At 42.5% G+C, this 144179-nt stretch overlaps 2 protein-coding genes and 1 pseudogene across 7 annotated transcripts in view; 1 reads left to right on the forward strand and 2 right to left on the reverse strand.

The window, feature by feature from the left end:
* The window catches only part of PTPRZ1 (protein tyrosine phosphatase receptor type Z1), a 178420-nt gene extending 158084 nt beyond the window's left edge, over positions 1-20336 (forward strand). For all 4 annotated transcript variants that reach the window (XM_059711665.1, XM_059711666.1, XM_059711668.1 and 1 more), the window contains 12 exons: positions 684-818; positions 1377-1511; positions 2769-2932; positions 6092-6227; positions 8395-8541; positions 11802-11895; positions 12210-12283; positions 13012-13140; positions 14001-14147; positions 16087-16229; positions 17226-17361; positions 19397-20336. In XM_059711665.1, the coding sequence (XP_059567648.1) occupies positions 684-818; positions 1377-1511; positions 2769-2932; positions 6092-6227; positions 8395-8541; positions 11802-11895; positions 12210-12283; positions 13012-13140; positions 14001-14147; positions 16087-16229; positions 17226-17361; positions 19397-19537 (1581 nt within the window). In that variant the 3' untranslated portion in view covers positions 19538-20336. The remainder of the gene's footprint in view (positions 1-683; positions 819-1376; positions 1512-2768; positions 2933-6091; positions 6228-8394; positions 8542-11801; positions 11896-12209; positions 12284-13011; positions 13141-14000; positions 14148-16086; positions 16230-17225; positions 17362-19396) is intronic.
* A 5859-nt stretch (positions 20337-26195) lies between these two features.
* On the reverse strand, positions 26196-102755 carry AASS (aminoadipate-semialdehyde synthase). 3 transcript variants are annotated; one of them, XM_059711669.1, is made up of 24 exons: positions 102597-102755; positions 93709-93933; positions 89302-89478; positions 86061-86145; positions 83164-83231; positions 82917-83063; positions 81717-81795; positions 81443-81570; positions 79910-80058; positions 78592-78714; positions 78097-78208; positions 58173-58232; positions 57919-57986; positions 55376-55497; positions 55073-55199; positions 49146-49256; positions 48733-48841; positions 46943-47083; positions 39087-39254; positions 34285-34380; positions 31927-32042; positions 31179-31267; positions 29517-29693; positions 26196-28323 (listed from the first exon to the last, which is right to left on the reverse strand). In XM_059711669.1, exons 2-24 carry the CDS (start codon positions 93916-93918, stop codon positions 28205-28207), a joined length of 2781 nt encoding a protein of 926 aa, XP_059567652.1. In that variant the 5' UTR covers positions 93919-93933; positions 102597-102755; the 3' UTR covers positions 26196-28204. The 3 variants fall into 3 exon arrangements, with proteins under 3 accessions (XP_059567652.1, XP_059567653.1, XP_059567654.1); XM_059711670.1 differs by lacking the exon at positions 82917-83063; XM_059711671.1 differs by lacking the exons at positions 26196-28323; positions 29517-29693; positions 31179-31267; positions 31927-32042; positions 34285-34380 and adding an exon at positions 35510-35668.
* A 13141-nt stretch (positions 102756-115896) lies between these two features.
* LOC132211411 (ferritin light chain-like) lies at positions 115897-116443 on the reverse strand (annotated as a pseudogene).
* Positions 116444-144179: the final 27736 nt, after the last annotated feature.

Genomic DNA, 144179 nt, shown 5'->3' on the forward strand with positions numbered 1-144179 from the left:
AACACTGAACTCAAAGAAGTGAGCACCAAATATAAGTATCCAGTGGGTTTGTTGCAGGCACCCACTTCTTGCTTCCAGATGAGACAATAAGTATGTCATATCGAACATGGGGTTGGGAGTCAGAACTACTCGTTTTGAATCCAGGTCTGTGCTGGCCAGCTGTGGGAGCTTGGAAAGCCACTTAACTCCTCTGAGCTCCAGCATCCTCATCTTCCAATGAGGATGATGCTTCCAATTTGCAGATAGCTTATGGATCAGGGTCAATGTTTGTAGAGCATCTTGGCCAGCAGTGGGTGCTCAGTGAAGCATAGTATTAATCATTAGCGTCGCTCAGTTCCACCAAGGAAAGGGTAAGGAGACACCAGAGCTTTCCTAACTGTTGTAAACAATCGAGCCCGAATGCCTGGACCACGTTTCAAGGCAGCACAGTTAAGGACCAGATTTTAAGCAAATACATAGACTTAGAGTAAATATACTTGGATTAAAGGTGCACAGAATGGTGCACCCTCTTTTTCTACAAAAACATGTCGCTAAAGGAGAGTTGCTGTATGTTTTAGTGCTATTAAGTTTATCCAGCTTTGCAGGTTTATTTTTTTATTTCTTTTATAGAAAAAAAAAGTCTTAGATGGTTAAAAATGGCATGCAAATCAGTTAGTAAGAAATGTTTTCATTTATTTCTTCAGGGTTACACCAGACCAAAAGCTTACATTGCTGCCCAAGGCCCCCTGAAATCCACAGCCGAAGATTTCTGGAGAATGATATGGGAGCATAATGTGGAAGTCATTGTCATGATCACAAACCTCGTGGAGAAGGGAAGGGTATGTGTGTAATCCCTTATGGCATCCCCAAAGTAACGACTAGAGGCACTTCAAAGTGCTTTCATGGAGTCAGCTTTAGGAAGCAGCAAAAGGTAGGAGAGCTCATCAGGACTCCTTTCCAGTAAGTATGACAGCTAAAGGAAAACGTAACAGTTTAGGGCAAAAAGTTTCACTATTAATCCAGTCATCTGCTATTGAAATGCATTCTTCATAGTTTGAGGAAGATAAATGGGGCTCATTTAAAAGCAATGTGGAGTGAGTTGATTATAATTCAGAAGAGCTGTATTCCGGTGCTGGCCCTATAGTGACTAGATATATCTGGCCACACCTCCCTCATCTGAAAGGGGGAAGTTTGGGGGATAATTGCAAGTCCCTTTTGCTTCTTTGATCTGCCCCTGGTCTCCTCTTCAGCCAATCTGCAATCGCTTAGAAAGGAAAGAAATATTTAGAAGAGTGAGAGAGTCCATTCCTGTCACAGTCTCAGACCTGTACAGATTTCAGGCGCTGCTCTTGCGTGGCATATTGGATATGGAAAAGCATCTTTATTCTCTTTTGCAGAGAAAATGTGACCAGTACTGGCCTGCGGATGGTAGTGAAGAGTATGGGAACTTTCTGGTCACTCAGAAGAGTGTTCAAATGCTTGCCTATTATACTGTGAGAAATTTTACCCTGAGAAACACAAAGATAAAAAAGGTGAGTCCATAAATGATGGACATTCTCATTTGAGAAACACATCTGGCCCATTTGCAAGTGAGTGGATGGTATAAAGAAGATAGGATAAAAATGTATAATAAAGGCACTAAGCGTTCTTATCACTAGTATAGCCACACCTCAATCCCAAAGTTCCTTCCAAGTCTCTAAATGCCACCCATGGCTTTGGAGCTAGATTGGACATGGTGCTGATGGTTGCAGTGGATTTAATGCACAAACAAAAATTCCTGCCCCTTTCATCACTGCACATCCAGCTAAAAATAGTGGAGCTTAAAGTAAGGGAAGGGGAAAAACAGAACAATGATGTAGTAATCAGAGAGGGAAATAGGAAGGGAGAGAGGGAGGGAAGAAGGGGGAGAGAGAGAAAAGGAGAGAAAGAGAGAGAAGGAGAGAAAGAGAGATATTGAGCTTGAGATTGACTGACTCCAGGGTGGAAATTCAGGCAGTGTCTGTGTTACAGATGTGAGGAGAATTCCTTCCTCTCTCAAAAACCTCAGTCTACTCTTCAGGCCTTCATCTAATTGCCTGAGGCCCACTCATATTTTGGAGCATAATCTGCTTTACTCAAAGTCTACTGATTTAAATGTCAATCACATCTAAAAATATCTTGACAGAAACATCTGGTATGACTTGGTGTTCGACTAAACCACAGGCCACTACAGCCTGGCCAAGCCAACACATAAGATTGTTACAGAGAACCGGAATAAATGAAGCAATGCTCAGAGAGTTTGGAGTCACACTTTATTATTATTACACGTGGGCATAGAGAAAAATGCCTTTCAAATTCTGGGCCAAGCTACAAGCACAACTGCCCTTTTTATGAAAGAGCCAGCCCTATGTGTGCTCAGTGGTAATCTCGCTGGTGGCCTTGAAAACAGCACAGTTCTATCCAATTAAAAATACACCTGGCATGGCATTCAGAGTACAGGCGTATCTAGTCTCTGGCCTACAAGGTCAGACAGCTAAGCTTATCTTCCTCATTATTCAAGCAGGCTAAAGCAGGCTAGAGAGCAAAGTTATTATTTTTTTAGAATAAGAGGCCGTCTAAAAAATAGCAGAGAATTCCAAACAGTAGTTTTACAAAATAGGGGTTAGCCTTCTCAAGATCAACCATCACAAACAACAATGTGCACATTTGCTTCATTACAGGCTGCCCACATCCAGCTGTGAACCCTAAGCTGCTGAAGAGCCCCATGTGTTTTGCGTGTATTCCTGTGATTGCTGTCTGGTCTTTTCCAGGGCTCCCAGAAAGGAAGGCCCAGTGGGCGCGTGGTCACGCAGTACCACTACACGCAGTGGCCCGACATGGGAGTGCCAGAATACTCGCTGCCCGTGCTGACCTTCGTGAGAAAGGCGTCCCAGGCCAAGCGCTACGCCGTGGGTCCTGTGGTTGTCCACTGCAGGTGAGTTTCTAACCCATAGACTTGCTTATGCTAACGACCGGGAAATCTTGAAGTGGTTTTGAAACTGGACAACCAATGAGTCCTGGCTGCCTGTCACTACTTGAGCCAATTCAGCAGAGACAGGGTTGAATCATATGAGTGTTTATTCCAATAATGCCGGCAGAATGGGAGAACAGCAAGTCATCCACAAAAATCTGCTCTGCAGCCCCCCTAAGCCAGCTGCTTATATAGAGCACACACACAAAAAAAGATTACATGGGGAAGTAGGGATTACAGGTATGGGGAAGTGCGTAATTCAGGCTGGGGTGAGACTCCATTGTTTGGGCAGCAAGGCTGTTAATCTTTCCATTCTTGAATGAGAATGGACCACATTCCAAGGTTGACTCCCATGTCCCTGGTGCATACCACTCCCAGCCAGGTCAGAATGTCCTTTCTTAAACCAACCCAAGGCAATCATGGTTAACAGCACATGATTAATACTTCCCATAACCATATTGTTAATGTAAAAACATTCAAACCTGTAAAGAATTTTTGTGCGTTTATGAGAGCCAAACTGTGGACAATTGCCAGGAAGCAGAATCTCAACGGATTGGTATGATGCTCCGGAGAATGGCAGTTCTTCACCTCGTTTTATACATTACAATCAAAGGAGGAGATCTAAGTGGGCTACAGGAAATCCATTGGTGATAGATTAGGGAGGCGGGAGAAAGCAAAGGGGGGAACCTCTGGGACTGGATAAAAAGTAAAATGATAGACAATACCTCTTTTACTTAGGTGGGTGCAGGATAGCTAACAGCAACAATTAACATGATAACAATAATACTGAAGGAACTTGTGGTGTCTGTCCTGGCGCCCAGGGCATTTGGTTGTGCCCCGTGGGGTCCAGAAAAAAGGGAACTTAAAGTTAACCTGACATTTCAAGGATATGTCATCGTAGATGCAAAAAGACAAGAGGCTGAGTTCAGGTAAAGATTGACCTTGTCAGGGAAGACACCGGCATATGACGTGACTATCCACCGAAACTGCTTTTAGTTAAAGTTTAATTTCAGACCATCCTTGTGGTTACTTTAGGCCTTAGAGTTTGCAAGACCACCATGCAGGCCTTCCCTGAGTTGTCAGGTTAGCATGTGGCCCCTTTTGTCCACAGGGCTAGTCCCCAATATTCTATTTTGCCCCTAACAGTTTCATGAGGGGAATGAAATCACATACAGGTTTTCATAAATATTGATCACTAGGTAACGAATATGTCAGACTCCAATTTGATTGCTGAATATTTCAAAGCACCAGGTATTTTTACAATGTTTATTATATCCTATTTGACTGTTGAATTGGGTTTTAACTTATTAACCATGTGAAGCAGATGGAACAATGCTTTGTCCTTAAACATGTATTACAATATGGCATGAGATAAAAATGTTTGAGAAGCAACAATCTATTGTAGAGGGTTTGTTTTGTTTAGTTTTAATCCTCCCCCAAGGACATGCTTAGAGAGAGGCCGGGGAGAGAGAGAGAAACATTGATGTAAAAGAGAAACATCTATCTGTTGCCTCTCATACATGCCCTGCTAGGATCATAGCTACAACACAGGTATGTACCCTGACTGGGGATGGAACTGACAACCTTTTGGTGCACAGGGCAATGCTCAATCAACTGAGCCACACTGGCTGGGCTGTTGAAGAGTTATGATGCCAGGCTTACATTAGAGAAAACAAAGCACACGGAGTGTGAGGAATCTGACGGAATACTTTTAAGTTGTTTTAAAACAGTTTGGACTCTAAAACCCTTTCTCATTTTCCTGAGTTCTCCCTAATATATTCAATTGAATGTGTTATCAATTGATCCTTGCCCAAGTCATTTAATTTCCAAGCCTGGATTGATGCTAGGGGGAAAAAAATGATATAACAGAGAAGGAGGAAACAACATTGGAGGTTTCGGGTGCTATTTTTCAGTTAAAATAAAAGTAGCAGTTAACCACGCCTGAGTGTGGACTCTCCACCAAGCTGTGTGACCACAGAAATCAAATCCATTTCTGTGTGCAGTGTTTTCATCAAAGCAGTGCCCGTGTTCTTATAGAAGCAAGTATTTTCCTGTGCGCTGCAGCTTATCTGACATATTCTAATTACCTATCTCAGGAGTTCTCTTCAGACAAACTTTGAGAGACCTATCTTGAGGTTTTTATCTGTTCGCCTGAAGATAAGCTGAGGGAAACAGGAAGATGCAAGAAAAACAGCTCTGAAGGTCAGGAATTGTTTCTGAGCAAATGGAGAAGGACCAGGGTATTGTGCAGAGCAGGTGCCAATTTTCCTCTCTAGCACTTTCCACTTGTTGGAGCCGCTGAAAGGAATCCCGTCTGTGAATTCTGTCCCTTCAGTAGAGTCTTTGAAGAAGTCAGTAGATAATGACCCTTTAGAAATGACGGAAGTTAAGCTTTATTCTTCACGCTCTCGCTGAAATGATATTTTTCAGCTGCAAGCCGGATCAAATTCTTTTTCCCATTAATGCGGAAATCTTTACAAACATGTCTCCCTGGCAATACGGACCCAGGGACCTTTTCTTTTCAGAATCTGGTGACGCTGGTGCTTTTATTTTTCTCAGATTAATTGTCTATTTATTGCGCTCTGACAAACAATGTTTTCACTGTGCAATATAAAATGAATAATAAATATAATTATTGAAAATAAAAAATCTACAACAGAGCCCTAGCTGATTTGGCTCAATGGATAGCGCGTCAGCCTGCAGACTGAAGGGTCCCGGGTTCAATTCCGGTCAAGGGCACATGTCTGGGTTGTGGGCCGATCCCCAGTGTGGGGCACGCAGGAGACAGATGATCAATGATTCTCTCTTATCACTGATATTTCTATCTATCTCTCCCTCTCTCTTCCTCTCTGAAATCAATAAAAAATATATTTTTTTAAAAAAATCTACAACAGAAATAGATTGTTTTGCAATTTTACTGGTAGCAAAAAAAATTAATGGAAACTTTGTCATTTGAAGCATATGCTTACCAACTACTTCAATTTTGGATAGCTAATTATTTATTATGTGGCTCGTTTGCTCGAGGAAGGAAATTATTTTCATTTACAAGACAGCTCATCGTGACCTATCTTCCAGTTTATCCTGTGCTTGACATTGAAACAGTTTTTCTTTTGTGTTCTTCAGTGCTGGAGTTGGGAGAACAGGCACATATATTGTGCTGGACAGTATGTTGCAGCAAATTCAACATGAAGGCACAGTCAACATATTCGGCTTCTTAAAACACATCCGTTCACAAAGAAACTATTTGGTGCAAACTGAGGTATGAGAAAAGGGATGCTTTTATTTATCTAAGGGTGGGAAACATCCCTAAAATGCTAACGCTGGATAGACAAGTGTTTGTATTGGCAGGCGAGTTAGTCTGGCAGGGTTGCCATATAAAGTACTACAAACCGGCTTAAACAACAGATACGAATTGTCCCATCATTTTGGAAGCTGGAAGTCCAAAATCGCGGTGTTGGCAGGGCCATGCTGCCTCTGAAGCCTCTAGCGGGGGGTCCTTTATTATCTTTTTGAGCTTCTGGTAGCACGTGTGTTCCCGGGATGGAGCAGCCTCAGTCCAACCCCTGCCTTTGTCTTCAGACAGCCCTCTTCCCTCTGTGTCCATGTCCCAATTTTCCTCTTACAAGGACACTAGCCACTGCCTCTGTCTAATTATTTACATGTGCAATGATTCTGTCTACAAGTACGGCCACATTTTGAAGTGCTGGGGGTTAAGGCTGCTTTTGGGGGGACACAGTTCAACCCATAAGAGGTAATTGCATATAATTCATGGAAGGGCCAGATAAATTTTGTATTTTGTGACCAAATGGGAACTACCTTGAAAGTAACACCAGTTACAGAGAAGATTCAGAAAATGAATCTTCCGCTAGCAAAATCCTCAAGTTTTTCCTCCACATAGTCAACGAATGGATTCATTTTTATATTTAAAAAGCATGAATTATGCTCAAGTTCTATCCATTTTTAGGCCCATATTCTTTACACATCTATGACACAGGACAAGTCTGCCTATCTGTGTTGGTTGTCGCTATGTCTAAATAAAAAGGAATGTAAATTGAAAATTATTGATGGCAGCTTGAAAGCGATTGCAAACAGGACAGGTTTTAAACCAAACCAAATTTCATTTCATAAAAGAACTGACATTCTAGTCACATAAGACTAGAGCAGTGGTTCCCAGTGTGGGGCACACACTCCACAGGGGGGCAATTTGATTTTTAAGGGGGGGAGGCTTTCAAGAATGAATTATTAACAGTTAATTTTTTGCATTTCTTATGACTCTAGGGGCCTCATATATAGTATATAAATATATCTTGTGACATATTTATGCATTTCAGTTCTCTATTATGTTTTGAAACTCTATTTGCTATTTTTTCATATCACTTTGTATTATTATTTTTTAACAATTTCTTAGTGATTCTTCCTCAGTACTTCAACTGTCCTTTCGTTTATTTAGTTTTCTCTTTCATGGATGCCATGTTCTTTGGAAGTTTGTTTAGACCAAGTGAATGGCCTTTGACGCTTCCTCCATGTGAATAGGAGTTCACTTTTTGAGTAATAAGAATTATATGTCACGGGGAGGCGGGGGGTGGCATCAGGATTTTAGAGATGCTTAGGTGGGGGGGCACAGCCAAAAAAAGGTTGGGGACCACTGCTCTAGAGAAAAGAGTCCTATTCATAAAAAAGAAGATAACTTTTAAAAACCGTATAAATAATTACACTAAATTACATATGACGGGCTAAAGGGAGAATTAGAGTGAACAGAGGGGAAGACCCATCAGAGGGATAGAGGTCATGGAAGTCCTCATGCAGAATGCGGACGTGGGCCTTGGGTTGACGGCAGGGCAGAGACAAGGCATTGCTGTGCCTCCCCAAATCATCCTGCCTCCTTCCCACAAGAAATGGAGAGGTGAGGGAAGAGAAGAGCTGTGTTCCCCCTCGACGGCCTCTTTCCCTCCCCCTGCCTTCCTGCAGGGCCTGATAAGCAATCTTTTGTGGGTTTCTCTCCACCCGCAGTACAACTCCTTCTGTCTGTCAATGGAAGATACTGCTCTTATACCTAGATCAGCGATTCTCAACCTGTGGGTCACGACCCTTTGGGGGTCGAACAACCCTTTCACAGGGGCTGCCTAAGACCATCGGAAAACACATATATAATTACATATTGTTTTGTGATTAATCACTATGCTTTAATTATGTTCAATTTGTAACAATAAAAATACATCCTGCATATCAGATATTTACATTACGATTCCTAACAGTAGCAAAATTACAGTTATGAAGTAGCAACGAGAATAAATTTATGGTTGGGGGTCACCACAGCATGAGGAACTGTATTAAAGGGTCGCGGCATCAGGAAGGTTGAGAACCACTGCCCTCGATGCCCCTAAGGAAAACCTGAGTAATATTCCCTGCTGCCCCCGCCTTGCCAGGAACAGTACGTCTTCATTCACGATGCGCTGGCGGAGGCCATACTGAGCAAAGAGACTGAGGTGCCAGAGAGTCACATTCACGCCTATGTCAACGCGCTCCTCATTCCAGGGCCGACGGGCAAAACAAAGCTGGAGAAACAATTCAAGGTGAGTCCTCTTGGCAGCGCCTCGGGTCCCGCCACAGAACTGAACGTGCCTGCCTCCCCTCGCTGGAGTGGACAGGGCCGTGGGGATGGGTGGAGAGAGCTGCTGGCACAGTGGCTCCTATTGTTCTCTGCAGCGGGCAGCGAAGCCACGTGGTGCGTTTCAAGGAGAACCTTCCTCTGCAGTGCGAGAAGAAAAAGTTCTCAGAAACCCTAGACTAACTTTCATGAATGCAGACGCGGGCAGGGGGAGGGGGGCACCCAGCCCACCAGGATGAACAGACAGGCCTGACAATACAGACCGCACAAGTGCTCTTCTCACTCTGAAAAAACCAGACCACTCAGCCGCGAGTGCGCTGGCTCGGGCTGTTCGTGCTGCTCTTTGGAACAAGTCTGCCCCACTTGAGGGCCCTGAGCTAGAATAGGCGACACCGCAACAATGGCTTCTGCAACCCCGTTTCTCCCACACGCCCTGTTTCCCCCCCCCCCCCCAGGCCGTGCACCAGGGAGGGGTGTTTCTGTTGTCGTTTAATATTATTCCTCCTGCAGCCCAGCTCTCTGGCTTCCAGAAAGCAGGGAGCAAAGAATTCAGAAAGCAGGTGTTACCCGGCCTGCCAGCTGGGGCCGGGGCTTCCGGAGGAATGGAGGCTGCTGCTGTGCTCCCCGTTATTCCCGTGCTAACCTCTTACTTCCCAGGATCCCCGGAGAAACAGGGCCAAGTTCTGGAGAAGGACAATCTGGGAAGAATTCAGAAGACGTTGGAGAAACTCAGGAGAGTTAGTTAACAAACCTTGAGATTTCAGGTTTTCCCCTCCCTTCTCCCCAGCCTACGACATAGAAGATGTTAGCACTGAGTTGCCTCTGATGTGTGGCCCTCTTAGCACCGTTTGCACTTGGGAGGAGTAAGAGAAAGACGAGGGGTGAATGCTGAACAGAGAACCTGCTGTTGGGAAAACATAACCGTTTCACTCAGTCAAGCTTCTCTGAGGCAGAAAGAAACACTTAAGGAAACATGCCCGGCACGGCTCCCAGAAACAGATAATAAGGAAATACTAAATGTAAACATTAGGTTGTTAGGACTGCTTTTTCTTTAATTAAAAAAAAGAATACATATGTCTTACCCATATTCAGCATTTCACTATGCGCTATCCCTGACACAGTTCTATAAGAGAACTGATTTGGCTTCCACTGGATGACCAGGATCAAATGGAAATATCAACTATGACATCAGACTCCAATGAAAAAGAGAGACATTTGACTCTGTTTCCTGTTAACATCATAACTAGGAAATGCAGGTGTGTGTGTGTGTGTGCTTATTGTCATATAAGGAAAGGTCTTGACTCAGGTTTATCCATAGGAAAATTTCTCTGAAATAAATTGCATGTCTATTTATTCAACAAATATATATCAGACACCTATCACATGTCAGGCTTTTGTGTTTGACACTGATTTTATTTTATTTTTATGAAACTGATTTTAAAATTAATATAGCATAAAGGTCCCAAAACATCCAAACCAGTACTGAAAAATAAGAAATAGAAATGTATTGTACTGCTTATGGAAGACTTATTATGCAGATATAATAATATTTAAAAACAGACAAATAAGCCAGAGGAGCCATGCACATGTGGAAATTGTTATGTGATTAATACGACATTCCAAATTAGTAAGGTAAGGATGAACTAATCAGTAAATGATATTAGAACAATTCCTATGTGGAAACAAATAAATTTAGGCCCCTACCACACCTCAAACACTACAGTTATTCAGGATGGATTTTAAGTACCTCAAGGTGAACGCTAACTATTATAACTATTAGAGCAGTGGTTCTCAACCTTGGCTGCACATTAGAATCACATGGGAATCTTTTTTAAATCCTGATTTTTGGGCCTCATCCTCCAGAAATTCTGTTTCTTTGTTACTAATGTTGTGGCCTCACCCCATAACAAAGAAACAGAATTTCCAGAGGATGAGGCCCATAAATCAGGAGTTTAAAAAGATTCCCAGGTGATTCTAATGTGCAGCCAAGGTTGAAAACCACTGTATGAGAGGGACATACCTTTCAAGGGTTCAGGGTGGAGAAGGGATTTTTAAATAAAAACATAATTCACAAAAATCTTAAGGGAAAACTGAATACATTGGGTGTAAATGTCTATGTGATTAAAGAGAACAAAGATATTTGCAACTTTTTAAACAGACTATAGGCTTACCTTCAAGATATCAAAAACCCCTACAAATCAATAACTGACAGTGAAGTAGAAATATGAAACTACAGTCCTCAAAGAAGAAATCTAAATGGCTGATGAACATTAAAGTACTCCATCTCACAATAATTAAGGAAGTGCAAATCAAAACCATGATACAGCACTTTTTTATATATCAAAACTTAAGCACTGGACACCCTAGTTGGTTTGGCTCAGTGAATAGAGTGTCAGCCTGCGGACTGATGAGTCCCTGGTTTGATTCCAGTCAAGGGCACATGCTTGGGTTGCAGGCTCAATCCCCAGTGAGGGGCATGCAGGAGGAAGCTGATCAATGATTCTCTCTCATTATTGATATTTCTATCTCTCCCTTTCCCTTCCTCTCTGAAATCAATAAAAAAATATTTTTTTAAAAAAAGACTTAAACACTGGTGACTCCTAATTCTCTGTAGAAATCCTCACATGTGTGAACATTCAGAGATATAGAAGGGATATTCATTGCTACAAATTTTGACATAGCAAAACATTGGAAATGACCTGAACATTCAGTAATTGGGGAATAGATAAATAGCAAGTAGATTATTCATGTGATAGAGTATTAAAAGAATGAATAAAATCCAACTATACCCATATATATTTACACACACACACACACACACACACACACAGTATGCAGCTTGTCTCCCAGCTGCACGAGATTTAAGTAGAGGAAATGGAGAGTGCACACCCACCCAGGAAGCCATGGGGCAGGTCTTCCGATGCTGCAAGTCACCTAGGAAGCTAGCGTTCTCTGCTTCTTCCACTTCCCTGGTGTAAAACACAGATGTGCCACAGAGTTCCCTAAAACAAGTTTAGTTCAAGGAATTCTTGGGAAAAAAGTCAGATTTGTTTATATTCAGTATCCTACCTTGGTTGGGCTGTGTATGTATAGGAGTGTGTGTGTGTGTGTGTGTGTGTGTGTGCGTGTGTGTGTGCGCGCGCGTGCGCGCGTGCATGTGCGTGTATTTGAGTGACTTTAATAAAATAAAAAATAACCTGTATTTTCCTTCACTCCCATTTTCAGCTCCTGAGTCAGTCAAATATACAGCAGAGTGACTATTCCACAGCCCTAAAGCAATGCAACAGGGAAAAGAACAGAACTTCTTCCATTATTCCTGGTAGGATATGTTGAATCTTGGAAAAAAAACAAAACTTTGTTTGGTTTAGAATACAAACCCTGTAAGTAATTTGACAATATTTGTACATTTTAGGGCAAAAGCAATACACTCAGGTTTTTCCTAATTATGTACCTTTTAAAAAGGACTCTCAAACCCTGAAGTGTCATCTAAAACTGCAAAATACATGGTAACGTGAGCTTCAAGGTCACAGACGCTCAGCTTGAGACATGCAGCTCTGTTTTGCCATGTGGGGCTGAAAGGGAAGGTGTAGCATGGGGGGCACAGTTGTTTACCCAGAATGCTTTGTGTTGCAGTGGAAAGATCACGGGTTGGCATTTCGTCCCTGAGCGGGGAAGGCACAGACTACATCAACGCCTCCTATATCATGGTAAGTCAGAGAAGTCGCTGGGGAGACCGCCTGCCAGTTTGTGTTACCAGAACCAAAACCAGAGTGAGCTGCCTGAAGCAGTAGCTGGGAACATGGGCAGCAGCCCAGGTGGACAGAAGTCAGTTCTGATGACGGCAGGCCCACCACCCGCAGTAGAGATAGAAGACAGCATTCCCTGATGCTTTAATGTAGGCTGGGACTGGGAAAACCTGCAAGTAAGTAGGTGCAGGGAGCAAACACCATTAGGGCTGATGAAGAGACACAAAACATGTGCTCATCCATCAGAGGGCCTCTGGACACCAAAGTGCCCTGTTGCCAGAGGTGTGAAATTTGCACGCTGTCGCTGGGACTTGTGGGAAATGAGAAATGTAACTCTTCTCTAGATTTCCACCCTATATGGTGAAGGAGACACGGTTCATAAGTCATTTTGATAAGTCTGCTCCTAGAGCTGGTGGCTGTGTGAACTTGGGCATCTGCGTAATCATCTGTAAAGTGGGGATCGCATTTTCGCGTAGTACCGCTGGGAGGAATAACCCACTTAAGGGGAAGGAAATGCTTAATGCTATACCTGGCATAGAGCAGTGCCCCCTAAACACTGACTGGAGTAATCACATTGTTATTTATAAACACGATCTGAAAATGAAGAGACTGCCATAAACCTACGAATGTTTTCTGAATATTTAAAGTCATAGGTCAAGGTTTTATCTACCTTCTTTCTGATTGTGTAGGGTTATTATCAGAGCAACGAATTTATCATCACTCAGCATCCCCTTCTCCACACCATCAAAGATTTCTGGAGGATGATATGGGACCATAACGCCCAGCTGGTGGTTATGCTTCCTGATGGTCAAAACATGGTAAGGCCCTCTGGCTGCTTTTAGTATTTTCCTTGAGGGAGAACTATCAGCTCACAACAGCCGGAAGTCCAGCAAACAAACCGGTCATGTTTTCAACTAATAAAGTAATGTCCCTGGAGTTGCACCTTGACTATTACTGGGCCTGGTTTGGTTATGCAATCAGATCTGAAATTGTTGAATGACAGTTTTAAATAAGGGTAGGTTGAATTTAATTGAAATTTAAGTATTTTGTGACACAGTTTAAGAAAATTACAATCACAATCATGAATGAAGTCAGTCCATATGCTTCTACTGTATATATTTTTTAAAAACTTTGTAAGATATTTGGAGATTCCCTCAGTTTGAGGCTAGCCATAGAAGACAATTTGGAATAAAGTGAACTCCCAGTATCCGAAGGACTTTTTAGTATCAGAAAATCATGGATGCCCTATGCTACTATTCATATATATTTGGAGAAACCCCAAAATAAAATCTAAATAATATCTCATTTAGCCTTTGCATATATACCTTGAGATTCATTTCTTGTCCATAAAGTTATACTGACCATTCCAACTGATGCTGTAAATTGCTGGGCTCTTAAAATCACTTGCCTTTCATCTACTAAGTTATCAATTATAGAAGCAACAGCTAATCTTTGTTATTGATAAACTAAGGAAACAATAAAGCAATAATTTGTGTTCTTAAGTTTTATTCTGCAGGTCAATCTGGTTTATAAGACACAAGATTTTAAGAGTAAATTTTGCAGTTCAAAGAAAGACGTGTTGAATTGTCTATGGCAACCAGTTAACTTCATTTCACAGCCTGCTTAATTAAGGAATTTTATTAAAATCTAGCATTTTCTTTGGTTTTTAATCCTCCAGGCAGAAGATGAATTTGTTTATTGGCCAAATAAAGATGAGCCTATAAATTGTGAAAGCTTTAAGGTCACTCTTATGGCTGAAGAACACAAATGTCTGTCAAATGAAGAAAAACTTTTAATTCAAGATTTTATCTTAGAAGCTACACAGGTATGGAAATAACCTAAATGACAAACTTTTCATCTTAAGCACATTTAAATATATGCTCTTTAAGGATCTTTTCCAGCAATAAAAAGAAGGAAACCGATTTCTTACAAATTGAGACAGATTACCTAAATAGTAACTTTTACTTTACTTGTCACTTTCATTTTCAAAATCTTGTAGAATCATTAAATACTTAATTATCACTAAATGACAGGGTTCCTGACTTCTACACACACAGGAAAACAACGATTTCTCTTTTACTTCAGGACAGTTGCCGATAGAACTTAAGGTGAAAGTAAACAAAGTAAAAAAAGTTGAATCAATCCTTATTCTCATGTGTTAACTTAACCTTGAATTATCTTAAGTAAAATGGAAAACATATTACCTAGTAAACTAACGCATTGCTCCAGGAATATATGAGCTGATAAGTGAAGAAGTGCTTTGAAAATGTGCAGTGAACTAGAATTGTTTTACTAAATTAAATATATATATATGATTTATTTCAGAAAGGAAGGGAGAGGAAGAGGGAGATAGAAACATCAATGACGAGAGAGAATCATTGATGAGCTGTCTCCTGCACACCCACTACTGGAGATTGAGCCCGCAACCCGGGCATGTGCCCTGACCGGGAATCAAACCGTGACCTCCTGGTTTATACTAATAGGTCGACCTATGCTGAACCACTGAGCCATGCCGGCCACGCTCTTGTTACTTTTATAAGGAAATCATCTGGTGCCTTTTTAAAAAATCCATTTTTACCTTGAAAAATCATCTTTTTACCCTTTCTCCTAAATGTTTTATAGCTCCACCTGAAACTGACATTTTGTATTATGTTTTGTGAGGCAAGGTCCAATTTCCTTATTTTCCATGTGGATAACCATTGTCCCAGCATACTTAGTGATCAGCAATACCAGCTCAGTCATAAATCAGATTTCTCTCGTGTATGTATGGGCTTGTTTCTTGGATCTCTATGTATTATATTGGTCTCTTTGTTCATGCCTCCGCCAAAACTATAGGGTCTTATTCATTCTTATAGGATATAAGACTTTGTGATAGTTTCCTATATTGACTATCTTCTTCAGTTGTATCTTGGATATTTTGGACTTTTGCACTCCCATAGAAAATATTGGTTCTGCTGCTTCTTTAATTTATTTTTTTATTATTCTTTAAAATATATTTTTATTGATTTCAGAGAGGAAGGGAGAGGGAAAGATAGAAACATCAATAATGAGAATCATTGATCAGCTGCCTCCTGCACACCCCCTACTGGAAATTCAGTCCGCAACTCTGGGCATATGCCCTTGATCAGAACCGAACCTGGGACCCTTCAGTCAGCAGGCCAACACTCTATCCACTGAACCACACAGGCTGGGCACCTGCTGCTTGTTTTTAAATGTAACATTTGATTGCGTACACTTCAGGAGCCGGGAGGTCTGAGGTGTAAGGGATTTAAAGTCACACAGGCTGCTTGGTCACTTAAGCAAGAATCAGAACTGGGACCAGGTTGAAACCAAACACCACCCTCCTTGCCAGCGTCTTCCCCAGTGTCCTGCTGTCTCTTTTCCCCTTAGTTAAACCTGAGTGATACAGGCACTGAAAAAGTCTACGATATTTTTTAAATAAATTTTAACACTGAAGGTTTCTTTTTGTAAGTTTAAATTTAGCATTGCAGACACATCTTTTGCACATACTTTCATGGTTTGATTGGCATAATCCCACAAATAAGGTTTATCGTTAGAATAAGAAAGAGATGCATCTATATGTGACCAGCGTGGCCTCACAGCAACGTCTCTCTTCTGTGAAGGACAGGCTGACACTGCTGCTACTCGCTTGTGCGTGCTGTTGGCTTTCATCACCTTCCTGTGATTTCTGATTTTCCTCACTTATTCTACTCAGTAACCCATCTGATTCTTTTAAATACATGATTTTTTCTTTCTTGTTATAGGATGATTATGTGCTGGAAGTGAGGCATTTTCAGTGTCCCAAGTGGCCAAATCCAGATAGCCCCATTAGTAAAACTTTTGAACTTCTAAGTCTTATCAAAGAAGAAGCTGCCAGCAGGGATGGGCCCATGATTGTCCACGATGAGTAAGTTCCACACTGGAAATCAAGTTGTACCTTAGCATCCCCTTGGTGTACACGGATTTCTGCTGTCTTTGTACTCACCTAATGCTTTGGGCCAATCTAGTGATTCACTGTGGGTGGATTATCTGCTTCTTACAAGGTGAACACGGAATTTTTTTTCACTTCCCTTGGAGCTCCCCTTGAAGGCAGGATATGGGTGTGTGATCACAAAAATGCACTCTTGCAATGGATGCCAAGAGCCTTTTGTGTGAAGGTCCAGATTGATTGATTCGTTTATAGTTAATCCTCGCCCAAGGATATTTTTCCATTGATTTTTAGAGAGAGTGGAAGGGAGAGAGAGAGACACACACAGAGAAACATCAATGTGAGAGAGACACATTGATTGGTTGCCTCCCATGCATGCCCTGACCAGGGCTAGGGATAGCAAGCAACCGAGGTACGTGCCCTTGACTGGAATCAAACCTGAGACTCTTCAGTCCATGGGCCAACACTCCATCCACTGAGCCAAACTGGCTAGGGCTGATGACTCGTTTTAGCATTTGAATTTTTACAGGTGCTAATCAGAGACATTTCTCAGCCATGAACTTTCTTGGAATAGGAGTAAAAATATATATTTTTATTTACCAGAAACAGAGATCTTTATCCAATAGGTCTTTCCAGGTTTTTGCTATAAGCAAATTAAAAAAAAAATGTGTGTGCTGGAATTATATACATGTTTTATGTAATGCATATTATAACCTTAGAGCATTTTTATTTATTGCCAGCTCCTTGTATAAGCAAATCTTAATCCTCTGTAAAGTATCTCATTACTAAGATCATGAGCACTTGTTGAGTGTTCTATAAACCATAAACCACGGTTTTATGTACAATAAAGAGAAGCAATTCATTAGAAATCTCAGTGTTCTTAGGGCAAAGTTGTCAAGAGTACATACTCTGTGAGTCCCAAATATAAAAGCCCGATGAATCTGAATGGAGTCTGTCCCTCTCCTTTGCTTCAAGGCACGGAGGAGTGACAGCAGGAACTTTCTGTGCTCTGGCAACCCTTATGCACCAACTAGAAAAAGAAAATTCCGTGGATGTCTACCAGGTAGCCAAGATGATTAATCTGATGAGGCCAGGAGTCTTTGCTGACATCGTAAGTAACAAAGCAATGAAGCAATCTTCTCACTGCTACTACTTACTTCCTAGAGGCTGCCAGCGTCATTTTATCCTACATCAAAAAAGGCCACATTGACAGCATTAGATGTAGTTTTCAGCCTGAATTACAAGTTATTCTGTCTCCAATCCATATAACTGGAACTATAAATAAGAAACATTTACATTTTTTCTTCTAGAAAATTTATGGCTAAAAATTTTAAATCACATGTGTGCTTTTTTTTTTTTACAAGATTTATTGTAATTCTGCAAAATATCCCCAGTAGAAGCACCAACATTCTGACTTGTCCAACAAAATAAATGGCTATGTTTCCAGAGTTCAAGTTCTGCCTAGCTCAGAGAACCGTCAGAAGACACACCCAAAAGTCTTAAACTTTTGAAGTTTTCACTTTTCTTTCAAGTGAAATTTAATTTCTGAAGTTAACAAACGGCTAATTCTTGGATACTTTTAAAAAGAAAGAGAGGCTCAGATGATCAAAACAGAGATACAGCACATCTGGAGAAGCTGGTTTCGACACTGAAATAATTTGGAAGTTTCTATTGTAGAAATATGGGCTGAAAAGACGATAGGGAACTTAGTTCAAGTGGCCCAATGGGAGAAGCTTATGTGGTCTGTGCATGTATAAGGGACTTAGAAAAGGTCTATTGTTTGAGCTACAGCCCAAACCCACTGGCCAAAGGCAAGGTTACCCCTGCACACTTGCACCTCAGAGGAGCCCCTATTAAACATCGCATTCAGATCCGTTGGGTTGTGTCAAGCTGGTCCTGTAGGGAATTGCTTTCCAGAGGTTGTCCTTTCACCCATTTTGAGGATGCCTTCAATGGGGCACCAGTTCCCATGTGGTCCTAAGGATGGTTTGCTATGATGTTAGTCCCCAGCTCACTTTCTCTGCAGTGGCCTTCCCCTACCCCCCACAACCACACCAGCATCTGTAAGGGGAAAGCTACCTATTCTACTGTGTCTCTACTCTGAAACCGCAGCAGGGCACATGCTCGCCCACCTTTGGTAAAGCAGGGATAGGCGCGGTCAGGTGGGGAGAGTGTGAAGAATACTGGATAAGTGGATCTTGGGAAAGGCCTGCATTCTGCATGGGTGTCTCAGCTGACTGACGTGCAGTCCTGCCCCCTAATAGACAAACCCAATGGTTTCCATAACAACTAGAGAACGGAGAATGAGCACCTTATTTGGGAGTGGGTTACAGGTGCCCATGCCAGGGAGCTACACACAAGTTGACCAGTCACTGACGGAGTCCTGTCACATCGCCTTCTCGGTGACTCCATGAAGTAAATGAATAAGGACGGAGTGCTTACCATAAGCCAATGTGTGTGGACCAATTTTCTAGGACAATGAATATTAGCTAATTAAAAAGTTTTTTTTTTATATTCTCACCCGAGGATATTTTTCCATTGATTTTTAGAGAGAGTGGAAGAGAGAGAGAAAAAGAGAAACATCGATGTGAGATAAACACATCAATTGGTTGCCTCCTGCACATGCCCCAGCGAGGGCCCAGACCTGGGAGGGGCCTGCAACCGAAGTACGTGCTCTTGACCAGAATTGAACCTGGGGCTCTTCGGTCCGCAGGCCGATGCTCTATCCACTGAGTCAAACTGGCTAGGGCCGTGGTCGGCAAACTGCGGCTCTCGAGCCACATGTGGCTCTTTGGCCCCTTGAGTGTGGCTCTTCCTAATTAAGTTAATGACAATGTACCTACCTATATAGTTTAAGTTTAAAAAATTTGGCTCTCAAAAGAAATTTCAATCATTGTACTGTTGCTATTTGGCTCTGTTGATTAATGAGTTTGCCGACCACTGGGCTAGGGCAATTAAAAAGCTATTCTAAATGTCATCAGAAGAAGACATTCATATAGACTGTGTGCCTTTGCTGAGTATCACAGAGCCCCTAACACAGAGCTCTTCCATGGACAGTGCCCAAGTTCACTAAAAGTATTCCTTCCGTTTACAGGTGGATGTCTTCACTGAGCTTCTGTTTGTAACTCCCATTCTCTGTTCCCTAGGAGCAGTATCAGTTTCTCTACAAAGCAGTCCTCAGCCTTGTGAGCACGAGGCAGGAAGAGAATCCATCCACCTCTCTGGACAGTAACGGCGCAGCCTTGCCCGATGGAAATATAGCCGAGAGCTTAGAGTCTTTAGTTTAGCACAGAGAGGGGTGACGAAACTCCCTATCTCAAATTAGACTGGAAAATCCGTTTTTCTGTTCCCTGTTTTCTTTTCCATCACCTGACAGTAACTTTCATGACATAGGATTCTGCTGCCAAATTTATATTATTAACAATGTGTGCCTTTTTTGCAGAACTTCTTGTAATTCACTTATTGAGCTTAAACTAAAATGATTGAATTTTACAGTATTTCTAAGAATGGAATTAGGGTGTTTTTTGTATTGATTTTAACAGAAATTTTCAATTTATAGATATTAGGAATTCCAAACTACAGAAAACATGTTGTTTTAGTGTCAAATTTTTAGCTGTATTTGTAGCAATCAACAGGTTTGCTGGAAATGTAACTTTTAATACAGTAGACTGTAAATAAAATGCTCTGCTCCTTATGGTATTCAACATTTTACAACTGCAGTATTCACCTAAAGTACAAAATAATCTTCTACTTACTGTAAATACTGCTCTAGTGTCTCCATGGACCAAATTTATATTTATAATCGTAGATTTTTATATTTTAATACTGAGTCGGTTTTCTAGTTCTGTGTCATTGCTTAGTTTAATGATATAGTTCCTTGTCTGGTCTTGCTTTATAAGTCTCCTGATATTGTTCCATGTTATCTCAGTGGTTAACTCTGTTTTAGCATGTAATTTTAACTTTTATGGAAAATAGAAATACATTTGTTTTGAAAGAATATGTTTTTATGAAAATAACACCTTACCCAACATTGTTCAAATGGTTTATTGAAGGGATTGCAAAAATAAATATAAGTATTGCCATCAACTTGCATTTGCCTGTGGAGTGTTGTGCCAGAGCCTGTGTGACTGCGGATGGTGGGCAGGGTCCTGCTGAGATGATGGAAGTGAAAAAGGTGGATCTGGTGGAACTGTGATTCCAAACTGCACTGAGGCACACAGGGACTTCACAGAATTTCCCATGTTTGAGGACAACACAGTAACATGTACTGACACTGCACAACTACTAACCTGAAATTATGTGGACCTGATTACATAATAAAGGGAACCATTACGTACATCTTTTGGCTTAGTGGAGCTAGGAAAATGTTACCGGGAAGCTAAGGGCACCACATACCAAGAAATGTTGAGAAATTTTAGTTGAGAAGCAAACTGAGAGTTAGATTTGCCAGTCAGGGACAAGCTAAGCTGGTTTGGAAACTTAGGTGACGGTAAATCAACAGGACCCAGCAGCTGTGGGGAGCCCAAGTGCAACAAAACAGGGAATCACGGGTAACCAGCCTGCTTTGATAACTGGAAACTGTGCCCTCATGAAAGTATTAAGAATGAACATAATCCAGCTATTTAGTTAAATGCACCAGAACCATAAATTCTATCCTTCCAGTATTATACTCCCTGAGAATTTATGGCAACTGCTTCTTCATATAAAATGAATACAAACATTTAATACATGTATATACTACTTAGTATCACACCATAAGGATTTTACTTAATTTTCATATTTCTGATCTGAATCCCCCTAATTTGTTAGCACTTTAAAAGACTCATACCAGTTATCTACTATACAAAACATGGAAAATAAGATCTCCTTAAAAGCAGAAACATTTTAAAATATTTTCTTAGAATTAAATCCAACTCACAAATAGCACACAGAATCAGACATACTAAGCATTTATTGAATTGAAATTAACTTTTTAGAAAAAGTGGGAAGGAAAATCTACACATTTGTCAAAATAAAAGTTTTTGTTATAAAATTTAAAATGATTTAATATTATTCACTCACTTGCCAATTGCAAAATAATCTGGTACATTAGAGGTAACCTCATTGGCTCAATATTGGCATGTGAGTAGGTGGTATTAAATGTTAAGGCATGTAAATGAAACACACTACACCAGTTTAAAGAATCTAGACATCCTTGTCATTAAATTATAATGAACAAGTTTTTCTAAGGTTATCATTTCCTAAAAGAAAAACAAGAGTGATGTCAGAGGAATGGCAGCGTGAGAGATCCCCTTGGCTTCTCCCACTGAAATTTCAGCGAGTTAACCAACTCTAATTCAACAAAGAATTCCCTATTCAATAGAGAGGCAAGCCCGAGAGACCCGCCAATTGAAGCATCTAAAGATGGACAACTGGGAATAAAAAGAAAGATGAGGGGAGGAAGCTGGAGATGGCAGGCACTGCCTTAGGCATGAAGGAGCAGAAAGTTGCAGAGGGCAGTCCAGCAGGGCAAGGAGAGTGAACAGTGAGCCAGCAGATGACTGACAGGGTATGGGGTTCTGTGCATGGCTGTCTGTTGTTGGGCGTTGGAATTTCAGACAAAAAAATGGAACTACAGAGCCCTGCTGCCCCTTGGACTCCCAAATCTCGTCTCCCGTTGCCCTTGGTGTCAAGTAAAGGAGCACATTACCTGTAAACCAAAAGTTATTGCAGTATAAGTGCTGCTTCCCTCTGTGATTGATCCGCAGTTCAGGTCCTTGGGGAGGGTCCCCACGAAGGCCTTGGGTTGCCATTATGGTGAGGGCAAAACAAACCCCACCCCCAAGCAGTGTGGCTGTACTGTCTTACAGAAGCTGTGGCAGTAAGCTCTGGGAGATAACAGAGGTAAAAATCTTGGGATTCAGCAACATCTACTTAAAAATAGTAGAAAGACCTCTTCAGAAAAAGCTGCTAGAAAAGGGCCATCAATATAGACATCCATACATGCCTGGGCAAAGGAGACCAGCAAATGCCACCAATAACCATGAATACCATCAGTAAAAAGGATGCTCAGAAAGAAAATGAAAAATCCCCAGAAAGCAAGCTGGAACACATAGAAATATCAACACTAATAAAAGAGAAAAATGGTAATTGGCGTACGAGCTACCCTTTTCATTGGCTAATCAGGGCTATATGCAAATTAACTGCCAACTAAGATTGGCAGTTAACTGCCAACAAGATGGCGGTTAATTTGCATATGTAGGCACAATGCAGGGAGGCGAAAGGGAAAGCAGGAAGAAGCCCCCTGCCACTGACAGTGATTGGAAACCCAGGGGGGAGCTAAGAGCTGGGGGGCAGGGCAAAGGCAGCCCTGGGGCCGCCTTTGCCCTGCCCCCCAGCCATGATCAGAGAATCAGGTGCCTTTGCCGCCCTGGCCAGTGATAGCAGGAAGTAGGGGTGGAGCCAGCGATGGGAGCTGGGCACGGTCAAAGTTGGCAGTCCCAGGAGCTAGGGGTCCCTTGCCTGGGCCTAAAGCGAAGCCCACGATCGCAGGGCCGCTGCAGCTGTGGGTCCCCGCTGCCCGGGCCGGACGCCTCAGCCAGAGGCGTCAGGCCTGGGCAAGCGGCCGATCCTGCGATTGGAGGGTGATGGGGGTCAACGCCTGAGGGCGCCCAGTATGTGAGAGGGGGCAGGCTGGACTGAGGGACACGCCCCCCCCCACACCCAGTGCACGAATTTCGTGCACTGGGCCCCTAGTCTACACTAATAAAACAGAAACATGGTAATTGGCGTACGACCGATACCCTTTTCATTGGCTAATCAGCGAGATATGCAAATTAACTGTCAGCCAAGATGGCGGCCGGCAGCCAGGCAGCTTGAAACTAACATGAGGCTTGCTTGCTTCAGTGACGGAGGAAACCAACAGTTGCCGCCTGCGTCTGCAGGCCTCTGAGCTGGCAGTTTAAGAAACATTGTAACAAATACGCCCAACTTCAGCCAGCAGATTCGCAACATTGTATTCAAAGGCCAGAAACCTACTTTCAGCCGCAGAGGCCGAAGAGCTGGAGCCGAGCCTCAAGCTAAAGCTGGCCCAGAATTTTAAAAAAAAAAGGGGAAAAAGGAGCTTCAGTCACCCCCAGCCTGAAAACAGCCCTCAGCCCCTCACCCAGACTGGCCAGGCACCCCAGTGGGGACCCCCACCCTGATCCAGGACACCCTTCAGGGCAAACCAGCCGGCCCCACCCGTGCACCAGGCCTCTACCCTATATAGTAAAAGGGTAATATGCCTCCCAGCACCGGGATCAGCGGAGCCACGAGGCCTCCCGGCACTGGGATCAGCGTGACAGGGGGCAGCGCCCAAACCCCCTGATCGCCCTGCGGCTCTGTGTGTGACAGGGGGCGGGGCCACAACCTCCCTATCCACCCTGCTCTGTGCCTGATAGGGGGGAGCTCCCCCCCCCCCATGGGCCCTGCTCTGTGTGTGACGGGGTAGAGCCATAACCTCCCCATCGGCCCTGCCCTGAGTGTGAGAGTGGCGGCGCCCCAACCCCCTGATCTGCCCTGCTCTGTGTGTGACAGGGGGGAGCTCCTCAACCCCCTGATGGGCCCCGCTCTGTGCGTGACAGTGGGTTGCTCCACAACCTCCCCATCGACCCTGCCTTGAGTGTGACAGGGGGCGGCGCCCCAACTCCCCAATTGGCCCTGCTCTGAGCCCGACCAGGGGCTGTACCTAGGGATTGGGCCTGCCCTCTGCCAGCAGGTCGTTATCTCCCGAGGGGTCCCAGACTGCTAGAGGGCACAGGCCGGGCTGAGGGACCCCTCCTCCCCCCCGAGTGCACAAATTTTTGTGCACCGGGCCTCTAGTATATATATAAAACCCTAATATGTAAATAGACCAAATTACGGAACAACTGAACAACCGGTCGCTATGTGCGCTGACCACCAAGGGGCATGCGCAGAAGATGGCGGGCATCGGCTGCAGCAGGATGGTGAAGCGGGTGAGCAGGGGCACCAGTTGCTGTCATCTGGGCGAGCCTCTGGTGGTTACTGAAAATTCTTTGTTCCCGCACTGAGCCACGGTCCTGCCCGGCACTCACAGCTGCTGCTGGTGCCAGCCCCACTCACACCCACTGCTGGGGCCGGCAGCCGCCTCTGGTACCTGCTGACAGCACACCATCGGTGGGTGCGAGAGGCTTCTCCATCTCCCCCTGCTCCTGAGGGACGATCGGGGCCAGCAGCTGCCTCTCGCACCCACTGCCGGCGACAGCCCCACTCACACCTGCTGCCAGCACCAGAGCTGCTGCTCACACCACTGCTGGCGCCAGAGCCTCTGCTCACACCCGCTGCTGGCACCAGCTTCGGTCCTGATCGCTTGGCGCCATCAGCAGGTGCGAGTGGCAGCGGTAGGAGCGGGACTGCCAGCAGGGAGGGGACTGAGGGCCGCGGTGGGAGGGGCTGGGTGGACGTGCAGAGGATGGGCCGAGACCCGCCCCTGTGCCCACTGTAGCCTTGCGGCCCACAGTTTCTTCCAAGGTGCATGAATTCGTGCACTGGGCCCCTAGGATGTGATATAAATAGAAGAGATTTCAAGTCATTTAACTTTGTAAGACACATTTTCTCTTCTGCAACATCAGAGCCTGGCCAAATTATTATTTTGGTCCTTTCTACTTTATGACACTTTAAGATTCTTGTGGAGCAGATACACCTGTAGTTCATTTAAGCAGCATGGATGTTTGAGGAGTCCTCCAAAGTTATCCAAAAGATTGAAAAAAAAAAACACCTCAAAGCTAAAATCTCACTAACTTTAACATAAACTTCAGGCAAAAATGTTATTGCTAAAGAGGGAATGCTAATCTTTTGGAACATCTACTAGGTAAGAGGCTTTTATTCTCTCATTAACCTTTATAACCATCCTGTGAGTCTCTGTTATCCTCATTTCATGTAGAAGAAAACAACTAGCATATTGGACAACTAATCACAGTGCTTCTCAGAGGCCCAGGTCTACTATCTCAAGGACAAGGAAAAATGGACAATAGAAAATAGAATCTGAAAGAGGCCAAAAAGGTAGAAAGATCTGGAAGATGTGGACATTAAGCCTACCAACATGGTTAGACCATGGGTTCACAAACTATGGCTCAAGGGCCAACTCGGCCCATCACCTGAGTTTTAATGGTACCAATCATGTCCACTCATTTAGGTGCCATCAATGGCTGCATTCACACGACAAAGGCAGAAAATAGCAGCTGTGACAACCCTTAGCCTTCAAAGCCTAAAATATTTATTTACCATATAAGTTTCCTGACCCTCTGAGAGAGTCATATGCTTATTAACTGTAAGCTATCCATCCATCCCCAGATCCTACCACCACCATCGTTATTATTGAAATTTCTGTTGGAAAGTTTGTTACTGAAGGCCAATTTCTTTTCTGGCGCTTACTGCCATTTCCTTTTCTAGCGCTGACATTAAACCAGCCCTGCGATCTCATCCCCTTTATCACTGTTATCATAAGACCCAAAGCAGTTCATTATATCGAGATCTCAACAAGTTCCCACTCCCATGCAAAGTTCTAGTTCCCTGGTTCCCATTCCATCAGGGCACTCTTCAAGGTTGGAGGTGGAATCAAGTTCTATTTCCAAATTCATTATGTTAAACTCAATGCTGAGGTAAACACTTCCATAACAGAATGTCTTTACTTATTAACAGATTGTTGCTCTCCATATAGTACATATTTGTGATAGGTAGGACCAGGCCTTAAATCAACTTTGATCCTTTCAAATAGCATAGATGTTTGCTCGACTTTCATATACTTCACATCTAATCTCTGCTATTTCGAGGGTGGAATTAGTTTTAGATGCCAGGATATGAGCACAATCAGTGAAAGTCAAACAGGTATTTAGTTTATCTGTATAACTAATTATAAAATTTTTATTAGTTATATATAATGTTTTTCCCAAGGAGCCAACAAAGTGTAATCGAATCTCTTTTATAACAACTTGAGATCTAATTCACATCTCATACAATGTATATTCAAAGTATATAACTCAGTGATTTTTTTTTAGGATATTCAGAATTATCCACCATTACCACAATCAACTGTACAACATTTTCATCACCCCAAAAAGGAACCCCCAACTCATCAGTAGTTACTTCCGCTCACCTCCAACTCTAAGTAACCTCTAATCTAGTTTCTCTACATACAGATTTGACTAATCTGGACATTTTATATAAATGAAATCATCTATGTGGCCTTTTCTGTCTGGCTTCTTCCACTTCGCACAATGCTTTCAAGGTCCATCCATCTTGTAGCCTGTATTAGTAATTCATGTATTTTTTTTATTGTCAAATATTCCATTGTATGAATACATCACCTTTTGTTTATGCATTTATTAGTTGACTAACGTTTGGATTGTTTTCATTTTTGGCTATCATGGATAATGCTGTTACAAACATTTCTTTACAAGTTTGCATGGACATGGTATGTTTTCACTTCTCTTGTGTATATACCTAAGAGTGGAATTGCTGGGCCATATGGTAACTATGTTTAGCCTTTGCGCTGAACTGTTTTCCAAAGCAACGGCACCATTTTGCATTTCCATCAGGCCTTTATGAGGGCTTCCGGTGTCTCTACATCCTCACCAGCATGCTTTTATTACAACTATCTTGGTGAGTATGAAGTGATGCCTCGTTGTAAGTTTGATTTGCATTTCTCTGATAGCTAATGATGTTGAGCATCTTTGTATGTGCTGATAGCCTTTTGTTTATCTTCTTTGGAGAACTGTCAATTCAGATCCTTTGTCCATTTCTTTACTTTGGGATCTTTGTCTTTTTATTGGGTTATAGTAGTTCTTTATGTATTCTAAATACAAGTTCCTCCCTTACCTGATATATGATTTGCGAACATTTTCTCTCATTCTTTGAATTGTCATTTTGCTTTTTCGATGGTACCCTTGGAAGCACAAAGGTTTTTTATTCTGATGATGTCCAATCTTCTTTTCCTTTTGTTTCTTGTGCTTTTGGTTTCATTTATTTAAGAAATTATTGCCATAAAATCAAGGTCATGAAGATTTATGCCTATAATTTTTCCTAATAGTTTTATTGTGTTTGCTTTTATATTTAGGCCCTTGGTTCGCTTTGACTTAATTTTTATATGTGCTGTGAGGTAAGGGTCCAACTTCATTTCTAAGCATGTAGATATTCAGTTCCAGCACCAATAGATAAAAACACTATTTTTCTCTAGTAAACTGTCTTAGTAACCTTTCCAATAATCTATTGACCATAAATGTGAGAGTTATTTCTGGACTCTCAATCTATTCCTATGAGTTTGGAAGTGTTCCTTCCTCTCCAATTTCTTGGAATGATTTGAGAAAGGTAAGTGTTAATGCTTCTTAAATGCTTGGTAGAATTCACCTGGGAAGCCATCAGATTCTGGACTTTGGGGGAAGTTTTTAATTTACTGACTCAATTTTATTACCTATAATTGGTCTACTCAGATTTTCTATTTCTTCATAACTCAGTCTTGGAAGGTGTATGTTTCCAAAAATTTATCCATTTTTTCTAGGTTTTTCAATTTGCTGGCATATCATTGTAGTAGTCTTTTAGGATCCTTTGCATTTCTGTGATGTTGAGGAAATATTTTCTATCTAAAAAGATGAAACTTCATCTGCTGAATATAGGAAAATATATTCTTGTAGGAAAACAGTTGCACAATAAATTAACAAATAATACAATCATCATCACTTTTACACACATGTGAAAAAATACATGATAGAATTATTAAAGTTCTCTGGTAATTACTGGCATATCCTGTTCCAAATATTTGCATAAGAAAATAGAGATTTATATTTCAAAAACATCATTGTAATGACAATCAAAATATATGTTTTATACTTTAAAATAGTACTGTAGCAAACATGTTTGTTGCACAAATGTTCAGAGCTGTATTGCTTGGGAAGATAAAAGTAAAATATAATTCTCAATTAAGGGTTGATTGTGCTCTGTGTTGTATAGATAATGCCTTCTGCTTTAATTCGCTCCAATATTGGTCCATAGATCTCCTTTGAAAAGGGTCCAATTAGGCCTTTAGCATGAATTTCACCTGAAAGAAAATTAATTTGTAGTTACCATTTTAAAGGTGGTATTAAATGCTCATTTCTGCAACAAGGGTCTCCATATAACAGTCAAGTCAGAGTCAATGAATTATTGGAGGCCTAAACATTTTTAAAATAGCTGCTTAAATGTCCCCTACTAAATTATTACTTAATCAATTTTAGATTAAAAACACAACTGGACTTAGGGATAGTGTCAGAATTTATACACTTGACTGCATTAACCCCTTTATTTGCTGATTTCATTTTATTTAAAAGCATAATACCCAACAGAACGAATTAAAGCCCACCTGGTTATTTGGGCATGGGTGTCTGTCTGTTGCTGAAACAGTAAGTCTGGACACATTCCTTAAAGGCCATTATTACCTCATCCTTCATCACGTCATCACCCTTGTTCCGCAATAACTAAGTACGTGGTTTAACGTGATATTAGCTGAGATGCTATTGTAGATACATCTTGTCATCATTTGACATTGATATGCTTTGATGTTTTCTACTCTCCTCACACTTACACATGGGCCAAATGGGGCACTGTGTTCAGAGGTAATGCTTACTTGAACTTATACATGATCTTCAGGGAAGAGTGAAGAGTTAAAATTTGAATTCATTCTGTTCAAAATATTTATTGAGTACTCATAACATACTGAGACATGAAGATTAATAAAACATGGTCTCAATAAAGCGAGTGCTTCACAGTAAAAAAACAAAATTAAAAAATAAAATAAAACCTGGTCTCTATGTTCGAAGACCTGGAAGTGAATGCCCTTTGCTATTTCAGTGTTACAACCTCCCAAATATATATATATAAAAAAGAAAGGGAGTTCACATTGCTTGGAGGCCCCACCACGTGGTAGGAGCTTTACGTATTATTTCACTTTAGCATCACAACAACCCTATGAATCGGCGATGACGATCCCCAGTTTGAAGATGAGGGAACTCTGGCTCAGAGATGCTGAGTAATTTGCACCTCATCGCTCAGCCATCTATGACTGAGCTGGGAGAGAAGGCGGTACTAACTCCAAAGCCCATGTTTGTCATTCCCACGGAGTCACTCCCAGTCAGCCCGCACCTGGATCTTCTGAGATGGCTCACTTTTAGTGAACGCAGTGTCATATTCAAAAATAGTTATTGGATGCCCAGGCACCGAATGACTTGAAGATGATAAGGAGATGAAAGAACTTACCATCTAGCAACATCTTGGCTGCCATCGCGGTGGGGAACCCCACAGTTTTAGCCATGGCTGAAAAGCCATTGATGTCTCCATAAACCACAAGGTCAATAGTTTTATTTTCTAAATGCCCAGAAGGATGTCTGATTCCAAAGCTGTCTCTCATCACAATCATATCTTTCTCTCCAGGACCTTAAAGTAAGTAAGCGGACATTATAAAATGCCACCGTCATTACAACCCCAATATTGTATTTCCTCTCCTGCTGCTGCCCTTTTCTCTCACAAGTCTCCCTCCCCTTAGATATGGTTCTTAGACAACTAGCCATACTGCTTTGTAGCTCAGAGACCCATTGGAAAATCCAAGGAAATGATGACTCAAATCACAGTCTGCTATCCAGGTTACCATCACTACAGCCGGGTACAGGCACGAGGGCTCTACCACGGCGGCCATCCACTTTCTCTCAAAAATGCTCCTGCAGTTTTTCCAAATGAGCTAAAAATTACAAGTAAAACTAATAATATTTTCCTTTTACATATTACCCAAGTTCATTCTTTTTATTAAAAAGAAGTATTTATTTTAGAGAAAGAGGAAGGAAGAGGGAGAGAGAGAGAAACATCAACAATGAAGGATGCTTAGGTAATTCACTGAGATGGGTCAGAGTGGGCAGAAACAGGTTTGGGGTGAGGATGTGTGTGTGGAAATGAAGAGTTCTGTATTAGAGATGATCATTAGACAGGCACCACTTAGATAGCTGAACTATGTATGGCTCTATAACTCTAGCTGGGGTGCAGGCTGGAGACTTGAATCCGGAATTCTTTAACCTATAGCGCAGCGCTATGCAACAGAAATAGACTGTGAGCAAAGTATGTAATTTAAAATTTCCCAGTAGCCCCATTAAAAAATAAAAAGAGCCAGCAGGTTTGGCTTAGTGGCTGAGCGTTGACCCATGAACCACGAGGTCATGGTTGATCCCATCTCCAGGCATAGGTGGGGTTGTGGGTTCTGTCTCCGGTAGAGGGCCTACAGGAGGCAGCCCATGGATGTTTCTCTCCCTCCCTCTCCCTTCTCTCTCTGAAATCAATAAAAACATTAGGGAAGGAAGGAAGGAAGGAAGGAAGGAAGGAAGGAAGGAAGGAAGGAAGGAAGGAAGGAAGGAAGGAAGGAAGAAAGAGAAAGAAAGAAAGAAAGAAAGAAAGAAAGAAAGAAAGAAAGAAAGAAAGAAAGAAAGAAAGAAAGAAAGAAAGAAAGAAAGAAAGAAAGAAGAAAGAAAGAAAGAAAGAAAGAAAGAAAGAAAGAAAGAAAGAAAGAAAGAAAGAGAAAGAAAGAAAGAAAATATCAACAATGAGAGAGAATCATTGATCAGCTGCCTCCTGCACGCCCCTCACTGGGGCTCGAGCCCACAACCCAGGCAAGTGCTCTGACTGGGAATAGAACCGTGACCTCCTGGTTCATAGGATGATGCTCAACCACTGAACCACACTGGCTGGGCCCAAATTCAGTCTTACTTTATAGTTCTCTCAATTTTCCCTCTGAAAAAAGTCAAGAGCTCTTTCCCTCATATCATACCACCCCATTCCTACTGCTTGGCTCCAGCCCCCTAACATAATTTGCTGGTTATACTGACTACATCGTATGTTTCTTCTTCTGAGCTGTTCAGCTAATGGCCAATGGCTTACCGTAGGAAAGTTTCATGGCCAAATACTTGGAAAGTGCATCCACAACAGACTCTGCCCGAGGGACTTGCTCATCCCCAAGCAAGCCCAACCTGAGGAGCACAAGAGATGGCTGCGTTAGTACAAGGCCTGTGCACATTCCCACTTGGGAAGCAGAGGGAGCCCTCTGTGGATTTCACCTTGAAGGGAAGAATCACAAAATGACAGTTCAAGGCATCGGACTCTCCTAAATTGTAAAATAATAATAACAACAGTCATGTTACAACCTTTAGAATCATCCCCAGACTCTCCCGGGCAGCACTCTCTGGAGCAGAACCAACACATTGGAAATCCACGCTATTGCAAAGCTTTTTATGAGATTCTCTCACGGGTTAGTTCTCCCACATTAAGGATGACAGCAGAATGTGCCACTGTTGTGTGAACAAATGTTTTAAAACAGTTGGAAAACGACTGGGTGATTCTCCAGAGGAGAAAAAAAAAATCCCACCTGTCTTGAGTACTGAGTAGTAAAGTGTCTCAAAATAAGTATTTCCCAAGTTATAATTGCCATTGAATTTCTCTCTCAATCAACATCTCACCCCCACACGACCATGGTATATGTTAATCTCTCTAAAACAGGCCAGCACTAGAGCAGCAAATTAGCCAAAGGCAATGTAAAACGTTTGGTTTTATTCTGACCTTTCTTTGATGGAAAAGGATTAAGGGATCATCTATCCAATAGTTAGCTCTGCGTTGACTGGTGGGTGCTTACCTATCAGCAGCCTCCAGCTGGGTGCTGTCTCCGCCTAGTTTCTTCAAGACAGCTTCCTTAAGCGCGTCCTGCGTGGAGGAGGGCGGAATCCCAACTAGATCACACAGGAGCTCTTTCTGGTTAGAAAAACAAAAATGAAAACTCTAAGTTCCTAATAGAATAAACAAGTTGAGAAAGTATTTTGTTAAGACATTGGACCTCAAATGCACCTAAAATTAAATTAGAAATAGTAAACTGTAACGCATACATGTGCATACACATGAGTCTGCACACCCACACATCAATAAATGCACGGAGTTCCAGAATGATATTTCAGCAATAAAAGAAGGGCCATAACATTAAATCAGTACTAAACAGATGGGATCATAATGACATCACATATCCGGTCTTTGCGTATCCTCTCCATCACTTTTTCACCCATTCCCCCCTCACCCTCCAGCCATCCATTTTGGCCAGAATGAAGTGGCTTATTGCTTTGGTTTCTAGTAGCAACCAAAGTTATTTTGTAGGTTCCAGAGATGAAAAAGACCTTGCAGATAATAAAATCCCAAAGAAGAAAACTTAAACAGTGGCCGTAGCTTTTTCTACTTTCTAGACAAGAGTTTTTTTTCAGTCTCTCAAGGGAAAAATTATGCTTTAGATTGCAGGGGTGGGGAATGTCCAGCCCTCAGGCCGTAGAAGGCCCACTAAGTCATTCAGTCTGGCCCTGCCAAGGCATAGGGGTGAGATAATTAAATGTTTGACCAACTATAGCAGGCTAATTTTTAAGTTGATAGTTTTGTATGGCCTGCAAATGATATTATAAATATTCAAGTGGCCCCACCCCTGGTGAAGGATAAACAAACTGGTTCACAGGTCAAATTTGGCTCACCACCTGGCTTTGCAAGTAAAAAGTTTTATTACTAGTAAAACCTGCTCATGTGTTGATCTATTGTCTGTGTCAGAATTGAATAGTCTGACAGACATCGCTGGCCCATAAAGCCAAATATATTTTTAATTTGGTCTTTAAAAAAAATGTTTGTCCGTCCTTACTCTAGACCAGCCGTGGGCAAACTACGGCCTGTTTGAAATGAATAAAACTAAAAAAAAAAAAAAAAAAAAAAAAAGACAGTACCCTTTTATGTAATGATGTTTACTTTGAATTTATATTAGTTCACACAAACACTCCATCCATGCTTTTGTTCCGGCCCTCCGGTCCAGTTTAAGAACCCATTGTGGCCCTTGAGTCAAAAAGTTTGCCCACCCCTGCTCTAGACTGTAGCTACCAAGATACTTGGACCAGCTCTAAGAATACCTGTACCAGCCTCCCCAATGCAACTGCCTCACGCCCATGTTCACCCTCTAGATACTTATTCACTTCTGTCCAACCAGCACATTTGTGGATGGTAAGACTTGAATTGGAAAGACTCTCAGACACACAAAATAACTGAATTAAAAAGCAACTGACCAACAAGAATGCCAAAGTTTCTTTGGGGAGACTTATAAAGATTGGCAATATGGATCCTTTTCTCCTATGATAAATTTCTGGCATTTCTATTGGAATATGAGCACATTAAGTTGGATGACCAGCGAGTAACAAGTTAATTCCTAGCAGATAGTGGAAGCTCTACTTTACATTTAGTTCCAAGCCTCCAAAGTCCCTTCCAACACTGAACCTCTAGGATTTTTCAAAAAGATTTTTTAATTGATTTTTTTAGAGAGTGAAAGGGAGAGGGAGAGAGAAAGGAACATCGATGTGAGAGAGAACCATTAATTGGCTGCCTCCTGCATGACCCCTACAGGGGTTCGAGCCTGAAACCACGTGCCCTGACACAGGATCAAAACAGCAACCTTTTCATGCACGGGACAACACCCAACCAACTGAGCCACCTGGGGGGAAATCTTCCAATTTTAATTGATTTTAATACAACACAGATGTGGAGTGAACTGGGGAACTGAAAGCTCAAATTACGCTTGGGTACAAATGGCCGAATGAAAGAACTGCTGGGATTCGCGGGTCAGGAATCGGTTCTGTGGTACCAGCAGCCCTCCTGTGCTATCAGTGGCAGGAGGCCCAGACTTAACTCCTCCCACTGGGTCACCACGGAGACCAGTGGTAGAGCCCAGAGCCCAGTGCAGAGGACAAGTCCATCTCTTCCTGGAGTGAGGGAGCCACCAAGTGCTAGAAGTTACTGAGGAAATAGGCCCGGAGTCAGCCTCCAAGCTCTCTCCATCCTGCCTCCATCCTCCCATAACAGGAAAGGGGCCTTGGGCTAGGGCTTACCTTGCTGCGGGTAAGCCACACATGGGCTCTTTAGCTGGCCCAAACCAAGTTCAAACCTAACCAGTCAGAATGCATATCATTGTGGAATTACTCACCCAGGTGAGAGGCTTGCCCTCGGGTCGAAGTGCTGGAAATGCATCTCTGTTTATAAGACCCAGTTTCACCAGTCCATTCAAGGCTTTGGCATATCCCTGCAAGGAGAAGGATTAAGCAGTGTATGAAAATTTTCTCTTCAAAAAACAATTTTAAGTGTTTTTGGAAAGAGGGCTCTATGTTTACAACTTGTTCAGAACACAGGCTGAAAGCAGTCATCTGCCTCTGCGTGGCTCCTGTGGATGCAGCCTCCTTCAGGTTCAAAACAAAATCAATAGTGTCAGCAACAATTCCACTGTTTACATAAGCGGCCTTGAGAGACTGGGGTGCTGACTGCTGTTTCTGGGGCCATCGAGTGGTATTCTCTGGCAGCAGGAAGGCAATTTCCTTCTGCGTCAAATTTCAGTTCAGCAAACAGTATTCAATAGAACAGTTGTTCTCGCTCCTAATGGAAGAAGGACGTTTTAAGAATAGCTCCCCAAAGCAGGTAATCCATTCTAATGATTAAGAGCCACCATTCTAATGCCTATACAGAGCAGGGGGGAAAGTAGACCAGAAAGATTTTTCTAAAATGTCATAACTCTGATAAAAATTCCTCATGTGTTCTTCATTATCTTCAGGAGAAGTCTGAAGTCCTTGGCCTATTACATAAAATCCATCCCAATATGCCCCTCTAGCCTACTCACTATCATCATCTCCACCACTCACCATTCCCCGAGTGGAATGGTGCTCTTCAGAGACCTGGGCCTCTGTGCACACTGGCCCTGTGCCTGGAATGGGGAGCCCTCTTCTCCATCAAGGAAATGTTTACTCCTCCCTTCCGATCAAGCTCAGCAAACCTATTGAGCCCCTAGGTCAGTGATGGCGAACCTATGACACATGTGTCAGAGGTGACACGCAAACTCATTTTTTTGGTTGATTTTTCTTTGTTAAATGACATTTAAATATATAAAATAAATATCAAAAATATAAGTCTTTGTTTTACTATGGTTGCAAATATCAAAAAATTTCTATATGCGACATGGCACCAGAGTTAAGTTAGGGTGTTTCAAAATGCTGACATGCCGAGCTCAAAAGGTTCACCATCACTGCCCTAGGTAAATGGGCACTCCCTTCTCCTCTGTAGCATTTTGTATATATCTCTGTTATGGCACTTGACACAAACTGTAATTCTCTATTCAGCTTCTGAACAGTAGTATAGAATGTGTGTGTGTGTGTGTGTGTGTGTGTGTGTGTGTGTCCTCACCCATTTATCCATCTCATCAGCAAGCTGAGAGAACAAGTGACTGGATGAATAGATTCTGAATGATGAAGTGATTGAAGATCATAACTGTATGTTATGCTGTGAGCAAATATGGGGGGTGGGGGTAAGGGGCTTTGTATCTGCTGTAGTTAAGAGACAGAGGCAGAGAGAGAGGTGGAAAGAGCGGAGGAGGAAGAGGAAGATGAGGAGGAGGAGCAGCAGCAGCAGCAGGAGGAGCAGCAGGAGGAGAAAGAGAAAAATGTAAAATTATTTTAAGAAGCAATAAAATGTTAACATATCAAAGTGTCTGTAGCCATCGGGTAGTTCACCGTTTAATGTGTGGCCAACTAGTAATGTTCACATTTCAGAGAGGTTGTATTATTCAAGCTGTTTAAAGGTTACTAATTAAAGAATTCACATTTATTTGATGCTATCCAATGCAAATATATTTCAAACAGGAGAAACAAAAAAGCAGCACCCCAGCTTGCTTCTAGAATCCCTTCATCCAATATCTCAAATACTGAGATATTTCTTAATTTCAGAAATATATTTTTATGGCCATCTCTATAAGTAAATGTATCGTATGTATTCATTCACCAAGAAGCACTTAGCAAATTGCTCCCATGTGTCAGACTTGTGCTAGGGGCTGAGGCCACAGAGATGATCAATGCAGTCCTCACCCACAAAGAAACTGAAATCCAACAGAAAGTCAAACAAACAAACAAAAATGCCTGGTACATAATGAGCAAAGCTACATGACTGCTGTTGACTACACTGCAGTAGAATATTCTAAGTGCTATGACAGAGGTAAACAGAGTCGTGGGAGCGCAGAGGAGGGGACCTCACGTAGATGTGGGAAGGCGAGTCCAGGAGAAGGAGTTAAGAAAAGATCCCCGGGGAAGGTGGGATCAAGCTGAGTCTGCCAGGACAGCAGGTGACGGGCAGGTGCCTAAGACCCGCGGTGTCCCCGTCACACGGGGATGACAGTGTCTCATCTCTAACACCCAAGAGAATGGCCAGGTTGAGGAAGGGTCGCTGACATTGCGCAGGACGGTGGCCCTCGTGGACATGAACACTGTGACGTCTTCCATCCTCCAGGGCTCGGCTGCCTGGCTCCCAGCCATGCACTTGAGAGCTGGGTTCAGTTCTTAAACCTCTTAAAACCCTCTGTTTCTGGGCCTACACATTTGGCAAGCAACTATACCTAAAGCTAACAGAAAACCCTAATTCCTGCACCTCCCCCAAGAAGTTACTACTCTCGAAATAGGAATCAAGAAATGTGCCAGAGCTGGGGCTGGTCTGGCTTTAATTCAGACGAGACCTTCTGTTGTGCTTCCAGGCACGTGGAGCCCCGGAGGTGCCTAGATCCCCTCGGGATGTCACCACAGGCAGCTCAGTTGACTCAGCCAGTGAGGAGGACATCCCATTCATGACAGACAGTACATGTACCTGCCCTCCAGGGGCTTAACATCTATTTCAGGACACAATAAAAATATACATGAAATAGAACTAGAAATGCTGGAAGTGAATGCTACGTGCCAACAAATGCCACCACTCTCTAAAGAGCAAGAGATGTAGTGGTTGTCTTCTCTTTAAGGACAAACAGAGCTCGAGGAGAAGCGAGGCAAACCAGAAGGCAGTCTTCATGAGCCGGCACCGCGGAATAGCCTGTGCTCTCACAGTCACTTTCTCAGGGATTCCCTTCACACACGCATGCCACCAGCACCGCCTCACACAGGGAAGGGGATCGAAAGCGTCCTGGATGGCAGAGTTGTGATTTTATTTATTTATTTTTAAGAACCTAATTTAGTTTAGTCATATATATATATATATATATATATATATATGTATAAATTAAATATATAAACATATATGAATTACATAAATTAAATATATAAATATATATAAATTAAAATATATAAATATAAATAAATTATATATAAATATATAAATTAAAATATATAAATATATATAAATTATATATATATAAATTATATATATATAAATATATATAAATTATATATATATAAATATATATAAATTTCAGAGAGGAAGGGAGAGGGAGAGAGAGATAGAAACATCAATGATGAGAGAGAATCATTGATAGGCTGCCTCCTGCACGCCCCTTACTGGGGATTGAGCACACAACCCGGGCATGTGCCCTTGACTGGAATGGAACCTGGGACCCTTCAGTCCGCAGGCTGACGCTCTATCCACTGAGCCAGAACGGCGAGGCCAGAGCTGTGATTTTAAATACCAAGGTATGGAGAGCCTCACAGGCCTGGGGCAGTTTCTTTCTCAAGGCCTTCAGAAGGTACCTGCCCTGCCCACACTTTGACTTCAGACTTCTGACCTCTTGAATGATGAAGAAATAAACTCTGTTGTTTTATGGCACCCAGTTCATAGTAACTTGTTATAATAGCCCTAGGAAACTATTTCAATAAAATCGTCTTAATCTGGTCATACTTGTAACTACTCTTGTGTGATTAATAAATGTGTAATGAACATTTGTGTTCATGCTTCTAGAACAGTGGTTCTCAACCTTCCTAATGCCGCCACCCTTTAATACAGTTCCTTATGTTGTGGTAATCCCCAACCATAAAATTATTTTCGTTGCTACTTCATAACTGTAATGTTGCTGCTGTTATGAATCGTAATGTAAATATCTGATATGCAGGATATATTTAGGCGACCCCTGTGAAAGGGTCGTTCGACCCCCAAAGGGGTCGCGACCCACAGGTTGGGAACCGCTGTTCTAGAAGCTACACCTCATTTTGTGGTAAAAAGATGTTGCTTTGGCCTGGCAGGCATGGCTCAGTGGTTGACCTATGCACCAGGAGGTCACAGTTTGATTCCGGTCAGGGCACATGCCTGGGTTGCAGGTTCAATCCCCAGGGGGGAAAGAAGGGGGTGAGGACGTGTGCAAGAGGCAGTGGATCAATGGTTCTCTCTCCTCCTTGATGTTTCTATCTCTCTCTCCCTCTACCTTCCTCTCTGAAATCAATAACAATACATTATTTAAAAAAAAAAAAAAAAAGATGTTGCTTTAGGAAAAGTGATGCTGACTACATCTTCAGCTTAAGGGACATAAAACAGAGGGCAAAGCTGATTGGTACCTTTCATCTCACTGGCCTCAGGCACTAATGAAACCAAAATTACATTTTTAGATTTTGAAAGATGCACATTTCATTCTCACTGAACCTAAGAGGGTGGGGATGCTACCACCATCCGGCCACCCTGGGAGCCTGGGACTGCAGCCAAACCCTGAAGGCAGAGCTGAGAGGCGAAGAGAAAGCAAGTCCCAGAGAGGTCACCTGACTCCCCAAAACTCATTACCCCTGAAGCCAGTCCTCTGCCCGCCCCCGCCCTCCTGGGTCTAAAGCTCCCTTTTGGCTCACATCATTTTGAGCTGTCTCCTAATGTCTCTCAATCAAGAGTCCTGAGGACACAGACTCCAGCGTGGCCCACATCTTAATTATTCTGATTTCTAGTAACAATGATGGGTATACATCACTCACATCAGAACAGGCAACGCGTTTCATCTGAACCACAGCCCCTTACCTTATATCTCAGTGTCCCTCGCAACAAAGTGTGAGCAGACGAAATGCCATAAATTTCAGCATATTTGGTGCTGTCTCTGTTAGGATAGCCTTCCAAATTTAACCCGGGGTAGTAATCCATGGGAGTCACCGAGTCCAGAAAGGCGACACCCCCTTCGGCGTTGACCACCTGAGGAAAAGGCACACAGGTTACACCATGTTCCCCTGGCATCCATCTGTTGTTATTTGCATCATAAAGAAATCGAAGTTTTAAAAGAAAGCAATAGGGAATTTTTTTTTTTGGAAAAAACTTTACTGAAACTACCATAATCAGCATTCCATATTCAAGCTGTTTCACTAGTATGAGACTTCTCAAGGCCGTATGCTCCCAAGCTTTACCTTAATTATTTTTTATTAAATTTATTGGAGTAACAATTGGTTATATGTTATGAATTTCAGATTTACAACATTATCGTTTGATATTTGTATCCTCTACGGCATGCTCGCCAGTAAAAGTCCAGTCTTATTCCACTACCATATATTTGACCTCCTTTGCCCAATTCAGCCTCCCCCCATCTTGTTCCCCTCTTCTTTCAAACTTGAAAATCTGACTGAAGCATTTTATTTTTTACTAAGATCTTGTTTTCTCTATATTTTCATGCCCCCGGATTAAATGGCACCGAATAATGTCCCCTTGAGGTTTTTTTTAAAGCAAACAATAAGCTAAAAGCAACAGATACACATTTAAATGGCTGCTAAGCTCAGAGCAACGGCAATGTTCTCACTGTTCTTTGGCTTTACCCTGTCCCCTTTCCGAATCCACACCAGGCACCAGCCTGGGACATTTCATTCACATAGCTAGCGCTTGCCGAGCACCTACTCTGCGGGCCTGGATCCCACTCATTGCGGAGGGAATATGAGGGATAAGACACAATTCCTGCCTCCATTCACTCCTTTATTCATTGAACAAACACTTCCTGAATGTCCACCAAGTGCCACGAGCTGTGCTGGAGCAATTATAAAGAGCTCATAGCCTGCACTCGTCAACCTACAGTGTGTGTTGGGGACAGGGAGCAGGGGAGATGTCCCCTCACAAGAAAGACAACCAAATGAGCATATAGTGAAACTCAAAAAAGTGCTGCCCCCACTATTACTGCTGGTGAGAAGTTAAATCCCCAATGCCCAAGCTCTAAATTTCTCAGTAGTCCTAGTACACAAAGCCCACCCCTAGCACACACTCAAATGCAGTGGAGCATTTTTTCCCTTTAATTTTGATTAAAGGACTAAGTTTTTCTTTCAGCTGGTGAGGTTTAAGATCATTCTTGAGACAACGGAAAACATCCTGGAATGAGACAGCCAGGGCTGAGATTCCCAGGGAAGGGGTGTGGCTGCTGGACCTTGTCCTGTTTGCACCACAGGAAACAATTGCTGATCATGTGAGTAAAGCTGCAAAGAACAACCCTGCATGACGAATTCACCCAAAGAAGTCTCGGCTAAACCTAATGATTCCCAGAGCTTATCTGTAGGTAGGTTCTGGAGAGACAAATGGAAATGTATGTCTCTCTATGGTGGAAGCCCAGAAGGAAATGCATTCTGCTGACCAGGGTAAGGCCTGGTAGAATCTCTCCACTTAAAAGGCTCACTTTGCAGAACGCCAAGCACCATCTAAAACTCCAGGACTGGCCTTAGCCGGTTTGGCTCAGTGGACACAGCGTCCGCCTGTGAACTGAAGGGTCCCAGGTTTGATTCCAGTCAAGGGCACATGCTGGGTTATGGGCTCGATACCCAGTATGGGATGTGCAGGAGGTAGCTGATCAATGATTCTCTTTCATCATTGATGTTTCTCTCTCTCTCCGCCCCCCCCCCCCCACTTACGCTCTGAAATCAATGAAAATGTGTTTTCAAAAATAATTAAAAAATAAAACTCCAGGACTGAGAATCTAAAAGAAGTGAGGAATGCTTATTTCATTTCCCGATAAAACTCTACTGGATTGTACAGAAACCATTTTCAGGGAGACCATTTCTGTGCTAGCCTATCTAATAATTAACTGTACCTCTGACACACTTCCCATTGGCTAATCAGGGCAATATGCAAATTAACTGCCAACCAAGATGGCGGCCGGCAGCCAGGCATCTGAAGCGAGCAGGAGGTTTGCTTGCTCCAGTGATAGAGGAAGCCAAGGTTACCCGCCTGCCACTGCTGGGCTCTGAGCTGCACTCTAAGAAACAATGTTGCAATTATAGAAGCTAAACAAACCCCAGAAACCTGCTTTCAGCCAGCCAGGCCTCAGAGCTGGAGCTGCAATAGTGTTTCAATTATAGAAGCCAAACAAACCCAGATACCTGCTTTCAGCAGCTGAGGTCTCAGAGCTGGAGCTGAGCCTCAGAGCTAAAGCTGGCTCTCAATCCCAGTGATAGCCATAGAAGGTAAATAAATTCTAGAATAAAAAAAAAAAAGAAAGAAAGGAGAGGTTGGGAGCTTCAGTCACCTGCCAGCCTGAAAACAGTCCATAGCCCTTCACCTAGACTGGCCAGGCACCCCATTGGGGACCCCCACCCTGAAAGGGGTGTGACCAGCTGCAAACAGCCATCATCCCCTCATCTAGGCTGGCCAGGCACCCAAGCGGGACCCCCACCCTGATCCGGGACACCCTTCAGGGCAAACCAGCCTGCCCCCACCTGTGCACCAGGCCTCTATCCTATATGGTGAAAGGGTAGTATGCAAACTGACCCTAACAGCAGAACAACTGGGAATGACTGGTCACTATGACACACACTGACCACCAGGGGGCAGATGCTCAATGCAGGAGCTGCCCTCTGGTGGTCAGGGCGCTCTCATATGGGAGGAGCTCTGCTCAGCCACAAGCCAGGCTGACGGCTGCCAGTACAGCGGTGGTGGTGGGAGCCTCTCCTGCCTCCTCAGCAGCGCTAAGGATGTCCGACTGCAGTTTAGGCCTGCTCCCCGCTGGCAAATGGACATCCCCCGAGGGCTGCCGGGCTGCCAGAGGGATGTCTGATTGCCATCTTAGGCCCAATCCCCCGGGGAGCAGGCCTAAGCCATCAGGTGGTCATCCCCAGAGGGATCCCAGACTGCGAGAGGGCACAGGCTGGGCTGAGGGACCCCCGCCCCAGTGCACAAATTTTTGTGCACCGGGCCTCTAGTTTCTTTATAACAAATTTATTCATTCTATCATAATTCTAAATTTTAATAGAAAAATTTATTAAGAAAGTATGTGTTAACCTTCAGGGTCTTCACACCTATCTCATTTCTATAACCTATAGCAATTCTAAATCTTGTTTACTTGCTTGAAGGCTAGAAAAAAACTTTTAAGAAAAATTCAATAAAGACGACTAAATTCCAGCAACTTAGTAATCAGAAAGAAATCAGCTAGTTCACAAGTCTACCATGAGACCCTTGTGAAGAAAACATGGAAATGTAAGGTGAATGATAATGATTCCTTTAGAGGTTGGCAGATACTAAAGCAACTTGACCCCAAAATTACTGGGTAATCATTATCTTTTGATATCAACTGGGAACTGTTATTTCTAGTGACATATTATAAGATTCATTAATAAGCTCTGTCTTGTTTAATATTTTATTAATGACTTAAATAAAGACAGAAAGAATGATTTATCTATTTGACAAAGAATATGCTTTCTTTTCTGGCTCAGCAATACTCAGCTGCAAGACCCACTCCCAGCAGAGTTGCTCTATGTCCAACTCTTTTACACACACACACACACACACACACACACATCTCCCAAGCAATGAGAATCGATGATAAGCTCACCTATTGAACTAACAAGAAATATAACACAGGAAATATATAGACAATCACTTAGGACCCACTGTACTGGGTGCCTCATACACATGACCTTTAACCCATGCAATAACCCATTTTTCAAAGGCGAAACTGAGGCCGAGTCACCCACAGGCACATTTGAACCCAGGTTTACCTGGGTTCTTTCTCCTGTGCCATGTCTACACCCTTAATTGTGCTTATTTCTGGACGTCTTAAGGGGGGTACGATTGACGAGGTGCAGCATTCAGGACTGTGCCAGATCCTTGCCTGAAAATCGCACGAAGCATGGTTGCAGGCAAAGAGAGCAACAGCAGCTATTCTTAAACATTTGTTTTATTTCACAAATACTTTCTGACAACATTTACAGAAACAGAATTTCCTACAAAGGAGGGGCTGGGTGCGGCCATCAAGGTAAACTTGACTTGCAGGCCGGCTCGAGGATGAGAAAACCCTCCTCAGAGCTGTGTGTGCAGAGCAAGCACGGCCCTGACGCAGTGTGTCGCTGGGGGTAGCTGGGAGAGGAGGCTGACGGAGGGGATGGCGAAGCTCAGCATGTCATTCCCAGGCGCCACCATTACAGAAACTGTCCCTCTCCCCACGGAGGGCACAGAACTAAGGGAAGATACAACCACCGTCTCCAGAGACGTAGAAGGGAATCAGGTGTCATTAAAAATAGGATTAGACACAGCGATCAGACTATCAATCCCCAGAGGGAAAGTAGGGGAGGGAGGGGGTAAGGGGAAGAGATCAACCAAAGGACATGTATGCATGCATATAAGCCAAACCAATGGACATGGACAGCAGGGGGATGAGAGCATGAGTGGGGCGGGGGGAGGATGGGGGTTTAATGGAGGGGATGAGGACACATTTGTAATTCCTTAACTAATAAAGAATTTAAATTAAAAAAAAATAGGATAAGGAGACACATCCTAATTCATGGGCCACTGCCTATGTCGCTGGGGAAGTTTGAGGCTTCAACTTTAAGCAGAAGCCAGAGGTCCCTTGGGTCCTCCTTTATGATCCTGAGAATAACGTAAGGCCACTCCACGGTCACAGAGGGATTGGAGGGACAAGAACACAAGAGAGGCTTCTGGGTTGCGAGACAGGCGGGTGCACTTGAGTTGCTGAGTGAATGACACAGCATCTGAAAGATTCTGAGACACAGACAACGTGTGGGAGTGCAGACAAAAGAATAGGGAGTGAGGGCTGGAGTGGTCAGGGAAAGAGGCACCCGCAAGAGGAAGCTTGAGCAGGACCTTGAAAAAAGTATCCATTTTAGCAAAGAAAAGCATCGTGTTTGCTCTCGGTGTCCTCCACGGAGGCAGAGCGATGCAAAAAGCACTTTCTACAAAAGGAGCTCAGGCTGAAACGGAAAAACTTCAAATTCAACAAATACAACTTCTGCTGCCTGAAATCTCCTCTTGCTTTCCCCCCAGCTTTCCCTACCATTGAACCCTACGGCAGGAACCCTGCAGACGGGTGTTATGTTTATCTTCCAACCGGGAGCCCAAAGCTCAGAGCGATGAAGTGATTGTTCTAGTGCCCCAGCCGGGCCAGAGCACGAAGCCAGGCCAACTGACATCAAAGCCCTTGTTCTTTTTTCTTTTTAAATATATTTTTATTGATTTCAGAGAGAGAGAGATAAAAACATCAATGATGAGAGAGAATCATTGATTGGCTGCCTCCTGCACGCCCTCTATTGGGGATAGAGCCCACAACCCGGGCATGTGCCCTTGACTGGAATCGAACCCGGGACCCTTTAGTCCACAGGCCAACGCTCTATCCAGTGAGCCACACCAGCTGGGCAAAGCCCTTGTTCTTTATGTAGCACTCTCCTGACCCCCTCATTGCTATCACTTATATGGCCTCCTGAAGCATTTTGCCCAAATGAAGCAAGACGTTTTCCTGCACTCACAGGTTAGGCCAGTCTCTTTTCCAGGACTGCAGAGGTGACAGGGGCATCGGGAGACAGGCTCTGGCAGGAAAAATACATGTCGTTGGGACAACGTCAGGATGAGTTTCTTGCCCAAGCCTTCGATTCACAGACTCGGAGAACTACATGGAGCACTGGTGCTCACATTACACACCAGGAGACAGAGTTCCAGGGGACCTTTCAATTGCCTGGCCTTTGGGGACATTGTCAGAGGTGCCACCGCCTGGACCAGAACTCAGGGGTCTGTTTCATACCCTGAAACTTGTGAGTGTATCTTTCCACCATCGATTGTTTAGTACAGTCTATGTGCAGCTCTGGTCCTCTGATCACTGAATCGGTCCTTCTCAAATCCAGCTGCAGATTAGAATCACTTTGGGAGTTTTTAATCATCCCCACACCGTGGGGAATCAGAAGCGCTGAGAACGGGACCCAGGCACCCGGGTTTTGTAAACTGTCCCGTGACTCCAATGTGCAGCAAGGCTGTGAGCCACACTGTCCACCGTCGGCTCAGAAGACCATGGCTGGTAACAACATTCACCTGGTTTCTAAAGAAATTATTTAAGCCCTATCTGGTTTGGCTCAGTGGATAGAGTGTCGGCCTGCGGACTAAAGGGTCCTGGGTTCAATTCCAGTCAAGAGTACATGCCCAGGTTGCAGGCTCAATCCCCAGGATTCTCATCATCGATGTTTCTCTCTTTCCCTCTCCCTTCCACTCTGAAATTAATAAAAATATTTTTTTAAAAGAAATTATTTAACTTTCCTCTTTTGTTTGTATACAAAACACACTTAGGGTCACAGGTATGCTGGGAATTTGTAATACTGCTGCCAGACGCAAATCTTTAAGGTGCACATCTGATCACATAAGTCATCACTCCCTGCAGGGCCAGGACGAGGGGAGGGGAGGAGAGGGCGGTGCAAGGTCCCAGCATGTAAAGAGGATCCTTAGTCCCGCCACATTTCTCCCCAAATCTGGGTCTTTCCTTCTGGTCAGAGAATAACCTCTGAAGGCAGCCCGATGTGACCTGGAGATTGGCTGTGCCATTTGCAACCTCTTGCACTGTGGCTGTTGGCTAAGCTTCTTAAGCTTGCTTTCTGCCTTATGGACCTGGTAAGGTTGTTGTAAGAAATGAGTGGCAGCAATCCGACCCGCCAGGCAGCTTCTTATCCTTCAAGGCCAAGCACATCTTCTCTTCTCCACTAATTTTCTTCTCCCCAACCCCTCTCACCAAGTTCAACTCAACCCCGTGGCACTTCAGCATACTTCAGACCTGCTCTCCCCGGATGGCAGCTATCATCCCAGGGTCTGTCTTGCCCACCATGAGGGGGGAAGAAACTGCTCGGGAGTTAGTGAAACATACGTTTTCAAACCAGGCTGCATGATCTTAATGTTCTCTTTAAACCACGGTTTCAATACCAAACTCAGAGAGCACTTACATTCTGGTACACAGCAGCTGGGGTGGAAATTCATCTTTCTCTGACCCCCAAACCGTCTATTCCAAGAGCTACACCCATTCCAGCTGTAAGTTCTCTGAGGTCACTTCATGCATTGTGACAACCTTGGGAGTCTTTTTTTAAAAAAATATATTTTATTGATTTTAGAGAGGAAGGGAGAGGGAGAGAAAGATAGAAACATCAATGATGAGAGAGAATCATTGATTGGCTGCCTCCTGCATGCCCCCTACCGGGGATCGAGCCTACAACCCAGGCATGTGCCCTTGGCCGGAATCGAAACGGGACCCTTCAGTCTGCAGGCTGATGCTCTATCCATTGAGCCAAACCAGCTAGGGCAACCTTGAGAGTCTTGCCCCCTGGCCAGCACACAGTAGGGACTCTAATCATGTGCCATGCTGAAATAAATCACGAGATGACCAGCATTTGCACATGCAGAGAAGTCGAGAAGTGAGCTTTCCAAATGCAGAAACAACTTGCAAAAAGAGGAAAGAATGAGCACAGGCCATTCTGGGAACAGTGAGGAGACTAAAGGGAACAGAAAATACACTCTGGGAAACGTCAAAGGAGGAGGGGATGGAGCACAAGTAGCACAGCCAGCAGGAAAGGGCCTCGGTGTCAGGGAGTAAGAGTCTGGACTTCCTCAGGCAGTTGCTGCCGGTTTGTATCTAGAGCTATCATGAGCATCCTCACCTTTCCATTGAGCAAGTAGGTGGCAGACTGCATTATGTTCATCAAAACCCCCACTGGACTCCAGCTGAACTTGTACCTCAAAGGATTGTCTGAATGTTCAGGGGCTGGAAGCCCACCACAGTAGGAAATGTAAGACTCAATCTGTAAAATGAAGTTTCAATAAATTAGGAAGAATTAGCTATAAATTCGGGAATATGACATGCATGAGGTAGACTTGCTACAGTTTTTACTTTCTTAAAGTTACTAAGGCTTTCCAAAAGACATCCCAAAAGGCAGATATCATTTGATTAAGTCACAGTTACATTTTATGCATACTAAATGTTTTGAAAACCCTCCAGAGATTGTGACTAACACTTTGTTTATTTAAAAATCTAACTATTAATTCAATTTGGCTTGGTATTAAATTGTATGCTTGATGATAATTTGATTATATACATTATAATATGCAACTTTAAATATGCTAATCAGTATATGATATAATTAATATACATATATACAGTCAAACCTTGTTTCTTGAACATCTCCCATCTCCAACAATTTGCTTCTCAACCAGACAACCCTTTCATGCTGATACCTGTGTGATCAGCCAGACATCTCTCAGGTGACAAATAAAGGAGAGAATGTGTGAGTATGAGTCAGTTTACTGCTGTTACCTCAGGATATTGTGCTGTGGATATTTTCGTGTTTAGTTATTGTTTTACTTTTGTTACTGCTTATTATTATCATTAAATGTTCATTTTTTTACTGTATATTTCCTTTTTGTTAAATTTTCATTTATATTTAATGTTCTTTTTATTTTTAAAGCATTTATTTATAGATTAAACAGTACATTAGACATGTACTGAAAATAAATAAAACATTATGCTAAGTGAAATAAACCAGTCAGAGAAAGATAAATATCACATGATCTCACTCATTTGTGGAATATAATGAACAACATAAACTGATAAACAAAAACAGATCCAGAGACAGAGAAGCATCGATCAGACCGTCAAACCTCAGAGGGAAGGTAGGGGAGGGTGGGGGGGAAGGGGGAGAGATCAACCAAAGGACTTATATGCAAGCATATAGGCCTAACCAATGGACACAGACAACAGGGGGGTGAGGGCATGAGTGGGGGAATGGGGGGGGAATGTGGGGATAAGGACACATACGTAATAAAAAAAGAAAAAAATAAACATTAAAAAAATAAAAAATAAAGGTTAAAACAGGGAATCATTTGGGCATCTGGAATGCATTAATTCAATTTACATTATTCTAATGGGGAAAAATGCTTCGGTTTTCATACATCTGTCCCAAATGAATAACGTTTGAGAACCAAGGTTCCACTGTAATTATAAATCATTTGAATCTATATTTGATTACATATATTACACACATAAAACCTAAAACATTTCATCTGATTCATCACATTTAATGTCCAATAGTTCTTTCTCATGTATAAAAGATACTTCATGTACCAATAAATGGATAATATTGTAAAGAATTTTTCCCACTTTTAAAAGTCAAACTTTATTAAAGAATCTTTAAGGCAGTCTAAAATATTTTATTAAACCAAAATATTATAGTAGCATCTATTTCTCTAAAAATTGATTGCTCAGAGGTGGACATTATTTTACCATGTAGATATTTCTGCCATTACAGAATTTTACTTGAAATTTCTGGTCAAAGTATAAGCTAGGATATAGCAACACCTTTAATTAAAATTATAGAAAGATTGCTTGCAAACACAGAAACCTGAACTTTTGAATGTTTTCCTGAATGAACGTTTGGGTGTAAATGAGACTCACCGTGGCTCCCACTTCTTTGGCCTTATCTATCGTTTCCATTGCCAGCATGTGATCAAGACCAGGGTCCAATCCCAGTTCACCAATGACTGTGATGCCAGCATCGTCCACACTACAACAGGTGAAAACAGGAGGAAGAAAAAGTTGAATGTGAAATAAAAATAATGCGCCCAGCCAGCATGGCTCAGTGGTTGAGTATCAACCTATGAACCTGGAGGTCATGGTTTGATTCCCAATCAGGGCACATGCCCGTGTTGCGGGCTCAATCCCCAGTAGGGGCATGCAGAAGGCAGCCAATCAATGATTCTCCCACCACTGATATTTCTCTCTCTCTCTCCTTCCCTGAAGTCAATAAAAAAATTTAAAAATAAAATAAAAATAATGCCATGGAGCTACTTTCTTGAAACTGAACTTACCTCTTTTCTAATTCCTTTAGTGCCGGTGTGATGTAGCTTGCCGTGACCATGTTAACTTTGCTTTTGATGCATGCCTTGGCCACAAGAGGATGCAATACGTAAGGCAACAAGCTTAAAAACAAAGGGAGGAGCCAATCAGAAACTTTCTTGTCCAACCCTATCTTCTATGTACCTTGAAGCACCAAAGCGGAGACATTGCTCCGATTAATTTACTAAGAGATGATCAGTGACTCCTTGAGGACTATAGAACACATGCATCCTGTTATCACATTTAAAACTCCCCACAATATGACCTTCACCTAACTTTGCTATTTTTCTCCCTCCATCTTCTTTATAAACCATATGTGGGAACCAAAGAAGCCATTGTAACTCTCAACTCCCAGCCTTTACTTTGCCATCTCTGAACCTTTACTCACTGTGTCTTCCACATGGAATGCTCCCTTCACCCTCATCCCCCACCCCCCACCCAGGCCATTCCCTCTTTAAAGAAATGTCTAAACAGTTATCTCTTCCAAGAAGCTTTCCCAGATTCCCCCAAAGCCAAATGTCCTTCCTCTTCAGGTACCCAACTATTTTTTATAACATTAGGTGGGATTTATTTCATCCATCCTTATATTTCTATTATATCCTGTTTAGAGCCCCCTACTAAAAGGTAAGGCTGTTGTTCTTTTCACTTTCACATTTCTCAAATGACTGTCAGGAAGGGGTGAAATTTAGTCTAGGTGGCCTGTGTGTTACATTAAAGAGTAGAGTCTATGAAGGGCCAGGGTGGAAGATAGGTTTTAATGGTATTGCCTGGTGTAAAGCCTATCAGAATGGCTAAAAGGTTATATACTGAGTGAAAAAATGAAGATGTACTTAAAACTCAACTTAAAGTGGGTTTTCTAGAAATCTGGTTTTGGTGTTTTAATTTGGTGCTGGCAATACACAATCACAAAAAAATGAATTTCTATAAATGTTTATATAAATGAGTATATTCATATTCTATCCATGAAATAATAAAACATACTGTAACTTACTTAACACTATTTAAGTTCCACTAGCTTATTGCCTATTTGATAAAGCATTCTACATAGTAACCATGAAAATATAAATACAAACTTATAAACACATTCACACTATGTCCATGTATATGTCAATGTCATCCTGCATACTTGAGATTTTCTCTCTTTCACATAAAACATAATTTCTTAGACTCTACTCCTGCTCAGGTCAATAGAATAAGTATTGTTAAATAGACTTATTATCATGTAGAATAAAATTATGTACATATTTTGCCAGTATCAATAGGAAGCCCTTGATCTCTATTTCCTGGCTTTTTCAATCCAAAGAAGTTATTACTGAAAGTAAAGAGATGGAAAAAATATTTCATGCAAATAAAAAAAGCTGGGATAGCTTATATCAGACAAAATAAAATTCAAAATAAAGGCCATAATGAGATACAAAGAAGGCCACCACATAATACTAAAGGGATTGATTCAACAAGAGGATATAACCCCTGTAAACATATGTGCAACCAACATAGGAGCAACTAAATATATAAAGAAATTATTGGTAGACATTAAGTGAAAGATCAATAGCAATACAGTAATAGTAGAGGTTTTAACACCCACTGACATCAATGGATAGAGCTTCCAGACAAAAAATCATCAACAAGGCAACAGCAATCTTAAACAACACACTGGATTAGATGAATTTACAGAACATTTTATCTCAAAGTAACAGAAATTACACTCTTCTTAAGTGCACATGTAAATTTCTCAAAGATAGACCACATGTTAGGGCACAAAATAAGTCATAACAAATTTAAAAAGATTAAAATTATATCAAGCATCTTCTCTAACCACAATGATATAAAACTAGAAATTAATTACAATTTAAAAAAAAACAAAAACAAAAGGCTAAACATGGAGGCTAAATAGCATGTTATTAAACAATGAATGGGTTTCCAGTGAGATCAAAGAAGAAATAAAAAGCTGCCTGGAAATGAACTAAACTGAACACACAACCACCCAAAATCTCTGGGACACAGCAAAAGCTGTCCTGAGAGAGAAGTTCATAGCAATATAGGCCAACCTTAAGGAGCAAGAAAAAAAATCAAACAATCTAACCCTATACCTAAAAGAAGTAAAAAATAAATAAATAAATAAATAAAAATAAACAAACCCCAGAATAAGTAGAAGGAAGGAAATAATTAAGAGTGGAAATAAATGACATAAGAGACTAAAAAGGCATTACAAAAGATCAGTGAAACCAAGAGCTGGTTCTTTGAAAAGATAAACAAGATCGATGAACCTCTAACCAGACTCATCAAGAAAAAAAAAGAGAGGTTCCCAAATAAATAAAATCAGAAATGAAAGAGAAGAAGTAACAACTGATACAACAGAAATACAAAGGATTGTAAAAAAAAAAATACTATGAATAACTATATGCCAACAAATTGGACAACCTGGGCAAAATGGAACATACAATCTTCCAAAACCAATTCAGGAAGAATCAGAAAATTTGAATAGACCAATTACAACTAAAGAAATTGAAGCAGTAATTTTAAAAAAACCTCTTTTTATGAGGCCAGCATTATCTTAATTCCAAAAACAGATAAAGACACTACAAAGAAAGAGAATTACAGGCCAATATCGCTAATGAACATAGATGCTAAAGTCCTCAACAAAATATTAGCAAATTGGATCCAGCAACATATTAAAAAGATCATACACCATGACCAAGTAGGATTTATTCTAGGGATGCAAGGCTGGTACAATAGTCACAAATCAATAAACATGATACATCACATAAACAAAGTGAAAGACAAAAATCACATGATCATATCAATAGACACAGAAAAAGCATTTGACAAAATTCAACACCCATTTTTGATAAAAACTCTCAGCATAATGGGAATAGAGAGAGTATACCTCAACATGGTAAAAGCTATACATGACAAGCCTATAACGAACATCATACTCAATGGGACAAAAACTAAAACCATTTCCCTTAAGAACAGGAATAAGACAGGGATGTCCACTTTCGCCACTCTTATTCAACATAGTATTAGAAGTCCTAGTCACAGCAATCAGACAAGAAGAAGAAATAAATGGCATACAAATGGAAAAGGAGGAAATAAAACTCTCATTATTTGCAGATGACATGATATTGTACATGGAAAACCCTAAAGACTCCACCAAAAAACTACTAGATTTAATAAATGAATTTGGCAATGTAGCAGGATACAAAATCAACAGTCAAAAATTAATGACTTTTTTATACAGCAATAAAGAATTCTCAGAAAGAGAAACTAAACAATATATCCCATTTACCATTGCAACAACAACAAAAATAAGATACTTAGGAATAAATTTAACCAAGGAGGTAAAAGACTTATACTTAGAAAACTACAGGATGTTGAAAAAAGAGATAGAGGAAGATATTAAAAAATGGAAGAATATACCCTGTTCATGGATTAGTAGAATTAACATCATTAAAATGTCCACACTACCCAAGGCAATCTACAAATTCAATACAATCCCTCTTAAAATACCTACAGCATATTTCACAGATCTAGAACAAATACTCCAAAAATTTATATGGAACCAAACAAGACCCCAAAAGCTGTGGTACATTTATACCATGGAATACTATGCAGCAGTAAAAAAGAAGAATCTCTTCCCCTTTGAGACAGCATGGAGGGACCTGGAGAGTATCATGCTAAGTGAAATAAGTAAGTCAGAAAAAGACAGGTATCACATGATCTTACTCATATGTAGAATCTAAGAAACAAAATAAACTGAGGAATGTAGTGGATCCAAAAACACAGAAGCATGGAACAGAGTGTGAAATCTCAGACGGAAGGTTGGGGAGAGTGGTAGGTGGGAGGTAATCAAGCAAAGACCTTGTATGCATATAAGCATAACCCATGGGCACAGACAATAGGATGGTGAAGGCCTGGGCTAGGGGGTGGGAGTGGGCAGGAGGGGGTTAATGGGGGGAAATTACATATGCAATACTTTCAACAATAAAGATTTTTTTAAAAAAAAATTTAAAAAGCTCAAAAAAAAATACCACTGGGACTTAAAATAAAGGAAATCTTACGTTTTGCAACAGTATGGATGGACCTGGAGATTCTAATACTAAGTGAAATAAGGCAGTAAGAAAAAGAGAAATACCCTATGATCTCACTTATATGTGGAATCTAATGAACAAAATAAACTGGCGAGCAAAATAGAAACAGAGGCAGGGATACATGGAACAGACTGACAGCTGAAGGAGGGGAGGGTGTTGAAGGGCTAGATGAAAGAGAGTGAAAGAATTAAGCAAAACAAACAAACAAAACAACCAACCCCTTAAGTATATAACACAGACAACACTGTTGTGATAGCCAGAGGGAAAAGGTAGTGGGAGGTAGCTGGGTAAAGGTGGGGAGATTTGTGACAGAAAGATACTTTGCTTGGGGCGAGGGATGCACATGCCAGTGGGCAGATGATGTTTGGTTGAGTTGTACACTTGAAACCTGTACGGTTTTGTGAAGCAATGCCATCCCAATAAATTCAATTAAAAAAAAAGAAGAAAGATAACATGGTTAAATTAATAGCTATTTATTTAAGCCCAAGAAAATTAAATTTAAGTGAAACCCATTAACTTTTTGTGTTGTAGTATATTTTTGGAAGATTAGAATACTTCAATAATGTTCATTATTTAATCCTTTTGAATACTTAGAAAAATCATATTAAATTTTCAACACTCCTTAAAAAATTCTCTATAAATAAAATAAATTAAAAAAATAAATAATGTAAGAATTGTCTAACCATGATTCTGTACATCTGAAACCAATACAAAATAATACTAAAAATAAAATGTAATTGAGAATAAAAACATAAAAGAATTATTACTAAATATGGAAATAATTTAAAAGACAATGAGCAAAATACTTGCAAAATGCTTTGTTGAAAAAGTATTAATAGAAAATGAAGAATTACATCATCTGAAAGGTTAAGTGGAGACTTTTTGTCACCTTCCGATCATTGAAAACTTGCCTACTAAAAGTGTTATCTAGATCTAATATTTTTTTTTATTTGGCATTAATTGCACTAACGGCCCGTGGTCGCCAAACTGTGGCTCGCGAGCCACATGTGGCTCTTTGGCCCTTTGAGTGTGGCTCTTCCATAAAATACCACAAAATACCACAAAATACCACGTGCGGGTGCGCACGTACAGTGCGATTGAAACTTCATGGCCCATGTGCAGAAGTCGATATTTTGTGGAAGAGCCACACTCAAGGGACCAAAGAGCCGCATGTGGCTCACAAGCCACAGTTTGCCGAGCCGCAGTTTGCCGACCACTGCCAGACTAACCTAATAATATGTTGAGAACTAGAATGATAGAACTTTGATTGATGGTGCTTTTTTAGACAAAGGGATTAGAGTTCATACCTGATTGTTTATGTGATATAGTAACTAGCCAGGGGCCATAACTCTAACTCAATTAATTCAAATACTTAGAAATACTACTTGTAAAAACATACACAAAATACAAATGTAATTTTCAAAGCAACATATCAAACTTGATTAATATTTACTTTAAAACATCAAAAACTAAAATTGAAACATTCAAACCAAAAAGATTTGATACATCATTATATATTTTTTGTGAAACATATCCCTTATTTTATTTTGGTAGTCACTGTGCTTACCTCAAAACATTCTTTCTGCAACTTAAAATAAGTTATTTGAGGAACATTACAGGATAACCATGTTCCACAGCATTATCACTATTCAGCAGGGAAACTCAATCAAGAAACATTAAATATAAAACAGATTTTGCTAATGCTAACTTTCATGAAAGGCTACCAGTTTGCTAAATTTTAAAATTAAGGAAAGAGAAATAACACCACCAACAAAATACGCAACAATCATTTCTTGCTAAATACTAACCTGATGACAAGATGCTGTTTTGCCACCAAGGAGGACAACTTCTCTTCCTGTTTACTGATGTCCATGATAACAGGATTGATATTATATTTCTTGCCTAACTGCTCAATTTGATTCCTTAGGTCAGAGCCTATTTCAAGAATAAAGAAGCCCAAATTTTAGATTTCCCTCTACTAGTCAGAGAGCAAACACATTTTAATATCTCCAAAGTAATTTTTCAAAGTTTAGAAACAAAAGTCATTTAAAATTCACAAGGGAAACATGGAATTGGTTTTTCTTCTTCTTCAAATATCAGGGCTCATTTACCTACTGTTATTTCTATGTTGTTATCTCTTGACAGGTATTCCAATACAGGCTCGGATACATAACCAGTTCCAAGGACCAAGACCTTTTTCTTGGTGCCCATTGAAAGTGACTGAGCACGTTCCCTATAAAAATCAATAGAAAGGCAGGGTAGGGGTATCATTTAACAACAACAACAAAATTAAATAATAGAATCTTGCTGGCAACAAACCAAACTAAAAGTTAACACTATGAAGCAATAATTTCCCCACATTATTCATAAAAAGAACCTCAACGGGAGTTCCCTACACTAACATTTTTCATTGATTATTTTAGATTTTGTACAATGGACAACAGTCCCTGACATCTCTGCGGTGTATGTTCACAGGCTTTCATGCATTTGCCTAGCGAGGCACAGACGCTGGACCATTGACTCTCTTACTCACGATTGAGTAACTTGGTCTCACACTTTGTCCTCCCAGGGGACGTGATTCAAAATCATGCTAGAAGCTTTACCATGGAAACCTTATTTACTCCACACAAAATCCGAGATTGTTATTATAATCCATATTAGACATTTGTTTGGCTGTTTATCTTTAGGATCACTTGACAATAGTTGAAACCATAACTTTGAAATCACAAATGTCAGGGTTCAAATATAGAAACCTAAGAGAAGTTACCACACAGGAATTTAATTCTTGAACAGTTCATTTTGTTCAGAATTTGTACTTTCCTGACAGATAACTCTTTGTCTTTCCAACAAACTATGATCTCCAAGACAGTGATTAAGTCTTACTCATCTTTATAAACCCATTGATTCTCAGTTTAGTTTGTCTTAAATACAATAGGTACTCAATAAAGGCCTTCTGAATCAAATTCCCAGATATCAATGTACAACCATGGAAATGGCCTGGTGCCAGGAACTTAAGCAGCAAGCTCTATTGTTTAGCTCTTTTAGACCAGGATATCCCTCACACTTGAACTTTTTTTATTAATTATGATTGAATAAAAATAACTATAAATGTAAAATGTCCCTATCTCTCATCAACCCAATACTTATATTACTGATGAGGGAAGGTCTTTAACTTCTACCCCCATTCCATACCATCTCCCAGAAAATATCACTATTTTATTTGATTATTGGATATGCTTCCTAATAACACTTCCTACAATGTATATAATTGAAACATATTTCGATGTCTAAATGTGGTGTTCAAAATAATTTTTTTTAAAAAAATTGCACCTAGATTCTAATACAGTTCATCTCATCAGCACCCCCCCCCCCCCCAACACTCCAGGTTAATAACCTCTGTGTTAAGTGATAAAGATAACATAAGAATAAGGCAGGATGCAAGATAATTAAATTTCCTTCAAAATTCAATCTTCATATTACTCTCTTGGCACTAGATTCCGCTAGGGAAGGAAGGCAGGAAACCCTAGTGACTGGAGCCAAGTAGACCTGCTGCCACATGAAATAAGGTGTGTAAGAGTGAAGATGCCATCGTCACTGGTCACGTTAGACATGGCATTAGGATTAGTATGAGATCATCAGGTGATGAGAATCAAAAGACACAGGGAGTATAAAAAAACAAATACACATGACGTTTCCCCAATAATTAACTCTCATAAGGGGTTGCAGAGTTAGCTTTTTAAAAAAAAAACACAAATTATACACTCTTACTGTCTTATGCCAAAATATTTCATTGAAGCATTAACAAGTAACTACAAGCAAATACATGGAAAAAGCATAACAGATCTGCGCAGCGCTCTTCATTTACCTCTTGTAGAGACAACAACTGAGAAAGAAGATAAGACAATCTGTTTGCATGTGTATTTGTTATGAATTTCCCCACTCTGCTTTCTCCTGAGCATTCAGTGCATGGGTTATTTTGTTAGATGGGAATAGACCAGTGGGGAGCAGAGCTAAACGCAAACCAAGTGTACTCAGCTGAAGTGGACTAGAACATTCCAAAGAAATGTCAACGTTTTCAAACTTTGAGTAGGAAAAGCAGTTGAGGGAACGAGGGCCTTAGCTAAGTGCCTTCCTGTGAGAACTATTCTCTTGGGCAGACTTGTCACGGTACTTTTTGGCACCTTCCTCCTAGGAAGAATCCCTGGGAAAACCGACTTCTGATCATTTTCTTTCTTCACAGCTTCTACTCTCTAAACCAAGAGCCCACTTTCCTAAATATTACACTACACAAAAGAGTCCAAACCCTCAACTAAAAACTAGACTGAAAGCACCTCAGAAAGAGTTAGTTTGCTCACTGTCCTTCAAGCAAGTCACAGAGGCATGACAATAGGCAAAGTGCTAGAGAGGGGGGTTCCCACAAAGGATGGTCTTTTGGACTTATGTTGGTTTGCATACAAATCTACACAGAATAGGATACAGCCCAACACTGTCCCAGAGAAAATAATTCACACTGGTTTCGACCAGTCACTTAGTTTGGGTGTCCTATATTTATAGGCATTTTCAAATTTTTCCTGTTGTATAAACCTAGTTCTTCTGAACTCACATTGAAACATTAAAAAGTACTCATCAGATCCAAGATAAGAACAATGCTTACCTGCTCTCTCGGAGTTTCTGGATATATTTATACTTATCAGTCAAAATACCGTTGGATGTAATCACTGCCTAAATGTATATGACACAAGACATTTCTTTAATATCCACATATTAGTCCCACAAACATGGGCTCATGATTGATAGAGAAGAGACAGAGACATGGGGAGGGAGGAAGGGAAGGGAGACGGGACGGGAGGGGGGGAATGGCAGTGGGGAAAAGTACACTCATAGAAAAAAATTATTTTTAGAACTTACATCTCTCACCACAGGAGAAAAATTCTGACTTTCAAGAGGCTGTGTTGCATCTGATAATATCTGAAAGGAAGATGAGATTGGTAAGAGATAAATGACATTGGAAGGAAGGCTTCTTGGCATTTCTATTCATATTACATTAGTCAAAAGAAAAAGGAATTTAGAAAAGTTTCTAAAGATCAATAATTGGTAATGAAGATTTCTGCAAGCAGTGAAGTCTGCCCCCAAACACATGCTATTTCTCAATTTTAAAATTAAATCTGATTAAATTCATCTTTACTTACTGGAAACATGAAAAACTCAGAGACACCCCCCCCCACACACACACACACACACGATAGATGTGTCATATTGAGCATGTAGGCAAGTATCACCACAAAGTCTATAGCCTCGCTCTGGGGGCTTCCTTCACATTTCAAAGGTTCGGGCAACAAGCCATCAAGCCCCAATAGGAAATCTCCCTCAAGTCAATATTAGTTCTGAATATAGACACATCAGCTTTTCCAAAGTGTTAGGGAAAATGACTTCAAGAAGTAGGTTTCAAAAAGTCATCCACACTCTTCCCTTTATTTTGCAAGAATGAGTCAGATGGCCAACAACAAAAACAACGTCACTCATTTTAACATCCTAACACTTTTCTTGGTCTCCTCTTTTCTTACAAAAAATCCCACTCTAGAATAGACTGCCAAGGGGTAAAGATCATATAAATCAGTATTGTTGCTTCTGGTGGTCAGGATGTTAGGGTTAATGAGACAATCCATAGGTTAAATCTAGAGCACTCACCCAACTAAGAAAGAGCAAACTGAACAGATGCTGGCATGGGAGTATTTACTTTCTGCATTAAAATACACATAAAACTACTGTCATGTATCTAAAACACAAGACACCTAGGCTATCTATTCATAGGATAGGGGCATTTAAATTATATATATATATATATATATATATATATATATATATATATATATATATATATATATATGATAAGCCAGGACATACTTTGGGAAGTTCATGGAATTAACACACCTAGGGTCCTCCCACTGCCTCTTTCTCCCAGGCACCCTTGGAGTGCTCCCTTCTCAAGCTGACTCCTCTACCTACCAAGCCTATCTACAGATCGGAAACCATTAGTAGATAAAAAAATGAGGCTTGACTTTCACTCTGCATATGGTCAAACCACTGAACTCTTGTGTATCTTTCCCTTATCTGGGTTCTTTCTCTATTTTTCTACAGTCTTTCTGTGGCCTTACTGGGATCATGGGAACTACCTCTCACCTTTTTTCCTTTCAATTAAATCACAAAACTGATTGTTTCACTGTGCCTACGTAAACTAACTCAATATCTTCCCCTTGCCTTCAAGATAAAGTCTCTTGAAGTGTCCCTAAGTGTCCCACAAGGTTCTCCACAAGCTGGTGCTGCCTCCCCACCTCAGCTCTCCCTTTTGCCTCACACCCAACTCTTCAGACCCATTAACAACATGGAGTTACTGCTCCGGGTCATGCTTCTGTATGCTTCTGTGCTAGCCAGGTAAATGCCTCCATGCTGTTCCTCTACCTGGAGCTCCCACTTCCTCCTTCCTCCGAGGTACAGCTGAAGAACTGTCTCAGCTGTGAAGTCTACCAAAACTGCCCCTAAGCACACCTTGAAGGTAGGAACTGTACTTGGCATCCTACCATATACCTGCTACATCATAAAATGGTAAATATTCAGTGAATATATCAGTAGATATATGAAATAAGTATTTAAAGTTTAATGGGCTTTTCCCCAAGAAAACTAATAGTTGTCATGAGTTCACTTAAAGAAAGGCACACATGTCAGACAACCAAACGCTACTCAATCCACCCGTTACACACGTGCAAGCACAGGGTCCTGAGCATATGGGAAGCCATATCACTTTCACATAGAGCTTTGAGAGCTCATCACTCTTTTCTTTCTTTTCTTTCTTTCTTTCTTTCTTTCTTTCTTTCTTTCTTTCTTTCTTTCTTTCTTTCTTTCTTTCTTTCTTTCTTTCTTTCTTTCCTTCCTTCCTTCCTTCCTTCCTTCCTTCCTTCTTTCTTTCTTCCTTTCTTTCTTTTTGTTAAGTTTTTCCATAGATTTTTTCCACAGATTTTTAGAGAAAGTGGAAGGGAGGGGGAGAGACGTAGAGAGATAAACATCATCAATGTGAGAGAGACACATTGGTTACCTCCCACACGAACCCAGCCTGCAACCTAGGTACATATCCTTCACCAGAATCAAGCCAGGACCCCTTCAGTTCATGGGCCAATGGAGACCTCATCACTCTTGCCCAAATTAATTTCAAGCTATTTCTTCTGATGTTAAGACCCTTTCCAATATGCAACAAACATACTTAACCCTTACTTCAATCAGAATCCCTACGTTAAATTAACTCCCACCTTTGCTCTCCTGTCTCCATCACATATTGTGCCTCCCACTACCATGCAAAGGAACAGATACTATACATCTATCAAGAGCCAGCTCAAATGTCACCTCTTTCATAAAAGCTTTCCTAACTGCACCCAACAGGACAGAGCCTCTCCCTCCACAACTTCACTGCCACCTTTCTAATGATTGTCACATTCTACCTGATGGCTGGTTTGCACACTTATCTCATCCCCTTCTGGACCTCATGCTTCTATAGGTCAAAGCCTGTGTTTTCATTCTCTCCATCCATGTGTGTGCCTTGTTCCAACAGATAGTAAATATCTATCGAATTCAACTAAAACAAAAATTCTATGTTGGTACAAAATAATAGTATGTACCCTGCAATGCTACAAAAGCTATATGGACCTTAAGTCAAGAAGAAAAATCTGGGGGTGGGGGGGTGGGGGAAGACAGTGCATATACTTTAAATACAGTTTACATACAATTATCAGAAGAGATCACAGACAATATACTTAATATTTTAGTGGTAAACTGACACATATATTTCAACACTACAAAATACAGACAGTCATCAACATTCACAAAGGTTCAGTCTTCAAGATAGCACAGAAATAAATGCCCCCAAGGCAAGCCCACCAAGCTGTTTAGAGGGCTATCTGATATAATAAAAGCCTAATACGCTAAGTGTCCAACCATTCGTTCCACCAGTCACTATGACGCGCACTGATTACCAGGGGTCAGACACCCCGACTGGTAGGTTAGCTTGTCGTTGGGGTCCAGCCGATCAGAACTGAGCAAGATGGACTGGACACACCCTGGAGCCCTCCCGCGGTCCCTCCCCAGCCGGCCGACCTTCCGTGGCCCCTCACCAGCTGGCCGGCCCAATTGGCCCCGATCGGGACTGGGCGAGATAAGCCAGACACACCCTGGAGCCAACCTCCCACAGTCCCTCGCCGGCCGGCTAATTTCTCGCGGTCCCTCCCCGGCCTCTAAAATGTTTCTTCCAATTAATTTCCTCTCAATGTACACAAATCCATGCACCGGGCCTCTAGTCTAACTGACCGGACGATCAGTTGACCAGTCACTATGACGCGCACTGACCACCAGGGGGCAGATGTTCATGCAGGAGCTGCCCCTGGTGGTCAGTGCACTCCCACAACAGGAGCACCACTCAGCTGACCGACGGTAACCAGAGGCAGGGCTCATGGCTGGTGAGTGATGCTGCGGCGGCGCAAGCCTCTCCCAATCGGGACTGACTGGGCGCGAGCCCATGGTAGGTGCAGCGGGGCCAGGGTAAGCAGGCAGCAGGCAGGAGCAGCAGGAGGTGTTGGACTGCTGGTTTCGGCCCGATCTCGGCAGGCCGTGCGGAGGGACCCCACTAGTGCATGAATCCATGTACTGGGCCTCTAGTTGTGGTATATAAACAAAAATAGTGTGACAGAACATTCAAAATGGTGGCAGAGTAAATGGAAGCTACACTGACAATCTGCTAGGACCAAACTGGAAATACAACTAAATTACAGAAAAAGCACCCTGACAAATCAACCGAAGGCTAGCTGGAGTGACACCTGATAACCAAGGACAGAAAGTGGAGACCACATAGAGACTGGTAGGAAGTGCAGAGGCATGAGAAGGCTGGCTGGGCTCCCACAGACAGTAGCTGAAGTTCCAGAGGGATATCTCAGCTGGAGGGGGGGAGGGGCAGTTTCCCACTGAGAACTCTGGGGTCTAAACTCCAAGCTTGGCTCCCCAGCCCAGAGAACCAGAACTGAGAAGGGATCCAACAGAATATCTGGCTGTAAAAAGCATCAGGGCTGCTCTCTGCCAGCCAGAGACAGAGAGTAATACTGGCACCCATTTAAAGAGTCAACACACAAAATTTTGTGTGCAGCCACTCACCTTGGGCTCTGGCAGAGGGAAGGCAGAATGGACTGGAGTTGTGTGAGCAGAAGCCAGGGTTGGGGGCTCTAGGGTTGGAACTCGGAGGGCAGCCACCCAAGTATCCTGTGCTGAGTCATTCCCTCATGCTGCAGGCCTTTGTTGGAAGACCACTCGCCTTGCCCTGTGGTCTATAACCTGAGGCAAACTAAGACTCTGAGAATAACAATCAAACTACAGGCAGGGGCAGATCTTTGGAGGTTTTGTGTCTTTGGCTGATTTCCTTCTGGGCCCAGGGCTAGGAAAAGCAGAGTCTGGTGTACAAGTTGGTCCACTACAAAGATACCCAGCCCCAGCAGAGGGAGCCACAAGCTGTGGATTGCTTATAGCTCCAAACAGGGAACTCAAGGCCGGACAGAAACAGCATCTGACATTGCCCCGCAATGGAGACTGGGAATCATAGAAGATCTACCTAATACACAGACACAAACCCAAACAGGCAGCCAAAATGGGGAGACAAAACAAACAAACAAATAAATAAAAAACAAGCCCCAAATGAAAGAAAAAGAGAATTCCCCAGAAAAAGAGCTAAACAAAATGAAGATAAAAAATTTATCAGATATAAAGTTTAGAATAATGAAGGTGAAGATGCTCAACAGCATGAGAAAACATATAGTAACTATGAATAAGGGCCAGTTGGAAATAAAGAATGACATAGCACTAATAAAGAACACATTGGAAGGAAGACAGAATAGATTATAGGAAGCCAAGGATCAGCTCAGTGAATTAGAAGACAGAGTAGAAAAAAATCACTCAGAGAACCAAAAAGAAAAGAATTAGAAAACAGGACAGCTTAAGGGAGCTGTGGGACAATGTGAAACGTAACAATATTCAAATAGCAGGTGTACCAGAAGGTGAAGAAAGTGAGCAAGGGATAGAGAATGTGTTTGAAGAAATAATGGCAGAAAACTTCCCTAACCTGGTGAAGGAAAAAGTCACACAAATACAGGAAGCACAGAGAGTCCCAAGCAAGAAGAACCCAAACAGGCCCACACCCAGACATATCACAATTAAAATTAAAAACAAAGAGAGAATCTTAAAGGCAGCAAGAGAAAAGCAATTTGTTGCCTACAAAGGAACTACAATATGGCTGTAACCTGATTTCTCATCAAAAAGTCTACAGGCCAGAAGGGAATGGCATGAAGTGTTCAAGGTAATGAAAAGCAAGGATCTGAAACCAAGATTACTCTATCCAGAAAGGCTATCATTCAAAATAGATGGTCAAATAAAGAGCTTCCCAGACAACAAAAAGGCTAAAGGAGTTTATTGCCACCAAACCAGCACTGAAAGAAATGCTAAAGAGACTGCTGTGATGAGAAGAAGAGAGAGAGAGAGAGAGAGAGAGAGAGAGAGAGAGAGAGAGAGAGAACTATAAACATACAGAATTAAAAAGGCAATAAAAAAGTACCTATTATTAATAACCTTAAATGTTAATGGACTAAATGCTCCAATAAAGAGACATAGGGTAGCTGAATGGGTACAAAAACATGACCCAATTATATGCTGTTTCAGAATTTTGGAAATGTGAGGCAGACACTGTAAAGCAGCTTTTATAACTACACTCTATGTGACAATGAAAAGTATACTCAAAATAAATCAGACAAATAGAAATTCTCAGCAGAGAAAGAGAAAGAAAAGAACTGAATGGAAATTTTAGAACTGGAAAGAGCATATCTGAAATTTTTTTAATTCACTGAACAGGAGAGAACCAAGATGGCGGCAGAGGTAAATGCATGTACTTGCTGCCTCCCACAACCATATCAAAATTACATTTCACATACAGACCAACCATAATTCAGAACTGCCTGGAATCTGGCTTAATGGAAGTCCTACAGCTAGAGAAGAAGAGAGTACTTCCAGACTGGTAGGAGGGACAGAAGTGCAGAATGGGATGGTCCGACACCTATGTGTGGTGTGTTTTTAATTGGGAGGGCTATCTCCACTGCATAGGCCTCCTTTGAGAAGCAAGGGGTCCCAGCCCCATCCAATACCCCTATCCCAGTGTTCCAGAGCTGGGAAGAGAAGTCCCCATAACTTCAGGCTGTAAAAACCAGCAGGTATTGTGTCTGAGTGACATGGAGGCTGCTGGAGAACCAGGCAGTCCCTTTTAAAGGACCAACACATGAACTTACTCAGACTTGATTCCTTTGAGCTCCAGCATGGGGTGATGCTATTGGGGGAACCAGAAACATACAGGGAGGAACTGGACTGTTTAGCACCAAAGAAAGAACTTGGGGGCGGCTTTCTCCCAGACAGAGGTGCTCGCAGGAGTCATTGTTCCTCTGCTGGAACCTCCCCATCACAGAGCTGACTGGCAGCCATATCTGAGTTTCTATCAGCCTGCCTCATACTGTTAGCTCCATCCTGGTGATTCCCTTAGACCCGGTCCCATCTAACTTGCAGCCCCACCCAAGCTGTTTGCAGCGGCTTTTCCTATGAAGGGCCCATCCTGGTTCAGGCTTCAGACTTATCTAAAATTTCTTAAATAAGCAGCAGTTGGGAACAGTGTGCCCTATACCTAGCAATAAGAGGCCCAAGACCTGACACTAGTACCAGCCTGCCTTGCTTCACAATTTGGCTTCTCCTGAGCACTTCCAAGCCTAGTACAAATAGCAGCCATCTTCAGATCGTTTGGTAGTTCCTGCTGGGTGGCCCCAGGCAGTGGCTGACTTTGCACCTCCTGGAGTCCCCAGAGCCAGTGCACCCAGTGGACAACTTCAGACCGTACCAGATTACAACTCTACAGATCCACAAGTGAAACAATCAAGGGACAGACTCTGTGAGCACAAAAGCCCCACTGAAGCAAGCCCTGCTCCATAGGGGTGTTTCCTGCACAGCAGCTCTTCCACTCTCGTCGCAGCTGGGTCTTCACAGCCAATTAGCCTGGAAGTCAATTCCTCCCAGTGACACCAAAAGCAATCAAGGCTTAACTACAACAAGACTGTGCACACCACCCACACAGGAGAACACCTAGAATGCCCAGTTCAGGTGACTGGGGAGGGTGAGCCACTGGGTCCTACAGGACACTACTACACAAGGCTACTCTATGAATTCTAGAAGACATTGCAGCTCTACCTAATACGTAGAAACAAATACAGGAAAGCAGCGAAAATGTGGAGACAAAGAAACATATGAAAAATGAAAGAACAGAAGAAATCTCCAGGAAAAAAAGAAACTAAATTAAATGGAAGCAAGCAAATGATGAGATGCAGAGTTCAAAATAATGGTTATAAAAATACCAACAGCATATTTCACAGACCTAGAATGAACTCTCCAAAAATTCATCTGGAATAAAAAAAAAAAGACCCCAAATAGCTGCAGCGATCCTGAGAAAGAAGAACAAAGTAGGAGGGATGTCAATAGCAGGTATTAAGCTGTATTACAAAGTCATTGTTCTCAAAAGTTCCTGGTACTGGCATAAGAACAGATATATAGACCAATGGAATAGATTAGAGAACCCAAAAATGATCCAAACCAATATGCTCAATTAATATTTGACAAAGGAGGCAAGAACATACAATGGAGTTAAGACAGTCTATTCAATAAATGGTGTTGGGAAAATTGGACAGATACATGCAAAAAAATGAAACTAGACCACCAACTTACATTATACACAAGAATAAACTCAAAATGGATAAAGGACTTAAACATAAGACAGGAAACCATAAAAATACTAGAGGAATTCACAGGCAGCAAAATCTCAGACATATACTGAAGCAATTTCTTCACCAATACCGCTCCTAGGGCAATGGAAACTAAAGAGAAAATAAACAAATGGGACCACATCAAAATAAAAAGCTTCTGTACAGCAAAAGAAACCATCAACAAAACAACAAGAAAGCCCACTGCATGGAAGAACATATTTTCCAATGTAATCACCGATACACGTTTAATCTCCAGTATTTACAGGGAATTCATACAACTTAACAAAAGGAAGATAAACAACCCAATCAAAAAATGGGCAATGGACCTAAACAGATCCTTTTCAAAGGAGGACATAAGAAAGGCCAAGAGACATATGAAAACATGCTCAAAGTCACTAATCATCCAAGAAATGCAAATCAAAACGACCATGAGGTACCATCTCACACCTGTCATAAGGGCTATCATCAACATATCAACAAATGACAAGTACTGGCAAGGATGTGGAGAAAAAGAAACCCTAGTGCACTGATGGTGGGAATGCAGACTGGTGCATCCACTGTGGAGAACAGTATGGAGTTTCCTCATAAAACTAAAAGTGGAACTCCCATTTGACCCAGTGATCCCACTTCTAGGAATATATCCCAAGAAACTAGAAACACCAATCAGAAAGGATATATGTATCCCTATGTTCATAGAGGCACAATTCACCATAGCTAAGATTTGGAAACAGCCTAAGTGCCCATTGGCAGATGAGTGGATTAAAAAACTGTGGTACATCTACACAATGGAATACTATGCTGCGGTAAAAAAGAAGGAATACTTACCATTTGCAACAGCATGGATGGAACTGGAGAGCATTATGCTAAGTGAAATAAGCCAGTCAGAGGAAGATAAATATCACATGATCTCACTCATTTGTGGAATATAATGAACAACATAAACTGATGAAGAAAAACAGATCCAGAGACAGAGAAGCATCGATCAGACTGTCAAACCTCAGAGGAAAGGTAGGGGAGGGTGGGGGAAAAGGGGAAAGATCAACCAAAGGACTTGTATGCATGATATAAGCCTAACCAATGGACGCACACATCAGCTGGGTGAGGGCATGAGTGGGGGGGGGTGTGGGGGGATAAGGACACATGTAATACCTTAATCAGTAAAGAAAATAAATACATAAATAAATAAAATAATGGTTATAAGGTTGCTCAAGGAGCTTAATGAGAGCTTCAAGTGACTTAGTGAGACTTTCAAGGATCTTAGTGAGAATTTCAAGGAAATCAGAACATCAATGACATGACAGAGGACCAATCAGAAATTAAGAATAGGGAAGATGGCGGCGATAAAGGCAGACGCGTCCCAGGTCATGTCCGGGAGCAAATGGAATGAGCAGCTGAAACTAGTAACACCCACACCGAATTGACGAAATTGCTCAGCTGGTGAGACGGTTTGCAGCCGGGAAGAGCAGAACTCCCCTGGAAAGGTAAAAAAAAAACAGGGATTTGGGCAGGAAAGTTTGCCAGACCTCTGAGCCCAGAGGGTCGGAGGGAGACCGCGTGGCAGACAGCCGAGTCCCTTGGGTCAGGCACAGCCCCTGACGGGGGAAAGGAGAACCGCGGGATTCCTGGCGCCGCCAGGGAAATTGAGAGCTGGGTTCTGTGATCACGGAGGACTGAGCCTAAAGGGGGCAGCCTGAAGAGCTGACCTAACCATGCAGTCCCGGTAAGAGAAGAAGCTTACAGAAACCAAGCCTTCCCCGTTTCCGTGGCCGGCGTTTGTTTGTTTGTTTTCACTGAATCCTGTTCATGGGACATTTCGGATACAGACACTCACCTGTGCTGAGGAGAGGGAGAGTGTGCGGAGGAGTGGAATCTGGGGAGAGACTGGGGAAAGAGGGGGAGCCGGGAGAGGTGGTAGTGAATTGAGTGCTGAGACACCCCTGAGCCCAGGACTGGGGCAGCCACCCGCTCCTGAGAGTGAGTCTCCTCCCCCCAGCCCCCAGGCAAGGAGCACAGCCACACCCAGATTCCACCCTGTACGAGATCAAGGATTAAGATAACCTGATCAGTCCCTGGGAGTTAACAGGGTCTGGCCTATAGGGGGATTTTCAATCCCAGCAACAACATAGCGCCGGTAACTAACTATTACGCAATCAGCTCTGGGCAGTGAACTTCCACTGGACAGAGAGGCCCTATAGCCTCAGAGGCCAACCCCAGAACACTGCCACCCAGAGGCTGACCCACAAACTGACTCTTTGCTAAACACAAAATAAGGCAGTCTGGGAAATAAATGCGGCATGCTTTAAAATAAGGACTGTGGTTTACAACACAGAGGAACAGTATATCGCAGGGAAACTCAACACTCTCCTGAATACCTGGCAGGTCTAAGGCGAGCCACACTGAAGAATAGAAGAACTGAAGGACCTTCACTACTGCAATTTTTTTTTTTCTTTTTTCACCTTTTAACTAAGAAACCAATTTTTTTTTCTTTTCTTTTTTTTCCCCCTCTTTTTCCATCAACTGATTTTACCCTTTTAATTACTACCTTCTTATTTTTAACCAGTATTATTACTGCTACCATTTTACCATTTTTTAAAGTGCCATTTTATTTTCTCTTTATTTTATTTTGGGATTAGTGTTCTCCATTCTATTTTCATCGTCATATTATTGGTTGTTTCTAGTTTGCATTCATCTCCAGGGAACTGTTGCTGGAATTTGTTGGGATTAATGGCTGTTCTATAGGAGTATTCTCCTCATATAAAAAAGTCTCTTCCCCTCTTCCATTTCATTCTCTCTTTTCGCTCTATTTTTTTTTCTTCTCTTTTCTTTTCTTACTTTTATTTTCCCCCCTCCTTTTTCCCAATTTTATTTTTGCACTCCTCTTTTTGGACCCTACTTTCCTTTTCTTTTTTCTCTCTTATCTTTTTCTCTCCCTTCTTCCTTATCCCCTAATTCTCTTAATTCGGGTGGTCACCCTCATTTGGGATTATTAATATCGTGAATATATTTGTGTATAGTGCCTGGTACGTGGTGCCTTGTTGTGTTGTATTTTGTACCTTTAAATCAACGCAGCAGATCCAAGCAACAGCAACCTCCTGAACACCACATCCTCTGCTGAGGAACAGCAGCTGTACGTGAAACCTCGCCCCACCAGCCAGAAGAGCCACCACAGCTGTGAACAGCACCAACCAGAGGAGCTGCTGCCAACTGAAGAGCAGCTGCTACCGCAACCGCCCGAAGAGCAACCACAGACCAAGGAGTCACTGCCACCAAGGGAGCAACCACTGAACGACTCAACGTCTAGATATGTCAGTGAGATCAAACATGGGTAGACAAAGAAACCCCCAAAGGAAAGAGAAGGAGGACTCTCCAGAAAAGCAGCTAAGTAATACAGAGGCATGCAACATGACAGAAAAAGAATTCAGAATAAGGGTCCTAGAGTGCATAAACCGGATGGAGGAAAAAATCGACAACCTCCACAAGAAGCAAGAAGAAACAGATGAAAAAATCGACAACCTCTGCAAGAAGCAAGAAGAAACAGATGAAAAAATCGATAACATATGGAAGAAGCTAGAAGAAACAGATGAAAAAATCAACAACTTAAGTAAGACCCAAGAAGAAATGAAGAGTAATATAGCTGCAATGAAAAACTCCATTGAAGGTATCAACAGTAGACTAGGAGAAGCGGAGGACCGAATTAGTGAATTAGAAGACAAGGAAGCAAAACACACCCAAAATGTACTGCAATTGGAGAAAAAAATTAAAAGACAGGAGGAGAGCCTAAGGGAGCTTTGGGACAACATGAAACGAAACAACATACGAATAATAGGAATACCAGAACAACAGAAGGATGAACAAGGATTAGAAAACTTAATAGAAGAAATAATATCAGAAAACTTCCCTGAGGTGGGGAAGAAAAAAGTCACACAAGCCCAGAGAGTCCCAAACAAGGTGAACCTGAAAAGACCCACACCAAGACACATCATAATTACCATGGCAAATGTTCAGGACAAAGAGAGAATCTTACAGGCTGCAAGAGAGAGACGGAAAGTTACATACAAGGGATCTCCCATTAGATTGTCAAACGATCTCTCAACAGAAACACATCAGGCCAGAAAAGAATGGACTGAAATTTACAAAGTGATGCAAAGCAAAGGACTGAATCCAAGAATACTCTATCCAGCAAGGCTATCATTCAAACTTGAAGGGGAAATAAGAAGCTTCACAGACAAAAAAAGGCTAAGGGAGTTTATCACCACCAAGCCAGCAATGCAAGGAATGCTAAAGGGACTGGTATAAAAAGAAGAAATAAAAAGCTCAGAAAGAAAACAGCCACACACACAAAAAAAATAAATGGCTACAAACAAGTACCTTTCAATAATAACTTTAAACGTAAATGGACTAAATGCTCCAACCAAAAGACATCGAGTGGCTGAATGGATAAAAAAACATGACCCATACATCTGCTGTCTACAAGAAACCCACCTCATTAGAAGGGACTCACACAGACTGAAAGTGAAAGGATGGAAAAATATCTTTCAGGCAAATGGAAAGGAAAAGAAAGCTGGGGTAGCAATACTTATATCGGACAAAATAGACCTCAAAGTGAAGGCCTTAACAAGAGATAAGGAAGGCCACTTCATAATACTAAAGGGATCAATACAACAAGAAGATATAACCCTGGTAAACATATATGCACCCAATGTAGGAGCACCCAAATTCATAAAAAAACTCCTGGAAGATATCAAAGGAGAGATCGACAACAATACAATCATAGTAGGGGACTTTAATACACCATTGACAGCACTGGATAAGTCCTATAGACAAACAATCAGCAAAGATACAGCAATCCTAAATGACTCACTAGATCAGATGGACTTAATAGACATCTTCAGAACACTTCACCCCAAAGCCAGGGAATATACGTTCTTCTCAGGTGCTCATGGGACATCTTCAAAAATAGACCATATATTGGGTCACAAGCAAAGTATCCCCAAATTCAAGAAGATTGAAATCATAAAAAGCGTCTTCGCAGACCACGATGGCATAATATTAGAAATAAACTACAATAAAAACAACCCAAAATACTCAAACACCTGGAAGCTGAATAGCATGCTATTAAATATTGATTGGGTTACCAATGAGATCAAAGAAGTAATTAAAAACATCCTGGAAACTAATGACAATGAAAACACAACAATCCAAAACCTATGGGACACAATGAAAGCAGTCCTGAGAGGGAAGTTTATAGCTCTACAGGCCTATCTCAAAAAACAAGAAAAAATGGTAGTAAATCATCTAACTCTACAACTCAAAGAATTAGAAAGAGAGCAACAAGAAAACCCCAGAGTGAGCAGAAGGAAGGAGATAATAAAGCTTAGAGCAGAAATAAATGACATAGAGACCAAAAAAATCAATACAGAAAATCAATGAAACCAAGAGCTGGTTCTTTGAAAGGATAAACAAGATTGACAAACCTCTAGCCAGACTCACCAAGAAGCAGAGAGAGAGGACCCAAATAAACAAAATCAGAAACGATAGAGGCGAAATAACAACAGACCCCACAGAAATACAAATGATTGTTAAAAAATACTATGGACAGCTCTACTCCAACAAACTAGACAACCTGGAGGAAATGGACAAATTCCTAGAAAAATACAACATTCCAAAACTCAATCAGGAAGAATCTAAAAATCTCAACAGGCCAATAACCATGGAAGAAATTGAAGCAGTCATCAAAAAGCTTCCATCAAACAAAAGCCCAGGACCAGACGGCTTCACAGGGGAGTTTTACCAAACATTCAAGGAAGAACTAAAACCTATCCTCCTCAGACTACTACAAAAAATTCAAGAGGAAGGAACACTTCCAAGCTCATTCTATGAAGCCAGCATCACCCTGACACCAAAACCAGGTAAAGACAACACAATGAAAGAGAATTACAGGCCAATATCCCTCATGAACATAGATGCCAAAATCCTCAACAAAATCTTAGCAAATCGGATCCAGCAGTACATCAGAAAGATCATACACCATGACCAAGTAGGATTTATCCCAGGGATGCAAGGATGGTACAATATCCGCAAATCAATAAACGTGATACATCACATAAACAAATTGAAAGAAAAAAACCACATGGTCTTATCAATTGATACAGAAAAAGCATTTGACAAAATTCAACACCCATTTTGATAAAAACCCTCACCAAGGTGGGGAGTAGAAGGGTCATACCTCAACATAATAAAAGCCATATATGACAGGCCCACAGCCAACATCATACTCAATGGACAAAAACTAACACCATTTCCCCTAAGAACAGGAACAAGACAGGGATGCCCCCTCTCACCACTCCTGTTCAACATAGTACTGGAAGTGTTAGCCATTGCAATTCGGCAAGAAGAAGAAATAAAAGGTATCCAAATTGGAAAAGAGGAAGTAAAACTGTCCTTATTTGCAGACGACATGATATTATACATACAAAACCCTAGAGACTCCATCAAAAAGCTACTAGACTTAATACATGAATTTGGCAATGTAGCAGGATACAAAATTAACCCCAAGAAATCTGAGGCATTTCTATACACCAATAATGAACTTTCAGAAGGAGAGATTATAAAAACAATCCCATTTACCATTGCACCAAAAAAATTAAGCTACCTAGGAATAAACTTAACTAAAGAGGTAAAAGACCTCTACTCAGAAAACTACAGGACGTTGAAAAAAGATATAGAGGAAGACATAAACAGATGGAAGAACATACCATGTTCATGGATTGGTAGAATCAACATCATTAAAATGTCCATACTACCCAAAGCAATCTATAAATTCAACGCACTTCCCATTAAAATACCAACAGCATACTTCAGAGATCTAGAACGAACTTTCCAAAAATTCATCTGGAATAAAAAAAGACCCCGAATAGCTGCAGCAATCCTGAAAAAGAACAAAGTAGGTGGGATCTCAATACCAGATATCAAGTTGTATTACAAAGCCACTGTTCTCAAAACTGCCTGGTACTGGCACAAGAATAGGCATATAGATCAATGGAATAGAATAGAGAGCCCAGAAATCGGCCCGAACCAATATGCTCAATTAATATTTGACAAAGGAGGCAAGAACATACAATGGAGCCAAGATAGTCTCTTCAACAAATGGTGTTGGGAAAATTGGACAGATATATGCAAGAAAATGAAACTAGACCACCAACTTACACCATACACAAAAATAAACTCAAAATGGATAAAGGACTTAAATGTACGACAGGAAACCATAAAAATTCTAGAAGAATCCAAAGGCAACAAAATCTCAGACATATGCCGAAGCAATTTCTTCACTGATACAGCTCCTAGGGCACTTGAAACTAAAGAGAAAATGAACAAATGGGACTACATCAAAATAAAAAGCTTCTGCACAGCAAAAGAAACCATCAACAAAACAATGAGAAAACCCACTCTGTGGGAAAACATATTTGCCAATGTCATATCTGATAAGGGCCTAATCTCCAAAATTTATAGGGAACTCATACAACTTAACAAAAGGAAGATAAACAATCCAATCAAAAAATGGGCAAAGGACCTAAATAGACACCTTTCAAAAGAGGACATTCAGAAAGCCAAGAGACATATGAAAACATGCTCAAAGTCACTAATCATCCGAGAGATGCAAATCAAAACAGCAATGAGGTACCATCTCACACCTGTCAGACTGGCTATCATCAACAAATCAACAAACGACAAGTGCTGGAGAGGATGTGGAGAAAAAGGAACACTTGTGCACTGCTGGTGGGAATGCAGACTGGTGCAGCCACTATGGAAGACAGTATGGAGTTTCCTCAAAAAACTAAATATGGAACTCCCATTTGACCCTGTGATCCCACTTCTAGGAATATATCCCAAGAAACCAGAAACACCAATCAGAAAGGATATATGCACCCCTATGTTCATAGCAGCACAATTCACCACAGCTAAGATTTGGAAACAGCCTAAGTGCCCATCAGTAGATGAATGGATTAGAAAACTGTGGTACATCTACATGATGGAATACTATGCTGCTGTAAAAAGGAAGGAACTCTTACCATTTGCAACAGCATGGATGGAACTGGAGAGCATTATGCTAAGTGAAATAAGCCAGTCAATAAAGGAAAAATACCACATGATCTCACTCATTCATGGACAATAGAGACCATTATAAACTTTTGAACAATAATAGATACAGAGGCAGAGCTGCCTCAAACAGACTGTCAAACTGCAGCGGGAAGGCCGGGGAGGGTTGGGGGGCAGGAGGTAGGGGGGTAAGAGATCAACTAAAGGACTTGTATGCATGCATATAAGCATAACCAATGGACATAAGACACTGGGGAATAGGGGAGGCTAGGGGACTGTCTAGGGCGGGGGGATAAAATGGACACATATGTAATACCCTTTGTAATACTTTAAGCAATAAAAAAAAAAATTAAGAATACACTAACTGAAATAAAGAATAATTTACAGGGAGTCAACAGTAGAGTAAAGGATTCCAAGAATGAAATCAATGACTTGGAATATGAGGAAGCAAAAAAACACCAAATCAGAAGAGCAAAAAGAAAAAATAATCCAAAAATATGAACATAGTATAAGGAGCCTCTGGGACAACTTCAAGTGTACCAACATTCATATTATAGGGATGCCAGAAGGAGAAGAGAGAGAGTAAGATATTGAAAACCTATTTGAAGAAATAATGACAGAAAACTTCTCCTATCTGGTGAAAGAAATAGACTTACAAGTCCAGGAAGCACAGAGAGCCCCAAACAAGAGGAAACCAAAGAGGACCACATCAAGACACATAATAATTAAAATGCTAAGGGTTAAAAACAAAGAATCTTAAAAGCAGCAAGAGAAAAGCAGTTAATTACCTACAAGGGAGCACCCATATGACTGTCAGCTGACTTCTCAACACAAACTTTGCAGGCCAGAAGGGAGTGGGAAGAAATATTCAAAGTGATGAATAGCAAGCAAGGATCTACAACCAAGATTACTCTACCCAGCAAAGCTATAATTTAGAATTGAAGGTCAGATAAAGAGCTTCCCAGACAAGAAAAAGCTAAAGGAGTTCATCACCACCAAACCAGTATTACAGTATTACATGAAATGTTGAAGGATATTCTTTAAGAAAAGGAAGAAGAAGAAAGAGGAAGAGGAGGAGGGGGCGGGGAGCAGGAAGAGGAGGAGGAGGAGGAGGAGGAGGAGGAGGAGGAGGAGGAGGAGGAGGAGAAGGAGGAGGAGGAGGAGAAGGAGGAGGAGGAGGAGGAGGAGGAGGAGGAGGAGGAGGAGGAGAAATATAAAAAATAAAATGGCAATAAATACATATCTATTAACAATTGTATCGCCCAGCTGGTGTGCTCAGTGATTGAACATCAACCTATGAACCAAGATCATGGTTCAATTCCTGGTCAGGGCACATGCCCAGGTTGCAGGCTCAATCCCCAGTAGGGAGCATGCAGGAGGCAGCCAACCAATGATTCTCTCTCATCATTGATGTTTCTCTCTCTCTCTCCCTCTCCTTTACTCTCTAAAATCAATAAAAATATATTTTTTAAAAAACACAATTGTATCTAAAAATCAAAATAAATGAACAGGGAATCTAATGAACAAAATAAACTGATGAATAAAATAGAACCAGAAGTATGGAAACATGGAATAGACTGATGAATCTCACAGGGAAGTGGGGGCAGGGGGAGAGGCAGGGAGAGATTAACCAAAGATCCTATCTGCATATATGCATTGCCTGTGGGCACAGACAATAGGGTGGTGAAAGTCTAGGGTGGGGTGGGAAGCAGGTGGAGGGGGGCAATGGGAGTAAAAATGGGGACCGCTGTAATACTTTCAACAATAAAAATTTTTTTAAAAAATGAAAATAAATTCATTGAACCAGCTAAAGGAAATTATCAAGTCTACAGGGAAATGATGCCAGAGGGAAATGAATGAAGATCATCGAAAATGGTAAACATCTGGGTAAACTTATTATTTTTTTAATATACATGCCTTTCAGCCACTCAGACATCCACACATAGAATGTTACAGCTGGAGGGGCCATTAAGATTTTAAATTACAACCAACGCAGGTGAAACATCTGAGGCTCAGAAAGTGAGTACCAGAAAGCAAGATGAGGTCTCCAGTAAAGCCTGGGAGGTGTACTCTGCTCACTACGCTACTTCACACCCTTTCTCAGTCTCAGTACTTTATGCCTCAACTTTCTAATCTTTAATATGGGTTTATTTATGGTACCTAGCTGATAGGGCTGTCATGAGTAATTAACAATTAAAACACATAAAGTAATTTATTTATTTTTTTGAAATATATTTTATTGATTTTTTACAGAGAAGAAGGGAGAGGGATAGAGAGCCAGAAACATCGATGAGAGAGATCGATCAGCTGCCTCCTGCACGTCCCCCAGTGGGGATGTGCCCGCAACCAAGGTACATGCCCTTGGCTGGAATCAAACCTGGCACCCCTGAGTCTGCAGGCCAACGCTCCATCCACTGAGCCAAACCGGTCTGGCCACATAAAGTAATTTAAGCACTGCCTGGCACAGTGTAGATGCACTATAATATTGTGCCAACTATGGCAGTGCCTGCTGCCTGCATTTTCTAAAGCCTGTTACATCTTCCTGCTGACATATTACAGGAGAAAAAAACAAAGGTTCAAAATGGAATAGTATGTGAAAGAAAAGAAGTTCACAAAGTTGCATTTATTCATGCTCCATAACTACTGTCCCATTGCAGCATGAGAGCTCCAGAGGGAAGCCAAGGATGAAAGGACAGCAGCCACTGATTCACACCTTGGGCCTCACGGCCAGGTGCAGTCAGCCAGCAGCAGCAGACATAAAGCAGGCTGAGTATGAAGGCTTCAGGTAAATACTGAAATAAGAAAGCTTGTCTTTGGCAACAAATAAAAAATGTGGTAAATTTACACACTGGAATAGTACTCTGCTGTAAAAAGAAGGAAATTTTACCCTTTGCAACAGCATGGATGGTCCTGGAGCACATTATGCTGAGTGAAATAAGCCTAAGCCAGTCAGAGAAAGACAGGTACCATATGATTTCACTCACATGTGGAATCCAGTGATTAAAATAGCTATCAAGCAAAACAGAGACAGGCTCATAGATAGAGAGCAGGCTGACAATTGTCTGGGGTGAGGACTGGGTGGGGAGATGGAAGGATTGAGCTAAAAAGAGAGAGAGAGAGAGAGAGAGAGAGAGAGAGAGAGAGAGAGAGAGAAAGAGAGAGAGGATTCGTGAAGAATTTGTGGACAGGGATAACAGTGTGGTGATGGGGGGAAGGGGGTGCCAGTGGAAAAGGGTATAGGTGGGATAAATGATGACGGACCGAGACTTGACTTGGGTTGGTGAACACACAATACAGTGTACAGATGAAACCTGTGTAATTTTGTTAACCAATGTTACCCCAATAAATTTAACAAAAAGGGGGGAAAAAAGAAAATGGAATTTAGATAACATAGTATTTTCATTAATCAATCACTGACCACAGTGAAAAATACAAGACCTCAAGAAAAGCTGTCACTTAACTAAGCATTAGTGATTAAAATCCAATAAAATTTCTTATATATACCTGATTTTTCAAATCTGCTAATCACAGCACACTAAGAATACCCCCATATGAATTTGACCTAGAAAGCAGGAAAATTGAAAATAAATCTAATCTTATCTTCATGTCATGAACATTCTTACTCAAACATGCATAAGGAGAGGCAAGTGCAAATTGTAATTAAGCATGAAGACAGTTATTCAACCATATTTTCCATGAGACAAGGAAGCAGAATATGTAAAGTGTCAGTAAGGGCTTCAGGGAAGGGCTGGCATTTCACTTTGCAACAGATTTCTTAATACCAGAGACCAGAACATCGATAAGATCACACCACAGTTCTATTTCCAGCCATGGAAGTGTTACAAGGCTCGAGGTTTGCTTACCATTTCTTCAATATAAGGATAAAGCATGTCGCCAAAGCACTCTGTAGCTTCTTTTGGAAGCTGCGCGGGCAAATTGTCAATGGAACACATCAGAATCCCAGAACCTTCAACACTAGGAGAAGCAATATGCTTTATTTGGATGTACAAAATGTTACTTGTGAGTTCTAACTTTTCCAGATGTCTACTCCACTATATTTGCTTCATATCATTTGTGATATGGTACTGGAATATGTAACAAAATAAGCAAGAATTGTCCAACAAAGCTTTTCCTTCTTCAGCAACCTATCTCCCACTTAAACATTGTGTATATGGATTTAAGTATTCTAATTTGCATGCGGGTTTTCTACCAAATTTTTAAATATGTTTCAGTATATCTCTGGAAATTTGCGTAGTCTTCGTAATGATGTAAAATATTGAGTATTTTAGGACTAGTATACAAAGCAGATGACGTGTTTTTATGTCTTTCTCACTATCTAACGGCTTTAGCAAACTCACCTGTCATGAAGAATATGCTGGTCTGCATCATACATGCAGAAGGGATGCTCTATTGTCGTGCACTCAGTCATAAACTCTATAGATCCTCCTGGGTCTGCAGAAATGTCACATATTGCTACAAGTCTGAAAAGAACATCAACACTTAGATCAGAGCATGGCACTCTAAAGTCTCCAACAAGATTAAAAATGACTCAAAATGAAAGGTGCTTGGGACAATTTTTAAGGTGGCTGCCTAGGCTCTTAGCTTTTTCCCTTCAGCTCCCTATGTGCTTCTGGGATATACCACATCTTCTCAATATGAGTTTCAGGCTTCACAAGGAAGGAAAAGAGGGGGAGAGAAAGGGAGAGGGAAATAAAAGCGGAAAATCCCTTCCCGAAATATGTCATTGACAACAGCCTGAACTTAACCTACTTAGCCAACTCCCTCCACCCTGCTTTGTACTACATAATTGTACATGTATTATTACATGGAAATCTCTAGACCTATGAACAAAAGCCTCAGTCCACCACTTGAAATCCTTTAGAGTTTGACCCCGTATTCCTGCCCCATCTCCAATTACCACTTGCCTATGTAAACCCTTGGCTAGACCTGGACTGGCCCACACAGGGTCTTAAACTGTGCTTTGGTGACTCCGTATTTATCAAGCAGCAATCCTGTCACTTGCAATTCTCATTCTCCTCACTCCTCCCTCTTAAGGTATTGCTGAGCCCCGCTCCCACTTTCTCTTAAACACTGTTAATATCGATTGCTCCTAGCATTCCCTTGGCACCTACTTGCTGCCAGTGACACACCTGCGGGGAGCAACCACAGCTTTATTCTCCTTTATCTTTTAGCTCAGCAGAGTGCCAGACAGATTTGGTGTTCCATAAATATTGATTGCTTCATTCATTAATTGGACATTTAATCATTATTTGAAAGTATATGAGTTGTCAGGCAATGCCCTGGGTACTTGTAGCCAAGAGAAAGGGGGGCCCTCTGCTTAAGAAGACTAAGTTCAAGGAGGAGCGGGAAGATCATAAACACTGGGAAATAAATGACGGTGGGTTTCCGTAAAGAAGCAGAGGAGCAGACCAGCGAGAGAGGGAATGGGGAAGGACCTCACTGAGGAGGAGACTTCTGAGCCACATATGGAGCCACAGAACTTCAGAGATTCAAGGAGGAGGGAAGTTTAACTGTCAAATGTTCTCAAGAGCTCAGCTAAGATAAGGCAACTACTCAGTCATAGTCCAGTCCTGTGACACACGAATCCCCTATGTGTGATACCCTAACGGCGGGCCCTGCTAAAAACTGCCGTCATTGCTGAAGTAAGGTCCTTACTTGTGTGACAATGCAGGGCAGCCTTCCACACCACCAACAGGGGACTTGCCTGGAGCCAGGAGACTCCGAAGATCTTGGCGGGTGAGTAGACGCGGGCTGTTTTGTTCCCAATAGATTCCATTAACAAGGCAAGATGTGAAGGGTGCAATCTGTAAAGCAAGTTTCGGGTTCAACAAACTAGGAAACAGTGTATTTCAATAGTGTGCTGAAAGAGAGCTATCAGTAAATTCCACGAGAAATATTTTAATGTTATTTCAAAGTTGACTTTATTTGCTAGGTCAGTGGACTTCTTTTGAGTCCGAGACAATAAATAACCACCCAGATTCAGTGTAAAAGTTCCCATGATAGATATATGAACATAAATAGATTAATACATTTGCTCTCTAATATATTACATAGCTAAGAAAAAGGAAGGGACAGGGAATCAGGTGACCTAACGCTCTATGCAGCAGGACCTAAATCAGGCTACCTCAACTTCTCTGGACTGTTTTCTTTACCTGCCAGATGGGGATAATACATACCCTATCCTCAAAGGAAAGTCATAAAGATTAAAGCATCTATAGGCTCCATGGACAAATGCACTACACACATGCATACATGGTAAATAGGCCATTATAAGTTTTAGGAGGCAGCCAATAACCGATACTTCTGTGATTGGGAAAGACAGAAGGGATGGAAATTTACTAGATGCAAAATTTTTCAGTCTGAGTCTAGTTTCATAATATTTCTTTCTCAGGCGTCTCAAGAATGTGCAAGTTACAGGTAAGATGCTCTTCCTAAAACATGCTTTACATGCTAAGCATTACATTTCACGCCAGAATCTAAAAATGCTATGTTGTTGAAACATATTCAACATTATTTAAAATACAATATTCCTTCTCACCATACCTGCCTGCATTTTTGTTTTATTTTTTGTTGATTTCTTTTGAAGAGGATGGTTGCATGACCAATAACTACAGAACATACAAACATGTGGTCCTTATGAGTCCAGTATGCTCCCATCAAAAGGATTTTAATTGAAAGTAACTTTTTGATACACTGGGGATGGGTCTATGCTTCTATAGCCTCACTGTTTCACCCTGGAACACTATAATCAATGGCATGCATTTCAAGACAGCTGGCTGAGGTTATGACTGCAATTCATGGCCTGGAAGGAATAAATCTATGTTGAAATCAAACCTCATAGACACTGTGCTTTGCCAACAGTACAAGCTAGTCCAGGATAAACACAGAAAATGACAATCCACAGGAAATGTTTAGAGCTATTGGGCACATACAGACCTGAAGAAGAAACAGAGTCAGTGAAATAAAGGGCACCGCCACAGAAACCACCAAAACCACTCAGCAAAGGCCCCTGCAAATGTCAATAAAAGCCAACAGCGCCTTCGCCCAAGTCATAACATCCAAGGGTCTCACCGCAAGTCAACATGAGGAACTAAAAAGCAATGTACGCATCCATAATTTCTCTCCTGAAAACAGCCTGGCTATGGTGTACCATGAGCAACCAACTCAGAAGCTGAGTGTGCTACTCACATCGGTATTAAAACGACTTCTGTAGCGCTCAGGGTATTTGTCATATTCCACAGGGTCATATACACCATCTGTCTTCCTGACGAGGTGATGATGGCGACTTATCACCGTTCCATACACTTTCCTCAGGTCTTGCAGAGGAGAAAGAAAATTAGTAACGTGGGTGACAAATGATAAAGATTGATAATGATAAAATACCGTAACACAGACACTGTTAAAAAAAAAGAAAAGAAAAAAAAACAGTAAAAAATACACACAGCCACCCTCCCCCTCTTACCTCCGGTTTGGGAAACTTCTTTTAATTCATGTGGTTCCACATATTCACAGGGCAGTTCATTGAAGATTTCTTGGGCCCCCTGTAAATAACACATGAGTGAAAATCTAAAAATAAATAGGAAAAGAGCCAACACGATGTTATGCAAAGATTCTAACTCATCTTCCCCACAATTATACAGCTCCACTTGTCCCGCCCTGCGACCAGGACTGTGACAAGGAGTACAGATGAGGTTTTTGCTCACAGCAAGCAGTGTGAACACCATGCACTGGAAGGGGCTTTAATTTATTATCTAAGACATTCAGCACAGAAAAAAGAGTATTTAGAAATGAGAGCACCACAAAGTATTTCTATTTACTTTTTGCTCCGTTGCAGAAATTATTTCAAGTGGGGAAACTATATTTCCTACCCAAAAATTAGGCCCTTATCTCACAGCATAATACAAATAGTGATGTCCTCTTTGTAAATTATTTTCATTAAAGAAAGATCTATTTTATAAGTTTCTTGGGGGAGGGGGTTGGGGGGTCTACAAATGCATCCTCTAAATCATCCCAGAAGAAGAAAGTATTAATTCCAGTCTTGAATGCATCTGATTAGCAAAACTCCCCAAGTCATCTTGAAAATTTTACAGCCTAGGGCAGTGATGGCGAACCTTTTGAGCTCGGCGTGTCAGCATTTTGAAAAACCCTGACTTAACTCTGGTGCCGTGTCACATAGAAATTTTTTGATATTTGCAACCATGGTAAAACAAAGACATATTTTTGATATTTATTTTATATATTTAAATGCCATTTAACAAAGAAAAATCAACCAAAAAAATGAGTTCGCGTGTCACCTCTGACACGCGTGTCATAGGTTCGCCATCACTGGCCTAGGGTAACGTCCAAACTTCTGGACAGCTCAGTGATGGAGGTAAAACAGATCACCCTAAAAACAGAGCTTTACACCACTGAAAATGAGTTTTCCCTCTAAAAAGGAGGGGAAAGCATGCAAAACCTCTCACCGCTTGGAATCAACTAAAAACATAGAACATAAGTTTAGACTATGACTGCTCTTTACCATAGTAAAGGTTCCTACATAAGGAAAGTACCCCAAACAGAATGCCCCGTTTATGAAAAAGTGGGGCTCTGGAATGCTCACGACACGCCCACGCCCTCTTAGAGTTTCAGGCTGCTTGACAGAAACAAGACCGGAGGGGTTTACCTTCGATACATTACCAGTCCCTGTGAACACAAATGTTAGCGGCCCTATCGACTTGGGCATCAAACCCAGAGATATTTCATAGCCAGCGTCACGGACAGCTTGCACAGCCTGGCTGCTGTTCCTATAGTTATGGGCCATGCCAATGTGCTGAAAGCAAGCACACAGTTCAAGTTAGTCTACCACTCGAGACATTTTCCTACTCTAAAAGTGTGATATGTATTTCAAAAAAAAAAAATCAACATCTCACCATAAAAGGTGTGTGATGTCCCAAAGCAAGGAGCCTTAAACCCATTCCGTGCAAAATGTTGATCATCCCTATTGTAGAATCAGACCGACAGAAAGGCCATTAGTTGGGAGAAGTGGGACCTGTTCTCTCTGCCCGTTCTCCAACCTGCTCAGGGCTCTGAGGAAGCACAGGCCACAGGATCTCAGCTTTGGGAGAGGCCATCATCGTATCCCCTCAACTTTCTGCGATCAAAGGCACTAAGCCAGCTTCATGCCCGCCCTCCCTTCCGCTTTCAATCCTGCTGCAATGGGATGAGTGCCCCTCTTCTTCTCTACGGGTAATCGCTCCACCTTTGCTCCAGATCCCATGCCTTCCTGCCTCTCGAAGGAATCCACTCTTGAATTATTCTTTTCATTATCACTGTCTATTGGTTTATTCCTATCAACATTTAAACACTCTTCCATTCCTGCCATACCAAAAAGAAAGAACAAATGAAAACAGTCACCATTGACCCATGACCCCCATTAACAATTTTAGTGACCTAAATAACCAAACTTAGTGGACACTTCGATCTTCACTTCCTTGTCAGAGGTATTTGTCTATGAAGAGTCCCTTTGTTGGAGTCTCTTCCCTCAGTATCCCATGTCCATTCCTTGAACATTAGTGTCCTCTGCCTTTGCCTTAAAAATTAATCAGCTAGCTTCAGGATTCTGTCCCTGGCTCTCTTCTCTTCAATCTCTCGTTTTTTCCCTTCGCTAATTTCATCCAGTCCTAAATTCCAAGTACTCTCTGTATACAGATGACACCAAATCTGGATCTCTAACACAGATATTTTTATTTCAAGACCTAACCATCCACCTTACGGATTTCTCAGTTTAGATGTCCCCCAAAAAATAAAAACTCAGGATGCCTCTAGCAACGTCCTCAGCACCCATTCTTTTCTTCTTTATTGGAACATACTTTGCCTGTCCTACAAAATGTTCTTTTATCTTTTTTTCTGAAATCAACTTTTAAATGGATGATTTATACACAATAAAACACAGCCACAAATGTATCCACCCACATTACCACTAACATAATCAAGGTAAGAATATTTCCATCACCCCAATCAATCCTCCCCAACCCTTAGCCGAAAACACCTACTGATCTATTTCTGGCTGTGTAGATTAGTTCCTTCTACAGTTTCATATAAATGTATGAAGTATATATTTTTTGTGTGTCAGCTTTCACTCAGCTGAATGTTCTTGAGATCCAGAAATACTTTGGGTGTAAGAGCAGTTTGCTTCTCTCTATTGCTGAGTTTTCCATTTTACTTATTTATCCATTCCTGTGCTGATGGACATTTGGACTGTTTCTAGCCTATCATGAATGAAGATACTATAAACAAGTCTCTACAAAAAATAATTCATTTCCCTTAAGTGTTTATGTATGGTATTTATTTTGTACATTGATATTCAAGTTTTTTATTTCTCCTTGAGTTGGATTTGGTAATTTGTGTCTTTCAAGAATTTGTCTATTTTATTGCCATTGTCAAATTTCTTGGACTGTTTATAATATTCTCTTATCCTTTTAATGTTTGTAAGAGATATAGTGTGTTCCCTCTTGGGTTCCTAATATTGGTAAATAGTGTCTTCTCTCTTTTTTTAACCAACCTAACTAAAGATTTATCAATTTTATTAATATTTTTTTAAAAGAATCAGCTTTTGATTTCATTGATGTTCTCTATTGTTTTCCTGCTTTGATTTCATTGATTTTTCTCTCTTACCTTTATTATGTCCTTTCTTCTATTTGTTTTCCGTTTAATTTCTTGTTCATTTTCTAACTTCTTAAGATGGAAGTTTAGATCATTAACTTGAGAACTTTTTCTTTTCTAATAAAAGCATTAAATGCTGTAGATTGCCTTCTAAGCACCACTTTATGCACATCCCAAAAATGTTGGCATGCTGTTTTTAAACTTTTATTCAATTACAAATATTTTCTAATTTGTCCTGTGATTTCTTCTTGACTCTTGAATGGGTTATCCAATAATATATCATTTCTTTTTCAAGTATTTGGACAATTTCTAGTTTACTTTCAATTATAATTTCTTTTTAAATTTATTTTTTATTTTTTAAATTTTATTTTATTGTTTAAAGTATTACAAATAGTAGTACATATGTCTCCTTTTTTTCCCCATTGCAATTATAATTTCTAACTCAGTTTTATTATAGAGCACATACTCCATGATTTCAAATCTTTTAAATTAATTAAGAATTGTTTGTTTTGTGGACCATCTGGGTGAATGTTCCACGTGACTTGGAAAGAATATGTATTGTGCATATTGAGAAGTGCTCAATGACTGTCACTTTTATCAGGGAGGATGGTAGTGTGTTAGTATCCTATGTCCCTACAAATTTCTGTCTACTTGTTCTGACAATAACGGACCTTCAGGTAGTCTAATACGATACAGTTATACCACATGGTGTTTCTTGACTAAACAAGGTTCAAAGTACTAACGGAAAAATCAAGTAGAGTTTTTACCCAAACTCCAGCTTCTATCCCTTCTAGAGTTCTCCTTTGTTGCTCCTGCCCTGTACCTTTTTCCTCTTTGTCCCTTTCTTCTACTCCCCAAGTTCTCATCACCAACTGACCTCCCCGTCCAGTCTTCCAAACAGAACTACTGAGAAAGTCAGAGCTTATCTACAGTTGCTTTCCTTCTCCCTGCCCTCTTTTTCTTTTTAATTTTTATCATAAACATATTTTCATGATTTACTTTGTTATTCTAGCCCCTAATAGTCATCACCCTCAGATGCACCCTCACGTTTATTTTTATTGGTGAAAATGGACACTTCTACCCCTTTGCCACAAAAAAGAAAAAGCACACACTGTCACTCACAGTCCAATGTAGAGCACGGTGATGTCAACGCCCACACACCTACCTGCCACACCGGCCCACTGTCCGAACGCCACGACCCGGATTCCTCTGTGATCCACCATTTTCTCATAATCAATAAGTCGGATTTCCTGATGAAAGAATAAAAGATTTCTCAACCAGACCCACCAAGCTTAATTTCAATGAGTAGAGCACATATATGAGCAAGTCAGTGTTTCACATTTTTTCCTCTTATAAAATATATCTTGCCTGGCCAACGTAAGCTACCCTAAGAGGCACCCTGAAACATTTCGAAAATATCGTGGGTCACAAGCCAATGACAGGTTTATGATTAGAGATGAAAAAAAAAATGGTCCTAGACAGGTGCTCAATGCAAATAATAAAGTCATCATTTCTTTTAAATTTTATCCCAGCAGCATCTACAAGTATACCTACAACCCCATGTCTCCTCACATTCCTCCTTCTAATCTCAAAGAAAGCAAGCCCCTCTTGAAACTAAGCCCTGTGCGCTAGATCCCAGCTTCTCCATGTCCTCCAACACCATTACTCTTGAGCTTTTTCTGTCCTGTATTATTCCTCTCTGCACAGCTCCCTCCCCTCAGCCATTCTAAGTGACATTCAGCCAGGTCCCTACTACCTTAAAAATAATAACACCGCCCTCGCTGGTTTGGCCCAGTGAATAGAGTGTCGGCCTGCAAACTGAAAGGTCCCAGGTTCAATTCCAGTCAAGGACACATGCCCGGGTCGTGGGCTCGATCCCCAGTGAGGGGGCTTGCAGGAGGCAGCCAGTCAATGATTCTCTCTCATCATAGATGTTTCTATCTCTCTCTCCCTCATCCTTCCTCTCTGAAATCAATAAAAATATATTTTAAAAATAATAATAAACACCACTCCCTCTCAAGTCTATATGCTCAAATATCTCATTCCTTCTCTCTCCCTCCCTCTCTCCCTCTTTCTCTTTCTTACTCTATCTCAGTCTCTCTTCTTCTCTCTCCTCTTTTTTTTCTCTCTCTATCCCTTCACAAGTAAGTTTCATTTAAAAAGTAGCACTGTCTGCCTGCCTTTTAGTTCCTTGCTTCCACTAAAACCAGCCTTCCTCTTTCCTTGGGAATCTCCCCTCTCTTGGGAATGTCTAATTAACTCCTGGTTAAAAGCTACTGACATGTTGTAATTATGCAATGTTTTAAACAGTCCTTTGATTTCCTCAAAGATCAGATGATTTTACCATATGCATGAATGTAAGAATGTTTACTGTTTATCCAACTCCAAGTAATTGGTTACAAACTGCTGCCAAAAAGCAGACCTTCTGGGTCTGTTTTATTAATTGACTTGTAATGAATGAAAGTTCATATAACAACCACCAAAATGTTTCTAAAGTACTTTTTAAAGGAGTTTATCTGCTTAAGGTGAAACATTCTTCTTATAATATTACTTCAATTAATTACTTTCTGAATTTGTTCTTCAGAAACACTGCAAATTAACTGCAGCCTGGGTCTAGCCTATTTCAAATGTCTAAGAATTTGTTCTAGCCCGGCCGGCGTAGCTCAGTGGTTGAGCATCGACCTGTGAGCCAGGAGGTCATGGTTTGATTCCAGGTCAGGGCACATGCCCTGGTTGTGGGCTGGATCCCCAGTGAGGGGCATGCAGGAGGCAGCCGAAGTAATTCTCACCATTGATGTTTCTATCTCTCTTTCCCTCTCCCTTCCTTTCTGAAATCAATATAAATATATATTTTTAAAAAGAATGTGTTCTATCACCTATATAAAATACTTCCACTGCTTTTACTGTTTGCAAACTCTCCTGTCCTCTGCTTATTCTCAGGTTCTAGTCTAGTTTCTAATACTCTAACATCCTTACCCCAGGACTTTGGAAAATTTCTAGTTGTCTCTCTATTATAATAGAACTCAGGCTTCTCTAGCTACACTCATCCCCTATGCTCATGCACTCTCGTGGCTTTAGATACTATCTAGTCTCTGACAACCACAAAATGTATGTCAGAAGGAGCTGCCCTCCTGATCTACAAATTCATATCCAACGGCCCACACAGCATCTCCTTTTAAATGTCTAATGGACAAATTAAACTCGACAGGCCCTAAACCCAACTCCCGATCCTCCATCCAAGCCTGCTCCTCTTTACAATAGCATCATCTCAATTTATGGCAACTCCTTTAAAATCTTGGAGTCATCACTGTCTCCTCTCTTTCTCTCATAGTCCACATTCATTTCATTAGGGAATCCTTTGGAATCAGACCTCTAAAGTACTTGTATTTGTCCATGCATCACAAACTCCACCACCCTCATACAAGCCCCCATCACTTGTAGCCTAGCGTCTAGACTGGTCTAGACTTACAATCTTCCTATCAGCTTTGCTCTCTCCCATTTCCACAGCGCAGGAAGAACAAGCCTCTTAGAGCATCGAGATTTATTCTCATCTTTCACTCGAAAGACCAGCAGGCCCTGGCGTTACTATTCTCTCTGCTTGGAAGACACCAGATGGGCAGCTTGGTCCTTCATCTCCTTCAAATTTTTGCTCAGTGAGGCTCTCCCTGGTAACCCTATTTCAACTAGCATTGTCCCTTTCCCCAGTGCCCAGCCCTCCTTTTCTCCTCCTATATATAGTCTATGTATCTCCATTACACATATCACCAAGTGACCTATGAGAGGTCATTTATTTATTCTCTGTCTCCTCCCACTATATAAGCTCCATGTCAGACACACTATAGGCACTCAGCACATATTTGTGGAATGAATACTCTGTATTTTAAGCAGCTGCTAGTCATTCCAATAGTGTGTATATCTCCAAAATGCTTTTCTCCCCTTTTAAGGTTAATGAAGGTGAAAATAGTCTACACTCCAGTTCTGGCACTACAGAGCTGTGCAGCCTCAGTCAAGTCACTTCACCTTTCTGGGCTCCATCTGAAAAATGAGGATGATGGGTTATATGATTCCTGAGGTTCTTTTCAGCTCAAACATTCTACTCGCTAATATCTGACCACGTGGCCTTATAAACTGGGATCATTTTGGGAGAACGCTTCTCTCATTCCTTCCATTTCAGAATACAAAAGGAATAGAAGATGTTTGTTTTCTCTTAGAACAAACTCCAAACTCATGCTGCAGAGGAGCCTTAAGAACAGCAGAGCTATTCGAGCACTAACTCATAGATCACCTTTCCTACAGAGGTGAATAGCAAGAGGTATTTCCTACATGCTAAAAAAAACACAACTAAAACTCTGCTTGGTAATTGAAAGTAATTTCTATGACATTTATGAGTGTTGGTTACCAATTACCTGGTTTAGAATCTCATCCAATAGGCCCATATTGGCCTCCTGGGCCTTTATTGTGTGGGAGAAGAATGCGTAGGTCTTCTTGGGCATTAACTTATCCTCTGGGGGTCTTTTAACTCCCACAATAAGACAAGCTTCAGAAATATCCTCCTGAAGAATGCCGCCAGCTTTGACATATTCCTGGGAATGCAATTTTGGTTAAAAGTTATTGCCCTGATTTGTTGTATTCATGTTTTCTTTCATAACTAAGTATAGCAATTAAAGGCACAACCTTTTGAAGGCGTACAATCTGTATGAATAAGAGCAAATAATAGAATAACTACTAATATTTTTACTTGCTGGCTAAAGGTCAATTTAACGTGTTTGACTTTTATAGCAAAAATTTAGAAAATTCAGCACGTACTCTTATTTTAAGAACAGTTAATAGTTTGCTCATAACCACTAGCACGTGTGATTTACATATCATTGTGAAATATATCTTTTATACCAACAATGCACTGTAATTTTAAATGCTAAGGACTAATTTATTACTCAGATTCATCTTTTTTTAAAGGAAGACATATCTGCAATATTTACATTTCTGTGTTTAATTACTATTTATTACTGCCCTACTCTATACAGCAGACTGTGTTAGAGATGAGATGATAAGACACAAAGAAAGCCAGGTAAATCCTTCCTGTAAGGGAGTCCACAAAATACAGTAAGAAAGAAGTCAGGCCTGGCTGGTGTGGCTCAGTGGTTGAGCATCAACCTATGAACCTAGGAAGTCATGGTTCAAGTCCCAGTCAGGACACATGTCTGGGTGGCGGGCTCAATCTCAGTAGGGGGCATGCAGGAAGCAGCCAATCAATGATTTTCTCTGGTCATTGATGTTTATCTCTTTCTCCCTCTCCCTTCCTCTCTGAAATCAATGAAAATGTATTTTTTTTTTAAAAAAAAAGAAGTCAGGAGCACAGTAAATGAGGCTGAATTCAAAATAACATGATCTGCAGAATCTAAGTGATTATTAGTTTAATCAATACTGAGATAATTCCCGGGTAGATGGTGAAGGAAGTAGAAAATTTTAAATTAATCTAAAAGGCTGGGTAAGATTTGAAGAGGTGGCAATATCAGTAAGAGGCCTTTTAAAGGAATAGATATAAATATGGAGGCAGGAAAGTAAAGATGTTTAAGGCATAAAGAGTAGATCAATTTAGAAAAGTAGACTAAATATTATCATGGTAAAGATGCACTTTATTGTAGAAAATAAAATAATCATCAACATTTATTAATAAGTTACTATGTGCTTTGCCAAGTGCTTTGCATGGATCATTCTATTTCATTCTCATAAAGCTCCATGGGGTAGGTACAATTATCATCCCCATTTTATCAATGGGAAACCTGAGACTTGAACACGTAACTGAGATTGGACAGCTGGTACACGGAGGCAATAGACAGTCATTTCAGAGTTTTAAATAAGGTGTAGCATGATTGAAGCAGAATTAAAAGAGCATCAAAGGTGGCAACTGAATAAAATGAAGACAAATCCGCTTAGCAATCTACTTCAAAAGAAAGTAAAAATGGATAGAAGAGATAGCACAATAATGAACATATGTTTCATACCTAGTTTCTTTGAAAACAGTCTATTTGCCCAGTGATAGCAGACTGGTTAAAGAAATCACAGCAAACCATGGAGTAATCACAATGGAGTAATTCCTATACCACCATGAACTAACCTGGAGGATTTCCAGGTTATGTTGTTAACTAAACAAAGCAAGGTGCAAGAGGATGGATAGATATATATGTATTACACAACCTTTTGTATCAGAGAGAAGGGGAAATAAGAACATGTACACACACATTCACATGCTTATTTCTGCAAAAAGAAAGATAGGAATGATAGGTCAGAAACTAAAGAAAATAGCAGCCTATAGGGTGGGTGAGAATAGATGTCGGAAGATTAAGATCACACCAAGACTTCTCTGCATTGCCACTTTTTTACATAGTTTTAATCTTTGAAACTCATAAATGTTTAAGTTATTTGAAAAATAAAATTAAATCAAAAGGATATAAAAGCAAACATAAAATGTGATAGAATAAAAAAAATTAACCCAACTGGATATCACATGGAGAATGTAACCATACAGAAAAAAGAATTCAAGTAACTTTTAAACATAGCATTCCTAATATTCCTTGTGAGATCTATTATAAAGAAAAAAGTCAAAGAAATATTAAGGTCCATTTAATATTTTTTGAGATCTGACTGGCATACAACATTATGTTAGTTTCAAGTGTACAACATAGTGATTCAATATTTGTATATATTGCAAAATGATCACCATACTAAGTCTAGTTAACATCTGTCCAGACATAGTTACAGAATTTTTTTTGTGATGAGAACTATAAAGGTCTATTCTCTTAGCATTAGCAGGTTTATTGTTAACTGTAATATTTGCATTGTGATTCCAAAATTATTTTATGTATATTTTGGGGTAGAGCAAAAATGTGCATTCATGTTATAAGAAATTTAAATTTTCACTGCAAGGGAAACAAATGCAAATATACAATTTTAAAGGTAAGAAATACCTGCAATGTTAAATTTTGGAAATATCAGTGTTAGTTCATAATTAAAGTATATACAATTAATACAGACAGTTATTACATACAATTAATTATATATATATTTTTTCTGTGTGTGTGTGTGTGTGTGTATTTCTTTGCTCTGTCACTGAAAGGGCTAAGAGCAACAATATCTCAGTAACATAAGCACACATAACACCAGATACTAGATCTCGGTTTCTATAAACTAAAAACAAATCAGGATTCCTTGATGTAATGGCTGATTCCAGCAGTGGGGCAGAAAAAACACAAAGTGAGGCTAGGACAATTTGCTGTTTAAGGCAACCAGAAAGTTCAGAAATTAAAGGATTCATGTACAAATGACATAGAAGCAACAAACAATCCAATAAAAAATTGGCAAAGGATCTGAATACACTTCTCTAAAGAGGATATACAGATAGACAGATGGCAATAGACATATGAAAAAAATGCTCAATGTCACTAATCATCAGAGAAATGCAAAAACTACAATGAGGTATCCCCTTTCACCTGTCAGAATGGCTATCATCAATAAATCATCTATCCACTGAGCCCTAACTGGTTTGGCTCAGTGGATAGAGCGTCAGCCTGTGGACTGAAAGGTCCCAGGTTCAATTCTAGTCAAGGGCACGTACCTTGATTGCGGGAACATCCCCAGTAGGAGGTATGCAGGAGGCAGCTGATCGATGTTCCTAACTCTCTATTCTCCCTTCCTCTGTGTAAAAAAATCAATAAAATACATATTTTTTAAAATAAACAAATAAATCAACAAACAACAAGCACTAGTGAGGATGTGGAGAAAAGGGAACCCTCCTGCACTGTTAGTGGGAAGGCAGACTGAGTTTCCTCAAAAAATTGAAAATGGAACTGCCATTTGACCCAGAGATTCCACTTCTGGGAATATATCTGAAGAAACCTGAAGCACTGATTCAAAAGAATATATGCACCCCTATGTTCACTGCATTGTTATTTACAATAGCCAAGATTTGGAAGCAGCCCAAGTGCCCATCAGTAGATGAGTGGATAAAAAGCTGTAGTACATTTACACAATGGAATACTATGAGGCTGAAAAAAGAAGGAAATGTTACCTTTTGCAACAGCATGGATGGACCTGGAGAGTATTATGCTAAGTGAATAAGCCAGTCAGAAAAAGACATATAGCACATGATTTCACTTATATGTGGAATCTAATGAACAAAATAAACTGACAAACAAAATAGAAACAGACTCATAGATACAGAGAACAGACTGAGAGCTGTCAGAGGGAGCGGGGTTGGCAGGCTGGGTGAAAAAGGCAAAGGGATTAAACAAAACCAAAATTCACAGACACAGGTAACAGTACGGTAATTACCAAAAGGAAAAGAGGAGGTCGGTGGGGGAGGTAGAAGAGAGAAAAGGGGCGATAGATGGTGACAAAGGGAGACTTGCCTTTGGTCGGTGAACAGACAAGACAATAGACAGATGATGAAATGCAGAACTGTACACCTGAAACCTATATAATTGTATTAATCAATGTCACCCCAATAAATTCAATTAAAACATTTTAAAAACCTTGAAAAAATAGAAAGGTCAAAAATGTTTTTATAAATTAAAGCAATCTCTTTACCCCTCAGCTGGAGAAAGCATAAAATGGAATGAAAAAAATATTTATTGGTTGAATTCTGGACTGAGGTAAGGATTCTAACTGGCCATCTCATGATAACCAAGTAAAGAAATATTGCCATGTGGTGTTCAATATTTTTGAGCCACATTTTCTTTTCACTCGGGTGCTCCCTCATTTCCAATGACAGGGTCATGTTATTCTCACATATTTAAGACATTGGAAATATTTACCTCATCGTGAATGGCTCGCCGGTTGGAGGGCTGGATTAAGACCTTGTATCCCAGGTTGGTGATTCCTTTGATGTGCCGGGGAGCCAGCGGCGCCCTCCTCTCCCAGGCGTTCACATCCTCCCGCCGCAGGGCCATCACGGGCTTGTGGTGAAGCCCCCTGCGGAGGCTGAGCCCCAGCCGGCCCAGCCTGGTGCTACACGTGCGCAGCATCTCGAAGCCTGGTGACTGCAAAGATATCGTTAAGAGCACAGGACAAGAGGCAGGCGGGCTCACAGGTCAGTTCTGGTCTCCTAAGAAATCTGCTGTAAAAGCCAACCAGCTCAGATGGTAGCAGATACAAGATAGAGAAAACAGGAGAAGAAACCTGGATGGTATAGTGTTCCTTTACCCAGATGCAAATTGCCACAAATGATGTTATTTCTTTCCAAAAATAAAAAAAGTACAGAGCGCCCTGGCCAGGTGGTTGGAAGGCCAACTGATGTTTCTCTCTCCCTCTCTCTCTCTTTCTCTCTCTCTCTCTCCCCCTTTTTCTCAAAATCAATAAAAACATATCCTTGGGTGAGGATTAAAAAGTACAGAGCAATGTATGGGACACTAACCCATATCTGGGAAGCTGAAGTTGATTTTTAAATATATGTTTTTATCAAACAACTATTCAGCACCAAAGTTTTAAGCACTTTAACCTGCAATGCAAATATAGGAAGATTTGAGAGCACAGGTTTGGAATTCTCTAATCATGTCCAAGATTCTTGGTGATCTAGCTCCAACGTGTTTCAAGTTTCATCTCTGACCACTTTCTAGCAAGTGCTGCTCAGTGTTGGGCCACCTGTTCCTCAGTGAACTGCTTTTCACTTTCACTGGTCGGTGATGAGATACGCACAGAGAGAGAAAGCTAGCACTTAGAGACCTTGGCATCACATGACCGCTTGTCTAGGAATTCACTGTTACTGAATTTTATAAAAGGATTGGTCCCGCGCACATTGGACATTTGAGAAAACAAAACAAACACACATGTTCGTCCACCGTGTTAGTTTAAGAAGCAGAGCCCTGAACGCAAATACACGGACTACATGATTTCACACCTCCCAGAAATGTTCTACCAATTACCACTAGCATTTAGCCAAAGTGGTACGGAATACCTTTCTGTTACATCAGACGGCAACCTCTAAACCAGATCCACCACGCAGACCGGGAATGTTTATCCAAACCTGGGGGCATACAAATACTTGCCACCGGAGAAGGCAGCTCACAGCCCCACAGACCAAAAGAACAAAGGGACCAGCAAGCAGGCCCTCTAAGAAGGCTTAGGGAGGGAGAGGGCGTGAACAGAAAGGGCTGCACACAGCAAGTGAGCACGCAGATGCTTAGGGCCAGCATCGATGATCAACAGCATCTCAGGAAAAGACTATTGTGGTTTACTTAACATACTGTTGTTTTTAAAAGAGACAACACTGAGCCCAAACCCAAGCCAAAGCCCATAGCATTGATTCTCTCCCAAGACAGGAAAAAAACAGCAGCACCCCATGAAACGTGAATCCCTATGTTCTCCAATAAATCCCACTCCAAAGACATGCAATTCTTTTGAACACACAGGTAAGCCCAGAAATGGCCCCATCGTCCCGGCAGGAGCTGTGTTTCATATTCCACAGGTGGTGGAGGGATGCCACGTCCTCTGTTGTTCGCAGCAATTCTTGGCGTTAACATGAGGGAACACTTTCAGATAATACAGCCCCTCCCTCCCCTCAACCTGATTCATAACCACAGCCTCCCCTCCCTCGGCGACCATCCCTCTCCCTCCCCCCTCCTCCTCTGTCTGGGTGGGGCGGGGATGTGATAGGAGAGACACAGACACAAGCATGTCAATGATTTTGGCAAAGACAGGCTGAGCCTCTGGAGTTTATCTGGGAAGTTGCTTTCACTTTCCCTTTTTGTAGGCCAATTCTCAAATCACAAGTCCCGGAACTTTGTTTTCAAACAAATGTTAACAATGGTTACCACTGACTGGACATAACATGCCAAGCACCAGGCTGGGCACCTTGCAGATATCATTTTATTTTCTCCTTGCGAAAGTCTTATTAAGTAGATACTGTTGTTACCCCGTTTTACAGGTGAAGAAACTGACCCGGAGTCTCAGTAGAACTGACGCTTTCAAGCAGAAGCGGGATTCCTCGGTTACTAGTTAACAGTCGGGATTTTCTCTTCTTTGCTGAATGAAGCCTGCAGATCCACACCATGCAGGTCTGACACGGGTTGTTACTGCTGCCAGCTCGATTCAGAAACAGATCAGATCCATATGGCATCGGCTTTAACAGTTCTTAGTGAATGATCAATTCTGCCCCAAGCATGGGCTGCCTCTACCCACCCCTTTCCCACGTGCCGCCAAAAACCCTTCCTGAGTCCCTGCCAAGATACGGTCCAGTTCTCTGGGAGCTTAGGAAAACATTCATGCAGGCATTACTGCATTACTAACTGCCTGAACCTGAAACGTGGTCTCAGCCTAGAACTTTCCGGGCCCACCATTCATTTCATTGTAAGGTTATCCTGAACTATCTAGCAGTGAAGGTTTCTCCATTGCTTTTAGGCGAGGCACGGCAGGTGTCTGGTATTTCATGGAAATGCCCAGGTTGGCTGTTCCGGGTGTCCCTGTCCTGGAATTTGTGGTGTTGTGTCCCCCCCCCCCCCCCGAGGAAATCGGGAAGTAAACAACTTGTGTATTTCTGGCAATGCCTCCGGTAAAACAAAGCAGGAAGGCCCCTGGCTTACAGCTGGCGCTGGCCAGGTCACTGCACGGTGACAGGTGCTGACAACAGCCCATAGCATGAGCAAAGAGGATGTGGACGAGCAAGAGGAGAAGAAAAAGAAAGATCTGGGGAGAATAAGGAGGAGCAAGAGGAGAAGAGGGCTAGGGGGAGAAAGAGAAATGTCACCCAGTCAGGGGAGGGGAACAAGACCCTCCCCTGACAATTGCTAAAGTCTTCCCTTCAACACAGGAAGGGCTAATGGTTCAACAGCATAAAAATGACATTTAAAAGATTCTATCCTATGTTTTTGTAAGACAAGAAGAGCACTAAGGTACACATTTCACTTCCCTAGGATTGATCAGGAATTTGAAATGACTCTGAATGTCGGGGGAGTACTCTACTGAACTAAATGCTCAGACATGCGCAGAGACGGGGGACAGTCAGTGGATGGGCTCTAGCAACAGGACAATAGTATGTGATATCGCAGTACCTCTCTTTCCATCTCTCAATGGAGGAGAAGAAAAGAATTTCTTTCAACTTACAAATTATCAATCTTTACAACGTACACATGAGAATCAGGGGAAGGAGAACATGCTTATATGTTCTTGGTATTTCTATCCTTTTCAAGCGAAATGAAAAGGAAAATGGGTATTAAAAATAGAAATAGACCATAGATAGATAGATAGATAGATAGATAGATAGATAGATAGAGCATGGCACTCCATACATATACCACAATTCTCTTTCAGTGACCATGATATAAACTGTGGTGATTAAGTATATCATCACCCCAAATCACATGAAGGAAACAAAGAGCATGTTGTGAGGTGTATTTATAAAAGATTCTATCTGAGGAAAAGCCATGTTCACAGGCAGAGGAACTGATACGCATTTGGGAAGGTCCTTTCAAATGATGAGCAGACTGGTCTTTGTACAATTACATATATTAATATAGTAGTAGCTGATCTTTTGGATATTTAAATAAAAATATAATAAAAGCCCAAAATTTTCTTGATGGAGTTAGATTTTGCCCATTGGTTATAGAAGAGGTGTTTTGATTTCTTTCTTTAATTCAAAAAAATCTGGTGGGCCCCTAGATGTGCATAGCATGATGTTAGGCACTTCTAAAGAAGCAGAAATTCCATTTCTGCCCATTTTCACGGGATCCAACAGGAGCAGGGTGAGACAATTTCATTTAATTATATGGTCCCTATTAAAATCTAATGGTGAGCCCTGGCTGGTGTGGCTCAGTTGGTTAGAGCATTGTCCTATACACTAAAAGGTGTCAGGTTCGATTCCTAATCAGGGCACATGTGGGACGCAGCTCATTGATGTTTCTCATCTCTCTCTCCCCCCACCTCTCTATCTCAGATGAAATTTCTAAAAAAATTTAAAAATCTGATAGTGAAATATCAATTACTGATTCTAACTGGTGAATTATCAATTACTGATTTTAACTGAATATTAGAGTCAGAATGACCCTGAAGGTAGTGAGCCCCATAAAAATCAGGAATTTTCTGTGGTTTATAAAAATCATTTTCCAAGTATCTATGGATGAATCACAATAAAAACAGTCTACTGTTCTGGTAGTCATAACTTTTAAACGTAACTGGATTAATCATTTGTACGCTATAAGCATCTAGAGACGCAAGCAGTGGACCTTTTTTAATTAAATTCAAAATATCGTAGCAGTTAACTGGTTAAGTTATATCTATCTGCTACTGTTTAGGTAGTACGTATGCCATACAACATCGTATTTGATTTGGCTGATTTTCATGAGTAAAAGTGGTAGGTAGTTTAATAGAGCTGAGGTCTACATAGAGTTTTTTATTTTTTCATCTAATATTAAAAAATCCTTTAAGTCTCTTCAGTCCTTTTCATAGCATCAACCTAACCAGGAAATTTTTTAAACTCACAAACCACCCCCTAAACCAGAACAATTTGTGAGCTAAATACAAGAACTTAAGTACAAAAAGGGCCTCCTAATTTCTGTGTCCAGTGGGACACGTATAAACTAATACAAATTTCGAATTAACAAATTAAGTCCAAACCTCCCATCTCTAGCCCCAGTAGTCAGAGACGTGCTCTTTGTCCTAATGTTTAGATTTTTAAAATAATGCCACTAGTCCATAATTCAATGACTCAAACTCAAACTAAATCACATGGAGAGATTTCTCAATGCCAATTATTTGTTGTACCAGTCAGGTACACATCTTGATTAAATATTGAGAGGCTAAGGAATGGAGTAACCTTGAGTTGAACAAAATAAGGAAATGGCTGAGAAATGAAAATGTTTTATACTTACCCTTCCAATTCACTCAAAAACCACAAGTGTCTTTTAAAAACCAGGGTTTCCCAGCAAGACTTGGTACTGTAGCTAAGGGAAGGCAGCTCCATGACGGTGTGCCTTGGCCCATACTACGTAGTATTTGGTATTCAGACCATAATACTCCTGGAGAGGTCCCAAAAAGTTACAAATTAACAGAACACCTGATGATGGCCTAGCACTAATTCAAATACCTGCCAACCCCAAGGCTTGCTAGAACTAGGCTTGGGCATGCAGTAACACCGTCCTTCCTCCATACCTGTACTTCCTGTTGCACGGCTACATCCTTTAATGCTTCCACATTAAATTCCTTACAGTCGGCCAGAAATTTTAAAAAAAGTAGACTTGGGTGGGTGGACTCTATTAATATTAACTAATCTGATCTAAGAATATTCCTAAATTCTCAAGCCCATGAACGAGGCATAGTTATCCAAGGATATGAGACCCAAGGTTCTCCTGGTGTCTAGCCCACAGATTTTGTTTCACTGAGATGGAATGCAAAGTTAGTTCTGAATTGGAGACTCATCCAAAATGTCTCTCTGCTTATTTGCCTGTCTCTTTGCTAAACTGTAAGTGCTCTGAGGGAATAAATTGTGTTTTATTCATCTTTTGTTACTGGTACGTAGGAGACTCAAATGTTTTAAGAAAAAAAAAAAATGAATGAATCAATGACCAAGTTTAAGTGAACATCATAAAGACCTATGCAGCAGAGAAAACAAAGTAGACACACCAAACAGGGACTCATATTCCCCTCCCCACCCCGACTCCCAGCCACAACGTTCAACAACAACAAAAAAAGCTATTCTCTGCCAAGGTCTTATAGACCAACAAATGTTATGAAATGCAGTATAATATGGTAGAAAAATACAGACCTGGGAGCCGAAACTAATAACTAGTTGTGGGGTTCCCTCTCTTGACCTCAGTTTCCCTCTTTCAGACTAATTTACAGTACAAAAGTCCTTTTCAGCTCTCATAGTCTATTAAGGATATTAGTGCCCAGGCACTGTGGATTGCAAAATCATTAGAATTTTAGAACATAAATAGACACTCCGACTCAGGGAGATCCAGCTAAAGTATACTAAACAAGGAAGCAAAAACACTAAAAAGACTATGGGCGGCAGCAGCCATTCTCCTGTTACCTGCATTAACTAACTGCAGTCATCGGGAGCCCAGAGCTTGCAACAGGAGGGCCACACCTCAAAGGAACACCAACTCCTTGTCCACAGATGGCCTGGGCAACTGGACTCCACTTACTCTGTGGCCTCGGTCTATATTTTATCTTCAAAATGGAGTCAGGTCTGCTGTGAAGATTATTTGAACTAATACACAGAAAGTGCTGAGCATTGCCTTGCATGCTATAAACACTCCCTAAATGTTCAAAAATGAAGTCTCTAAGCCTGACCGCTCCTCAAAGATGAGCACAGCGACACCACCAACAGAAGACACTATCTCCCTCTCCTCTTTGTCAGACCTTGTAGGCGAGCATGTCAAACTCGCCCCATAACAAATATAATGGTATGTAAGAAATGTTTTAATAAAAATTTCGTAACTTAATTTTTACAATATCCTGTTATACATAATTATTAATAACAAACTACAACATTCGCTAATGACTGATTACTATAATCGTGTTGCATTCCCTTCCCTTACGCACAGGCACACCATTTCTCTCCACTAATACTAGCAGCGAACATTTTAGCAGCTGATGGCCACGTCATTAGTCTTGGACTGACTTGTTTGGTGTGCGCAACAGGAAATATTTCGCTTTCAGAGAACAAGAAAAATAGGTTTATTTGCATTACGCTTATTAATTTGTGCAGTTATTCAGAGTCTGGTAAGTTTATGTTCAAGCAAAAGTATTAATTTTTATTAAAATGTTCTATATTTTATGTTAACGATGACTTATTTATTTCAGCCCTTTTATTCAGCATGTCTATCACAATACACCTATGTTTCTATGAAAATTGAAGCTTTTGTTTTTTTGTGGCCCACATAAACTTAAACCTTGTTTATTTGGCCCGTGTTCACCTTTGAGTTTGACATGCTTGCTGTGAGGCCTTCACAATGGCTTCCTGTTAATTCCCGCCCAGTCTTACATCCAAAAAAGGAGCCCAGGTAGCCCTCTTTGCAACGTCACCCTTTAGGCACAGGCATTCAAGATAAACAACTTACCATGTTGATGCTGCATTTATTCAAATTTAAGACTTTTTATTTTTTCACATTTTAGCATCCCTGAAATAGGAATGCATCTTAAATGATTTCATCTGAGATAAATATGGTGATAATGTTATTGGTTATTTCCCACTCAAAATGCCCAGAGTTTCTGTTATTCCATGAATTTCAGGAATTTGCTGTGGCTTCACCAAGGAAATTTGCCACTGTTTATAGTTTTATTTCTATAAAAAAATAATTTGCAAAAATGAAAACTTTTTTGTTAAATGGACACTACCTACACTCGAAAGACCACTTCCAAACTCCCAAGCCACGATTGGTTAAGACTTAAATAAAGGTTTAAAGTTAGCTAGGGGGGAAATTTCAATTGTAAATAATTCAAATTAAAGTGCTGATGATGCTGCCACCCATAACAAATGAGACTGATAACAAATACGGATTTCTGGAGAGTGGGAGAGTGACTTAGGAACGTTGGTTTAAACCTCTGTCCTCCTAGCTCACTTTGCAGAAAAGCCACCGGTTGACATCACCAGGTCAGGAATCCCTCAGCTCGCTAGTCTTTATGGGGAAAAGGCGGGAAGGAAGTGCAAGTGGCAAAATCAAAATACATGCACACACAGACAATAACACAACGCGCTGGGAGGGGTTTCTTTTTTTAAATAAAGTACGTGGAAGCCACTGCCCGGTCAGCGACCTGTGTGTGTACCGCCAGCTACGCCTGCATAATCACAGCTACATCTTCTCCCCATCCCCATGCCTGATGGATGACCCACAATATCAAAACATGTTCCTCTTTGTTCAGGTTACTGAACTCGCTCTCCTCCCCTCTCTCCAGGCCCCCACCCCACGTCCACTCCCCTAAAATCGGTGCCTGGAAAGCACATCGCTTCTGGAAGGCGTGAGGACACTGGAGCCCAGTTCCGTCAGGCAGGGCAGGCGAACAAACGGCTTCCACCCGCACCCACTCGCCGGGCGAGGGGGCTCCTCACTGGCCCACACAGATCCTGCAAGTCTCGGGGTTCAGGAGGCGCTGAGATCCAAGACGTCCAACTCCCCCCCGCCCCCTTTTATCTGTTAGAGTGCGGACCGGAGCCGCAGCTTGCTGCGCGAGAGGGAGGGTCCATGTCAAAGCCAGCCCGACATGGCCGGGTGAGAAGTTTGTGATCAGAGTTGGGCTAAGCAGGCCAGAACTGGACAACAACTGCACAGAAAGCCGGCGGCGGGGATGGGGTCCTCCCCCCGCCCCCCCCCCCCAATCTCCATCAACCACCCCCGCAGCCAGCCAATCTAAAGAAGCACTCAGTCCGAGAATCAACAGAGAGTCCTCGGTTCCAACACGGATCGATCCTGGACTCCTCGGCAGCCCCACCCCCTTCCGCCGCCAAAAAAGAAATCCGAACGGCATCCCTCCCCCTTCTTTGCAGCCATTTGGGAGCCGCGCCAGCGGCCCCCCGGCTGGGCTGAGCCCTCAGCCTCACTCCTCCAGCCGCTTCGCGCAGCGGCGAGCCGGGCAGCCTGCGGGGGGGCCCCCCGCGCGGCGCAGGAGCGAGGCGCAGAGCTCCGCCTGGGCTCGCGGCCGCACCCCGTCCCGCCGGCGACCCCCCCATCCCCGCGCATCCCGGCGGCGGAGCCCTCCGCACCCTCCTCACCTCGTCCTGCCGGGCGCTGACCGGTCCCCGCCGCCTCCCAGCTCCCGGGTCCCGGCAGGGTAGGCCCCGAAGTCCCGGCAACAATTGGGATGCGAGCCGGGAGGAGGAGGAGGTGTTTGCTCAACTTCTGAGGACGTCGGGCCGCCTCCCCCCGCAGCCAATCAGCGGCCAGCCTGAGGGAACAACCTTCTCCTCCGCCAATCGGCGGCGCTCCCAGGTGCTGGGTCATGCCCGCCCCCGCTCCGCCCCGAAAATCCTCTGCCTGTTGGATCGCTGACCTGCGTCCTTCGCGGGGCCATCAGGTCCTCTCGGGACAGTTATTGACCAGGTTCCTAGCTGTCCGCAGCAGAGGACGACGAAAATAGCCCGGGCCACACACGCTACATAGGTGCGTGCATTTCCTGGAAAAAGTTGTGAGCTCCTGTCCATTGCGTTTGTTCAGCAATTTACACTTTTTTTTTCTTCAAAGCATGTCCCCAGCCCCATAGCAAGCCTCTGAAGGCAGATAACAGCTCGGAGCACAGTTTTTGAGTCCAGCAAACGGAGGCTGGAAAAAAATTAGCATATCCATGTCCAATGATTCTTATGAATCAGGTGTATCTGGCAAAACCCAATGTTCTTTAAAAGTCCTAAGTGGCCCCAGAGGAACAGGGCAGATACATTTCATAAACTCCAGCCTCAGCACTAGAGGCGGAGGGATGCCCGAAGCCCATCCGCGGTCCTGCTAAGGAGTCAATGGCCAGAAGGTACTCTTCCCCCCTGGTTTTATAACTTTCTCCAACACTCACACTTTTCTCATACCTGCCTCAGAGGTGTTGAACTATCAGACTCTCATGTCAATAATCTAGAGCCTAGAATATTCTCATAAACTCCTCTCGCACCTGTAATTGCCGAGTAAATTAGAATCGTCTCTGGAAGTAGGAATTTTCTTCTGTATCTTCAGCTTCACATATCCAGAGTGACCTTCCTGATCACCCCATCCCCACCCCCACTAAAGCCTTCTCTTCTTGCTGTGTTTCCCAGCTCTGTTCTTGATCTCGCCAACTTCCTAATCACCACCTCGCCACGCCTGAAAGCCCAAGTTTGCTTTAGTCCTTCCTCTGGCCTGTCGACCTTAACCTGTCCTTTCAAATCCCTCTACTATCACCCTCATTCAAACCCCTTTGTACACCACCCAGACTCTATTCCCTTAAGCACACAAATCTGACCATCTCATTGGCCTGAGCAAAAAGGCTCTGGGCTTCTCAGTAACCCTGGAACACAGGCGAAAGTCCTTCACACAATGTTGCTTCATGGGGTCATTGTGAGGATAAAATGAAATGATGTCCCAAGTGTTCTGCCAAGTGTCTATATAAAGAAACTGGTGATTATCGTTTATTTTCCTGTGTTGTCCACCTACCTGTAATTCTCATCTACAAAAATGTCCACCTCCCTGAAACTCACCCATCCTTTCGGGCGCAGCTCAAACACCACTTCATCCACGAAGCCTTCCCTGAGCATTTCAACCAGATACGTTCTCTCCCTTCTGTCTTAGGTGTCTGCCTCTCTTGTTCTTACTGCAGTCTTCCTCATATAATAGTCATTTGTGTTTATCTTACCTCCATCCCTTACCGGTCGTCGTCATCAAAACCTCAATAAAAACAAGTATATATATATTTGGCCTTGCCTTCTTTTCCCTACTGCTCCTAGCACAATACAATGCATGTGGCATGTCATAGGTAGGCCAGGGTCTCAGAAGGAATAGATGGCACACCCCAACTGGGGACATGAAGGGCATAGTGTGTGCAGGGGTAAAGGGGGGCAACAAAGACAGTGCTGCGCCCTGTGACTGGCAGCAATGAGGACTACCTGTAGGCCTTAGCCAGGCCAGAGGCAGGGATGGTCACCAGGATCCAGAACAAGCTCTAGCGATGGTGTAGCTGCAGCTATAGGCAGTGCCACCTGACAGAGGGGGCTTTGGGATCAATCAAAAAAGGAGCTGCCCACGGAATCAATAACCCCATCCGGAGAGGGAGCTACTTAAAGCAGGGGTCGCACAGCCGGTCTGGCTCAGTGGTTGAGCATTGACCTATGAACCAGGAGGTCATGGTTCAATTCCCAGTCAGGACATATGCCCCGGGTCTTGGGCTTGATCCCCAGTGGGGGGCATGCATGAGGAAGCTGATCAATGATTCTCTCCCATCACTGATCTCTCTCTCTCTCTCTCTCTCTCTCTCTCTCTCTCTCTCTCTCTCTCTCCCCCCCCTTCTTCTCTGAAATCAATAAAAATATATGTATATTTTAAATGAATATATTGGGGAGTGAACAAACTTTTTTTCTGTAAATAAATATTTCAGGCCTTGCAGGCTTTAAAGTATCTGTCACAATTATCCAAATTGAGAAAATTGCAAGTCCCATGGCATTTTCAGGGTCAATCTCTGTTGGTTTCTAATGTTTCCCATAGTCCCCAAGGGTCCATGGCATCCCAGGAGAGTCCGTTCCCTGCACAGGGCATAACTCATGGAGCAAGTTGACTGCCCCTGGTCTCCTGCTTAGTTACAGTGATAAGTCTGCCACACCTTAGAAATTTTCAGTTACACATCACTGTATCTTATATATCGGGTGAGAGTTATATGCTATAATGTAAGCACATTTGGGGAATGCAAATGTTGTCATATATTTCACTGACACATGGTAAATCTAATATATTCAAATAAATGGGAAAAATCCAGTGCCCCTCCTTTCAGCTTCTCTCGAATGAAAGTCTCAAAAAATAAGATGTCTTGAAGATTGGAGACAGGAGGGAGAAAGTGATTAAAACAAAAATGAAACGCAGGTGTAATTTTTCTGGAATAATTGTAAGTGTCATTGAGCTGGAGACAGCTAACAGCCAGGTTTCGGAAGTAAGGAGACTCGAGATGTTCTCTTTCTAGTCCTAGTCTGGGTCAGGCACTGAATGAAGCCAATCTTTTACAGTAATTGTCTCACTATAGGGAAAGGAAGAATTAAAAGAATATAAAAATTGTTTTTGCAATGTAAGAAGTAGCAACCAGGAAAAATAATCACAACATAGGCAAAGTCCCAGCAAAAGCAGAAAATAAGAGAAAATGGCCCTCACATTGAAGTGACTCTCATAATGATTGCCATCTGTACAGCTCCCCAGAAACAAATGAAGTAGAATTTGAAAGGAATGGGAAAACAATATCGAAGAAGGATGTTCCCTCTGGATGGTGTGTGTTGACATTGCCCATGTCTTTGTCACTTTTTTAAAAAAATACATTTTATTGATTTTTTTTACAAAGAGGAAGGGAGAGGGATAGAGAGTAAAAACATCGATGAGAGAGAAACATCGATCAGCTGCCTCCTGCACACCTCCTACTGGGGATGTGACCGCAACCAAGGTACATGCCCGTGACCGGAATCGAACCTGGAACATTTCAGTCCCCAGGCCGATGCTCTATCCACTGAACCAAACTGGTTAGGGCTTTGTCACTTATTATTGTTGAACAACCCCAAACCCCTAAAACTAAACAAACACAAAAAGACTAAAAGACCAGAACTTAATATATAGAGAGAGTACTTTGTGGGCCTGTATGCACAAGTTAACTCCAAATGTGTTAGCTATTTTGTAAATAGAGTTTAAATAAACACTTTCCGAAAACTAAATACCTAAAATGATAAAGGTGTTGCCCTAGCCAGTTTGGCTCAGTGGATAGAGCATTGGCCTGCAAACTGAAGGGTCCCATGTTCGATTCCACTCAAGGGCACATGCCCAGGTTGTGGGATCAATCCCCGGTAGGGGGCGTGCAGGAGGCAGCCAATCAATGATTCTCTCTCATCATTGACGTTTTTAATCTTTCTCACCCTCTCCTTTCCTCTCAAAATCAATAAAAACATTTTTTAAAAATAAAAATAAATAAATAAAATGACAAAGGTGTGTCAAGACAATGACCACACCAATGTACAAACTTCTGGGAGACAGAGACGTGCACTGTGTTTTTGGAATCCGCCAGTGTCTACTGCCTGCCCTATACACACTGGGGTCTGAGGGACCTAGGTCGTTATGAGACAGAAATAAATTTGGACACTGATAAAACAGGGGAACGAAAAGGGAATAAAATGAGGGAGAGTGGAGAAAACGAGGGTAAAGAATGAAGTGGAGGGTACGAAACCAATAGCGGGAGGATTAAGGCAAAGTTTACTCATTGTGTTCGAACCTGGAGCAAGGGCAACAAGGAGAATGAGCCACCATGGAGAGCAGAAACATAAATGTTTCAGAAAGAGCAAAGAAATCGAAGTTTTTGTGGAAACACCCAAATCTTAGAAGGCCTCTGTTGACGTTTCAGAAGGAAATTAAGCTGAAGGGGACTTTCACAGCTACAAACAACTTCTGCTCCCCACCACTCTTTCTTGGGCAGAGGTGACCCTTGCCTTTTGACCTCAGCTTTTTCTGGGCTTCCTGGCAGCTGCAAAGCTCCATGGCTGGTGGGAGCATGGATGGGCTATATCTGCTGAGCTCCCAACCAGGAAGTACCATCTCCCAGACAGGAAAGAAACTGTGTCCCTAGCACCTAATGAAGTTCAGTTGAAGTGGGTTGAGTAATGTCCTCCAAAATTCATGGCCACCCAGAACCTCAGAATGTGACCTTATTTGAAAACCAGAGGCCCAGTGCACAAAATTCGCTAGGCCTGGCCGGCGATGGAAGCGTCTGGCGTGGAAGGGCTGGTCCCAGCTAACCTCTGGGCCCTGGGCAGCACCTGGGCCCCCGGGCCCCCGCATGCCCCCCTCCACCTGAGTCACAGAACCCAAGTCCCCACACGGAGATGTGGTGAGCACGGCCGCGAGCCAGGGCACAGTGTGGCCTCTGGGCCACCCAGCAGCACCCCACAGAAGCCGGGCGGGCAGTGTGCCCTCTCCAGGCTGGCCTTGTAGACCAGCTCCTGCGCGAACCCACGGGAGCCCCACCAGCCTCTGCAGTCCCTGCAGCTACAGCCCAGCTCAACAAGAAGAGGCCATGCGGTGCGGGGCGGGATCCTTGTGGGGTCTTCGTGGGCAGCCTGGCACCTGAGTGTGAGGAGGGGGTGGGGCGGGGAGGGGCTTCCCCTGTGCAAGAGCCCTGGCATCCCGGGGAAGGGTAGCAAGGGGAGTGAGACTGAGCTCGGAGGACACCCCACATTCTCACCACACATCCACCCCCATCACCCCTGCCCCCAGGTAGCCGGCGAGAGGTCTCAGCATGTTGCTGGCGCCCACCATGTTCCACACTGCCCCCTGGTGGTCAGTTCCTGTCATAGCGACTGGTTGAGCTCCTGGTCTCTCGGTCAAACTCTCCGTCAAACAACTGCCCGAGTGGACAATTTGCATATTAGGCTTTCATTGTATAGGATAGTGTATTTGCAGATATAATTAAGGCAGGGGTCCTCAAACTACGGCCCACGGGCCATATGCAAATACAAATATTGTATTTGTTCCCATTTTGTTTTTTTACTTCAAAACAAGATATGTGCAGTGTGCATAGGAATTTGTTCATAGTTGTGTTTTTTTTTTAACTATAGTCCGGCCCTCCAACGGTCTGAGGGACAGTGAACTGGCCCCCTGTTTAAAAAGTTTGAGGACCCCTGAATTAAGGTAAGAATCAAGATGAGATCATACTGGATTCAGATGGGCTCTAAATCCTCTGAAAATGTCCTTAGAAGAGACAGAAAGGACACAGCGGCACCTTGAGGAAGTCCGTGTGAAAACAGAAGCAGAGCTCTAGCTGATTTGGCTCAGTGGATAGAGCGTTGGCCTGTGGACTGAAGGGTCCTGGGTTCGATTTCAGTCAAGGGCACATGCCTGGGTTGTGGGCTCGATCCCCAGTAGGGGGTGTGCAGGAGACAGTTGATCAACAATTCTCTCTCATCATTGATGTTTCTGTCTATCTCTCCTTCTCCCTTCCTCTCTGAAATCAATAAAAATATTAGAGGAAAGCAAAACAAAACACAGAAACAGAGATTGAAGTTATGCTGCCACAAGCTAAGGACACCCAGAAACCACGGAGCAAAGAGTGCACGGCCCTGCCAACACCTTCCTGTGGGACCTCTGAATCCCAGAACTGTGAAACAATAAGTTTTCTTCTCATTCTTAGCCACTTTGTGGTACTTCTTTATGGCAACCCTAGGAAATGGATACAGTCTTACATCACCAAAGATCTAGGTTGCCCTCCAATGTTGGGTGATTACCATGTAGCACTGTCATGAAGACAATCAAAATAAAAACACACAATGAACAAAGAAGGTGGAAACGTACAGTTACTGCGCAGAAAGAAATTTACTACTCTACGCTACACCAATCTTCAAAAGGTTGTTTGCTCTGAATATCTAGAGAAGTTGAAGCTGTGAGCTCTGAAATCAATGTGAAATCCAGTTACGCTGCAGCTGTTCGAGTCTGCCTTTAAAAGCGCTATGCCTCCGGATTTTGGAGAAACAGCCTTATACCTGCAATTTCTACAGGCCCATCTAGCAAGGTATTTCCCTTTTAAAAACATGTGAAGAGAAAGTAATGGAAACAAACTTGTTTTTAATCACTTCATCCCTGACAAGTCTTCTGTAACTCATGCCCCCTCATTAGGTAGGCTGACAAGAAGCACATCAGAGAATTGGTGAAAATTACTTGAAAATGGCCCCATTGTTATTATTATGCAGGGTACACTGGGCACCATAACTCCCAGAATATGAGGGGAAAAAAGTTCGAAAAGTACCATCCTCAAGTGAAACAGATAAATAGCAAGAAAATGGAGAGAAGAGTGACCAACTTTAGAAATTGTTTTTCAATGAAGCACTGAAGGCCCTGGCCGGTTTGGCTCAGTGGATAGAGCATCGGCCTGTGGACTGAAGGGTCCTGGGTTCAGTTCCAGTCAAGGGCATGGACCTGGGTTGCAGACTCGATCCCCAGCCCTGGTCAGGGCATGTGCTGGAGGCAACCAATCCATGTGTCTCTCACAAGTGGATGTTTCTCTTTCTGTTTCTCCCCTTCTCTTCCACTCTCTTTAAAAATTAATGGAAGAATAGCCTCAGGTGAGGCCTAACAATAAATAAATAAAATAAATAATGAATGAATCACTGAAGGTACTGAGAAACTTCTCAGATCTCCTTCAGGAGTCTACAAGGTCTTCTCAAAAATACCTCAATGGGATACAGGGTGTCAACTGTCACTTAATTGCTTCTTCTCTGTCTGAAGCAATGATGTGGTAACAGACGAATTGTGAGAGGCGATGAAATCTACAAAAAGGTAAACAGAGTCTTGTCCATGAAAGAGGGTTCCCTCGTCAGGCCAGCAGAGAGTCTATATCCCGCCATGAAAGACTAAGGGGCAGATCCACACTTGAGGAGAGGGGCGGAAATACTAACAGAATTATTAGAGTCTTGAAAATTCAGGTCCCATTTTCATGAGATCTCTTAGTCAATTTACCAAAACTGCTTACATAGAAATGCTTCCCGGTTGCAGTTCTGGCTCTCATCTCTGCCTTAAACACTCTGTAGCTCCCAGCCACTCCCAACACTCATGGGACTCGTGAAAGTGAGGGGCCGAGGCTGAGGCCCTTTTACTTTATGCTACATCTACCTCTGCAGAAAGGGCTGCATCCAGCTGTAATAGAGACTTCCCCGTACAGGAAAGAACGCACTGCCAAGCAGTGACATGTATTTCTTATTGCAAATGAATAATAAACTGACATTTTGGCTTCTCAGTCTCGTTTGAGTTCAATTAGCATGAGTCAGTCCCTCAGAGCCGAAAGTGCTAGTAACAATGAAGAAACTTAGATGTGGGGACGCCAGCATCCTGAGATGGCAGCCCGAGAATCCCTGGTCGAACAACCAGCTACACTACATCTTTAACATCTCCACCAGGGATGACCAGGCTTCCAGCTAGAGACACTAATACTCTTCCCCTTCACACACACACACACACACACACACACACACACACACACACACATGCACGTTCACTTAGCTAAAATATTGACTCTTCTTCTCAGTCACTCACACACATAATATACAGATCACCTTGTTGTCTAAGGACCAATTATGACCTCAGTTTAGGATGAATTTATATCTGAACTTTGGCTGTGTATCAGAATCACAACTAGGAAAAGCACTCTAATAGAGATATGCACAATAGATTTTTTAAAAAGAGGAATGATCAACTCCATTGGATGAAGGGGTTAAACCCGTGCATTAGTTAAAAAGAGTCACGTTGTGTTTTCCTGAGACGATGTCATAGCCATGCTGTTCATGCAATGGAGAGTGAAGGAGGAGAGATGTGGTTTTAGAAGATAATGAGTTAAGTTTCATGTATATGTACTTTGAGGTACATGCAGAATATACCCAGATAAGATGTTTGGTAACCATTTGCCACAATTACATTCATACATGCCTTTATCTCTTAAGGTTGTGAGCCCCATGAAGTCAGATAATGTATCTTATTCACTTTTTTTTTCTTTCCAATCTTTTTTTTAAATTTTGTTTTATTGCTTAAAGTATTACAAAGAGTATTGCATTGTCTCCTTCCCCCACCATTGACTCTTATTCACTTTTTAAAAATATATATTTTTATTGATTTTAGAGAAGAAGGGAGAGGGAGAGAGAGATGGAAACATCAATGATGAGAGATAATCATTGATTGGCTGCCTCCTGCACACCCCTTACTGGGGATGGAGCCCGCAATCCGGGCATGTGCCCAGACTGGGAATTGAACTCTGACCTCCTGCTGATTCAGAGGTCAAGGCTCAATCACTGAGTCATGCCGGCCAGGCTCTGATTCTCTTTTATATCCTTGGTGTTCAAGTTGAGGCTACAATATAGAAGGGACTCAATAAATATTTGATGAATAGATGTGGAGTCTGTGGACCACTGTTTGATAATCTGTTCAGAAATGGAATCATCCAGATTGAAGCTTTTCCATGCACTTGCAAAGTCCCAAGCCGAGACAAGAATGCTAGTGCCTGAAGCCCTGACACCTGGAAAGCTTGATTCTCTCAATCTGTCTGCTTGCTACCAGATTCTCCCAAGGAGTTCCTACTCTTGGACTCTTGATTCCCTATTCCACGTGCCAGACAATTCATGCCGCCACTCCTTGCTATTACTCTGTAATGCAGATTGCTCATCTAGGATGCCAACTGTTGTCTGTGCCCATGTTCTCAGTATTCTGTGTCCTGCATTCCTAGCTGCATTTTCCCCATCACTTGTAGTGGCATTCCAGTGGCTGTCTTCACCTGGTTCCTCCCAATTTATCCTTTCCTCTGTGGTGTAGCAATGTATTAGCAGGAAAGAAATGGCAAGCACAAAGGCTGTAACTGAGAGAGTTCTATGAAAGTACCATCTAAAGAGGTATGGGCAAGGTTAAGAGAACCAAAAGGCTTGGTAAAGCATCCAGGGATCAGCAATGGTGGGGAATTACTGCCATCCCAGAAGCAAAGGGGCTGAGCAATAGTGTTTGGGGAGCCTAGAAAAAGGGTGGAGTCTTAGAAAAAGAACTGCTGGACCAAAGCTGTAACCTCAGAATAAAACCACTGCCAAAAGTGTGACCAAGCAGCCCTGGCAGGTTTGACTTAGTGGATAGAGCATTGACCTGGAAACGAAAGATCCTGGGTTTGATTCTGGTCAAGGACTCCTGCCTGGTTGCAGGGGGTGTGCAGGAGGCAGCTGATGATTCTCTCTCATCATCTCTCTCTCTCTCCCTCTCCCTTCCTCTCTGAAATCAATACAAAATATATATATTTTTAAAAAGTGTGACCAAGCCCTAGCTGGTTTGGCTCAGTGGATAGAACATCGGCCTGCAAACTGAAGGGTCCCGGGTTCAATTCCAGTCAAGGGCACATGCCCAAGTTGTGGGCTTGATCCCCAGTAGGGTGTGCAAGAGGCAGCCAATCAATGATTCTCTCTCATCATTGATGTTTTCATCTCTCCCTTCCTCTCTGAAATCAATAAAAATATATTTAAAAAACAAATAAATAAAATAACAAATAAATAAAAAGTGTGACCAAGCAAAGGTGGTCACCTTCCAATATCCTGCTGCTGCCTCCATTTGGCCAAAACCATCTGGAAGTCAAGAGAAAGGGAAGCTTGGTAATAGAATTCATAAAGGTCAGTGCCCTGGGACACACAGGGGCATGGTTCGGATCAACGTGGGGGTTAGGTGAAGCAAACAGAGAATAACCAGCACAGTCCATCCCTCTTGCTACTCAGCTTCAACTCTTGACCTTTGCCTGGATGAAGAACTTCTGACCCCAACACAGGAGAAACACAAAGTCTGATCAGCCACAGTAGTTTTGCTGAGTGATATCAGTTCTGTCATATTTCCTACTAAAACCTACATTGTGATGTTAGCCACCACTAGCACTCTTCACAAAATGTTATGTAAACAAAAGTCTAGAGATACCTTAAAAAAAAAAGAAATTTAAAGAGAGTTTATTCGGATCGTTATTTGCAAACTGGGAAACCCAGACCTCAGTATGAACTAAGAAAACATTTCCACTATGGAGGGATAGGGCAGGGTTTATAAAGGCAAAAGTTGCAAAGAGTTATTGATCAAAGAGATGGGTTGCTAGGGGATACAAGACCATAAACTTACAACTGGAATCTCAATGATTGGCTGACTCAGTGATCAAGCAAGTGGGGTTGTGAGGTAAGAACATTGGGTAATATATTATTAAACATTTGTCAAGTCCTACTTTCAGCTCTGGCCTGTAGAATAAAAAGACTGACTTTGAACTCATAACCATAGTACAAGGAGAATCATTTAAAACAATGCAAGGCGTACAATTCATCAAACAGTACACTCAGCACAGCAGGGGGTGGGGTGGGGGCTGCTGGCTCTGCAGGCAGTTCCGGGGCCCCAAAGGGCAAAGTAAGGCTCTGCAAGCAGCTTCAGAGCTCGAGCTGTAAATTAGAATTAAAGTTCTTATAAGTCCTCAATAAGAAGGAAAGGCGAAATACAACTTAAGACTAGAGGCTATAATGCTCTATAGCTGGCCACACGACCTGAACTGATAACAATAGCTTTCATATTTTACTACTCATTCCATTACCCTCTAGCAGAATTCTTTATCTAGTGAAGTCATCAAAACCTCCTTTTCTGCAAAAGCTGAGCCCTCGGTGGTTCTGACTTTATGAAGCTACTGGAATTTCTCATTGACTAGTGCTTTGAGCTGGGAATTCTAGACTTTAAGTTTATCCTTTATGTATGCTCTCCAGAGCAGCCAGCAGGGCTCAATCCATTCCAGGATCCACCTCATGGTTGCCATAGCAACTAAGTACCACAGATATTTGATTTCTCACTACTTTGTTCTCTCCCTATACTTCATCACATGCCACCTTTCATGATGATTTCAGTAATGTGATGTTATCTCATGATTCATCATATTTCATTTCCAAACAACAACAAGGTTATCCATGCACTCAAATATGTGAACATCACAATCCTAAAATCCCATTTTGAGCATCAACCCCCTGGGGTCACTTCTGGGACCAATATTAGCCAGCATCTCAGCAGGGAGAAGATAGGTCACTCGAAGAGTCCTTGGGCATCCTTTCCTGCCCAGACTCCAAACTTTAATAGAGTATCTCACCAATCCAACTCAACAAAAAATCCTAGGGCAAAGTCTGGGCTGAAGGCAGCCTCCTGGGACACAGAACACGTCGGAGAAACCTGCAGAATGGAAAGGGTGGAGCACTTGTGTTATAGAATAGTAAGACGCTAGGAAAGTTCTAGGACAAGTGGCATAGGGAAACTAAGACAGAGTTAAACAGCAGTTTGCAGCCACCTGGTAAATCCTATCTTCCCTAAACCAAGGATCCTTAAGAGTAAATGGTTTGCACTTCTCCCTGACCAGAGGGTAGACAGCTTAAATCACCCTCCTCTGGGAGACAAATAGCATAAGTCCAAGTAGTGCCCCTTGCCAGCCACACCCAAGGACAGACTAATTAAGAGAATAGATCTCATTTTGGTGCATCAGCATAAAGCTGATGAATATTTTGATTCACCCCTACTACCTTCTCTAAATACCCAGCCTTTAAAACCCCTGAAAATGAAGGGCCCAGCTCACTCTCCCTCCAAGGAACACAGCTCTGCCATTTCCTTTCCCTTCTTCTTCCACCACTGGCACATATCCCCTAACTTCTAAGGGACCCCATGAAACTTATAACCAGGGGAGCAATGGGCAGCAGCAGGTCGTCCTGGACTAACCCCCTAAACCTGTCTCCAAGACCCCTTTTCTCTGACTTCCCAGTGAGCCAGAGCAGCCCAGCTCAGGCTCCCATTGCTTCTTCGATGCCCGTCCTGTTTCACTATCCTAAGTATGTTTGTGCTGCAGGCAATAAATTCTTGCTTGCTTTTCTACACCTTGTCTCTTGACTGAAATCTTTCCTTCTAGAAGACAAGAACCAGGTCTCCTTGTCTCTCTGAAAACACTTAGATAATAATCAGCATACTTGGTCACAGTGACATTTAAAAACCTACTTGTTTTTGAAGTTATAACACCTATCATCAATTAGAAGAGATTATATGGACATGGGCATGTAAGACGGCTCTCCGTACTAGAGACCGGAGACCTCACTATCTAAATCTCCTCCCAGCCGAGACCGGTTTGGCTCAGTGGATAGAGCGTCGGCCTGCGGACTGAGGGGTCCCAGGTTCGGTTCCGGTCAGGGGCATGTGCCTGGGTTGCGGGCGCATCCCCAGTGGGGGGTGTGCAGGAGGCAGCTGGTCGATGTTTCTCTCTCATCGATGTTTCTGACTCTCTATCTCTCTCCCTTCCTCTCTGTGAAAAATCAATAAAATATATTAAAAAATAAAATAAAATAAAATAAAATAAATCTCCTCCCAAATGGAAAGATTACTCAGCAAATGCCAACATGCCTTATAATTATTTTACTTTGGTTATATTTTCCTTTCAAGGTTTAATGAGTTTAAATAATTTGCTGATGCAATTTTATTAAAATGAAATTTATCAATTTCAAATATCATTCATTACAAATTATATTTGATATAATTATAACTAGAAATATTCTTCCATAATAATGTAAATGTTTGCTAATGTCATTTGGAGCAAACAAAATTACCAGACCATGTATTTTTTTCCTTGGCACTAATGAATATTCAGTCTCATCCTTATAATGGTAGCAGTCCTCGGAACTGATGTTTTTCTTTTTTTTTTCTTTTTTTTCTGCAAAAAGCTTTATTGTTTCATTTGGTCCAATGCATGGGAGAGGGCTTCAAGGTGGTTAAAAGAATGGCTAGTAGCTTCGGGGAGAGGCTCAGGCAAAAGCCAAACACAGGGGCCCCTCAAAGGCCTCTGGGCTCCAAAGGCTCCTAGTCGTGCTTGAGGGGGAGCCTTTCAAAGAGATACACGCCCAGTGCAGCCTGGGGACCAGCAGCCTGCGGAGGTGAGTCAGGTGTCGCCCATCTTCTTGGTGAGTTTCACCTCCTCATCCAGAAAGTGGTTCTGCAGGAAGTCACAGAGCTGAGGGTCTGCGTGAGTAGAACCCACGGCCTGCAGCTCCCAAAGGGCCTGGCTCAGGTTCCTCTCGGAGGCCAGGTGGCTGCCATGGCGTCCTGAGTTTTGCCCATTCACCTTGGGAGCCTTCAGCCCGTCCTGGAAGAGAATGCGGCCACCGTGCTGGTTTTGCAACTTTAAGAGATGCTCAGCGCCCTCTCTCTTCTCCGACAACTGGCTGAAGAAGTGGCCCATGCTCTTCAGAGCCACATCATCTCAGTCAAAATAGAGGCCCAGAGAGAGGTAGGTGTGGGAGGCCCGCAGGTGCAGGTTGGCCAGGCCGTTGACTGCAGCCCCCACCTCGGTGGAATAATTCGGATGTATTTGGGAGCTCATGGTTGTTCAGCAATAAGGACTTAAGGCAAAAAAAAAACAACAAAACAGTGTGTTGGCTGGTCTCGGAGGTGGTTTTAAAGGTGATAACTGGATAGGACGCAGGAGAGTGGCCCAAGAATGGAAGAAGGTGCATCCTTGGGCCTGTTCCAAACACTGCTGAAGCAAAAGACAGATCCAGGACCGCCAAAGGCACTGTGTGTGTGTGTGTGTGTGAGTGTGTGTGTGTGTGAGTGTGTGTGTGTGTGTGTGACCTGCCATGTTGGCATGCAAAACTGGAAACCATAGGTGTGGGTTATTCATATAAATAATATTAAAGTTCAGTGTAATGTACACAGTAAGGGGTATTTATGGATGCTAATGTATTTCAATGGGAGAATTTACAGAGTTCTGCAAATGCTGGATGGAAATTAAGTTTAAGAGCACTGATTACGTTTAGTATTACAATTGCGTGGAGGAATGGGGAAGTGGAGGTCTTAGGGAAGGGGAACTTTGGGAGAGAGATACTCTGATTGTAGGAGCTTTCTAATAACCAAAATAAGATCTTATTGAGGCTTGGCATTTTGGCTGAAGAGTCACAATTTCCATATAAAAAGTTTTATTTGGACAACTGCAAGTGGACTTTAACTTCAAGATAAGCTTCTCTAGACTCAGATATGATGGAGTACATAAGGTAGTATAATAGCATTTGAGGGAAGATTGTGATAAGTTGAAGATGTATATAGTGAACTCTAGAGCACTAAAATAATGGGATATAGCTGATAAGACAAAAGGAGGGAAAATTAATTCTAAACAATTAATCTATCCAAAGGGGCAGAAAAGGGAATAAAATGGAACACAGGCCAGATGGGATAAATATAAAACAAATGACCTGGTGGTAAATTATAATCCAACAGTATTGATAATTATGTTGTGGGTGGTGAGAACCGCATAGGTGTTAGATCCATGGAATTGTTAGGGGCAGAAATAGAATATTGGGGACGAGCCATAGTTATAAGAAATATTAATCATGTTCTTTTAACCATGATTGCTTTGTTCTGATGAAAGAAAGCACATTCTAACCTGGCTGGGAGTTACGAGCAACCTCCTTCCCCCAATCCCCCCATCCCCCAAAGAAAAAAAAAAAAACTGGGAATCAACCTTGGACCTGGGAGTCAACCTTGGAATGCAGTTCATTATCATGGAAAGATGAACAACCTTGTTTCCCAAACAATGGGATCCCATCCGCATTATCTGTAACGTATAACTCAGGGGTCCTCAAACTACGGCCCGCAGGCCACATGCAAATACAAATATTGTATTTGTTCCTGTTTTGTTTTTTTACTTCAAAATAAGATATGTGCAGTGTGCATAGGAATTTGTTCATAGTTTTTTTTTAAACTATAGTCCAGCCCTCCAACGGTCTGAGGGACAGTGAACTGGCCCCCTGTTTAAAAAGTTTGAGGACCCCTGGTATAACCAATATACCCATTCTTATTCTTTTTGCATACTTTCCCAAGTTATCTTTGTCCTACTCAATATAAGCAGCTGGCTTATGGGGGATGCAGAGCACATTTTCATGGATGACCTGCTGCTCTCCCATACTGAAGGCATTATTGGCATAAAGGCTCATGTATGAGTCAATCCTGTCTCTGTTTAATTGGCTCAAGTAGCGATAGGCAGCCCTGACCCATTGGTTGTCCAGTTTCAGGGTCAGACCAGACCTGGGCTCAGCAATCTCAGTAATTGAGTTCTGGCTAGGAAATAATTCAGAACCAATACTCAAACTGTAAAAGAACATTTATTTGGAACATCACCGGGGTAAAAGAAGCCATTTGTAGAATAAATAGGCTTAGAAATCATGTTATAGGGTAAAGGAAGGGCCTTTGGAGCTTGGGAGTGAGGAAGGTAATGGTAATGTGCCTGAGAGGAGGTGTAGGAGGAGGGGGAAGGGAAAGGGCAAGGCCAGGGTGTCCCCCCCCACACACACACACACACCCGCCCCGGGAGGGAGAGGGCGCACTGGGTCTTCTTAAGGCAGTGGTTCTCAACCTTGGCTGCACATTAGAATCACCTGAGAATCTTTTTAAAATCCTGATTTCTGGGCCTCATCCTTCAGAAATTCTGTTTCTTTGTTATGGGGCGGGGCCACAACATGAGTAACAAAGAAACAGAATTTCTGGAGGGTGAGGCCCAGAAATCAGGATTTTAAAAAGATTCTCAGGTGATTCTAATGTGCAGCCAAGGTTGAGAACCACTGTCTTAAGGTTTGAGATTTTAGGGGTGGTCCCAGAGGAAGATCAGAATACAATATTCAGCAGTTTTCCAGGTGTATCCTTTCAGGGAGGAGTCTCCACTGATTGATTGATTGATTGATTGATTGGCTCCAGGGCAGGGGTTCCATTGTCTAATGCAGCTGGTTCTGAAGTCAGCTATGGGTCACTTGTCTGGTTTTGCTATTTTTCTGGGCCTACAGCTGAAATACAATTGAGGCCTGGATGTTATTTCTAGGGAGGAGAGGTCAGGGTTCCAAACCACAGGACCAGCGGATATGTTAGGGGAGGAAAGATCCCTGGGGGTGAAGTCCTTCCCTATAATTTCCCACAATTGTTCCTGAGCTTTCCACCCTGGTGACCTTCTGTACCTGGCCCATTATCTTTGCTCTGCTCATGTCTGTCCAACCGCCTACCACAGAGATAAGAACTGCCTTTTAGAGTTGCCACTGCTGTTATAACTTCCATATAACTTTGAGTTCTCTGTTACCCCTTTTAGTAAATGATTATTTTTTACTAGAACAATTTTTTTTTTAATCATCTCTGGAGGATATTTTTTCATTGATTTTCACAGAGAGTTGAAGAGAGAGAAAAAGACAGAGAGAAATATTAATGTGAGAGAAACACATCGATTGGTTGCCTCCTGCCAATGCCCCCACCAGACCCCGGACTGTGGAGGAGCCTGCCACCGAGGTACATGCCCTTGACTGGAATCGAACCTGGAACCCTTAGGTCCACAGACCAACGCTCTGTCCACTGACCCAAATGGACTAGGGCTAGAACACAATTCTTTATATTAAACTAGAGGCCCAGTGCATAAAATTCATGCATGGGGGGATGGTCCCTCAGCCCAGCCTGCACCCTCTCCAATCCGGGACCCCTCAGGGGATGTCCGACTGCTGGTTTAGGCCAGATCCCTGCACAATCAAGGACCGCTGGCTCCTAACCGCTCACCTGCCTGTCTGCCTGCCTGATCACCCCTAACCCCTCTGCCTGCCTTTCTGATCACCCCTAACCATCTCTGCCTACCTGCCTGATCACCCCCAACCACTCACTTGCCTGCCTGTTTGATTGCCCCTAACCCCTCTGCCTGCTTGCCTGCCTGCCTAATTGCCCCTAACCGATCCCCACTGCCAGCCTGATCACCCTTAACCACTCCCCGCTACTGGCCTGATCGCCCCTAACCGCCTCTGCCTCAGCCCCCGCCACCATGGCTTTGTCTGGAAGGATGTCTGAAAGATGTCTGATCTATCCAGTCTAATTAGCATATTACCCTTTTATTAGTATAGATGTTTCCTTAAAATCACTATGTAGTATCTGTTTTTTGATTGAGTCCTGACAGATACAGAACACATCATTTATCCATTAGTCCTATAAAAAAGAATGCAGACCTGAATATATAATGAAGACACATCAGACAAACCCCAAATAAGAGACTTTCTACAAAATAAGTACAGTAGGTCCTTGGGTTACGTTGGAGATCCGACATAATGCAATTTTCACCATAAGTCGAAACCCAACTACATAAGCACCTACGTCACTCACATGGAGCACATACACAGCAGTAATGAAGTGAAACAGTAAAAAAACTTTAAGAGAAAGATAACAATTCCTGACCTTTACTTGTGGTAAATAAATAATAAAAAACATAAAGCACATATGTACATACATCGAAATGACAGAATTTTTCTTTTTTATAAATAAATGGGAGATGGCGACATAACCATAAAATGGTGTACATCAAGTCCGACATAACCCAAGGACTGTCTGTACTTGTACTTTTCAAAATTTCAAGGTCAAATAAGATTTTTTGAAATAACAATTAATTGCAGTGTATGACTCTGGATTGGCTTCTATGATTGGGAAATGGAAAGTAATTGTCACGAATATTTATTGGAACAATTGCAGAAATTTGGAGTATGGACAATGTATTAGAAAATAATATTATATCAATATTATAGTTCCTAATTTACATAATTATACTGTGCTAATGTAAGAGAATGTTCTTATTCTTAGGAAAAACACACTGATGTACTTAGTGGTAACACAGAACTTTCAAACTGTTCAAAACATTTATGTGTGTGTGCACGTGTGTGTGTGTGTGTGTGTGTGTGTACCACAATTATATTAAACTAGAGGCCCAGTGCACCAGTGGGGTCCCTTGGCCTGGCCTGTGGGATCAGGCCAAAACTGGCTCTTCAACATCCTCCGAGGGGTCCTGGATTGTGAGAAGGTGAAGGCCAGGCCAAGGGACCCCACCAGTGCAAGATGGGGGCCAGGGAAGGATGCGGGAGGTTGGCCAGCTGGGAAGGGACCGCGGGAGAGCTCCAGGGTGTGTCTGGCCTGTGTTGCTCAGTCCCAATGGACCAGACCCCAGCAGCAAGCTCACCTACCAGTCAGAGCATCTGCCCCCTGGTGGTCAGTGCACGTCATAGCGATTGGTCAACCGGTCGACTATCTGCCCCCTGGTGGTCAGTGCATGTCATAGAGAGCAATTGAGCAACCTTAGCATATCATTAGCATATTACGCTTTGATTGGTTGAATGGCCAACAGGACGACTGGACACATAACATATTAGGCTTTTATTATATAGGATGTTAATGATTACAGCATTCCAACAAAAGGGCAGAGATTATCACATTGGATAAAAAAGCAAAATTGACCAATATGCTTGTTATCAGCCAGATGAGGAGAACCTCGTTTCTTGTCTTCTTGAAGGAAAGATTTCAATCAAGAAACAAAGTGCAGAAAAGCAAGCAAGAATTTGTTGACTTCAGCAAACACATACTTAGGACAGTGAAACAAGGACCATTGCTCCCCTGGTTGCAAGTCTCATGGAGTCCCTTAGAGATTAGGGAATATGTGCCTGTGGGGGAAGGAGAAGGGAAAGGAAATGGCACAGGCATACTCCCTGGAGGGAGAGCATTCTGGGACCTTCATTTTCATGGGTTTTAAAAGCTGGGTATTCAGAGAAGGTCTTAGGAGAGAATCAATAACATATTCATCAGCATTATGCTGATGTACCAAAATGAGATCTATTCTCTTAATTTGTCTGTGCTTGGATGTGGTTGGCAAGTGGCACTAATTGGTTTATGTTATCTGTCTCCCAGAGTAGGGTGATTTAAGCCAACTACCCTCTGGTTGGGGAGGAGAAGTGCAAACCATTTACTCTTAAGTATCCTTGGTTTAGGGACAATAGGATTTACTAGGTGGCTGCAAACTGCTGTTTAACTCTGTCTTAGTTTCCCTATGCCACTTGTCCTGGAACTTTCCCAGCTTCTACTTTGCTATAACATGCTGCCTAAAAAGAAACCCAATTTAAAAATAAAAATACAGCTTTAAAATAATGAACATGGAAATACATACTATGTCAATACTAATCAAAAGAGGTCCTATAAATTGGGGAATTTCAAAATATAAAGAGGTCATAGATAAAATACTTAAATATAAGAGCTAAAACTAGAAAAAAAAAGTCAGAGAAAAATTTGTGACATTTGTTAGGCACAGATTACTTAGATAGGATACAAAAGAAAAATTGATCAATTAAATTTCATCAAAATTAAGACTTTTTCTCTTATAAAGCTTTTAAGAGAATAAAAAGGCAATTCAAGACTTGAAGAAAATAAATATTTGCAGATTGTTAAATATCGAGGAATTTTGAGAGCCAGTCATTGCTAGCTGGAAAGTCACAATGATAAGATTATTTACACCTTGGAAATCAGCAAACACTATGAAATCAGGACTTTTTTTTTTTTTTTTTTTAGGAAAGTGGGTGGCTGGCTTACCAGCACATCCCTGCCTATTGCTGTCACTTCCATTCATCTAATCTTTTCACCTTGGGGGCATCTATCTTCCTGGGGATTCTAACCTAGCTTTAATAAGCTCTGAGAGTTGGCAGAAGAGGCAAACAGTGCCTTCTCTGTCCATCTGGGGTATTTTGGCTGGTCACGATGTACAAAAGGATTGCAATCTGGATGTCTTAAGAGATCTAAACTGGACTTAGAGTTATATGTGTGGGTGTTTTCTCCTCAAATCATTTTAATTGCATACTCATATGGACTTAAGAAAAGCCTAATATTTAAAAGTTAGCAAGTCAAGAGAGCCTAAGGCAAAAGCTAAACAAACTCCAGCAGACTAAGAAAAATGATGATATCACAAATGCACATAAAATTCACAGACATTCTGTACAAAGCAGTGAAGCTGTTCTGTCTGGTGGAGTAGCAGCCTTGGAACCTGGACAAAAGGCACAAAGATGAATCCTTCAAACGCTTTTACCAACATTTCAAAGCCACGGTCCAAATATATTGAGCACCGCCACTTGTAAGCATTCCCATGGCTCTTACCAAACATCGCTCTGACTAGACTCTACCAATAAAACCCCAACAGCAAACATATTAAGTGCCTCATCCCCAGTACACAGTGTTTCAAAACCATTATTCATGCCTCTGCTATTTATTCTAAAGACTTTTTTTTTTCTAATTCAATGAGAAAACACAGTCAGATTGGTTTTGAAAGAGCGTTATTTTAAAAAACCTGGTAATTGTCATTGCCTTCACAATATTGAAAGTCCTTTTTAAAAACTAGACCTAGGTAGATGAACTTGGTGAGCATTTGGAACTAACAGAATTTCTCATAAGTTAGCTGCTTGTGGGCACTGACCTTATTATTCTTTGATACACAGTAATCAAAGAACTCTTTAGCCGTAACTTGTTTGGCTCAGTGAATAGAGCGTCGGCCTGCGAACTGAAAGGTCCCAGGTTTGATTCCAGTCAAGGGCATGTACCTTGGTTGCAGGCACATCCCCAGTAGGGAGTGTGCAGGAGGCAGCTGATCAATGTTTCTCTCTCATCGATGTTTCTAACTCTCTAGCTCTCTCCCTTCCTCTCTGTAAAAAAAATCAATAAAATATATTTAAACAAAGAACTCTTTATATTTCTATTGTGTGGTGTGCTGCTTAGTATCATCACGAATTTCCCATTCTTCAGGGATCAAACCCTGGATCGTCCTGAGGAATTCAATGTAGTTTCTTCTATAAATTTAAACTAGAGAAACCCCTGAAGACTCTTAGAAATCTGTGAGATGAATAGTCCAGGATAAATTAATGGGGTTATAATGAGAGAACTTAGCCTGAAACGCAAGCACACAGGCAGGGGTCCAGTGGAAAACAAAGGCAGGTGGCACATAGGTGGGGGCAGACACGGCAGTTGGAGCAGCCTAATCATAGGAACCAACCAAGCAGAAATAATGAAATGTCTCTGGACTCAAGGCAGGAGGCATGGGAAACCAAGGGAGGGCCTGCAACAATAGGGTGTACTGACACATAGAAACAGAGAAAGTTCAGCATAGGAACAGAGAAAGCACACACAGAAAGAGGGAAAGTTCAGCTTCGTTGCTGGGCAAGAACAACTGAGGGAATCAATCAGGTGATGACACGGATAGATATAGAAGCAGGCTTGTAGCAAATATACACCCCGGACTACAGGCTTCACGGGGCAGCCCATGATTGGGCCCCCATCCCCGTGAGGGGAGTCTGAATCTGCTTGTAATACATTTTTACACTTTTGCTTAAACCTTCTGGTCCGCGGAGCTCATTTTTCAGCGTCTTGAGACCCGACCCCGGGGGGAATAAACCCTCGGCTCACCATTCCAGTTATCAATAAGACCTATCTGTTCCAAAATTATGAAGCAGTTCTAGGTAAAATCTCTCACCCCTTTATTTTCCTTCTTTGTGTCCTCTCAGGCACAGATTTATCTAAAGTGAGAGTTTAATCCTAGAGACATCCCTGTCATGGGTAGTATTATTGGACAATTTGTCCAGTCTACAATCCCCAGTAGTTCAAACACTAATCTAGGTTCTACCGTGAAGATATTTTGTAGATGTGACTAAAGTCCTTAATCAGTTGACTTTAAGGAAAAGAAATTATCCTAAATTATCTGGGATAATTTACAATTATTGAAATCTCATTGTGGCTTTAATTTACATTTTCCTGATAATTAGTAATTTTGAATATCTTTTTATTTAGCTGTTGGCCATCTGTATGTCTTCTTTGGAAAAGTGTCTATTCAAGTACTCTGTCCATTTTTTAATTGGATTGTTTGTTAATGAAGGTCTGTTCTATGCCCAGGCTTTCTCCCCCTCCCTAATCCAATCCCTTTTAATGGTCCTCTAAGCCATCAGAGGTGTTAGGAAAGACCAAAATTCCTCACTAAGGATATTTTCTCAATTTTATCCCCAATTTCTCTTAGAAAGGTTGCATTTTTATTTGTTTTATAACAAGCTGAGTCAATACAATGTGTTGGCCATGCAGGTGCAACTTCTCTAGTTTTCCAGCCCCAGCTTTCCCACCCTCTTGCCACTCCCGTGCTTTTCCATGTAGAAATTCTAAAGCTAACACGCTAAAAGTTGAATTCCACAATTTTTCTCAATAGAGAGAACCAAAAGGGCTCTTCAGAATCTGGAGGTAAGACCTGAGATTTGTAATGAGATTGGTTTGAAAGCCAAAGGCCAGGAGTACATGAGATAACAAAGACCGGGTTAGAAGGAGTGAATGGGATGCTATCTGAATTGTTTTGGAGACAGACACTAATGAGATCAGTGAGACTTTCATGGGATCTTTGTGATAGGTCTCATTTATTGCCCCAATCCATTTGAAGGGCCCAGGAAATGACCAAATGGAGGGCTTGGATCATTCACTTTAAGTTCCGAAACACAAGGACCAGGTTCTATTGATAGCGACATTGCCAAGCCAAACACCCAAACTTACCTCCTTTTTGTTTCCTTGCCTCCCCATGCGGGAGACTGAAACCATACATGAGCATTAACAGGCAGTATAGTCCTGGTTCAATCCCCCCAGACTCTGCTTAATGAACTACCTCCAACTACCATCTTGTATTCTCACAGATCAGTTTCAGGCAATTGAGAAAGATACGAATAGAGACTTGCTCTAGTTGCAGTGTAGGGGGTCACAAGTTCATATTCCATTTATGCCTCCAATAATTCTATTCATTTCCTTTGCATTAGGTGTTCTGAGATAATGAATACTTCCATAGCAACAAAAACCTGACAATAAATCGTTACCTTGATTTCCACATTTTCAAAGAGAAATCCTTCACTGGCAACCAAACCAGAAGTCTCAGCAATGAATGTGCAATAATGGCTACAAGGTGAACAGTTTTTCTATTTTATTTTCTTAGCAACATCATTGATTGATTCTCTTAGAAAGGAATTCAGATGGGTTTAGATGATTTCTTCCCACTTGTATAGTGTGATATTAGCAATTAAAATACTCAATTGCTTTTGAACAACATAGGTATTTAGTGACTTTGGTAGAGATTTATTATATTCTGATACAAATGATTTATAAATGCAAATTTATTTTGAAACTCTCTCTCTCTCTCTCTCTCTCTGGTTACAATTGTCAAAGGATTCTGAAAGCAGAAGGTATGTGCATAACTGAAAAAAAGTATAAAATATTTCAGCTATAGTAAATATTTTACAGGTTGAATTTGAAGGTCTGCTGCTACTGTTTTTCTGTTTTTGTTTTTTTAAATCAACCACCTTTCTTATATGCTCAACACACTTCAGGGACAGCTTTCCTAATGTGGGAAAAAAGAAAACATTCTGTAATGATTTAGAATCAAGGGAGGACTTACTTATCAGCCATAAGGAAATTGAGGACTGGCAAAAATTTTTTTGAATTTTTAAAAATAATTATTTATGCCCTAACCGGTTTGGCTTAGTGGATAGAGCGTCAGCCTGTGGACTGAAGGGTCCCAGGTTCGATTCCTGTCAAGGGCATGTACCTTGGTTGCGGGCACATCCCCAGTAGGGGGTGTGCAGGAGGCAGCTGATCAATGTTTCTCATTGATGTTTCTAACTCTCTATCCCTCTCCCTTCCTCTCTGTAAAAAATCAATAAAATATATTTTAAAAAATTATTATTTATTGTTGGAAGTATTAGATATGTCCCCCTTTTTCCCCTCCAGCTCACCCCTGCCCTCCCCCCCCCCCGCACCGTAGGCCCTCACCACCCCATTGTCTGTGTCCATGGGTCATGCATATACGCATACAAGGTCCTTGGTTGATTACTTCCCACCCTCCCACAATATTGAGAGTTTCAGACTCCAAGTGCAGCAGCTATGTCTTTGTAAGGGCTTAACTGGAACATAGGACTTAAGCTCAGCCTAAGTCCTGGAAGGACAGATATCTAATGTCTACTCTAAACATTTCTAAACTTACATGATTGGGTATAACTTTTAAAATGATATACTTACATTTATTTCATTTTTCTGGACCTTGTGATTGTGGCTTTACAGAGCCAATAAATAGCACTTCTATCCTAATAGCTGAGGAATCTGATAGAGATCAAATAATGAATTTAATTATTGGTAAAAGTTAGATGGAGCATATGGCTTAAATGTTCAACCTCAATAAATTTCCTAACACTTTATCACTATATTAAATTTACTGTTAGGGGACATAAAAGTGAATCCAATGTACTGAGAGTTGAGACTGGCACCTGACCACTTTGAGCTCCTCGTGACACTGAAACAACAGGCAGAAGAGGGGATGACTGTACTGCTAGGGGTTGATTGATCTTGAGTGAAAAGGGATTGCTAGTACATAATGAGAGAAAAAGCAGTTTGTGTGAAAAACAGGAGCATCTCTAGGACACCTCTATCATGTCTTCTGAGTAAAGTCCATGAAAAACAACAGTAATCCAATTTAAGTAAAACTGCTAATGGCTCATATCCCTTTGGAATGAAAGCTAGAGTCACCTCACCAGGTAAAGAACCATGATTAGCTGAGGTCAATGCTCAGGGCAGAAGATATATGGAAGGGGTAGTGGAAGAAGATAATTATAAATAGTAGCTATAAGCTTCTATTTATAAAATACTAGAAGCCCAGTGCACAAACTTTGTGCACTGAAGGGGTCCCTCAGCCCAGCCTGCACCCTCTCACAGTCTGGAACCCTTGCTCCTTACTGCCCGCCTGCTCACTGCTTCTTATTGCTTGGCTTGCTGCTCCTTAGTGCTGCTGCAGAGGCAGGAGAGGCTCCCACCACCACCACTGCACTCACCTGCTATGAGCTCCTCCTGTGGGAGCGCACTGACCACCAGGGGGCAGCTCCTGCTTTGAGCATCTACCCCCTGGTTGTCAGTGCACATCATAGTGACCAGTCGTTCTGGTCGTTTCACCATAAGGGTCGCTTAGGCTTTTATTATATAGACTAGAGGCCCGGTGCACAAAAATTTGTGCACTGGCGGGGCGGGGGGGGGGGGGGGGTCCCTCAGCCCAGCTTGCCCCCTATCACATACTGGGAGCCCTAGGGGATGTCCTACTACCTGGTCCCTGCTCCCCTTGGGGAGTGGGCCTAAGCCACAGTCTGGCCTTCCTTTGTGGGAGTCAACCAGGCTGATCAGGGGAAGGCCGCAGCCCCATCACCGCACTGTTGCAGCCACTGCCAGTCAGGGCAGCCACCAAGATGTTTTCATCAACACGGACTCCAGTCCCTTTACCATGAAAAAATCCATCCATCCATCCTTCCTTCCTTCCATCTTCCTTCCTTCCTTCCTTCCTTCCTTCCTTCCTTCCTTCCTTCCTTCCTTCCTTCCTTCCTTCCTTCCTTCCTTCCTTCTCCTCACCTGAGGATATGTTTCCATTGATTTTTAGAGAATGTGGAGGGGAAAGGGAAAGACAGAGAGAAACATCAAAGTGAGAGGAACACTTTGATTGGTTGCCTCCTGCATGAGCCCTGACCTGGGCCCGGGCCAGGGAGGAACCTGCAACCTAGGTACATGCCCTTGGTTAGAATTGAACCCAGAATCTGTGTTGGGCAGGCCGAGGTATTACCCACTGAGCCAAACCAGCTAGGGCAGGATATGACATTTCTTAACCCTCCAGCAGCAGACCTTCCTTTTTTTCTCCAGGAGTGTGGTGAAAAACCCTAGATGACCTATTTGGACTCTCATTACCCAAGTTACTAAGAATATTACCAGTGACCACAGGGAGCTTAGCCAATCAGCAGTCAGAAAAGGTGTTTCCTCTGTAGTTCACACCAATTGCCAGTATGGCCCCTGCCGGGCCTAACGTCTCTAACGTCATTAGCCCAGGGCAGGGGCACCCCCAGCTCCCTGCCACTGCCGCCATCAAGATTGCTGGCTGGCTCCTCCTTGGCCCAAGCTTAAAGCCTCAGGCTGAGGTGTTAGGCCTGGGCCGCCATCAATGATCGCTGGCTCAATGATCGCTGGCTGGCTCCTCCCCGGCCCAAACCTAAAGCCTCAGGCCGAGGTTTTAGGCCTGGGCCGGGGCACCCCCAGCTCCCCACAGCAGCTGCCACCGCCTTCAAGGATCGCTGGCTGGCTCTGCCCTGATTTCCCGCCGCTGCAGCCATCAATGATCTCTGGCTGGCTCCTCCCCGGCCCAAGCCTAAAGCCTCTGGTTGAGGTGTTAGGCCTGGGCCTGGGCCAGTGCCCCCCGCCCCCCCAGCTCCCTGCCACTGATCGCTGGCTGGCTCCCCCCCGGCCCCGGCCTAAAGCCTCAGGCCCAGGCTTTAGACCTGGACCAGGGCACCCCCAGCTCCCCGCCACCAATCACTGACTGGCTCCGACCCAGTTCCCTGCCAAAGTCGCCATGAGGATCACTTGCTGGCTCTGTCACGGTCCAAGCCTAAAGCCACTGGCTGAGGTGTTAGGCCTGGGCCGGGGACCCTCCCCCCATGCTCCCCACCTTTGCTGCCATCAACGATCGCTGGCTGGCTCCTCCCCGGCCCTAGCCTAAAGCCTCTGGCTGAGGTGTTAGGCCTGGGCCGGACCCCCCCCCCCGCCCCGCCCCCATGCTCCCCGCCATCAAGATCGCTGGCTGGTTCCTCCCTGGCCCAGGCCTAACGCCTCGGGCTGAGGCGTTAGGCCTGGACCTGGGCACCACCAGCTCCCCGCCGCCAATCGCTGGCTGGCTCCGCCCTGTTCCCCGCCAAAGCCACCATAAACTATTGCTGGCTGGCTCTGCCCCAGTCCAAGCCTAAAGCCTCTGGCTGAGGTGTTAGGCCTGGGCCGGACCCTCCCTATGCTCCCCGCCATCAACAATCGCTGGCTGGCTCCTCCCCGGCCCAAGCCTAAAGCCTCTGGCCAAGGCTTTAGGCCTGGACTGGGGCACCCCCAGCTCCCCGCCCCCACTGATCGCTGGCTGGCTCCGCCCCGGTTCCCCGCCAAAGCCGCCATCAATGATCGCTGGCTGGCTCCACCCCAGTCCAAGCCTAATGCCTCTGGCTGAGGCGTTAGGCCTGGGCCAGACCCCACCCCCCCCCCCCATGCTCCCCACCATCAACGATCTCTGGCTGGCTCCTCCCTGACCCAGGCCTAACGCCTCAGGCTGAGGGTTTAGGCCTGGGCCGGGGCACCCCCAGCTCCCTGCAGCCACCACCATCAACAATCGCTGGCTGGCTCCTCCCTGGCCCAAGCCTAAAGCCTCTGGCCAAGGCTTTAGGCCTGGACTGGGGCACCCCCAGCTCCCTGCCGCCACCGATTGCTAGCTGGCTCCGCCCCGGTTCCCCACTGCAACTGCCATCAAGGATCCCTGCCTGGCTGGACCGGCCCAAGCCTAAAGCCTCTGGCGGAGGCTTTAGGCTTGGGCCCGAGCACCCCCAGCTTCCTGCCGCTGCTGCCATCAAGCATAGCTGGCTGGCTCCACCTGGTTCCCCTCCGCTGCCGCCATCAATGATTGCTGGATGGCTCAGCCCAGGCCCCAGCCTAAAGCCTCAGTCTGAGGCTTGGGGCTGACATATGCAAATTAGCTGCCATCTTGGCTGTCGACTAATTTGCATATCTCGCTGATTAGCCAATGAAAAGGGTAGCGGTTGTACGCCAATTACCATGTTTCTGTTTTATTAGATAGGACTAGAGGCCTGGTGCACAAAATTCATGCACTGGGGGGTGTCCCTCAGCCCAGCCTGCACCCTCTCCAATCTGGGACCCCTAGGGACTGCTGGTTTAGGCCCAATCCCACCTGCCGGCCTGGTTGCCCCCAACTGCCCTCCCCTGCTGGGCCGATCACCCCCAACTGCCCTCCTCTGCTGACCTGATTGCCCACACTGCCATCCCCTGCCAGCCATCTTGTGGCTGTGGGTGCCACCATCTTTGAGGGCATGGCAGCCAATTAACATATTCCCTCCTTATTGGCTGTGGGCACCGCCACATCTTTGAGGGTGGGGCAGTCAATTAGCATATTCTCTTTATTAGATAGGATGACCTATTGCAAAAATGAGGATTGTGATAGTTATGAGTAGTTTTACTTATTTTTATATTAATATTTTTTTCTTCCTTCTTTTACAACATTTATCTAATATAAAATGCAGTAATAGCAGTTAAAGTCAGTATTTAAGTTAACAGAATATCAAAGTGGAGTGTGAGTCAGCTGTGAGAAGAATTAACACCCAAAGATAAAAAAAGAGACTTGCAATGTTTTTCAGTTGTATGTGATACGGTTGTAGCAAGTTAGGTGGAAGTATGACTATTTTATTATCATAATTTGAGATTAAGTATAGTTTTAGGAGATGTATATAGATGCCAAGTTAACAGGGATTTGATTGTGGTGACTTGTCAATTTGGTTAGGTTGAATTCAATTTTTTATAAATCCCTTCCATGCTGATTAGGGTGGGACAAATATGGAAGCAGAAATATATAGATATAGATATATAATATATATGTGTGTGTATATTTGTAAATATATCCATAAACGTTTATATATCTATTTATAAGTATATTTACATCTATACATATTTATATCATCCATCTACCCTTCCTGACTACCTGGGCTGTGGACTTCAAAATCCAGTATCAGATGTGATGACAACAGTTTTATGGGGACAGCTTAACCAGCTCCCACAACCATCCCCTGAAATCAGATCCCTAAAACAAATCTTTTTAGATAGAGATATAGATCTGTAAATGGTTCTGCTTCTCTTATTAAATCCTGACACAATATAATTCAAAGATGGAGCCAACAGAATTTGCTAACATGTTGAGCTTAAGAGTACAAGATAAAGAGGGGCCATGAATGGCTACAGGTTTTTTGCCCCAGAAGCTAGAAGAATGGAGCTGCCATATACTATGAAGGAGAATGCTGAGACAGAATGGATCTAAGGGAGAAAGTAAAAAATATGTTTGTAGCTATGTTATATGTGAAATGCCTACTACATATCCAAATGGAAGTGTCAGGTAACCACCTGAATTTATAAGTCTGAAGTCCAGGTGAGCTGGCCTAACTGCAGATAAAAGTTTGGCATCCATCCCCAATATTAAGTACTTCAAAGTTAAGTACATACTTTGTATGGTACTGAAGTATCCCAACTACCATAGATAGAACATAAGCCAGGCACATGAATTAAGTCACCTCGGGAGTAAATGTAGAAGGAGGAAAAAAGTGATTTGAAAATGGAAAACTGAAAGAGGAAAAAGAATTGGAAAAATAAAAAGGGTTCACCAAAAGACATGAAGAAGGGGTGGAAGGTGAATCTTCCCCTCACGTGCAGTATCATTTAATGGTACCCAGTGGGATACACATTCCACATGGTGTATTATAGGATTTCTTTGAGATACTTCTTAAAGAATCTGTCTGATTTTATGCAAATATTCACTTGATTTCCCTATTGGGATTCATTTTTATTACCATACAGAAAAAAAAACCTTTGGCCCCAAAAAGGAAATTGAGGCACAAAGAAATTATAGCCTCCAGTAGCTGTTTTGCAAATATGTTTCTGGATTTTTAAAAATTCATTAACTTTATTGAGGTAACATTGTTTAATAACATTATGCAAATTTTAGGCTGTTCCTTTAAAAATTGGGAATAGAGGTACCATATGATCCAACAATTCCTCTTCAGGGTATTTACCCCCAAAATATGAAAACACCAATTCATAAACATATATGTGCCCCTATGTTCATTGCAGCACTAATTACAATAGCCAAGACATGGAAGCAACATATGTGTCCACCAATGAATGAATGGATAAAGAAGATGTGGACACAATGGCATAGGATTCAGCCATAAAAAAGATGAAATACTGCCATTTGCAGCAGCATGAATGGATCTTGAGGGTATTATGCTCAGTGAAACAGGTCAGATGAAAAAGGACAAAAACTGTTTGAATTCCTGTTTTTTACTTCAGTTTCCCTGACACGACAGTCAGCAGCAGTGACTCCTCACTGGTGCCCCTATAGTTTGCAGAGCCCTGCTCTCCCGCATTTTGTGAGTCAGACTTCCCTATTTGAGGTTACCACTCAGAGCTGTAGCTGGAGGTCAAGGGGACTCAGACAGGCAGGCCTATGAGTGCAAGCTCCCAAACTGAAAATGCTCCGCATGAGTCAACTTGCTTCTAAGATTGGGAAGTACACCTTGTAAGTCAGCCCTACGTGGAGCACAACAATGACACTGGCCAGCGACTTCATGGCCAAACTGTGGATCACATCAAGATTGTGAGGTCCCCAGTATAACTGGCTTTGCAACAGCCAGGCTACCTTGTCTACACTAATAAAAGAGAAACATGGCAATTGGCGTACGACCGCTACCCTTTTCATTGGCTAATCAGCGAGATATGCAAATTAACTGTCAGCCAAGATGGCTTCCGGCAGCCAGGCAGCTTGAAACTAACATGAGGCTTGCTTGCCTCAGTGACGGAGGAAACCAACGTTCCCCGCCTGCCGCTGCAGGCCTCTGAGCCTGCAGTTTAAGAAACTCTATAACAAATACCACTGGACTTCAGCCAGCAGGATTGCAACATTGTAAGCAAAGGCCAGAAACCTACTTTCAGCCGCAGAGGCCTAAGAGCTGGAGCCAAGACTCAAAGCTAAAGCTGGCCCAGAATAAAAAAAAGAAAGAAAGAAAGAAAGGAGCAGTTGGGAGCTTCAGTCACCCCCAGCCTGAAAACAGCCCTCAGCCCCTCACCCAGACTGGCCAGGAACCCCAGTGGGGACCCCCACCCTCAAGGGTGTGTGACCAGCAGCAAATAGCCATCATCCCCTCACCCAGGCTGGCCAGGCACCCCAGTGGGGCCCCTCACCCTGATCCAGGACACCCTTCAGGGCAAACCAGCTGGCTCCACCCATGCACCAGGCCTCTACCCTATATAGTAAAAGGGTAATATGCCTCCCAGCACCGGGATCAGCATGACAGGGGGCAGCGCCCAAACCCCCTGATTGCTCTGTGGCTATGTGTGTGACAGGGGGTGGGGCCACAACCTTCCTATCCGCCCTGCTCTGTTCGTGACAGGGGAAGGCACCCCAACCCCCTGATCAGCCCTGCTCTGTGCCTGATAGGGGGGAGCTCCCCAACGCCCCCCCCCCCACAGGCCCTGCTCTGTGTGTGACGGGGTAGAGCCATAACCTCCCCATCGGCCCTGCCCTGAGTGTGACAGTGGCGGCGCCCCAACCCCCTGATCGGCCCTGCTCTGTGGGTGATAGAGGGCGGTGTCCCACCCCCTGGTGGGCCCTGCTCTGTGAGTGACAGGGTACAGAGCTCCAACCCCCCTGATGGGCCCTGCTCTGTGAGTGACAGGGGGCAGCGCCCAAACCCCCTGATTGGCCCTGCTCTGTGCATGACAGGGGGTGGCGCCGCAACCTCCCCATCGACCCTGCCTTGAGTGTGACAGGGGGTGGTGCCCCAACCCCCCAATCGGCCCTGCTCTGAGCCCGACCAGGGGCTGCACCTAGGGATTGGGCCTGCCCTCTGCCACCCGGGAGCAGGCCTAAGCCAGCAGGTCATTATCTCCCGAGGGGTCCCAGACTGCGAGAGGGCACAGGCCGGGCTGAGGGACCCCCCTCCCTCCCCACCGAGTGCACAAATTTTTGTGCACCGGGCCTCTAGTATGTATATAAGAACTTGTAAAGAGGAAATGTGCGTGGCAGAAAGAATTCCTTTGGAAAGAAAAGGAACTTCCAGCAAAACCCAGAGTATCCTGAGTGTTGGCATCAGTAGGAAAGGTTATATAGTGTCTGAATAATCATTCCAACACTAAAATCATTTTGTGCTGAGAGCTTCAGAAGCAAAGTTTTAGCCATTGACATGGAATCAAATTATGTACAGACTAGAGGTCCAATGCACAAAATTCATGCAAGAGTAGGCCTTCCTTCCCCTGGCTGCCGGCACCAGCTTCCCTCTGGCACCTGGGACCCAGGCTTCCCTCCAGCTGTTGGCAGGCACCCAGGATCCGGGCTTCCCTCATAGCCCCGGCTTTCTCCGGAAGGATGTCTGGTCTAATTAGCATATTACGATTTTATTATTATAGACTAGAGGCCCGGTGCACAAAAATTTTTGCACTCAGGGGGTCCCTCAGCCCAGCCTATGCCCTCTTGCAGTGTGGGACCTCTCGGAGGATGTCCACCTCAGTGGGGACCCTCACCCCATGGAGGTTTGGCCAGCCTGAGTGAGGGGCTGATGGCTGTTTTCAGGCTGGCCACACCCCCTTTAGGGTGGGGGGGTCCCCACTGAGGTGCCTGGCCAGTCTGGTTGAGGGGCTGAGGGCTGTTTTCAGGCTGGCCAAGCACCCTGGCGACGTAAGCTCCCAGCCTCTCCTTTTTTTCTTTTTTTTTATTCTGGGATTTATTTACCTTCTATAATTGAAACTTTGTTGCCTTTAGTGGAGGCCTGTGGAAAGCTTGGCTTCCTCCACCGCCAGGGGAAACCCACTCCTGCTCGCTCCAGCAACATGGCCACCGCTGGCTGAAAGCAGGTATCTGGGGTTTGTTTACCTTCTATAATTGAAACTTTGTTGCTTTCAGTGGAGCTCAGAGCCAGGCCACAGCAGGCGGGGAACCTTGGCTTCCTCCATCACTGGAGCAAGCAAGCCTCCTGCTCGCTCCAGCTTCGTGGCTGCCAGCTGCCATCTTGGTTGGGCTAATTGGCATATAGTCACTCTGATTGACTGGTGGGCATGGCTTAAGACATAGCGAAAGTATGGTCAATTTGCATGTTTGTCTTTTATTAGGATAGAATAGGATACCTAACAATTGAAAAAGTTTGGAAACAGTATATAAACACAGCTGTGTAAAATGGTAGTTAGTTGTATTTCTGTTACCACTTCAGCATTCCAGTTAAACTTGGAGGAATTTTGAGTTTTTAATTAGGTGCTCCTATATGGAAAGCTAAATTTACAGTATGATTGTATTTTCCTATCCCAGAAATTGATCATTTAATTGAACTTTGCAAATTCAAGTATGAGTCAGTACATAGAATGGCAAAAAAAAAAAAAAAAAAAAAAATCATGAAAAAAACTCTCATCTATAGCAGAGGTTCTTGGCCCAGAGTACAGTTAGAATCACTTCAGGAGCTTTTTAAAAAAATCTACAGCTGTGTGGGCCTCACTCCAGATTAACTGCAGCATGATGAAAGGAGAGGTGGGGAAGGGAAGGGCACAGGTGTGCTTGGTGAGTCTGCACTTAGAAGGTTCTCCATGTTGTTGCACTTAGAATTGCCTGGGAAGGTCTTGAAACTTGTTGGTGGCCAAACCATACCTTAGACAAATTAAAACAGAATTTTGAATTCCTGGGTCCAAGGATCAGTATTTTTAAAGCTCCCCAAGTAATTACAACATTTGGCTAAGGTTGAGAACCACTCTTTTAGAACCACTGGTATAATGGGGCCAATTGCATTGGTTTACTTTCCTTGTTCATTTTGGCATAAGTAAATGTATGTATGTATGTATGTATGTTCCACTGATAGAAGACTATATTGATATTGTTTTCATACCAAGTATTCCATTAAATAAGAAATTTCCATAAAAAAAAGACACAAATTTATGGGACAGAGTAAGTTTTGGACCATTCAACGAGGTCTGAGAACTCAAGCAGCCATCACGGACCACTAGATGAAGCTGCATGTTCAAGGTCACAGATAGAAAGAGCCTGGTGAGGTCCTGGGTGAGTGTAGAGCTCCACAATCCTAAATTTAAAATCTAATGTAGTATTGCCAAAGTATTATGTGTAGTTGACATTTAGATCTTGAAGAATATACATTTTCCAGCTGTTGGCCATGTAGATAACATATTTCTATTTTACAAATGAAGCAACTTTAGAACATTCGTTTCCAGTCTCTAATTCCATATTTCACTTTCTATATTATATTGTCTCATGTTACAGGTCAATGTAATTCCAAAATTATACTATTTTTAATAATTAATAATGCCTCTGTGAATTGCAGGGTATACAAAGGAACCAGGTACACTTTCAATTTGGAATTCTTTCCTCACAGTTGTGCTTATGCTGCAATTCCTAATGTCGACACTGGATGGCACCAAATTTTCCCTTACAAAGTCAATTTTCCATTGAAATGGAGACTGGTGCACAGCAGTAAAGTAAATATTTAAGTTACAAGAGTTACTCAAGAACTAAACACTTTAATCAGGTAAAACTCACACCCTAATCCCCAAGTCAATGCTAAAAATCAACATTTTTGCACCACGTATTTGTAACTGAAGAAGCAAAAATATGTGTATAAATGAACAATACAACTAAAAAGTGCTGACTCAGAGTAAATCGCATGTAACAACACCATGAATGTTTAATCTTGAAATTAAATCAATTCAAAGGGAAATTGCTCAAATCCATAAGTCACAATAAACTCTAAGAAACTTGCAGTACAAAGACACAGAACGTAATGCAGATATGCTCCAGCTGTGTGAATTCTGCTTGGACAATATCTAAAGCTAATAATAATCACCTGTTTTCTTGAACAATCTACCATGAGAATTCACTCCAATGTGTCATGCTCTTGGTGGGTTTTCTTAGTCTTGCTGTGGTCACTGAAGTCATACACACACACACACACACACACACACACACACACACACGAGGGGCCTGGTGCACGAATTCATGCACCAGTGGGGTCTGGCTGGCCTGCCCCAATGGGTGCCCATTGGACCAGGCTGGCCAGTGGAAGGGGCTGCAGGTGGTTGGCCAGCCAGCCCTGCCCCTGATTAGGGTGGAGGGGGAGGCCAATTGGGGCCTGGATCATACTGGTTGGCTGCTGCAGTGCATGTCATAGCCACCGGTCAGTCTGGTTATTCTGCCATTCTGGTCACTGGGCTTTTATATATATACTAGGGGCCCGGTGCACGAAATTCGTGCACTGGGTGTGTGGGGGGGGGAGTGTCCCTCAGCCCAGCCTGCCCCCTCTCACATACTGGGAGCCCTCAGGCGTTGACCCCCATCACCCTCCAATCGCAGGATCGGCCCCCTGCCCAGGCCTGACACCTCTGACAGAGGTGTCAGGCTTGGACAGGGGACCCCCATATCCCCCTGATCACTGGCTCTGGCCCCCGCCCAGGCCTGAGGCCTCTGGACCAGGAATCATGCCTGGGCAGGGGACCCCCATCTCCCTCTGATCGCTTGCTCCACCCCCTGCCCAAGCCTGACGCCTCTGACCCATGCTTCAGGCCTGGGCAAGGGGACCATCATATCCCCCCAATCCCCGGCTCCACCCCCCACCCAGGCCTGATGCCTCGGCCAGAGGAGTTGACCCTCATCACCCTCCGATCACCAATCACCGGATCGGCCCCTTGACCAGGCCTGAGGCCTCTGGCAGAGGTGTCCGGCCCGGGCAGCGGGGACCCGCAGCTGCAGCGGCCCCGCGATCGTGGGCTCCGCTTTAGGCCCAGGCAAGGGACCCCTAGCTCCCGGGACTGCCAGCTTCGACCGTGCCCAGCTCCCATCGCTGGCTCCACCCCTACTTCCTGCTATCACTGGCCAGGGCGGCAAAGGCACCTGATTCTCCGATCATGGCTGGGGGGCAGGGCAAAGGCAGTCCCAGGGCTGCCTTTGCCCTGCCCCCCAGCTCTTAGCTCCCCCCTGGGTTTCCAATCACTGTCAGTGGCAGGGGGCTTCTTCCTGCTTTCCCTTTCGCCTCCCTGCATTGTGCCTACATATGCAAATTAACCGCCATCTTGTTGGCAGTTAACTGCCAATCTTAGTTGGCAGTTAACTGTCAATCATAGTTGGCAGTTAACTGCCAATCATAGTTGGCAGTTAATTTGCATATAGCCCTGATTAGCCAATGAAAAGTGTATCGTCGTACGCCAATTACCATTTTTCTCTTTTATTAGATAGGATAGATGGTGTGTTGTTGATTTTTTTTTTTTTTAGAGAGAGAGGAAGGGCAAGGGTGAGAGAGAGAGAAACATCAATGAGAGAAAAACATCACATCAATCGGCTGCCTCCTGCATGCCCTCCACCAGGAATTGAGCTGGCAACCCTGGTTCCAGGCATGTGCCCTGACTTGGAATCGAACCAGCAACATCTTGGTGCATAAGACAATGCTCAATCCTCTGAGCCACACCAGCCTGGCCAATGAAGTCATATTTTAATTTCCCTGTCATTAAAGGAGCCAAACTTCAAGGTGTTTTTGGCTCATGCTTTTTTTTCCCTCCTCCCTCTAATTGTAATTTACACATTTAATTCAAAATTGTACTTTAATCATTTGTCCACATATATGTGTATCAAGTCATCACATTGTGCACCTTAAACTTCCACTATACATACTGGCTTGTTGCACATAGTAACCAGTCTTTCCACGTAATACCAAGAAAAGTGCGCACAGGAGAAGGAGGAAAACCTGAAGAGAATAATGCATGGGAGGCAAGAGAAAAGTCGTGTGGGATAATTTCTTCCTTTCAGTGGCTCAAACCAGAAATACTTGGGATTATCCTTGACTCCTCTCTTATTCTCACACTGCAAATCCCATCTATTAGCCAGCCCTATTGTCTCCACCTTCAAAATATATACAGGACCGCTATGGTCAATGTCGAATGTTTGTGTTCACCCCTCCCCCCACCAAATTCATATGGTAAAGGCCTCATGAATGGGATCCGTGCGTCTATTAAAAAGACCACACAAAGCTCCCTGGCCCCTTCCTCAATGTAAGGATGCAACAAAAAGTCTGCAACCCAGAAGAGGGCCTTCACCAGAACCCTGCCAGGCTGGCATCATGATCTTGAACTTCCAGCTCCAGAATTGTGAGCAATAAACGTGTGCTGTTTATAGGCCACCCAGTCTGTGGTATTTCGTTATAGCAGTTCAAATGGACCAAGGCAAGGACCCTGCACTTCACCCTACCCCTTCTTCATAACCCTAACCCAAGACACTCTCATTTCCCCCTCATGTACTTCAATAGCCTCCTAGCTGGTCTTGCTGCCACCACCTTCCCTCTCTACAGTCAGCACAGCTGCCAGTCATCACTCTGCTGCTCAAAATCCTCCAATGGCTTTTTCTTCTTCATTGATTAGAAAGCTTGTGATTTTTTTTAGGTGAATCTTTATGTTTCCTAATAGCAAATTACATTACTGGCTTAGCCTTATATCTTTGGACATTTTTCCATGTCACTATGTAAGACCCACCTCACTTTTTTTTATTTTTTTTAATTTTTTTTTATTTATTGCTTAAAGTATTACAAAGGGTATTACATATGTGTCCATTCCCCCCCCCCTCCACCTCACTTTTTTTTTTTATTGCTTAAAGTATTACAAAGGGTATTACATATGTATCCATTTTATCCCCCCGCCCTAGACAGTCCCCCAGCCTCCCCTATCACCCCGTGTCTTATGTCCATTGGTTATGCTTATATGCATGCATACGAGTCCTTTAGTTGATCTCTTACCCCCCTACCTCCTGCCCCCCAACCCTCCCCGGCCTTCCCGCTGCAGTTTGACAATCTGTTTGAGGCAGCTCTGCCTCTGTATCTATTATTGTTCAAAAGTTTAGAATGGTCTCTATTGTCCATGAATGAGTGAGATCATGTGGTATTTTTCCTTTATTGACTGGCTTATTTCACTTAGCATAATGCTCTCCAGTTCCATCCATGACGTTGCAAATGGTAAGAGTTCCTTCCTTTTTACAGCAGCATAGTATTCCATCGTGTAGATGTACCACAGTTTTCTAATCCATTCAACTACTGATGGGCACTTAGGCTGTTTCCAGATCTTAGCTATGGTGAATTGTGCTGCTATGAACATAGGGGTGCATATATCCTTTCTGATTGGTGTTTCTGGTTTCTTGGGATATATTCCTAGAAGTGGGATCACAGGGTCAAATGGGAGTTCCATTTTCAGTTTTTTAAGGAAACTCCATACTGTCTTCCATAGTGGCTGCACCAGTCTGCATTCCCACCAGCAGTGCACAAGTGTTCCTTTTTCTCCACATCCTCTCCAGCACTTGTCGTTTGTTGATTTGTTGATGATAGCCAGTCTGACAGGTGTGAGATGGTACCTCATTGCTGTTTTGATTTGCATCTCTCGGATGATTAGTGACTTTGAGCATGTTTTCATATGTCTCTTGGCTTTCTGGATGTCCTCTTTTGAAAGGTGTCTATTTAGGTCCTTTGCCCATTTTTTGATTGGATTGTTTATCTTTCTTTTGTTAAGTTGTATGAGTTCCCTATAAATTTTGGAGATTAGGCCCTTATCAGATATGTCATTGGCAAATATGTTTTCCCACACAGTGGGTTTTCTCGTTGTTTTGTTGATGGTTTCTTTTGCTGTGCAGAAGCTTTTTATTTTGATGTAGTCCCATTTGTTCATTTTTTCTTTAGTTTCAAGTGCCCTAGGAGCTGTATCAGTGAAGAAATTGCTTCGGCATATGTCTGAGATTTTGTTGCCTTTGGATTCTTCTAGAATTTTTATGGTTTCCCGTCGTACATTTAAGTCCTGTATCCATTTTCAGTTTATTTTTGTGTATGGTGTAAGTTGGTGGTCTAGTTTCATTTTCTTGCATATATCTGTCCAATTTTCCCAGCACCATTTATTGAAGAGACTATCTTGGCTCCATTGTATGTTCTTGCCTCCTTTGTCAAATATTAATTGAGCATATTGGTTCGGGCCGATTTCTGGGGTCTCTATTCTATTCCATTGATCTATATGCCTATTCTTGTGCCAGTACCAGGCAGTTTTGAGAACAGTGGCTTTGTAATACAACTTGATATCTGGTATTGAGATCCCACCTACTTTGTTCTTTTTCAGGATTGCTGCAGCTAATCGGGGTCTTTTTTTATTCCAGATGAATTTTTGGAGAGTTCGTTCTAGATCTCTGAAGTATGCCGTTGGTATTTTAATGGGAAGTGCGTTGAATTTATAGATTGCTTTGGGTAGTATGGACATTTTAATGATGTTGATTCTACCAATCCATGAACACGGTATGTTCTTCCATCTGTTTATGTCTTCCTCTATATCTTTTTTCAACGTCCTGTAGTTTTCTGAGTAGAGGTCTTTTACCTCTTTAGTTAAGTTTATTCCTAGGTAGCTTAATTTTTTTGGTGCAATGGTAAACGGGATTGTTTTTATAATCTCTCTGTCTGAAAGTTCACTATTGGTGTATAGAAATGCCTCAGATTTCTTGGGGTTAATTTTGTATCCTGCTACATTGCCAAATTCATGTATTAAGTCTAGTAGCTTTTTGATGGAATCTCTAGGGTTTTGTATGTATAATATCATGTCGTCTGCAAATAAGGACAGTTTTACTTCCTCTTTTCCAATTTGGATGCCTTTTATTTCTTCTTCTTGCCGAATTGCAATGGCTAACACTTCCAGTACTACGTTGAACAGGAGTGGTGAGAGGGGGCATCCCTGTCTTGTTCCTGTTCTTAGGGGAAATGGTGTTAGTTTTTGTCCATTGAGTATGATGTTGGCTGTGGGCCTGTCATATATGGCTTTTATTATGTTGAGGTATGATCCTTCTACTCCCACCTTGCTGAGAGTTTTTATCAAAAATGGGTGCTGAATTTTGTCAAATGCTTTTTCTGCGTCAATTGATATGACCATGTGGTTTTTTTCTTTCAATTTGTTTATGTGATGTATCACGTTTATTGATTTGCGGATATTGTACCATCCTTGCATCCCTGGGATAAATCCTACTTGGTCATGGTGTATGATCTTTCTGATGTACTGCTGGATCCGATTTGCTAAGATTTTGTTGAGGATTTTGGCATCTATGTTCATGAGGGATATTGGCCTGTAATTCTCTTTCATTGTGTTGTCTTTACCTGGTTTTGGTATTAGGGTGATGCTGGCTTCATAGAATGAGCTTGGAAGTGTTCCTTCCTCTTGAATTTTTTGTAGTAGTCTGAGGAGGATAGGTTTTAGTTCTTCCTTGAATGTTTGGTAAAACTCCCCTATGAAGCCGTCTGGTCCTGGGCTTTTGTTTGATGGAAGCTTTTTGATGACTGCTTCAATTTCTTCCATAGTTATTGGCCTGTTGAGATTTTTAGATTCTTCCTGATTGAGTTTTGGAATGTTGTATTTTTCTAGGAATTTGTCGATTTCCTCCAGGTTGTCTAGTTTGTTGGAGTAGAGCTGTCCATAGTATTTTTTAACAATCATTTGTATTTCTGTGGGGTCTGTTGTTATTTCGCCTCTATCGTTTCTGATTTTGTTTATTTGGGTCCTCTCTCTCTGCTTCTTGGTGAGTCTGGCTAGAGGTTTGTCAATCTTGTTTATCCTTTCAAAGAACCAGCTCTTGGTTTCATTGATTTTCTGTATTGTTTTTTTGGTCTCTATGTCATTTATTTCTGCTCTAATCTTTATTATCTCCTTCCTTCTGCTCACTCTGGGGTTTTCTTGTTGCTCTCTTTCTAATTCTTTGAGTTGTAGAGTTAGATGATTTACTACCATTTTTTCTTGTTTGTTGAGATAGGCCTGTAGAGCTATAAACTTCCCTCTCAGGACTGCTTTCATTGTGTCCCATAGGTTTTGGATGGTTGTGTTTTCATTGTCATTCGTTTCTAGGATGTTTTTAATTTCTTCTTTGATCTCATTGGTAACCCAATCAATATTTAATAACATGCTATTCAGCTTCCAGGTGTTTGAGTATTTTGGGTTGTTTTTATTGTAGTTTATTTCTAGTATTATGCCATCGTGGTCTGCGAAGATGCTTTTTATGATTTCAATCTTCTTGAATTTGGGGATACTTTGCTTGTGACCCAATATATGGTCTATTTTTGAAGATGTACCATGAGCACCTGAGAAGAACGTATATTTCCTGGCTTTGGGGTGAAGTGTTCTGAAGATGTCTATTAAGTCCATCTGATCTAGTGAGTCATTTAGGATTGCTGTATCTTTGCTGATTGTTTGTCTATAGGACTTATCCAGTGCTGTCAATGGTGTATTAAAGTCCCCTACTATGATTGTATTGTTGTCGATCTCTCCTTTGATATCTTCCAGGAGTTTTTTTATGAATTTGGGTGCTCCTACATTGGGTGCATATATGTTTACCAGGGTTATATCTTCTTGTTGTATTGATCCCTTTAGTATTATGAAGTGGCCTTCCTTATCTCTTGTTAAGGCCTTCACTTTGAGGTCTATTTTGTCCGATATAAGTATTGCTACCCCAGCTTTCTTTTCCTTTCCATTTGCCTGAAAGATATTTTTCCATCCTTTCACTTTCAGTCTGTGTGAGTCCCTTCTAATGAGGTGGGTTTCTTGTAGACAGCAGATGTATGGGTCATGTTTTTTTA

Source organism: Myotis daubentonii, chromosome 10 (genome assembly GCF_963259705.1).
Source record: "Myotis daubentonii chromosome 10, mMyoDau2.1, whole genome shotgun sequence".
NCBI classification, from domain to species: domain Eukaryota; kingdom Metazoa; phylum Chordata; class Mammalia; order Chiroptera; family Vespertilionidae; genus Myotis; species Myotis daubentonii.

What these genes read in the sequence shown, in the direction of transcription:
- AASS (XM_059711669.1), bottom strand. Translation starts at nt 93,918, where the DNA reads ATGCTGCGCACGTGTAGCACCAGGCTGGGCCGGCTGGGGCTCAGCCTC. An exon ending in TGCCCTGCATTGTCACACAA is followed by an intron (nt 78,715 to 79,909) that starts GTAAGGACCTTA and finishes TGTTCTTTTCAG; the next exon opens with ACTTGTAGCAATATGTGACA. An exon ending in AGCCAAGATGTTGCTAGATG is followed by an intron (nt 28,324 to 29,516) that starts GTAAGTTCTTTC and finishes ATTTTCTTTCAG; the next exon opens with GTGAAATTCATGCTAAAGGC.